This window comes from Rattus norvegicus, chromosome 14, assembly GCF_021556685.1.
Source record: "Rattus norvegicus strain SHRSP/BbbUtx chromosome 14, alternate assembly SHRSP_T2T, whole genome shotgun sequence".
NCBI classification, from domain to species: domain Eukaryota; kingdom Metazoa; phylum Chordata; class Mammalia; order Rodentia; family Muridae; genus Rattus; species Rattus norvegicus.
Genome location: NC_141547.1, coordinates 82386160 through 82500924, shown reverse-complemented (window position 1 = coordinate 82500924; position 114765 = coordinate 82386160). Strand labels below are relative to the sequence as shown.

The following is a 114765-nucleotide window of genomic DNA, read 5'->3' as shown; positions in this document are numbered from 1 at the left end:
CATGAGGGGCGGAGCCAGCAGCGCGCTGTCCTCGACCCGCGCCACGCCGGCGCGAGTGGGGTGGTCTGGGTGGGTCTGTGCTGTACAGTTGCTGGCGGACACCGGGCTGGGCCACTCCTGGGGCGTTAGCAGCAGGGGTCAGTTAGGAGATCACAGCCTTGATCTGTTTGTTTACTATTAGTGTGATCTAGGGTAAAGTTCTGAACGCCCTGGCTTTTCCCTCTTTATTTGTCTACTAAAATTGTCCCTGAAATTACTATGAAGAGCATTCGCCACAAGGGCTGGCGCATTAATAAACAAGTTTGTCATAATTATTTTTGATCCCACGTGAAGGAAATTGACTAATAAAGTAACTTTCAGTGATAATCTGAATTTTGCCTTACATTGCACGAGAAAGGAAGAGTTAAGTATCTGAGGGAAATGAGATGGCCTGGCCAGTCATCTTAGCCTTTGCCCGAGTGCCGAAACTCAAGTTGATGGAGAATACAGATACGCATATAAGTGAATAAGTTTCCCAAGAACTGCCGCTCTGGGAAAGTTACTTGTGAACAGGTCTGTAGGAGTATGCCGAGCACGGTGGGACTGCCTGGAATTGATATTTGTCATGGAGGGAGGGAGACAGTTTTGTTTTGTTTTGTTTCCTTTAAAGAACAGAGAGGCTGAACGTGTTGGCCTAAGCCCGTAATCTTAATTTTTCGGAGTTTGAGACCCGGAGTTGAAAGCCATGGTGAACAGTATGGCATTTGAACATCATTTATTTTACTTGGGATACTACTTTCCTTTATTTTTGTGAGCTTTGGCAACAAAAGTAATATTTTTCTGTTTGTAATGATTAATAAAGTCTTTTTTTTTTTTTTTTTTTTTTTCCTTTTTTTTTTTTTTTTTTTTTCTCGGAGCTGGGGACCGAACCCAGGGCCTTGCGCTTCCTAGGTAAGCGCTCTACCACTGAGCTAAATCCCCAGCCCCAAGTCTTTTTTTTTTTAAACAAACTATCTTTTGTGAAAGGTTTTCACTATGTAACCCTGGCTGGCTTTCCCAAGTGCTGAGATTACAGCCTTGTGCTTCCGGAATGCAGACAACAGAGAAACATTTGCGCTTCGGCCTGATTCTCCATTTTCACGTAGGCTGTGTAGAGTTAGGAAATGTATTTATCTTTAGCTTAGTTTGGGAGACGGAAATAGCAGTAGTGAAGATTAAATTTGGCAATGAGGGGGGAAAACCCTATATGACATGGATAATGTTTCTTTAAAAAAAATAATATTTCCTGTGCAAAGACAAATTGTAGGGAATCAACACTGGTTGCTTTTCTTAAAAGCCATGTTTTCTAGGCTGAAGGTGTACTCAAGGATAAGAGTGCTTTCTTGATCCTTAGCACCACAGACAGAACAAAAAACAACCTTGGATCTTGATTCTTAACGCTGAGAGAAATAGGGCTAATCCTCTTATTATGGAGTACAGAAGGTAACCACGCCCAGGTGCTGAGTTAGCGACTCAAGCTCAGGCTTGCTCGGTGCCAGGACTCTACCTCAGTCATACAGTATTAGGAGTCAGGCCCGGCTAATAAGTGCTGACCAAGTACTCTTAAAAACTGAGTGAGCGACATTTCTAGCCCAGGAAATTCTTCTTTTGAAGTTATTCAAGAGTTACTTAGTGAAGTCTGAGTATATTTAACCAACCTAGACGTCTGTCTCCTCTGTCTGAAAGGGATCAAAGTTCCACTGTTCTGACTTGTAGAAAATAAGAGGTAACATTAAAATGGACTGGGCCTGGACGGAGCAACACAAGCCTGGAATGGAAGCATTCAGGACACAGGCATATCTGAGCTCCAGGATAGCATGGTCTACATCACGAGTTCTAGGCCAGCCAGGGCTACATAGTAAGATCCTGTCTCAAAAAGAAAGGTGGGGCTGGTAGAAATGGCCCAACAGTTAAGAGCGCAGGCCACTCTGGCAGAGGATCCAGGCTTGATTTCAAGCACCGATGTGATTCCACGTGTAACAACTCCAGTTCCCGGAGAAACTCCTGACCCTGGAAGACACTAGGTATGCAAGTAGTGCACTAGCTCGATTTAGGTAATCACTAATGCACATAAAATCTTAAAAATTAAAAATAAAAAGTAAACAAAAGACGGGCTGAAGATATAGCTCAGTGGTAGACTGCAAGCTTAGTATGTACAAGGTCCTCAGATCCCTGGCAGTCACTATAAAACAAAGACAAAACAAGCCATACCCAGAACCTGAGGATTAAGACAGTGTTTTGCTCTCAGATTTATAAATTGGGCAGGTAGCAACAACTGTTCTCTGATTCGTTCATCACCTTAAGGACCAGGAACTAAGACCCCTTAAAGGATCCCTTATGCACATACATGGGAAGGGGAGGTTCTGTCAGCTGTAGGTATGGAGCTTGGGAACAAACATATCCTTTTTTTATAAAAAAAAAAAATGTGTGTGTGTGTGTGTGTGTGTGTGTGTGTTTGCATACATTGTGTGTATGTATGTACATGCCTGGTGCCCTCAGCTGTCAGAAGATGACTCATCTGGAACTGGAGTTACAGATAGAATCAACATGTGGGTGCTGGGAACTACACGAGTCCTCTGCAAGAACAGTGTAACAGGGGGAGCCATCTCTCCCATCCCATCTTCATCATGCATGTGCACCACATGTGTGCCTGGTGCCTTCAGAGGTTAAGGAGGGTAGCAGGTCCCCTGGAACTGGAGTTACAGATAGATTTTGAGCCACCATGTGGGTGCTGGGAATTGAACTTGGGTTCTCTGGAAGAACAAGTGTTCTTAACTGCAGGATATTTGATCGCACTGTGATTGGGTTATTTACTGGGGAAAAAATGTTTTCAGTTGTGTGGCTCAGCCTTAGTACACACCTTTATCCAAGAACGTTCTGCTTGAATATTGTAAATAGGATTAAATAAAATCAATCATAGGTCAAGAAGTGGAGCAGGCAACCGGTTGACAAGAAGTGAACACAGAATTATTAAGAAAAAAAAATTAAGGGCTGGGGATTTAGCTCAGTGGTAGGGCACTTACCTAGGAAGCGCAAGACCCTGGGTTCGGTCCCCAGCTCCGAAAAAAAGAAAAAAGAAAAAAAAAATTAAGAGGTAGTCCAGAAGCCAGAGGGGGGGGGGGGGAGGGAGAGAGAGAGAGAGAGAGAGAGAGAGAGAGAGAGAGAGAGAGAGAGAGATGCACAGGAAGTAGAAGGGAGGAACATTGAGTTTGGAGTGTTTTTCTTTGAGATGGTGAGAGAGGAGATTCCTGGTGGGAAGTATGCTGAAGAGGAAGGTCATCTGGGTAGCTGGGTGCTTTCTCTGCCTCTCTAGCAGGCCTTCACCCCAGCATCTAGATCCCGAGTCTTAAGACCACTGGTAAAATCAAATGATGGAGATTTTGTTAAAAATAACCAGCACTCCACCTCTTAATATGGCCTGAGAATATACATGACTAAGAACTGAACCCAACGCCTTGCATACACTAGGAAGGTGCTCTGTCATGCATGCTAGCCCTGCATTGCCTTTTTCTAACCTGCCCTGAAGTCAGTTTTACTTTCGCTATATCCCACATTCTGTGTTTTATAAAGGACTCAGAAAGTGTATTCTGTAAAAGAGGACAAGCCTTTTTAATATGGGAGAAATATCAACTTGTGTGTTAAAAGTCCCGCATATGTAATGACAGTGCCTAAGAAACTGTTGCTACCATGGTTGATTGATAACTAGAGCTAATTTCCTAAGCCCTCTTGTCCATTCTAGTTTGGCCCTACTCTCTATTGGGGACTTCTCTAATGGATTGTAGAACTGTGGCCTCTCCTCTTTTCATTCTTTTTTTTTTTTTAAAGAATTATTTTATGTATATGAGTACATTGTAGTTGTGTTCATACACACCAGAGGAGGCATCAGATCCTTACAGATGGTTGTGAGCCACCATGTGGTTGCTGGGAATTGAACTCAGGACCTCTGGAAGAGCAGTCAGTGTTCTAAACCACTGAGCCATCCCAACTGCCCCCATTCTTAAAGGCGTTTTCTTACTTTGTGAAAAAGAGGGGGCAGGCTCGCTGCTGGAGGAGGATGCCACCCTAGGCCAGTGTGGTGTGGAGCCCCTGACTAGTCTGGAAGTAGCTGGCCGCATGGTTCCCTGGCTTGTGCTGAGAGAGTGAGAGATCAAATTCCCAAGATGGTCAAACAGGAGGAGCCAGACCAGACTAGGCGGCGAAGTGGTACAAACGTCGCTCTATCAATGCTGTGCCCATCTTTGGCAAGAAGGGCTCCGATGCTAATTCCTAAGTCCCGTTGTGAGCCTGGCACTCTAATAAGCCACTTTGCCCAGAAAAAAATATTCAGTACTAGGTCTAGTTACAACTTCGGTTTTATACAAAGGAAATACTTCATGAAGTGCTAGATACCAAGAAGGCTGCACTATTATTACCATATGTGGTGGTTTGAATGAAAGTGGCCCCCACGGGCTTAGCCCCCCCCGTTGTTGGAACTAGTTTGGAAGGACTAGGAGCTGTGCCCTTGTTGGAGGAGGTCTGTCACTGGGGCTAGGTTTTGAGGTTTCAAAAGGCTGGCATCTTCTACAGTATGCCCTCTCTGCCTGCTGCTTTGCAGATCAAGATGTGAGATCTTAGCTTCAGTTCCAGTGCCATGCCTGCCTGCTGCCTTGCTCCTCACGTGGTGACTTCCTATCCCTCTAGAACTAAAAACCCCAAATAAACCCTTCCTTTTATAAGTTGCCTTGGTCGTGGTGGGTTTTTTTGTTTTTTTTTTTTAAGATTTATTCATTTATTATATATAAGTACACTGTAGCTGTCTTCAGATACACCAGAAAAGGGCATCAGATCTCTTTACAGATGGTTGTGAGCCACCATGTGGTTGCTGGGAATTGAACTCAGGACCTCTGGAAGAGCAGTCGGGTGCTCTTAACCGCTGAGCCATCTCTCCAACCCGGTTGTGGTGTTTTTAATCTAAACTGGTAGGAATAAGAGTCCCAAGCAGCAACCTGTTGAGTGGAGGACCTGGGAAGGAAGAGAGATAAAGACAAAAGCAACAGCTGTGACCAGGAGGTCTTATGCTAAGCAAGTTTGTTACCAAGTGCAGTGTCATATATAGTATAGGTGGGGGTTGGGGTGGGGAACAGCCAAGGTTAGCAGAGAGCTCAGTCACACATGTTGGCGGAGAACACAGGATAAGTCAGGCATAACTGCCTAAAGACTGATAACCACAGCACTGAGGGGCGGGGTTAGGTGGTGGTGGTGGTGGTGGGAGTTGAGTCCCCTGAAACCACAATCTTGACTCCTCTGAGGCAACAGACAATCTTGCAAGTCTGTTCCTGGATAGAAACAGAAAACTAAAGTTTCCTTTGTCCTTTCATCAGGGCCTCTAAGGACGTCTTGGGTAGGTCTGTCTCTCCAGAGTCATCATAGCAATAGGAAAGTAGCCCACCCTATTATTTTTCTTCCTAGTAGGACGGATTTTCCTGTATCTCACACGGAAATACTGCTGATCTCTTATCTCAGTTTGTCAGAGCTGAGGCTGATGAATGCATACAGTGCGAAGACAGCATCTGCAAATCAGTTGAAATCCAGAGAGTGTGCTTAGGGTGGAGAGAGTGCTCAGCACTGACTGCCCTTGTGGTGACTCAGGCTTGATTCTCAGCAACTACAGGTCAGAATCACTTCTAACTCCAGCCCCAGGGGAGTCAATGCCTTGGGTTTCCAGGGCACCTGCACTCATAGTTACATTCCCCCACCAGACACGTGTACACATACACATAATTTCTTATCCCGGATATAGCAAACATATAATTTTGTGAAGCTACTTGTAAGACTAGTTTATAGTAAATTAAAAATAGTTCTAGGGGCTGGGGATTTAGCTCAGTGGTAGAGCGCTTACCTAGGAAGCGCAAGGCCCTGGGTTCGGTCCCCAGCTCCGAAAAAAAAGAACCAAAAAAAAAAAAAAATAGTTCTAGTATTTTGACTATGAAATTAATCTAAAAAAAAAAGAAATTAATCTAATTACCTTAGCAATACTTGGAAGTTGTAGCTTCAGGTAAGAGTTATACCCCAAAGGTTGGTTTTCTCTATATACTTTATTTTGTATACTCTATAACTTTATTTTATTTATTTATTTATTTATTTATTTATTTATTTATTTATTTATTTTGGTTCTTCTGAGACAAGGTCTTGTTTTGTAGCATTGGCTAGCCTGGAATTCCCTATGCAGAGGACTAGCCTGAAACTTCATATTCACCTGCTTCTGCCTCTCCAGTATTGAGATTAAAGGTATGTGCCACCACACCTGACTCCAATAATTTTGTTGTTTTTTTGGTTTTGGAGACAGGGTTTCTCTGTAGCCCTGGCTATCCTGGAACTCACTCTGAGGAGCAGGAGAGCAGGCTAATCTTAAAGTCAACAGAGATTCACATGCCTCTGCAACGCCCCCACCCCCATCCCCCGCCATGCCTTTCTTTTGTTTTTGAGACAGTCTTTCCAAATTCTGACAGTGATCTTAAAATTAGTGATTTCCCCCCATGACTCAGCCTCCGGAGTAGCTAGTACAGGCATACACCAGCAGGCCAGATTTTTTTTTATTACCTTTATTTTTTGTGTGCATATCCATGGCTTGTTGCCAGAGGTCAAAGAATGACTTATGAGAGTGAGTCCTCTTTTGCCATAGGGATCCGAGAGACTGAGCTCAGGTCCTGTGCCTCAGAGACAGGTACCTTTACCTGCTGGGCCATCTTGTCATTTCAGCAGACTGGATTTAAACACTATTTCCTTGCCCATTCTGAGTCTCATTCCAGCCTAGGCAATACTAAAATTCATTCAATAGGCCAGTTGTCTTTAACCTGCAGGGATCCCCCTGCCTTAGCCTCCCACAGATGATTGCCATAAATGACTGCTTTTAAATCTTTGAATTACAAAATCACCCTTTGTAAAAGGACAAAACCCGTATTTCTTGGGCTTACTCTTTTTAAAATTTTGAGTATGAGTGTTTTGCCTGTACATAGGTCCAAAGAGAGCGCAACTTGGAGTCACAGCCGTTTAAGAGCCACCATGTGGGTATTGGGAGTCTGGATGAGTCAAAAGTGCTTTTAACTTCTGAGTCATATCTCTTGCCCCTTGGTTTTCGTCTTCAGACACCCACCCACTAGTTTTCACTGTTCTTAGAATGAAACTTCATATTTTTTTCTGGAAGCTGTGTTTTTAAAGATTCGGCTAATTGGCCTGTTTGATGCGGAGATTACCGACGTGCGCCACCACGCAATGAGGAGAGACACTTTTCGGTCTCACACCGGTCGGGTGCAGGAGTTGTAACTGGAGACACGCTTCCAAGAAGCGCCGATACTTCCGGCCAAGAAAACCGTAGGAAGCGGAGCCTCTGTTTCCCGGAAGGCAGCGCGCTCTAAACGCGACAGATCAGCTTCCGGCGCGGGCCGCGTTGCTGTGGAGATGGGGGCGGGGCCGCAGACGCAGGGCGCGAAACCCCAGACTGCGGGCCTTTGCTACAACCTCTCTGGGGTCTGCTGAGGAGTCACCTCTCTCAGGTACGAGGCTGGGCCCAGCGCCCGCAGCCTTTGACTGGCTCGTCCCCCTGCTCTGAAGCTGGCAGAGGGCGGGTGCCTTAGAGCTTTGTCCTGTGACGGCTCAGCCGGAGCTTCCGCTTTCTTCTGTAGACGTGCAGGAGATGCTGATTACCCAGAAGGCTCTGGTCCCTGTGTGGAAGTGCGAGCAGAGCGTGCGTAGGGTCGCTCACAGTCTTGGCTGTTTCTTCAGGGTCTATACGTCCTCCTCCCCCTGGTGGATAGCTCCCCTGGGTGATTCTCCCGCCTGTGCTATGCTTACTATCCTGCGCAGATGCACGTCCGATTAAGGGGTGTGGCGGGGCATAAGGCTCTTTGAGTACACTGATCTGTGACCAAGCAGAGAGCTGAACCCACGTTGCATTTGCACCATGAAACCTCTTCTTGTGTAGTTCCTGAAGGTGTATAGAGGTTTGAACGCTAGTGGAAGCTTTGCCACCTGTTAGCTGATGGCCTTGAGCATCAGCCTGGAAAATGACAAAAAGCACCAGCTGAGGTGGCTGTTGTCAAAGTGAGTCGTTCATGAAAAGTGTTTCGGAAAAACGCGTGGAACCTGTGCTATGTCCTCTTAATTGTAGTCCGCGAGCCTTAGATTTTGTAATTATCAAGTAATTTCAAATTATCGTGGTTTAAAAAGTTAATATTAAATATTTTTAAAGGAAAGATTGTGTATTAAAGGAGCCAGGGAGATGGCTCAATGCTTAAGAAACCCTTACTCCGGTTGGGGATTTAGTTCAGTGGTAGAGTGCTTGCCTAGCAAGCACAGGCCCTGGGTTCGGTCCCCAGGTCCGAAAAAAAAGAAAAAACAAACAAACAAACAAAAAAAACCCTCACTCCTTTTTGAGGGAATACCAGATGGAATCCCAGCATCCACATCTGTTGACTAACAACACACTTGTAATTACAGCTCATAAGTAGACTGCCTGTCTGGTGTCCTGGAGGCTTTGGACTCCATTTCTAGCATCTCTGTAGCACAAGGTAGCTCACACTAGCCTCATAACACAGACTAACTTCCAATTCATGATTATTTAAAGACATTTAAAAAAAAAGATTTATGTGTATGACTGTGTAACTTGTGCATGCCTGTTCCCCTCAGAGACCAAAATGGAGAGGTCAGAAGAGGGCATCGGATCCCCAGAACTGGAGTTACAGGTGATTGTGAGCCACTACTGGGTCCTGGGACTTGAATCTGGGTACTTTGGGAAAGCAGTCAACTGTTGCATTGTTCTCAACAGCTGAACCATCACTTCATCCCCCCATGCCCCAAACCCACAAAGATTTACTTTTATTATTTGCAGTTAGGTGTCCGTAGGGGTACACGTGCATTTGCGTACAGGGGCCCTTGGAGCCATGGGTGTTAGATCCCTTATTGGATCCCTTGGAACTGTAGTTACAGGTGGTTGTAAGCCATCCAATTGGGGTAGTAGGATATCATGTACTGTTAACTGCTGAGTTATTTCTCCAGTCCCGATCTCAGCTTTTCAAACTGTAGGTCATGACTCCATATGGAATGAGTCTTGAAAAATTTGACAAGAGTAAAGGCTTCCAAATATGTGGCCAAAACGAATTAAAAAATCAAATGTCATGAATCTGAGGTGTTTGGGCCATCACTCGTCCGTGCTGTGCCATGTGACCTTGTTTATGGTGTTCTTGCTTCTGGCACAAACGTGAAGTCTCAGTATGCAAGCAGTCACATCAGCACAGGGCAACAAACGAGGCTGTTCGTGATCAAGTTATGTACTGCAGTATTTTTCCCTTTTTTTTTAAAAGTTGGAAACTGTCTCTTTATGTAGCTTGCTTTATGTATTTATTTAGTCAAAGTTTCTCTGTGCTTCTTTAAAAATTCAAGCATTTAGAGGCTGAGGAAGGCAGATCTCTGTGTGTTTGAGGCCAGCCTGGTAAACAGAGTGAGTTCCAGGACAGTCAGAGCTACTTAGGGAGATCCTATCTCAACCATCAAAAACAAAACAAAGCACCAAGCATGCATACAGGACTGAAATCATAATATATGGACCCTTGTGACTGGCTTATTTTATTCTCTGTGATATTCTTGTGGCTAACCCATATTTAAGAATTTAGTATATACTATTGTATTTACTATTTTTTTCCTCAGGGTATCACTATGTAGCCCTGGCTGTCCTGGAATCACAGGGTGGTCTTGAGTTCACAGAGACTTGCCTGCCTCTGCCTCACACAAGCTAATGATGACGGTATGAGTCATCACGCTCTGCCCTGAACATTCTTGTATAAGCCTGTGTGTAGATGTAGTTTTCTTCAGTACGTATGTGACTAGTAGTGGAATTTCTGGGTCAGTTTGTTCTTTATTAAACCTCTTAGGAGGTCCATCCATGTATGCAACTGAAAGCCAGTGTCTAGCAAGCTTGGGGGTGTTTTGGGCTATCATTGTAATTAACATTCTATATATTTTCCTGGATGGTGGTAGTGCATGCCTTCAATCCCACCACATGGGAGGCAGAGGTAGGCAGATCCTTGAATTCAGTGCCAGCCTAGTCTACACAGTGAGTACCAAGACAGCCAAGGCTACACAAAGAAACCCTGTCTTGAAAAACCAAAATCAGAAAAAGAAAAGGAATAATAAAACCAAAACAGCCACAACAAAAACTTATGTCTATTTCAACCTAGAAGCTAATTTGTGCCCTTGTTGAGAGCAAACCCATCTCCTAACCTTTTAGTACATTTTAGTTTCCTCTGTGAGGTTCCGAAATTTGTTTGTTTTGAGGCAGGGCTTTGATATATAAGACCATGTTGGCTTCAAATTTGCAGTGATTTGTGGGTAGAGACATGGCTCAGCAGTTTACAACCCTTGTCGGGGACCCAGGTTTACCAACTAGCATGCACATGGTGCCCATAACTCCAGCTCCAAGGGATCTGAAACCCCCTTTTGACCTCGTGCATATGGCAAAGCACTCCTATACATACACAGAACATATAAATCTTTTCTTTTCTTTTCTTTTTTTAAGATTTATTTATTTATACAGACACATCAGAGAGGGCATCAGATCCATTACAGATGGTTGTGAGCCACCATGTGGTTGCTGGGAATTGAACTCAGGACCTCTGGAAGAGCAGTCAGTGCTCCTAACCACTGAGCCATCTCTCCAGCCCCAGAATGTATAAATCTTAAAGAAAGAGAAGAGCTTGCACAGATCCTCCTGTCTCTGGGATTACAGGTGTGTGGCACCATGCCTAGTTTTTAAAAGTTTTTTTTTTTTTTTTTTTAGCTGGGGACTGAACCCAGGGCCTTGAGCTTGCTAGGCAAGCGCTCTACCACTGAGCTAAATCCCCAACCCCACCATGCCTAGTTTTATTCAGGGCTGATGACTGAATCTAGAGTTCCTCTTGTGGTAGGAAAGCACAGTTAAACCATCTCCAGCCTAAATTCAGGTTTAATATCAGTAAAAACTTCACCTTGCAAGGATGAGATCTTTTTTTTTTTTTTTTCTTGGTTCTTTTTTTTTTCCAGAGCTGGGGACCGAACCCAGGGCCTTGCGCTTCCTAGGTAAGCGCTCTACCACTGAGCTAAATCCCCAGCCCCCAAGGATGAGATCTTTTTTTTTTAAATAATTTTTTAAAGATTATTTATTATAAATAAGTACACCGTAGCTGTCTTCAGACACACCAGAAGAGGGCATCGGATCTCTTTACAGATGGTTGTGAGCCACCATGTGGTTGCTGGGAATTGAACTCAGGGCCTCTGGAAGAGCAGTTGGGTGCTCTTAACTGCTGAGCCATCTCTCCAGCCCCAAGGATAAGATCTTTAACGGTTCATTTGATACTTGTTTTCCTTGAATTATGTGGCCTTAATTATGATGATGACATGCGTTTTATAGAGTAAGTGTATCTTACTTGGGAGTCTTTCTGCCTCCCAAGTGCTGGGATTAAAGGCATGTGCCACTACACCTGGCTAGAAGTAACTTTTTAATAATACAAATTAGAAAGAATAAAGTAAGTGTCTTGGCTACTTTTAAGTGAGTTGGATACAAGGTAAAGAGTTATGTGAAGGGTGGGACTCTTACCTGAAAATATGCCTATATAAGGTCCAGCTGTAGGGCATTTTCTTAATTAGGGATTGATCAGGGAGGGCCCAGCCCATTGTGGGTGGTGTCAACCTTGGCTGGTGGTCCTGGGTTTATAAGAAAGAAGGCTGAGGGTTGGGGATTTAGCTCAGTGGTAGAGCGCTTGCCTAGCAAGTACAAGCCCCTGGGTTCGGTCCCCAGCTCTGGAAAAAAAAAAGAAAAAAAAAAAAAAGAAAAAAAAAAAAAAGAAAAAGGCTGAGTAAGCCACAGAGGCTAAGTCCGCACCTCTCCATGGCCTCTACATCAGCTCCTGCCTCCAGGTTCTTGCCCTGTTTGAGTTCCTTCCTTTACTTCCTTCGATGATAAACTGTGATATTGTTGGGGTTCAGGAATCTCCCCACAAACCATACGAACACCAATCTCAGTCAGACAGGGATAGTTTATTGAGCACGGGCCCCAGGACTGGTCAACCAGGGCCGTGGTCCAGATTTGGGAACTGAATCGTGACATTGAGTTAGGATCCTATAGGATCTTATAGAGTTAACCCCTATAGGGTTTTAAATTCCAAAATCCACAAACATTTGTGTCAAGTTATTTCACCAATCAGGATTTAGGGATAGGGGATTTCCTTAGCAACATGTCTTTGTTGTACACTTACCCTGCTCCCAACGGTTGAGGTATTCAACTGTGGCCAGGGACATGCTTTATCTAATATTCATGTCCTAACTTGTCTACCAGAACGGAACTTGTTGAATATTCACGTCTTAACTTACCAACCAGGATGTCAGTTACCCATGTGCATGTCTCTTTCTGCCAAGTAGGATGTCAGTTCCCAGGGAGGTCTTGGAAATTTAAACTTATTAGACCACTACTCAAAATGGAAGTCTTGGGCTGGAGAGATGGCTCAGCGGTTTAGAGCACTGACTGCTCTTCCTGAGGTCCTGCGTTCAATTCCCAGTAACCACATGGTGGCTCACAACCATCTGTAATGAAATCCGATGCCCTCTTCTGGTGTATCTGAAGACAGCTACAGTGTACTTATATACAATAAATGAATAAATCTTTAAAAAAAAATGGAAGTCTTATTTCAAATAGTTTGTTCTTATATTGGTGCAGGTGTCTCTCTTATGTTGGGGTCCATCCCAGGAGCAGCGTATACCATAAAAGCTTATACATAGGTTCAGGAAGCACTGTTGGGCTGTTGGTTCGGGTCCAAGCTTGTGGATAACTATACAAAACAGTTCTACTGACTTCTATCATGACATTATGGAGGTCCTAACATTATGGAGGTATAAACCAAATAGACCCTCTCCTTCCCAAGTTGCTTTCGTCATGGTGTTTCATCACAGCAATGGAAACCTTACCAAGGACAGAAAGAGGGACCTCCATGTTTGGTTAGTATTGAATTAAGCAGTAGAGGAGCAGGGACCTCAGCTCCAGAGCAGGCAGCCAGCTGTTCAGAAGTGTGGACCTCTGGAACGTGCAAGCAACTTACTCTATTTTATCTCCTTCTTGCAGTTATAAGAGGAGGATAAAAGGCTCTGGTTCATCAATAATCTAGTCACAGAAATAACATATCAACCATTGGGTGAGTGTCCACCAACAGGAATTACAGAGAATGGAGAAGAAGATTGGCTTCAGGTACGTGATGGAAATGACAGCTGAGGTTAATGGTTCAATTTCTGGAATTGCAGACATGTGGCACCTTACCTGGGAAAGTGTGAAACTCAATGCTCTGTTAAAAGTATGGGTTTTCAGCCCAGGAGGTGGTGCTGCACATGTTTAATGCCAGCACTCAGAAGACAGCAACAAGCAGATCTATGAGTTCATAGCTAGTGTGGTCTACAGAGTGAGTTCCAGGACAACCAGGGCTGCACAGAGAAGCCTGTCTCAGAAAAATCAATCAATCATGAAGTTTTATATTGATATTAAAGTTATGTTATCTGAAGATATTTTCTAATTGCTTTTTCCAAAGGCTTTCTGAGCCTGGTGTAGAGGTCATTCCAGTGTTTAGGTAAAGCCAGGAGCATTAGGAAGTCAAGGCCAGTCTTGGCTATATGAGATCTGGTCTGAAAAAATGATAAGGATTTTCTGATTATTTTCTTGTTTAAGTAGCTAACATTTAAACTTTTATTTTGAATATTTTACTCTTTGTGTGTGTGCACTCCTCCCATCGCCCTATAACCTCCGCACACAGCCTACAGAGGTCACAGGGCATTGGATCTCAGGGGCTAGAGTTAACAGGGGTTTGTGAGCCACTGGATATGTGTTCTGGGACCTGAATTCTGGTCCTCATGACCAGATGATGATAAGTGCAAGCTTATCCAAGCACTGAGCTGTCACTCCAGTTCCCTAAGACTTTTTAAAAATTATTTATTTGGGGCTCGAGAGATGGTTCAGGGGTTAAGAGCACGAGTGAAGGGGTTGGGGATTTAGCTCAGTGGTAGAGCGCTTGCCTAGCCCGCAAGGCCCTGGGTTCAGTCCCCAGCTCCGAAAAAACAAAAAACCAAAAAAAACCCAAAAAACACAAGTGAGTGTTCTTCCAGAGGTCCTGAGTTCAATTCCCAGCAATCATATGGTGGCTCATAACCATCTATAAAGGGCTCCTGTATTTATATAAATAAAATAAATGTATCTTTAAAAAAATTATTTATTTTATGTAGCTGTCTTCAGACACAGCAGAAGAGGGCATCAGATCTCATTACAGATGGTTGTGAGCCACCATGTGGTTGCTGGGAATTGAACTCAGGACCTCTGGAAGAGCAGTCAATGCTCTTAATCACTGAGCCATCTCTCCAGCCCCTCCCTCAGACTTTTATATAAAAACATTATTACTATTATTATTTATTTTGGTTTCAAGACAGAGTTTCTCTTTATAGCCCTGGCTGTCCTGGAACTCACTGTGTAGGCTAGGCTGGCCTTGAACTTAGAGATCTGCCTCAGCCTCCTGAGTTCGGAGGTTAAAGGTGTGCCACCACCACTCAGCTAAAATTTTTATTTTTATGTGTCCAGGTGTTTCACCTGCATATGTGTGTGTGTACCAGTGCATGTCTGGGACTTTTAGAGGGCAGCGATCTCAGATCCTCTAACCTGAGTTACAAAAGGTTTTGAGCTGCCATGTATGTGGCTGCTGGGAATGTAACCCACGTCTTCTGGGTTTATACTTAGGAACTTATTTGTACTGTGTAAATGATCCCCTTTACAATAGAATAAAAGCTAACTAAAGAACATACTAGACCTGCTTGGTAGTGGTGGTGCACACCTTTAACCTTAGTACTCAGGAGGCAGAGGCAGGTGGATCTCTGTGTGTTCCAGGCCAGCCTGGTCTGCAGAGTGAGTTCCAGGACAGACAACCAGGGTTGCACAGAGAACCCTGTCTCTAAAACCAAAAAGAACATACTAGGCCTGAAGACCATACTAGGCCTGAAGACCATACTAGGCCTGAAGACCATACTAGGCCTGAAGACCCACTTGGCAGTTCTCTGCCTCCCACCGTAGAGCTGACTCTGGAGTGCTGGCTGCTGCTGCTCATGCTGCTTTCTGTCTGGGGCATATTCAGTGTTTCTCCATGGGTGTAACAGTGTAGCTTTGTTCAATGTTACAATGTAGTTATATTGTATGGAAAAACTTTCTCCTTTCCTCTCTGCTTGCTCAAATAAGGTCTTTTAGGGATGGCGTGGTTAAGAAACCTTGTTCTCCAAAGGCACTGCCCCTCAAAAAGTCTTCTGCCTTCTCTGGGATCCAGAGGGAGTTAACTAGAAGCTGCCACTCCTCGTACTATCAATCCTCACAAAGTTGGACTCCACAGAGATTACGAGAACTGCGTGTCAGGTGAGACTTTTCATTTGTTTTCCCTTCAAGCCAAAATGGGATTAAAAAGATAATGTGTGGGCTGGAGAGATGGCTTAGTGATTAAGAGCACTGACTGCTCTTCCAGAGGTCCTGAGTTCAATTCCCAGCAACCACATGGTGGCTCACAACCATCTGTAATGAGATCCGATGCCCTCTTCTGGTGTATCTGAAGACAGCTTCAGTGTACTTACATATAATAAATGAATAAATCTTTAAAAAAAAAAAAAACAAAACAAACCAAAGCAAACATGACCCAGAGTCAGGTGAGATGGCACAGGTCTTTAATCCCAGCACTCAGGAGGCAGAGATTGTTTTCTGTGGAGTGCAGCAGAGAGATGCATGTGAAGCAAAACCTTGAACTCAAAAAGAAAGTGCTTTAAAAAATCTGCATGATTTTATTTTAATTTTGTTTTGTTTTGCTTTTCTTTTTTTTTTTCTTTCATTTTTCTCAGAGCTGCGGACCGAACCCAGGGCCTTGCACTTGCTAGGCAAGCGCTCTACCACTGAGCTAAATCCCCAACCCCTGTTTTGCTTTTCAAGATAGGGTTTCTCTGTGTAGCCCTGGCTGTCCTGGAACCTCTGTAGACCATGCTGACCTTGAATTCATAGATCAGCCTTCCTCTGCCTCCTGAGTGCTGGGACTAAAAGGGTCCATCACCACTGCCCAGCTTGATTTTAGTTTTATAAACCTGTCCTCTCCATTTTCTGTTTAATGCAAGATTAACTATGGCATCATCTTTTCATTCAGACGATGGTTCCTTCGCTCGACACCTTAAAGGTTCCCTTTCTTTTCCAGAAAGCTTATGTTGACAAGGTAGAGTTTAGAATTGTGTGTCCTTTCTTTTCAGGTGTGTGGCCAGAAAGTTCCTATATTTGTGGATGCGAGTGACCTTTGGAAGAGTGACTCCTTCCAGAGCCAGGTACTGCTAGCTTAGATGCTGTGCTGCTGCCGAGCGTCCTCTGCTTTTGTTCTTTTTTTGTTTTGTTTTATTTAAACAGTTTTGGGCTGGAGAGATGAGTCAGTGGTTAAGAGTATTGACTGGGGGCTGGGGATTTAGCTCAGTGGTAGAGCGCTTACCTAGGAAGCGCAAGGCCCTGGGTTCAGTCCCCAGCTCCGAAAAAAAGAACCAAAAAAAAAAAAAAAAAAGAGTATTGACTGCTATTCCAGAGGACATAAGTTCAAATGCCAGCAACCACATGGTGGCTCACAACCATCTGTAATGGGATCTGATGCCTTCTTTTAGTTAAAATATCAGCCCTCATATACCCTTATGCTGGAATGAGAATTTCATGCATATTCCTTATCTTAATGGGGATCTGAAGGAAACCAAAGCCCCACGACCTCTGGAAAAGAAGGAACCCACCCAGGAGAAGCATGGGTGCTCACACGGGACTGCTGAGCCTGACACGTAGCCTTTGTAGAGGTCGGAACCTTGTGGAATCATTGATATTGGAAGGAGTTTCAGTGCAGAGCAAATCCCTGTGCTGCAGGCTATTCCTCATCATACCGTACACATCAACATACGTGTTAGGATACACATCAACATACGTGTTAGGATGTGTAAAGACAGCCACTACCCTCTGCTGTATCTTTTGGTTGCATTAGTTTTAGCTACAGCAGAGAGGAGGGTGCAAGAGGGAGTCACAGGTGTGACTCCATGTATGTCCTGCCACCTCTAAAAGTCAGACCATCCTCAGTGACCAGTGTTTGTGGGGCATTTATCAAAACTGTAGTGCCATCGTTTGTGCCTCCAGGCACCCTTTCTTTCCCAGCTTCTGGGTCACTCTTGTCTGGTGGTTTCTCTCCTGTCTCTTTGCTCCTTCTAATGCCTCCTCCTTGGTTTTTCTTCATTGAACTACCCGACAGCTTTGCACTGCTGACTGTGTACCTCCTAACTGTGGTCCTTTGGTGACTCCCAGTGCATATCCTTAGCCCAAACCTATAGCCCCAACACTTGCTTCACAAATATGACACTTCCATTGGGTACCACACTTAGTAAGTCCAAAATGAAGTTTTTGTTTTTTTATTTGTTCATGACTGGGTTTCACTGTGTGGCCTTGGTTGGCCTGGAACTTACTCTGTAGACCATGCTGGACTGGAACTCAGAGACCCAGCTTCCTCTGCCTTCCAAATGCTGGGATTGAAGTACACCCCTAGGCTTGGCTTCCAAAGCTGGGATTGAAGTACACCCCTAGGCTTGGCTTCAGAATGAAACCTTAGTACCTCCAATAAGCCTCCCTGATGAGTGTTCCCCATCCCATCGTCCAATTAGCATGAGTAGGTTTCACCCTTCTGGGTGCTTAAGTTAAAAACCAGTCTGGGGGGCTGGAGAGATGGCTCAGCGGTTAAGAGCACCCGACTGCTCTTTCAGAGGTCATGAGTTCAATTCCCAGCAACCACATGGTGGCTCACAACCATCTGTAAAGAGATCTGATGCCCTCTTCTGGTGTATCTGAAGACAGCTACAGTGTACTTATATATAATAAATAAATAAATCTTTAAAAAAAAAAAAAACAGACTGGGGACAATGTCTTGCTTTTGGAATTGTAGTTGGACGGTAAGAAGAGGACCATGTTTTGCTCTAGAGGGGTTTGGAGTCCCATGTTCAGGGATGCATTTGAAGGCTGCCAAGGGAAAAGGTATATCAGATTGTGTGATTTGGAGGAGAATGAGGGAAATGGCCAAGCATATGGGAGGAGCAAAAGAAATAGAGGCTCTCACTTTGGCTAGTAGGTCCCTTCCCAGCAAGAAGATGGGACAGGGTGTACTACCAGGAAGGAGTGGGTGAATGCCCTAGAGATACAGCTAAGGGATTGGTGAGGCAGGTAAGGCCGTCCTTCCCCCTACCCTAACAATAGGGGAACAAAGAGAAGCGAGTCCTTAAAACTCCATCAGAAATGAATAGGTGGTTTTGATGTCTGAAAGGAAAGAGATAAATCACCCTGATACTGTGATATCTACCTGAGGCTTCTTGTTGGAGGTGGCAGTGGTGAGGCTAAAGGAGCCTGGGCCCCCTCAGTCATTTATGGCCATACCTAGAAGGTCAGCTTAAGGGTGATCCGGGCTTGATGTCCTCATGCCTCAAGAGACATGGAGTCAGTCTGCATGGCATCTTGGATAAAGTCCCAGTGGCTTATAAGGGTTCGGACATGTCCCATGTCCCATGTCCAGTGATCTGCTGGCCACCTGGGAAGCTAGGAGCCTGTTGCTATGGCCACTTGAAAAGCCTTGACTAGTTTTTGTCTTGGGGCTTTTTTTATCTCTCCCATGGTACACCTTAAAAGTCAGTGCTAGATTCTGTCTGTGGAATTAGGGATCCTGTCTCTAGATATTTAAAATTGGCCCTAATATAGTTCAGGAAAAACTAGAAGAAAAGTAGGCTATAAGGTGTTTTCCATCTGGGGTTTCTGGATACAGATTGGTGTATTGTAAGATGGCCTTTATAAGGTGGTCTAGGAATTGGGATGGGCTTTTGTCTTCATAATTTACTGCTTTAAGGGTAGCTGTACAGAGACCAGCAAGTTATACACTGACTCCTAGCAAGGATGTCCTTGGGTATTGTAATTACATTCAGTGTCCTGGTCAGGAACTGCCCCAGCCCTCCCCCCATGCATGGGAGGCATTAGTTTGGTGATTTCGTTTGCATATGCCCTACCCTGGTCCCAGACTCCCCTGCTGCCTCAGGGAGAAGGTTGCTGGTGAGAGTCAGATAAACCTCATAGAAGGTGAGGTCGTAAGATTGGGTAATACACTGGAATTCTTCAATAAAGGTGAAGGTGAGGTCATAAGATTGGGTGATGCACTGGAATTCTTCAATAAAGGTGAAGGTGAGGTCATAAGATTGGGTGATGCACTGGAATTCTTCAATAAAGGTGAAGGTGAGGACTGGGCATGGTAGCACATACCTGTAATCCCAGCTTTTGGCAGGCTAAGCCAGGAGAATTAGGAATCTCAGGCTAAGATGATCTGTGTTTAAGAAAAACAAAACACTGGGGTTGGGGATTTAGCTTAGTGGTATAGCGCTTGCCTAGGAAGCGCAAGGCCCTGGGTTCAGTCCCCAGCTCCGAAAAAAAGAACCAAAAAAAAAAAAAAAAAGAAAAGAAAAGAAAAGAAAAAACACTGGGCCTGCTTGCTGTTGCCAGGTGGCAAACTCTGTTCATCCTACTACCCTGGAGGCAGAGGCAGGAGGATCTCTATGAATTCAGGGCAAAGCTGGTCTACATAGTGAGACTCATGATTTCCAGGTTACACAGAGGAACCCTGTGTCAGAAAACTAAAAAGAAAAAGTGGGGCTTGCCCTCAAGCCCAGGACTTGGCTCAGTCTCGGGAGCCTGCACTGCATGTGTCTTCACACACAGTTAAGAGGAAACGAAAAGTTTCATATTTCATCTAAAAATTCAAAAACTGTTGGTGGTTACAGTCGTTTTAAGTTTCTGTTATTAAGTTTGTGTCTGATGTGTGTGATTGTGTACATGCCATGATACATGTGAGGAGGCCAGGGGACCACTTTGTACAGTCAATTCTGTTTGCAGTTGTCCCGCTTCTGGCTTTATCTATTGAGTCATTGTAGTTTTGGTTCCCTCGTGGCGTGTGAAGATTTAGCTTTCCCTGAGTATCTGTAATAGCCAACATCCTTGGTGTGGCTGGTGGCCTTGGTCCTGGTGTATGTCACTCTGAGCTTGTATGTCAGCCACCATGCTTTGGTGTTTTCCTTGAGAAGGGAAGGGCAGAGGGAAGGGAAACTGACTGGACAGATGTCAGCCCAGCTGCCTCACATGAGCCTTCTGATGTCCTCCATCTCCTTAGGTTTTTCCATGAGCAGAAAATACTACGGAAGGTCTTTGGAGAGTGGAGGGAAGAATGGTGGGTCTCCCAGAGGGAGTGGAAACTCTGCGTTCGAGCTGACTGTCACTACAGGTGGGCTTCTATGTCTCGTTACTTTATGCCTGTTGAAATACAGATTTTACACTGTGTCAAACAATTACTCAGTGTCTGTTCCAAAGGAGTACAGTTTTGGATTTCTCTCTAGCTTTTTAAAAATCCTTTTGAGGGTAGGTATATCCTTACTTAATTTCAGTTATGCTGTGCACACACATATGCGTGCTCTTCTGGTTCAGAAAAAAGTGTTGGCCATGCTGAGGACTTGGGAGTTTTACTCACAGATTCCATATATTTCTAAATCTGAGAGTTTTGTTTTGTATAGTGATTGGTTCTAGCATATTGATTATGATGAACAAAGGGGGTGTCCCACATAGACATTTGGAAAATAGGCTGGGTCAGGTAGGTGAACGAGAGCAAGTAGTTAATCCCTAGCACTAAAAACACAGTTTAAAAGCAAAAAGGATGAAAGAAGGATCTTTTATGCCACTCACATTTGCAAGGAATAATTGGAGAGAAAAGTAAAATTACATCAAATACCCATTTTAGGGCAAGTGAGATAACCTAGCAGGTAAAGATATGATGCCACCTGATGTCCCAGAACCACATAGGAGAGAGCCAGCTCCATTCTGCACATTGTCCTCAGACCTCTACACTTCACTGTGCTCCAAACACCCAGCACACGATAACTGTGACAACACAATAAAGTTTGTTTTGTTTTGAGAAAGGGTCTCTACATAGTCTTAACTGTGCTGTAACTCATGCTATAGACCAGGCTGGTCTAGAACCCACAGAGATCTACCTGCCTCTGCCCCCCAAGTGCTAGTATCAAAGGACTATACCACCACACCTTTGGGTACAAAATGCTTTAAAGATACATTTTTACAGATTAAAAAGCAAAACAAAACATTATACACACGTTTGTAAGATGAGATCTACCTGTAATTTGCAATTAGTTCAGATTAAAAAACAGAGCTCTGTGGATTTTGGAAAGCAAAGTTGCTTGGCCTCTCTCCTTTAGTCACATTCTGCTGTGTGGAGAGTGATCCCTTCAAGGAGAGAAGTTTCACTGTGGTTGGAGGAAATGAATTTAGTGGCTTACAGGGCTTGATTGGCTTAGGATCTTGGATGTCAGTGGAGAAAGTGTGTCTGATGTCAAGCTGAGAGGGGTGGGTAAGAGTGCCTAACACTGGAGCACAGCGGGATGGGAAAGAACTCCCAGTGCTGTGGAGAGAGGGAAGCTGGTGGTGTGTTAAGCTGTTGTATATATACAGGGGCTTTGCTGCATGTATGTCTATGCACCGTGCACACAGAATACATCAGAAGCCAGAAGAGGCTGTTGAATTCCCTGGAATTGGAGTTACAGATGGTTGTGAGCTGCCATGTGGGTACTGGGGACCTCACGCAGGTCCTGGAAAAACAACCAGTGCGCTTAAACATGGAGCTGTCTTTTTTTTTTTTTTTTTTAATTCATTTATTATATATAAGTACACTGTAACTGTCTTCAGATACACCAGAAGAGGGCATCAGATCTCTTTACAGATGGTTGTGAGCCACCATGTGGTTGCTGGGAATTGAACTCAGGACCTCTGGAAGAGCAGTCGGGGCTCTTAACCGCTGAGCCATCTCTCCAGCCCAGCATGGAGCAGTCTTAAACATGGAGCTGTCTCCCAGCCCCAGTTATGTTCTTAGGTGGTTCTAACATCAAGGGTCAGAACAGCCCATTACTTCCAGAGAAATCCTGGTGCTAACCCTAGGTACCACCCACATGCCAAACAACCGAAATGTCTACTGATGAGCTCTAGCTCTCCTAGAACGTTCCTAAGTGTAGAAGCGACTGGGTGGGAGTTGCCTTGTTGTCTTACCATAAACCCCGTTTGCATTTCTGCTCCTCAGATACTACTTGTACAACCTGATTTTCCAGAACTGGAAGTCCTTTGTGTACCAGCAACGGGAGATGAGGAAGAGGTTCCAAAGAGCCGAGCATCATGGTGAGAGAGGGGAGAGTGCTTTAATGATGAGTGCAAGATGCTTTAATGCTATCCTAGGACTTCTGGGAAGGGGTATCGCCTGGGTGAGGAGGAGACATGCTTGATTTCCTTTCTTCTTGGTGATCAGATGCTGCGTCTACATTTTGTGTAGTTTGGCATCTGAGGCTCTTTAGGCAGAATGTGTGAGCTGACTGGACCTGGCCTGCTGGTTTGCCTTGAACTCAGCCAAGTACAAATGCTCTCCCCTAGTGTAGACGTCCTCCCTTCCCTGTCTGTGTGTGTGTTAACATCTGCCTCTGTGAATGTATGCTGAAGTTCTGAGCCTTTTGTTGAAGTCATGATTTGCAGGTGCTTTCTGCTAGTCTGTGGTTTGTCTTTGTATCTTTTTTGTGTCTGTTGAAGTTCTTTCTTTTAGAAGTTTATATCTATTTCTTTTGTGTGTATTGAATGTTTTGCTGCATGTACGTCCATGTGCCACCTGGGTGCCTGGTACTTATAGAGGTCAGAAGTGGGCATCTGTTTTGGAACAGGAGTTAGTTATTCATAGGGTTGTGAGCCGCCATGGACGAGCTGGGCATGAAATGCGGGCCTTCCACAAGAGCAGTCCGTGCTCTTCCCTACTGAGCCATTGCACCAGCCCGATTCAAGATCTTTTAAATGGGGTTGTTTGTGTTCTTACCGTTTTGAGACTTTTGTTTGATCTCGTTCTGGTGCTGACGGTATATATTCTAAGGCAAGCACAGTGTTTGGAAGACTCAGCTATTTGGAAGGCTGAGGCAGAGGTCATTTGAACTCAGGAATTCAATGGAAGACTCCCTTCTTAAACAGCGGTGTGTGTGCATGTCTCCCTCTGTGAATGGACGCTGGACTTCCGAGACTTTGTTAGTCATGATTTGCAGGTGCCTTGTCTTTGTATTATTTTTAACTTTGATATTTAATTGATCTATTTTTATTTTTGCATTATATTATTTATATCACATCTTACCTGTCATGTCTGAGAACTCTGTAACCTAAGACCACAAAGATTTTCTCCTGGAAACTCTGAAGATTTGTAGTTTTTTTTTTTTTTTTTTTTTTTTTTTGGTCTTTTTTTCGGAGCTGGGGACCGAACCCAGGGCCTTGTGCTTCCTAGGCAAGCGCTCTACCACTGAGCTAAATCCCCAGCCCCGATTTGTAGTTTTATATATAAGCTTTGTGTATCTTGCAACCTTGCTAAATTCATGTTTGCTCTAGGAATTTTTCTGTAGATTCTATCTTTCAAAAGTTTTTATTTTTATTTTATATATGTGGCTGTTTTGCCTGTGTTTATGCATGTGCAGTACATGTATGCAGCGCCTGTAGAGTCGATGAGAGAACTTCAGGTTCCCTGGATGGTGGTTGGGAGCCACCATGTAGGCGTTGGGAATTCCTGGGTCCTCTGCCAGGATAGTTAACTAATGGCTGAGCAGTCTTTCCAGCCTCTCTATCGTTCTGTAGATACTCAGACTTACTGTGAGTCAAGACAGTTGTCTTTTCCTTTCTTGACCTCCCCAGCACTGGGATTAGAGTTGCCTACTGCCACAGCCAGCTTCTCAGGGGCTTCTGAGGGGTCAAACTCAAGCCTTCATGCTTGTGCCACAAGCAGCTTGCTGACCAAGCATCTCCCCAACCACCTTCCCTCCTTTTTATGGTGACACAGGGTCTTGGTAAGTTGCTCAGGATGGCTTCAATCTTGTGATCTCCTACCTGAGTCTCTTGAGTGAGCTGAAATTATTTCCTTGTTAAATGTTTAGTGAAATCTGATAAGATCCTCTATACCTGGATTCTCTTTGTTTTAGCTTGACTTCAAGCTTTAGTTACCTGTAAGGTGATTTATTCCCACTTTATTGAGCTTCTGAGGAATTGACTGATTTTAATATGATATCAGATTTATGAGTCAGTAGTTTTCTGTTATTACATTATACAGAATCTATAGTCATAAAGTCACAGTCCTTTTGATTTTACTTTCAGAGATCAGGCCTTGCTGTGCCGTTACAGCTGATGTGAGTGCTGAGGTCATAGGCACATAACCCTTAGAACCCTTTTCCTTCTGAGAATGATCATTCGTGTCAGTTTTCCTAGAGCTTCACCTGTTTTGTTGACTTTTCAAAGGTCCTAGCTTCCTTCTGTGCTGTGATACAATGCTGACCAAAGCCGGCTTGGGGAGGGTTTTGTCAAGGACACCAATGCAGGAGCACAAGGCAGGAACAGAGTAGAGACCACAGAGGAAGCCTGTTTTCTGGCCTGCTCCCCTTGACACCCTGCATTGTGTCCTGTGTGGTGAAGTAAACCCTTCCATCTCAGGTTGGTTCGGGTCATTGTATTGTAGCCATCGGAGGTAAGCAAGGATGTCGAATAGCCAGCGTCTGTGTCCATGGTATTCTCTATGGCTTTCCTGTCTCCAGTGCCTTCCTTGAGCTGTAGTCCTGGCATTACTTCGAGCTTACTTCTGCAAGCTTTGGTTTGGATTTGGCCTTCTCTATTTTCTTTTTTTTTTGAGACAAGATCTCAGTATATTCAGCTCTGGTTGTCCTGGGACACACATAACACTGTTAACCACTTAGCCATCTCTCCGTCTTGTTCTAGATTTTTAAAAACTATGTATTTACTTTTATTATTATTTTTAATAACAGGCAACATCTAGAACTCACAGGGATCTGTCTCTGTCTCCTGAGTGCTGTATTTAAAGACCTGCATCTTATTTTTATGTATATGTATGTGCATACGTGTATGTGAGTACCCATGGAGGCCAGAAAATGTCGTTCATTCACCTGGAATGGGCTTATCGTTGTAAGCTTTTTTTTTTTTTTTTTTTTTTTTTCCCCAGAGCTGGGGACCGAACCCAGGGCCTTGCGCATGCTAGGCAAGCGCTCTACCACTGAGCTAAATCCCCAACCCCGAATCCCAGCACTTGGGAGGGAGACAAGTGGATGTCTTAAGTTTGAGGCCAGCCTGGTCTACTACACAAGTTCTAGGACAGCCAGGATGCAGAGTAACCCTGTCTCAGAAAGCAAATGAACAGGGGCTGGGGAGATGGCTCAGTGGTTAAGAACACTGACTGTTCTAGAGGTCCTGAGTTCAAATCCCAGCAACCACATGGTGGTTCTGTAAGGGGATCTGATGCCCTCCTCTGGCGTGTCTGAAGACAAGAGACTCACATACATAAAAACTAAATAAATATTAAAACAAACAAAGAAACAAAAAAGAAAAGGTCTCCTATGATTCCTAGGCTGGCCTTGAGCTTGTTTAAAAATTTTCTTTTAGACAGTTGAGAACCTGGCTTAAAAAGAGGGGGTTTTCTGAGTTATGTCCTAAGACACACTTCTCTTGGAATTAGAAAATTATTTTATGTCTGAATGTTTAGCCTTCAGATAGTATGTGCAACATGTGTGTGTTTGGCATACACAGAGGTCAGAAGAAAACACTGGATCCCCTGGAACTGGAATTACAGGCTCTTGTGAGCTACAGTGTGGGTGCTGGGAACTGAGCAAGGATCCTCTGCAAAAGCAACCAATGTTGTTAACTGCTGGGCTGCCTTGCTCCTCAGACATTGGCCTTGAACTCTTTCAGCTAAGATTTCCAGTGTATTCCATTATGGTGACCGGATGCTATTTACTATGACTTCAGTTCTTTTATTATTTTAAGGTATAGATTGTCTTTGGTTGGTTGGTTGGTTGGTTGGTTTGGGTTTTGGTTTTTGTCTATTTATTTATTTATTTATTTATTTATTTATTTCATGTATGTGAGTACACTGTAGTTGTCTTCAGACACACCAGAAGAGGGCATCATGTCTCATTACAGATGGTTGTGAGCTACCATGTGGTTGCTGGGATTTGAACTCAGGGCTTCTGGAAGAGCAGTCAGTGCTTTTAACCACTGAGACATCTCTCCAGCCTGGTTTTTGTCTTTTTTGAGACAGGGTTTATCTGTGTAGCCCTGACTGTTCTAGAACTCGTTCTGTAGACCAGGCTACCCTGAACTCACAGAGATCCACCTGCCTCTGCCTCTAGAATGCTAGGATTAAAGTTGTGAGCCACCAACATCCTGGTTGCATAGATGGTTTTACATTGTAAGTGATGTGCATTTTCATGGTGCTGTGTCTCCTGCTGCCTTCCTTGTTATTTATAGTTATGATGGATGAGGCTGAAGGTAAAAGATTGTCTCCATGGTTGGGAAAATGGGTGTCACTGAACTGCTTTGCAAGGCAAGCGTGAGGACCTGAGTCTGATTCCTTACCACCCATGTAAAACACCAGGCATGCTTCCACTCCTAGCATCAGGAAGTGGAAGCAGCAGGATTCCTGTGGCTCTCTGGGTTAGCTAGTCTAGTTTGATTGGTGAGCTTAAAGTTTACTGAGAGGCCCTGTCTTGAAATATAAGGCCAGATGTAGTAGTGCATACCTTTAATCCCAGCACATTGGGAGACAGAAGTAAGCGAATTCTGAGTTTGAGGGTAGCCTGATCTACCTTCCTAGAGGGAGTTCCAAACCAGTCAGGCTACATAGAGACCTGGTCTCAGAAGAACAGAAGGAGGAGGGACCAGGGGTGCAGCATAGTGGGCGGAGTGCAGTTTACCTTTAAAAGCTTAAACATCACCACTTGTCACTTGAGCTGTCCTGAATCTTTGCTCATTTTGTAACACTACACAGTATTTCCAGCAGAGGGCACTTGCAGGCTGGAGAACAGATACTGGCTTTGAAGATGGGCTAAGTACGAAGGTCTTTGAGCTGGTATCATAACCAAAAATAATATATTCCTCACACCCTTTAAATGTTTTCTTACATTGTGTATTTGTTTAAATGTGTGGGGCTGCTGTATCCCATGCATGCCCCGTGCGAAGTCAGAAGACAGCCTGCAGGAGTTACTGCTCTCCTTCTGTGTGGGCTCCAGAGATTGAACTCAGACCACCAGGTTTGGCAGCAAACCCCTTACTCACTGAGCCATCTCACTGTCCCTCTCTACCCATTTTATTTTTTTCAGACTTTATTTTCAGTTATGTTTATGTGCCTGTGTCTGTGTAGAAAGGCAGATCCATCCTGGAGCTGGAGTCACACGTGGTTATGACCTGCTGCCCAGTGTGGCTGCTGGGAACTGATCTGGCCCTGTGCAGGAATAGTAGATGCTCTAACCGCTGAGCCATCCCTCCAGTCTGGTTTCCACCTTCTTAATAACGATATCTCTTTGACATCTCCAGATATGAAACAGAAGATGCGCCACGCCTGGAAGTCCTGGTTAATATACATGGTTGCTCGTAGGACCAAATTTCGCATGAAGAGCACTGCTCTAGAGTTTCGGAGGCGGAGTGTCTTATGGTGCGTGTGGGGTGCCATGGGTCAGCACACAGCATTTTACCTTGGCGTTGGTGATGCTTTAGTTCACTCATCTCAGCACAGTGCCTAGAACACAGGTGATACCTGTAAATACCCATTGGTTGATAGCATTCAACTATAATGTTGAATTTTTATATAATCATGATTAATTCTAATTAAGTGCTTATAGTGTTCTAAGCCTTGTTAACTTTGTGTATATAATTCTGGGGTAGGGATGTGAGCCAGCTAGTCTTATGTCAATTTGACACAAGCTAGGGTTGGTTATCCAAAAGAAGGGAACATCATTTGAGTAGACACTACCATAAGATTGGGCTGTAGGCAAGCTTGTAGGGCATTTTCTTAATTAATGATTGATGGGGAGGGCCCAGCTCATTGTAGTTGGTGCCATCCCTGGACTGGTGGTCCTGGCTTCAATAAGAAAGCAGGCTGAGCAAGCCATGAGGAGCGAGCTGTAAACAGTATCCCTCAGTGGTCTCTGCATCAGCTCCTCCCTCCATGTTCCTTTTCTGTTTGAGTTCCTGTCCTGACTTCCTTCATTGATGAACCATGATATGGATGATTAAGCCAAATAAACCCTTAACTTGCCAGTTGCTTTGGTCATAGTGTTTCACCACAGCAATAGAAATACCAATTAGGATGGTAGTATAGGGGAGTGAATGTAGGGTCTATCATGTGGTTGATAAATACTCCACCATTGAGCTTTGTCCTTAACTGTCTTTCTTTCCTTTGTAGACAAGGCTGGCCTTGAACTCACAGATATCTGCCTATCTCTGCTTGCTTCTTGAGTGCTGGGATTAAACCAAACTCTACCATGCTCAGATCCTCAGTTGTATTTTTACTTCTTATTTTGTGTAATCTGGCCCTGAATTCTCTCTGTAGCCCAAACTTGTTAGTATTTGGCTTTCAGCCCTCTTGACTCAGCCAAATAGTTGGGGTTATAGGTCTGCACCCACAGGTAGGGCCATGTATGTGTTAAAATGCAACACATTTTATTCAATTCTTGGCATAAAATGTAAGTACATTACTACATACATCATCATGTACAGTAAGGCTCGGAAAAGTTGAAGGACTTTTCTAAACTCTTGTCAGTTTATCATTGAAAAAAAAATGAGGGCTCACTGTCTGATGCAGCCATTGTACTGCCTCTCACCAGGACTCACTGTCCACTGCAGTCACTGCACTGCCTCTCACCAGGATCACTTTCCACTGCAGTTACTGCACTTTCTCTCCCCAGGATCACTGTCCACTGCAGTCACTGCACTGCCTCTCACCAGGATCACTGTCCACTGCAGTCACTGCATTGCCTCTCACCAGGATCACTGTCCACTGCAGTCACTGCACTGCCTCTCACCAGGACTCACTGTCCACTGCAGTCACTGCACTGCCTCTCACCAGGATCACTGTCCACTGCAGTCACTGCACTGCCTCTCACCAGGATCACTGTCCACTGCAGTCACTGCACTGCCTCTCACCAGGACTCACTGTCCACTGCAGTCACTGCACTGCCTCTCACCAGGATCACTGTCCACTGCAGTCACTGCACTGCCTCTCACCAGGATCACTGTCCACTGCAGTCACTGCACTGCCTCTCACCAGGATCACTGTCCACTGCAGTCACTGCATTGCCTCTCACCAGGATCACTGTCCACTGCAGTCACTGCACTGCCTCTCACCAGGATCACTGTCCACTGCAGTCACTGCACTGCCTCTCACCAGGATCACTGTCCACTGCAGTCACTGCCTCTCACCAGGATCACTTTCCACTGCAGTCACTGCACTGCCTCTCACCAGGACTCACTGTCCACTGCAGTCACTGCACTGCCTCTCACCAGGATCACTGTCCACTGCAGTCACTGCACTGCCTCTCACCAGGATCACTGTCCACTGCAGTCACTGCACTGCATTTCACCAGGACTCACTGTTCTCTGTAGCCACTGCTCTGCACAGCATCTCACCAGCATCACACACACAGAACAAAGTTATCAAAGACCAGCTTTGACATCCAGGGTAAACTGAGGTGGGGTGTGGAGTTGGCAATTGACTGGGTCCAGTGAGAATGCTCCTTGGGAGGCCAATGAAGAATTCCTTTGGGGACTGTAAGAGGCAAGTGAAAAAAGAAAGAAAAAGAAAAGGGGAGGAAAAGAATCTCTCTCTCTCTCTCTCTCTCTCTCTCTCTCTCTCACACACACACACACACACACACAGTCACACACACAGAGTCACACACAGTCACACATTGAGTGGATAGAGCAAAGCTCCAACAAACAGGCTTCAACTTTTATTTTTTCTCCCATAGTTTATATATCCCAGCAGAACCTTTTAAGCAATATAAAATTACAATAAAATTACAATGTGATTACATTCTATTTTTTCTCTAATGAATGATTATAAAAAACAGTATGTTCCTTAATACAGTACCTAGTGCATGTTAAAAAAAAAAAGGAAAAACAAATGATTCCTAAGAACTCACATACATTCGTAACTAAGTAACTTATAGATTAACAAAGTACGAGCAAGCAAGATAAATTTCTCAGCAAGTTTTTCTTACTGGCGGGCAACAATTTGTGGTTACAAAGAAAGGATCAACTATCTCATTTATGGTAAAAAAAAGAATCTTATAAAAATCTTAAAAGAATTACAAATCTACCTTTATATAAAAAAATAAGTCACTTCTACTTTAAATCCTCAGGGTGCATTAACAATTTATTACGTGATATCAGGAATCTGAGGGCAGAAGTGGGTACAAAAAGTTAATCATCAACTTGATCTTGCTTTAGCTAGAAGGCAGCTAGTGCTGGTCAGCAGCCATTGTTCTTATTCCCTGACCTTAGAGAATCCCTAGCTCAACTTCAAATTGTTCTCTAAGGTTTTCTACATCAGAGCCACTAACAAAAACATCTTTTTTTTTTTTTTTTTTTTGGTTCTTTTTTTCGGAGCTGGGGACCGAACCCAGGGCCTTGTGCTTCCTAGGCAAGCGCTCTACCACTGAGCTAAATCCCCAACCCCCTAACAAAAACATCTTAACTAGCATCTCTAACAATCTGTTTTTCCAAATGCTTTCTGAGGGTGGTGGTCATTGCTAACAGGCTGCATTTCTAAGTTCTGCCCAAGAGTGGTGACTGAGTCACTGATCTATCCCAGCAGCAGTGCTTGAGAAAGATCAAGTTCTGTTATGGTGAGTGCCAGAGAGTCTGCCCAGTGAGGGGCTGGATGCCCAGTAGCGTTTCCGTACAATTCTTAGATTAAGATAACAACAGAGCGGGCTGGAGAGATGGCTCAGTGGTTAAGAGCACTGACTGCTCTTCCAGAGGTCCTGAGTTCAATTCCCAGCAACCACATGGTGGCTCACAACCATCTGTAATGGGATCCGATGCCCTCTTCTGGTGTGTCTGAAGACAGCTACAGTGTACTTATATATAATAAATGAATAAATAAATCTTTTAAAAAAAGATAACAACAGGGCTGGGGATTTAGCTCAGTGGTAGAGCGCTTACCTAGGAAGCGCAAGGCCCTGGGTTCGGTCCCCAGCTCTGAAAAAAAAAAAAAAAAAAAAGAACCAAAAAAAAAAAAAAAAAAGATAACAACACAGCAAAACTCCACAGTTCTCAGGACATGAGTCCTCGGGGTTCTGCCTCTCCAAGGCACCCATCATGGCTATGGTACCTGGTAGGCTGAATTCCATGAATTCTAAAGCCATTTGTTGTTCCCTCTGCGTGGCCCTTGACACAAAGTCTACTTTGACTCTTTTTTTTTTTTTCTTTTTTCTTTTTTTCGGAGCTGGGGACGTCTACTTTGACTCTTGATTCATGTAACAAAGCCTCTTTGTAACTGGTTCTGTGCTTTGCCTCTGGTGGTTCTCTGGGTCCTGAATGTCAGTATTTAAAAGCTCAGGAGATGGGTTCTGAGTACAGCCTGCTAGCTTTACAGCTCCGCTTACTTAGCTCGGAACCCACATGCATCATTGAGTTATTTTACCTCTCCATATTTCTTTTTTCTCTTCTGTGAAATGGGTTTACCATTAGTTATCAGATAATACCTGTGACTTAGCAGTGTCCAGGATATCTGCGGACAGGAAGAATTTTTATTTGTTTATTTAGTGTATGTGCATGTATTAAAGTGTGATTGCACATATATATGAAGATGGTTTCTTCCTCACCTTCTACTTTTATTTTTTGGATACAGGATCTTACTATGTAGGCCTCGATGGCCTCAAACTCATAGAAATCGTTCTGCCTCTGCCTCCCAAGATCACCACCATACCAGGCTCTACCTTACTTTTTAAGACAGGTTCTCACTGAACCTGGAACTCACCAATCAGCTGGGTTGGCTGGACAACTGCTGAGCTTCCAGGGAAGCCTCCTGACTCTAGTCCCCAGCATGGAGGTTACAGAGCTTATGTGGACGGGTCTCAAGCTTGCATAGCAAACACTTCACCATTTGAGCCATCTCCCCAACCTTAAGAAATTTATTTTTATTTTTATTTTTTTTAAAGATTTATTCATTTATTATATATAAGTACACTGTAGCTGTCTTCAGATACACCAGAAGAGGGCATCGGATCTCTTTACAGATGGTTGTGAGCCACCATGTGGTTGCTGGGAATTGAACTCAGGACCTCTGGAAGAGTAGTCGGGTGCTCTTAACCACTGAGCCATCTCTCCAGCCCCAAGAAATTATTTAAGTAAAAATAAGGTATTTAAAATGTACTATTGTAGCTATTGTTTTAAAATGTTAAATTAGTGTGCAGCTCTACCTTCATCATCCATTTTTGTATTATGAGTTTGTTAACTGTATTTTTATTGAGGAATTGATGTCCTGGCACTGCTTGGGTGCTGAGCACTGCGTTCCTGATTTTGTAAGTGCTAAGAGAGGAAGAGTGCAAATAGCTGTAGATGAACGTGAGCAGTGGTCTAGGAGGGAGAGGCCTTGTGAGCAGTTGTTCCACTGTGTTTGCCTTGTTCTGGTCCTTTTAGTGGGCAGAGATAACTTAGTGTCTGTCCCATAGCTTTTTCTAAAAGGTCTGCTTTTATTTTATGTGTATGGGTGTTTTGCCTACCATGCATACTATGTATGTTTGCATACCACTGTGTGTGCCTGGTGCCTGTAGAGGCTAGAAGAGGGCACTGGATCCCCGGGGCTGGAGTTCCACATGTGTGTGAGCCAACAAGGTGGTGCTGGGATTCAAACTCAGGTCCTCTGGTGGAGGAGCCATGGCTGTGACCCTTCTGAAACCCATGTAGGTTGTTTGTTACAGCAGAGACAGCTGTTTCTCCCTGCTGTTTTCAACAGCAAATGAGAGGAGGTGGCTGCAGTAGGAGGGAAGGCGGGAGAGATCCTGCAAGCTTGGACCCAAACGCCATTGTTCTTTGTCGTCTGATGTTCCCATGACGTCTGAGTTTTAACTGTTGGCAGCTCCTGTTTTTGAGAACTGAATTGTGTAGGCAGAGAAGCAGGGCATGTCTATGGTGCTGTGGGGCTGGGACTGTTACTCAGTAGAGAGCCTGCCTGACATGCACACTAGTTCCTGGCTTATAGACCTTCTTTTTTTTTAAATTACAATTTATTTGGGGTGTGAGAAAGAGGTAATGCATGAGGAGGTCAGAGACAACTTGTGGAAGTCACTTTTCTCCATCTACCACGTGAGTCCCAGGGATTGAATTCAGGTTGTCAGACTGGGTGACTTGAGCTCGGATACCCACTGTCCTGAGGATGGCAGATTGACTTGTTTTCCTTTGCGGCAGTAGGCCAGCAGGTGTTAGTTTAGAGATGGCATTGTGGGGGAGGGAGCCTCGGGCTAAAGTTCAGAAGCACTGGTTTAATGTAATGGTCCTTCTCTCTTCTGGGGGTTCCTCCAACCCCAGACTGATTCCATCTTTGAATCGCTCTTCCAGTTTCTGGTGGAACAAGTGGAGGTGGCGACTAGGACGAGTCCACGCAGAGCAAGCTCTCCACGCAGCGGCCGTGAAGCACAGGGCCCTGAGCCTCCAGCTGCAGGTTTGTCTGGTATAGTCAGGCTGTGGTGTTCTAGGACTATAGTTAGCAGGAAGTCTTCTCTCTGCTGTGCCCATCCTTTACACTGCTCCACACCTTCTACACTGCTCTCCCACTCCATCCCAGACCCAACAAGCAGCAGCAGAGAGAAGACTTCCTTCCAGGGGATCTGATGCCGTCTTGCCTTCACACACACACACACAGGCAGGCACACACACACACACACACACACACACACACAGGCACACGCACACACACGCATACACACACCCTCACACACCACACACACACACACACACACACACACACTCACTCACACACACTCCACCCCTGCTACCCCAAACACAGAATAAATAGGGCCAGGGAGATGGCTCAGCGGTTAAGAGCACTGGCTGCTTTTCCAGAGGTTGAGTTCAATTCCCAGCAACCACATGGTGGCTCACAACCATCTGTAATGGGATCTGATGCCCTCTCCTGGCATGAAAGTGTACATGCAGACAGAATACTCATTAAATAAATTGTAAAAAAAAAAATAGTTAATTTAAATAAAAATAAATAAAAATAGAATAAATTAAAAAAAGAAAGAAAGTGGAGGGAAGGAGGAAAGAAAGAAAGAAAGAACAAATGAAAGAACTCCAAGTGAAATTTTGGCACGATGTTGGGGGCGGGGGCAAGGATTTATTTTACTTTACATATGTAAATTTATTCCTTCATGTATGTTTGTGTGTGTACCATGTACATTCCTGGTGTCCATGGAGGACAAAAAAGTCTTGGTTCCCCTACTGGGGTTGCAGATGGTTGTAAGGAGCCATGTGGGTGCTGGGAATCAGATCTAAGTCAGGATTCTTAACCTCTGAGTCCTCTCTCAAGGCTCAGATTCTGCTTGTTTTGAATGTGACTGACAGACAGGATTTGCTCATGGAGAGATTAAATCTGACTCCTGGCTTTGGCTGAGCAAGTGCAGCAATGCAGTTGCCATTTACTGACATGGGACCACCGAAGCAAAGCGACCTCGTGGGAAGAATTGGGAGGAGCTGAGCTCTTCACTCTGAATGCTCAGCCTGGTCCTTCCTTTGAGTTGCCACAGAGAGGTACAGACAGATGCTAAGGAAGCATTTGGAATGCTGAGAACGGGTCCAGGCAGGAGCATACCATGGTGAGGCCTTGTAGGAGGACGGCACTCAAAGCCAGGAAACTAAGTGAACGAGTAACGTAAGCAAGGGGAGTGACTGGAGAGGTCATGGGACAGGGCTTGTGAAGTCATCGGCAGGAACAAGTATGCACCAGAGAAGGTGCCGTGTGCTGGGTCAGGCAGTGTGAGGACAGACTTGACCTTTGGGCTGAGTCACGTGGCAATGGTGACAGACTTGATAAGTACAGTTTCGGGGAGCTCATGGGAGTGCTTTCAAGAAAGCCTGGTAGGGAGTTGTGGGGTCTGGTAAGGAAAGAGCAAGTGCCAGCTGCATGGCTCAGGGTGAGCCTTTGCACTGGGTGCTGGGTCTTCAGATCCCGAGTCGCAGGAAAATGGATGACACATACTGCTCAGCCTGTCTAACCCGTTCCTCGTGGGCGTTTGTTTTGAGGTAGGGTCTCACTATGTAGCCCTGGCTGTCCTGAAATTCACTACATAGACCAGGCCATCCTTGACCTCATAGAGATCCCCTTGCCTCTGCCTCCCAAGTTCTGGGATTAAAGGCTTGCCACACCATGCCCAGCCATTCTTCTTCTTTATCCTGGTCACTTTGTAGGCCAGGGTCACAGAGATCCAACTGCCTTTCCCCCACCCCAGTACTAGGATTAAAGGTTTGTACCACCAACACCTACCTCATTCTTCATGTTTTGACAAACATTCAAATATATTTTTTATTCCTTTTTAAATATTCAGGAAAAGTGGGGAGGGACCAGGAGAGATGGCTCAGCGGTTAAGGGCATGCACTGCTTTTCCAGAGGACCAGAGTTCAGTTTTTGTTTTTGTTTTTTTAAGATTTATTTATTTTATGTATGTGAGTACACTGTAGCTGTCTTCAGACACACCAGAAGAGGGCATCAGATTTCATTACAGATGGTTGTGAGCCACCATGTGGTTGCTGGGAATTGAACGCAGGACTTTTGGAGGAGCAGTTGGTGCTCTTAACTACTGAGCCATCTCCCCATCTCCAGAGTTCAGTTCTTAGCACCCATCTTGGTAGCTCACAACTCCCTGTAATTCCACCTCCAGGGCATCTGACTCCTCTGGCTTGCACAGGCACCTGCACACATGCACACATATATAATTAAAAATAATAAAATTATGCTGAGGACCGTGGTGGCCTCAAGTTCGAGATCCTCCTGCCTCAGCCTCCCAAATACTGAGGTTACAAGCGGGAGCTGTCACACCAGTTTGAGAGTAAACAGAGTTCTTTCTCTGACAGGGCCTCATGTAAGCCATCCGAGCCTCCGATGCCCTCCTCTTGCTCTCGCCTAAGTACTGAGGGCACAGGGGTGTGGCACTCTGCCTAGTTTGTGCTTAATTTTTTTTGAGCCACTTCAAATCGTGCACGTAGCATATACCCTAAATCTACTTTGGTTGTAGCTTTAAAATGAAAAAGCTTTCTTTTACATAGCAACAATGTCATTATTTCCAATGCATTTCATATTGATGTGACAATGTGTAACATATAGTTCATATTAAAACTGTATGTTAGTTCACCCAGTCAGAGATACATAGTGAGATCCTGCTCAAAAAGAAAGAAAAAGGAGGCCTGGAGAAATGGGCCTGCTGCTCTTGTAGAGAACCCACATCCAATTCCTAACACCCATGTCAGGTAATTCAAAACCACCTAACTTCAGCTGCAGGGATCCAATGCCTCTGGACTCTGAAGGCGCCTGTGCATGCACACACACAAACTTTAAAAAGAAGCAAACATGGTGGTGCACACCTCTAATCCCAGCACTGAGGAGGAAGAGACAGGCAGATCTCTGAGTTTGAGGCCAGCGTGGTTTACAAAGTTCCAGGGCACTCAAGGTTATACAGAGAAGCCCTATCTTGAAAAAAAAAAAAATCAAGGCAAACAAAAGCAACAATAAAAAACTTAAAAAGAAAAGGAAAAGAAATAAAAGCATACATTGCTATCTTGGTGTCTGATCTAGAGTGCATTGTCACGTCCTAAAGGGCATTTTCTTTTTATTTTATTTGCAATAGGAGAAAAATAGTACATTTATCCACTGGTTTCTCAAAGCTAGTAGGAAGTGAGTGCTGAGTGTACAGGAGTAAGAGAAGTGGCCATAGTAGGGCGGCCTTTGACTGGGATTTTTGTGGTTTGGCTGGCACAGGGCAGGCAGAGTCGGTAGGGGAGTATCTGGTACAGGGAATTCTCTTGACTGCCTTTTGAAAAAAAGATTTCTTTCTTTGTGTGTGTGTGTGTGTGTGTGTGTGTGTGTGTGTGTGTGTGTGTGTGTGTGTACAGAATCCAGGAATGTACACCAGATCTCCTGGAGCTATAATTACAAATGGTTGTGAAACTCCCAACGTGGGTGCTGGCAGCTGAGCTTGGGTCCTCTCCAAACACAGCACTCACTCTCAACCACCAAGCCATCCATCTTTCTAGCCTGCTGCCTTATTTGGGGATGGGGTGGGGGTGGGTAACTAGGGAGAATAGTATTTACCTAGGAGAGGGAAGGAAGAGGCATTGCAGTATTAGAAAAAGGAGATATGAAATCTTTGTTTATCTTCAAACTAGGCCAGGTGTTTTCTCTGCAGATATGTGACACCTTCCGGGTGCACATTTGTGAATAATTGTAAGGGATCCCATTGTCAACCCTCACCATTAACAGGCACGCCTCCTGAAATGTAAGAGAAAGGGCCTCTTGATAATAGGCATCCTCCTCACTTTCAAAGAAAAGGCAGACTACATTCATCCTGAATATGAATTTACTGTGTCATACCCCAAAGCGTCCCTGGTTTTTGTCATTTGATTTCATTATTGTGTTTGTGTGTATGATACAATGGGACTTTTTTGGACCCACCAGATATATTAACAACGACACATAGACTTATTGGTATTTTAAAGCTAGGCCTTAGCTGGGCAGTCTCCTGACTACTCCATCCTGGTTAGTCCTGGCCTGTGTCCTGACCGGTGGCCAGGTCGGCCTCTGCTCCACTCTGGTTCATCTGTCTACCTCTGTATCTGCTGGCTGACTCCTGCATCTCAGTTCTTTTCCCAGAGTTCCTATGTCTGCCTAGAATTCCATCTTCCGCTTCCTGCTCAGCTATTGGCCAATCAACTCTATTACATCCAGTAGTAGTCAAGTAAAGAAAGATGAAGGTTTACAAAATATGAGGCAGTAATGGGCCATAGGAACAACAGTACCAAGATCAGGCTAGTACTTAGCTCTCTGCTGGGACAATTAACAATTGGATATTCAGAGACATACCTTCATATAAAGTATGCCAACAGTTCGAAGTGTGTGTGTGTGTGTGTGTGTGTGTGTGTGTGTGTGTGTGTGTGTTAGTGTGTGTTAGTTAGTGTGTGTTATGCCTATGCACCATGTATGTGCCTGGTACCCATAAAGGCCAGAGGAGGGCATCAGAACGTCTAGAACTGGAGTTACAGATGTCTTTGAATTACGTTGTGGCTGCTAGGAACTTAACCTGGGTCCACTCCAAGAGTAGTAACCATTGAGTATCTCTCCAGTCTTCTCATTATTCCTTTTTTCAGGACAACATTTTTATGACCCATGTTTGCAATGAAGTGTCATTGAAATTTAAAACAGAACAGCCGTCAACATCAGTGCTCACTCCATTTGATTCATCTCATGGTTCTCTAAGTTTCCATAGCATGCATCTTTCCTTCCTCCCATGTGTATTTAGGAACAATTTCCTGTCTTTCCTCAGTTACTCACCAGCCCAGCTGGCACTATGTAGTTCAGAAGCTTTCTTGGACTCCACTGTGTACTTGAAAATTACTTTGTACAACTTCTCTTTTTTTGTACTCGTAATGTCTTCCTCCCTTCCCCACCCCTCCCCACACCCCCAGTCCTGTTTGAGGCAGAGTCTCATATAGCCCAGGCTAGGCTCAGGTTCACCGTGTGGCTTTGAATGACGTTGACTTCCTGATCTGGTCTTTGCAGGCTTGGCTGCGATGGCAAGAACAGCTTCTCATTAGCCAGCGAGAGAGAAGGAAGGTGGCCACTGCTGTGAGACACCATCAGCGCTGGCAGAAGCAGAGAACTTTGAAGGCTTGGCTTAAATACCTCCGTATCTGCAGGGTGAAGAGATGGCAGAATGGTGAGTTGGAAGCCTAGGCTCCCAAGTCAGGCCTGAGCAGATGGCTCTCCCATTGTTGTGGCCCTTCAGGAAGAGAAAACAGAATATATATATATATCTTTTTCTTTTTTTCGGAGCTGGGGACCGAACTCAGGGCCTTGCGCTTGCTAGGCAAGCACTCTACCACTGAGCTAAATCCCCAACCCCGAAAACAGAATATATTACACCTCAATTGTGATGACAAGAAATTTAGAAGAAAAGTTCATCATCCTTGGTTCTCATTTAGTTCCTTTTGGCTTTTTTTTAGTTTTTAAGACGTATTCATTTATAGTCTTTATATAAGTGTCCTGACTTCATGCACACCAGAAAAGGAATCAAACCCCACTTCAGATGGTTGTGGGCCACGATGTGTTTGCTGGGAATTGAACCCTGGTCCTCTGGAAGATCCGCCAGTGTTCTTAACCACTGAGCCAACTCTTCAGTCTCCCATTTTGGCTTTTATTAACATGCCTGATTTTAATTCAAATTGTGTTAATGTATTATGATTACTACATATATTTTATTTCAAATGGGGCTATTTCGATAGATATAATGTTATTTACCAGTTTTTTTTGTGCTTGTTTTTACACTGTATTACACCTTTATCAGGAATGTTAGTTTTAGTTGATTATTTGTATTTTTAGAATGACTTGCCTTTTTTTGTCTTTTAATACAATATTTATTAATCTCCTTTCTGTCAAACTCTGAGCCAGCCACTTCCCCAGATGCCCTGAGAGAGTACAGGGAAAAGAACATACAGGTTAGAGGAGACCCTGGAGGAAGGTTGTGGCAGGCAGAGGTGGGCACAGCTGCTTCACAGGTTGAAGCTGATGAGAAAAGTTGCTGTTAGGCAAGAGTCCCACGGCTTCTGAGAGGGCCAAGCACAGAACCACAGAGGAGAGGAGCTGTTGCTTTGGAGAAGAGTTCCTGGCATAACTGGTGATGAGACCCCCAAACAGCCCCAATCCAGCCACCCCAACTCGGGCAGCCCCGCTGTAACATAGCTTGACTGTGTCCCTTGAAGTGGTCCTGGCTTAGAAGCTGTAGCTAGACAGTGAGCATAGCATGCGAGACCACCAAGCCAAGGCTCTTGTTCATCACTGTCCAGTTCAACAGCACTTGAGCAGAGATTAACCTCATAGCTGAGTTCAGGAGTGGGTCGGGCCAACCTGGTCTACATTTTCAGGGGTGAGGAACAGGAAGGAGAGCTGCTGCAAGCAAAGATAAGGTAGACGACTTTCGTATTTGTTTTTTGTTTCGAGGCAGGATATTACCATGTAGTGCTGACAGGTCTCACTGTGTGGTCCTTACTGGCCTTGAGCTCACAGAGATCTGCCTGCCTTTGCTTTCTGAGAGGTGTGGGCCACCATGCCCGATGCTGTCACATGCTTACTTTTACTTAGTGAGCCATTTTCTGATACTTGACCTGGACCAGCAGGCTTTTCTTTAGTGACAAGGTCCTAAGTGAGAGGTGGCCAGGAGATGGGAAAATAAAGAGATAGAACAGGTGGGATCTTGCACAAGCTAGTCTCAGGCCAGGTGAGCTTGTTGGGAAGTAAAGCATCTTGTATACAGTTCCATGGGAGAAATGGGACAGAAGTAGCAGAAACTGTCATGTAATGGAGCCAATTGGGACGCTAATAAGCACCGTTGTACAAGGCATCGTAGGGTGTCTTAAGAACACAGAGACAAAGGTGGAAGACTTGGGTTCTTGGGATCTAAAGCCACAATCCCCAAAGGCCCTGACCCAGGCCACTTCTGCCAAGCATGTTCTGACTTTAGATCGGAAGTCATCTTCCTTTTCGGTACATCCTAGACTCAGGGAAAGTCTGGGCTCAGCCCAGCCTTCACTAGACTCTTGGATTATTTGAGTTTGTCTTCCCTTATGCAAAAGCATATAATTTATGATGTTAAAATGTTTTGGATATTTTTTTTAAGTGAAAAGGAAAGAAAAATTTAACATATCACAGATTCTGTGAAAAGTTGGTACTATGGAATTCTCACAGACCCCATTATTGTGGTTTTAGAATCAGTTGGCCCAGGGCTTTTTTTTCCCTTCTCTATAACTAGGAGTATACTTGGAATAAGGCTATTAAAGTCTTCCTGACCCTAGCTTTTCTATCTTCTTTATCCTGTCATCTCCTGGCCTCCTCCCCGCTTAGACTCTGTCACTAAGAGCAGCCTGCTGGTCCAGGTCACCTCAGGAGCATGCTCACTGATGATTTTGTAAACAAGCTTTATTGAGTTCACACAGAAATTAATCAAACACTGGACTGGACTCTAGGTTAGGCTCTCAGGCTCTTGTCCAAGTGAATCCCGTTTACCTCCTAGCCAACACCGCCTTGGCAAGTTTCTGGTATCTGTTGGGCATCGTGGTGGTAGACCAACTCTTTAGTTGCCCAGGGCTAGGGAACAAAGGCTTTTGGGCTATTTAGCATGATGAACTCTAATCGCAAGCCTCCAGCTACGGCCTATCTAGAGGTCTCCGTTTAGCAGCTGTCAGCTGCTCGGTGTTGGAAGGATGTGTACTCTGTGGCTCGGGGCAGCAGGCAGAATGCTCAGGAGGCCTTTGCCAGTGTGACGCTGCAGGGGAACCCTCCACGTCGAGGGAGAAACCAAACAGTATCTTTCAAAACGTCAGTTACCATTTCTTGACTATCAGCAGTGAGCTAGAAGCCTCATCCCTTGGGGAGAAAATTTTATCATTTGCTTTTTCTTTGTGTAGCCCTGCCTATCTTAGAACTCACTTTGCACACCAGGCTGGCCTCAAACTCACAGAGATCCACCTGCCTCTGCCTTCTGAGTGCTGGGATTGAAAGTTGCGCCACCACTGCCTGGCCAGGGAGGAGATTTTTTATTGCACATTCCTTTCTTTCTTTTTTTTTTTTTTTTGGTTCTTTCTTTCGGAACTGGGGACCGAACCCAGGGCCTTGCGCTTCCTAGGCAAGCGCTCTGCCACTGAGCTAAATCCCCAGCCCCTGCACATTCCTCTCTTGGTTTGGTTTCTGTTGCTGTGATGACGCTATGACCAAACCAACTTGGAGAAAGAAAGCGTTTATTTGGCTTATAGGTTGCAGTCTATTATTACTGAGGGAAGTCAGCAGGGACCTGGAGGCTGTAACTGAAGCAGAGACCATGGAGAAGTGCTGCTTCCTGGCCTGCCTCCTTCCCTCTGGCTCACTCACTCACCGTCTTATAAGGGCCAGACCCACCTCCCAGGGATAGTACTGAGATACCACCCATGATGCATTGGGCCTCCCATATCAATCCGTTACTAATTTAAAAAATGCCTCACAGACATGCCACAGTTCAATTTGATGGAGATAATCAACCAATTCCCTCTTCCCAGATGTGTAAACTTGATAATCAGGATGAGCTATCACCCTTCCCTAAAATTATACACCTCTTTTCTTGGAGACGGAATCACGCAAGAAGTTCCAATATCCTTCTAGTATCTAGACAACTCTTTTGTGTTGTGTTTGGGGTTGACCCAAAGGAGCCTCATATGCTCTAAGCACACACTATCAATGAACTACGCTGTCGACTTAAAACCTTTAGTAAGAATTCTTTGTAGGAGCGATCTTGAATCCTGCTCACTGTCAGTAAGTAGGGTGCAACATTTGTGACCTCTCCCTGCTTGGGGAGCAGCACCCAAGAGTTATTTCTCTGTTGCAGAGATGGCTGTACAGTTCCACCGCATTACTGTGCTCCAGATACATTTCTGTGACTGGCAGTGGGCCTGGGAGTGGAGGCAGAGCTTGTCTGCCCACCAGGCCCTGGTGGCGAAGCTGGCCAGGAAGATGGTCCTGCGAAGGGCCTTTGCCCACTGGAAGCACTGTATCCTTTGGCACTGGCCTGTCCATCCCCTCAGGGTGTCCTCAGTGTGAGGATCTGGATGCCTTAGATTCTCACGCATCCTTGCATTGTCCATTCAGGTCGACTCATTTCAACTTCAGCTTAGTTTCTTGTGTTTGGTGAGCTAGCTAGGTTTCCATTTCTGTGATAAACACCAGGACCAGCAGCAACTTGGAGAGGAGAGGGATCCTTGCTGGTTTGCTTTCCAAGCCTTGTTCAGTCTGCTCTTTAAACAACCCAGGACCACCTGCCCAGGGGTGGGACCACTTACAGGAGTCTGGGCCCTCCCACCTGAGCCCTTAATCAAGGAAATGTCCCACAGACTTGCCTGCAGGCCAGTTGGATGGAGGCAATTTCTCAGTTGAGAGTCCCTCTTTCTAAATCATGCTGGCCGTGTTGAACTTAGAAAAAAACTAATCAGCACACGAGGGAAACTTGAAGTCTCACAGCAGTCATTGGCCAGTGGGAAAACAGGTATGAAAGTGGGTCTTGACAATATGGGGAGATGGTGCTACTAGAGGTTGGTATGGGAACCATCCTGTGTGCCCAGCACTCAGGAGCAAGGCTGGCACGACCACACCCCCCAGACCCTGGCTCCAGACCCTGGCTCAGATTATTTTTTAAAGATCTGTTTATTTTTTAAGTATATGAATACCCTGTCACTGTCCTCAGACACACCAGAAGAGGGCATCGGATCACACTACAGATGGTTGTGAGCCACCGGAATTGAACTCAGGACCTCTGGAAGAGCAGTCAGTGCTCTTAACCATTGAGCCATCTCTCCAGCCCAGCCTTTTTTTCTCTTAATAAATTTTTTCAGCATCATAGGAGGTTCAGGCAAGAAAGGAGCATCTGAATGTAAGTTCCAGGTGACCTCAGGTTCTTCTGGCAGAGACTGGGATCTCACACAGGCTTATTGATGAAAATACTAATGTTCAAGAATATGTTAATAGCGGGCTAGAGAGACGATTCAGCAATTAAGAGCACTGACTGCTCTTCCAGAAGACCCAGGTTCAATTCCCAGCAATCACATGGGAGCTCACATCTGTCTGTAGCTCCAGATCCAGGGCTCTGATACCTTCACAGAGACATACATATAGGCAAAATACCAGTGATCATTAAAAAAAAGTTATATATGTAAAAAAATGTGGTGGCCAGGTGGCATATGCCTTGAGTCTCAGCACTCAGGACAGACACGGGCAAATCTCTTTGGGTTTGAGGTCAGCCTTGTCTACCTAATGAGTTCCTGGACAGCCAAGGTTATGATACCTTGTCTCAAATAAAAAAACAAAGTGGTGGCTGTGGCTCAGGAGAGGGTCAGTGTGGGCTGGGGTCTGTCATAGAGCTCTCTGTGCCCCACGCTATCCTGATGCACTCACGGCTTCCGAAGAGTTGAGTATTCACTGGCATCAGTGCACTGACACTTATGCTTCAGGAAAGATGTTCTAGGGCCAGTGAGATAGCCTGCTGACAAATCTCATCGCCTGAGTTTGAAGGAAGACCGCAGTCCTGCAAGTTGACCATGCACATACATGCAAACGCAGAGATACATGCCATTTGAATTATTGTAAAGAGAAGATGGTCCTGGATAGAGGAGAGAGACTTGCCCAGAGAGGCCAGCTCTGTGCAGTCGTGAGGGACAACTCAAGAGGAGTGGGCTGTGAGAGAGCGTTGAGGGCAGAGCAGAGAGATGGGTCAGTAGCTGAGTACTCGAGTGTGGGATGAGAAAAGATCTGAAAACCGAAGCTTCTAGCTCAGCCATCTGACTGGATCGTGATGCCAAACAATGCAAGCTCTGCTTGTGAGATGATGATTCCAAATGCTCACAGAAGTGATAGCGAGTAACCTCAGGTACTTTGCCTTGCATCAAATAGGCATCAGGAGAAGACTGGCATGACCTGGCTCCTTGGTAGAACTTCCCTGGGTCACCAGGAGGAGACAGAGGTGACTGTCAGCCCTCTCAGCAGGCCTGTTATGCTTAGAGCCAGGCCCCGTATTGTGTTGGGTAGAAAGCTTGTTAAACTGGAGGCCTTAACTTCTGGCAGACATGCTGCTACAGGAAGAAGAGGCTGCCCAGCGTGAGGCAGCGGCAGAGCACCACCAACACTGCCTGCTGGTAAGAGTTCCAGAGTCTGGGGCAGCCATGGAGGCGTGTGCCCAGGGCTCCTGCTCCGTACTAGCCCCTGGCCGCAGCTGGTTCTGAGTTAGCTGTAGTCTGTGTTCACATTTTGAAACTGAGAAAGTAATGAGTGGAGTCAGAGATTTGGAGTTGAAGGGAACCTTAGAGGGGATCTGATCCTGGGGTTTTTACAGTAGACCTCTCGAGTGGTAGATTCCTAATGTGTAACCCAGATCAAAGTCTTCATCCTAAACCTGTGTCAAGGTCTGGAGTGTTGGTTCCTGTTTTGTGGGCTGCCCCTCCCTCAGGAGCTGGTCTTCAGAGGTTTTTAGGAGCCCCTGGTGTTCCACAGACATGCTAAATACCTGTAACTCTGTCTAGCCATAGAACATAGTGTAAAAACCCCTTAGCTCTGTCTAACCTCTTCTCCCTGGCACTTGCTTACTTAGTATGTATGCAATGGTGACAGAGTTGCGAACGTGGTTCTTTCTTTTTTTTTCCGGAGCTGGGGACCAAACCCAGGGCCTTGCGCTTCCTAAGCAAGCGCTCTACCACTGAGCTAAATCCCCAACCCGGTCCCGAGGATTCTATCCTGGTGTCTTTTGCTTTTGCTTTGATAAAATGTCCCAGTACAAGTGACTCTGAAGTGAAAAGAATTCATTTAAACAGGTTGACGTCTGTCAGGGCCGCAAGAGCTTGAAACAACTGGTCAGCCCCCTTCTTTACTTACACAGGTCTGGGTCCCAGCCAGGAGTGAGTCTGGTCCTCCCATGTAAGTTAATACGAGGAAGACAGTCCTCCATAGGCAGGGACAGATGCCCATCCCCCAGATAATTATAGATTCTGACAAGGTGACAATGAATCCCAACCATCTCAGATTCACCTGAGTTCATTCTTGAACTTTTATAATTATGTAAATGTATATATACATTAACTCTTAGGTGGTTCCCAACTCTGGGATTAGAGGCATGTATCACCCTGCCTAGCCAATATTTAACCTTTTAGAATTCTTATATGGGTCTAGTTAGAGGCGACATTGTGTTTTCCTGTGAAGCCAGTGTTACTGAGAGACTTAAACTAGCTTCTATTAGGAACATGGTAGAGAAACTGCAGAGACCTGGAGCGGCCCTGAATAACACTGGCTTCCAGTGATGCTTTCCTTGTTCATACTTCTACAGATCCTAATGCACCTTTCTAACCAACCCCTCCTGTCCTTTCTCTGTGTAGCATTCTTGTTTTAGAGCCTTCAAAGACAACGTGACCCGGGCCCGACTAAAGCGAATGAGAAAGAGCCTTGCTCACCAGCTGCGCGATACTACAGTAAGAGTCCCCGCCCTCCCAAACAGGGCTTTGATGTATGGCTAGCTCAGGCTGGCCTCAAGCTCACTGTACTGTCTGGGCTGGTATTGAATTCACGGTCCTCAAGTCCTGGAATTACAGGTGTGCACTACTATGCACAGTACTTCATTTAGATTTTAGACTCCAAGATAACAAACACTGTTTTCTTTGTTAGTCTGTACCTACTGATAGAGAAGTTTGTTTCAGCCTTTTTTAGTTTTCCCTACTCACCCCACCTTACTCCAGTTTGCTAAAAAAAAACCCCAATACTTGACTTAGATGTTAGGGACTGGCTTGAACCAGTGTATTGCTAGATAGTACAAACCCTGTGTAGTCCTGTGCGGGGGAGGTTGTTTTAGGTTTCTGCTGTAGTCAGTTTCTCAGTGGTGTGTTGATCAGTGGCAACTGCTCTCTTCACTGGTTTTATTTCTGAGTGTGGATTGTCTTTCCTCAATGGTTAAGTGCACAGTAACCAGAGCATGGTATAGTGATCTACTCACAGTGAGCTGGTGTCAGCGCTTACACCGAGAGGCCTCTCTCTTAGCGTGATAAACTCAGTTTTCTTCTTGTCTTTCTGAAGCTGCTCCACAGGTTCTGGAACCTCTGGCAGTCTCGAGTTGAACAGAGGGAGGAGAGGGTACAGCCCCCCTCACTGCTTGCAGCCCAGAGCCACTACAGGTAGGAGCTGGCTTCAGCCTTGGCCTTTGTAGGGACACCTGGTTATTTCGATGCAGGGTTGTCCAAGAACAATTACTCTGGCACGAGTTAGCGCCAGACTTAGAAAGGTCTTTTAGCCAGGTGTGGACAGGGCCCTTAATCCCAGTACTCTGGTCTGCACAGCAAGCTCCAGAACAGCCAGGGAGGCACAGTGAGACCTGTGTATACAAGCATCTTCTCTTGTGCACATATCATATTATACCCTGGCACACAGGACTATCACCTGGAATAAAACACAGAAAACAAGCAAGCAAACAAAAAACTGTAAGGGCCTTATCTTGATGAAAGCCACACTATTCATAATGGCTCCTAAGTTTGCTTTTGGCAGGGTGAGGGGAGGTGGGTGAAATGATGCCATTTGTACCGAGTCTTGACTACCACTGGATGAGTCTATGTGGTCACTGCCACTGCTTCCCTTCTGCAAGCCTTTGGTGTGTGTGACTGGTGGCAGAGCTCAGCAGCAAGTGCTTAGCATAGGCAAAAGATAAAGAGAAAAAGGACCCTGTGAAATGTAAATGTTAAATGGACAGGTTAGGAAGACATTTGGGGCTCAGTCTATCAGGAAATAGGGAATGTCCTTGATTGTTTAGAGCTAGTCGTCCTGTTAAATACATGAAATATCGAAAATTAACAATATATAAAAAGAAAGTATAAAATGAAAATTTTATAGGTCCTCTACTTCCAAGCCAGAGCCCAGTTTGTATATTAAATAATGTCTTGACTCCTTCCCTTCCTCAGCTCAGGGTGTCACCAGTGTAATCTGCAGTTAGTGCCCAGTTTTAGAGTGTTTTACATTTTATGATTGATTGATTGATTGTTCTAGGGATCCAGCCCAGTGCTTTACACAGGCATTCCCCCACCAAACCACCTCCCCAGCTTCAGAGCACATTTTTAATGACCCAATAAGAATCCTAATATTTTGGGCTGGAGAGATGGCTCAGCACTGAAGAACACAGATTTCTCTTTCAGAGCCTGTCCCAAGTTCAATTCCCAGAACCCACAGAGTGACTAGCAACCATCTGTAACTCCAGTTCCAGAGGACCCAATGCCCTCTGTGGACACTAGATATACTGGCACACACATACATGCAGACGAACACTTAGACACATAAAACTGAAAAAGAAAGAAAAATTCAATTGAGAGTTGTCAAGGTCTGCCTCTATTCTAAGACCTTGTTTACAAAATCAAGCATTTTATTCTCACATCTGGTATCATTACATGGAAGGGAGATCAGCCCTGGGGTTTGGCCATAACTCCAAGAAGTTCGGAGATTGCCTATCTTAAGTCCCGGACGTACTGTGGTTGGTGCTCTACTCACTTTCCAAGTGAGTTGTCAAGCGTCGGAGTGTAGCTCAGTGGTAGGCCGGCCACTTGCTTAGCACCTGTGCCCTGCAAACATAACTAACCAACCAATCAGACCCCAAGGAAATGTTGAAAGTTAAGTCCATGGGGTGCGCTGAACCCTCAACTGTACCCAGATACAGGTGCTTAAAAACACGATAAAATCTTACAGCAGTATCAGTACGCAGTCCTTTGGTTTTCTGTGTTTTGTTCCAGGATGACAGTCCTACGCAAGTGTGTCAGGGTGTGGCTACAGTATGTGCACAAGAGAAGATGCCTGCAGGTACGGGGCATATTGGAGCAGACCGCTCACCGTCTCTTAGTGGCATTCACTGGCTTTGGGAAGATGCACGGGGAAGGCCTGTGCAGCAAGTCTGGTTCTGGGCCGGAGGGGACTAGGAAATCACAGGGGTCTCCTTCAGCCCTCACTGGTGTTGGAGTCTGTACAACCCCAGTCCTTCATTGATGGGAGAACTGAGGTGCTGATGGGAAAGATGGGCTCTTCCCAGCCTGTTGGGTCCATACTCAGGCCCATTGTTTTCTGAGATGCCCCTCCCTTCCTGTCTTAAGCCCCAAAGTGCTGGGATTATGCGAGTGTCCCACCACAGCTGCCCCTGAAGAGATACTTACCACACACTGGCTTTGCCTTACACCCTGTGCCTGTGTTGATGGTACAGCTGTGACACAAAAAACAACTCCTGTGCCCCCAGCCTCATGCCAGGGTGGCAGGGAAGTGTGACTTACAGGTCACTTCTGACAATTGGGCACAGGTATCTGGAATGCTAAGTGATGAAGGCTTTTTAAAAAATTCATCTATGTGTGCATGTGAGAGAGATGTGTGCAGGGGTGTGTGTGTGTGTGTGTGTGTGTGTGTGTGTGTGTGTGTGTGTGTGTGATATACAAGTGTCCACAGAGGCCACTTAGTGGTTTAGAGTTGCTTGTTCACAACCCCGGAAGAGCAGGAACCGCTCTTAACAGCTGAGTCGTCTCTTTAGGCCCTTAAGTAGAAGACATTGCTACCAGATTGAGATTTAATAGGGAGGTTGGTTCATTTGGTGATACCTTCATGGAAAGTGCCCATGTTTGGCCGTCCTTGGCACTATGAGGAAGACACAGACTAAACTTCCCTCAGTTGTTTTGGCTGCCCTCTTTGCTACATGGACGTCATCTGCTGCCACAGTCTGACTGTGGGATAGAGTGGGAGTTTGGAGCTAGGCACAGACTCTGCCTAAGCCGTCTCTGTCTCTCAGGCTGCTAGTCACTCCTAAGTGTTCTGAGTGTGTCTGCCCCATGTAACTCTGTAGCTCATGGCCTTGTCAGGGTAGGGGCTCCCTCCACCCTAGCCTGTCACTGCCTGTGCGATTAAATAACATTAGCATACAGTTGTGTGCTGACTTTTCAGGTAGCCTGTAGCTGCTGCTTCGTTCATTCGTTCGTTTGTTTGCTTCTCTGTATAGCCCTGGCTGTCCTCCAACTCGGTCTGTAGATCAGGCTGGACTGAAAGGCAGCAGTCTACCTGCTTCTGCCTCCCGAGTGCTGGGATTAAAGGCATGCACTAACAGCCCAGCTTCTGCAATGACTTTTTTTTTTTAAGATTTATTTATTTATTTATTTATTTATTTATTTTTTTTTCAGAGCTGGGGACCGAACCCAGGGCCTTGTGCTTGCTAGGCAAGCGCTCTACCACTGAGCTAAATCCCCAACCCCTATTTATTTATTTTATGTACAGCATTCTGCCTGCATATGTGACTGCAGGCCAGAAGAGGGCACCAGATCCCATTACAGATGGTTTTGAGCCACCATGTGGTTGCTGGGAATTGAACTCAGGACCTCTGGAAGAGCAGTCAGTGCTCTTAACCGCTGAGCCATCTCTCCAGCCCCCCGCAATAACTTTTAAAGTTCCCATTTTTAGTGATTTGAATATAGTGGAGAACATTTCCTGAGGACTGGGTTTAAAGGAGAGCATAATCACACCTGACCAGCCTGTTGCTTCTTAAGGGCCTGGCATGCCTGTCTCAGCCCAGCACAGTGCCCAGCAGAAGGTGCTACTGACTCATGGCTGAATTGTTCTTGACCACATGGGAATGTTTCTGGTTGGTTATCTGGAAGCTGGGTGTAATGGTACACACCTCTAATACCAGCACCCCAGAAACACAGGTAGGATTGCTGCAAGTTCAAGGCCAGTCTTAATAGTGAGGTTCAGACTAATTTGGGCTGCATTGTGAGACTACCTCAAAAACAGTAACCAGGTGTGCTGGTTCACACCCACCATCCTAGCACTGAGGAGGTAGAGACAGAGGATAAGAAGTTCAAGGTTATCCTCAGATACACAGCAGGTTCCAGGCCAGCCTGGGCTACATAACATCTTGTCTCATGAAAACAAAAACAAAAATGTAGTTTGAAAAAGAGAGCCTGCTTGCTTGTCATCCTAGTGCCTGTGAGGTGGAGACGTGAGGATTAGTGAGTAGTTCAAGGTCATTCTTGGCTGTTTAGTGAGTATGAGGCCATCCTAGGCCACATGGATCCCTGTTTCACGAAAACAAACCAGAAAGAGGAAAAGAGTTCTCAGGATGGCACAGGTGGGAACGGCTAGCTCAGGTCTCTCTTACCCTGCTTGCCTCTAGCTCAGCCTGCTCCTGGAGGAGAAACAAGTCAGAGAGCAGCAGGAGCTTCCCTGGCCACTACTTTGCAAAAGTCTTTTGCTAAAAACACCTTAAATGTCACCTGTCCATGTAGCTATCTCAGGAGCACAGTTCTCTCTGTTTTAGGGAAACAAAAGGTTATTCATTGTGAGTTTCTTTTAAAAAGTAATGAGGCCAGGCATTGTGGTGCACACCATTAGTCCCAACACTTGCAGGGGCAGAGGCAGGCAGATCTCTGAGTTTGAGGCAACCTGGTCTACAGAGTGAGTTCTAGGACAGTCAGGACTATATACAGAAAACAAAGAAGCAAAAGTAACATGTGGAATGGTAAAATATCTACTTGTTACTAAATTGGAAAGTTAAGCTTGTGAGTTCATTAGACTTTTTTTTTTTTTTTAAGATTTATTTGTAAGTATCTTGTAGCTGTCTTCAGACACATCAGAAGAGGGCATCAGATCCCATGGCAGATGGTTGTGAGTCACCATGTGGTTGCTGGGAATTGAACTCAGGACCTCTGGAAGAGCAGTCAGTGCTCTTAACCACTGAGCCATCTGTCCAGCCCCTCATGGTACATCTTTAACATAGCAAATGGGCAAAGATCAAACATAAGATTTCATTCTGTTCCTACTTGTTTCTTTCTTTCTTTCTTTCTCTTTTCCTGTTCCAACTTGTATGAGAAGCAATCTTCTGTCAGAAGAGAAGTTAAGTGTGCCTCTGACACTCCCGGAGGTCATTTGTTGTTTTGCTTCAGTCACTGCAGGCCAGAGCACTCGGTCATTTTCAGCAGCGAGCACTGCCTGCTGCCTTCTACACGTGGTACAGAGTCTGGCGATGGCACCAGCAGAGACGGACCCTCCACACCAGAGCAGTGCGTTTTCACAGGTCTGCTGTGCAGCTCCGTGTGTGGAACATACAGCTCTGATGTAGCTCTGGTGACTTTGGAATGCCCTGGCTTTGTGACGCTGTTTCCCAGTCCCTAGTCCCTGGTCCTCTGGGTTTTCAGTAATGAGGGCCTTTTGATCTCACGGAGCAGAAAAATTAGCCACACCTTCCCCTGGGACACTTCGGCCATCCTTTTGGCAAGTGTTTTCAGAACAGATTGTGTTTTATGCTCTGTTCTTCTTTCCTGAGTACAATTTCCTGTTAGTGTTGTAATGAGAGCTTTGATGGAGCCTCACATTGTGTGATTTCCCTAAAATGCTGTGCTCTTGTTCTGTAAGACATGGTCTTCTCAAGTCTTAGCACAGCAGTCCTCAACCTGTGGGGTGTGTGACCTTTTCACAGGAGTCACCTTAGGCCATTTGAAAACAAAAATATTTACATTATGTTTCATAGAAGTAGCAAGATTACAATTATGAAATAGCAATAAAAGTAATTTTATAGTTGGGGTGATCACCGTAACATGGGAACTATATTAGAGGGTTGCAGCATTAGGAAGGCTGAGAACCAATGTCTTAGAACAATGGTCACCCACAGAGTTAGAAAGGCCAAGGAGAGGGGCTGGGGATTTAGCTCAGTGGTAGAGCGCTTACCTAGGAAGCGCAAGGCCCTGGGTTCGGTCCCCAGCTCCGAAAAAAAGAACCAAAAAAAAAAAAAAAAAAAAAAAAGAAAGACCAAGGAGCCACAGGGTGGTAAAGGCGCCCATCTTTAATCCTAGCTCTTAGAATGCAGAGGCAGTTGGATCTCCTTGAGTTTGAGGCCAGTGCAGTCTACAAAGTAAGTTCCAGGTCAGCCAAATGCTACACAGAAAAACTAAAAAATAAAGTAAAAAATGTCTTCCATTGGAAATGCTTAGCTTCTAGTCAGTTTTTCTCATTTGTGTGTATTTAGAGAGGCATTAGAGAAGCAAGTATTTGCTCTCTGGAGGCAGAAGGTGTCTCAGCATCGAGAAATCCGCTTGGCTGAGAGAATGGTGAGTAGCTTTCTTTGTGTGTAGGGGGGGGGGGATCCACTGTATGCACTTGCCCTGGGGTGCTCCTCAGAAAGTTACACAAATCCGGTCCACCCTGCAGGCCAGGAGCCTGGGAGAGGCTAGACATTGTAGCTAACGTCAGCTGGGTTTGTGGGCAGCTACTGGAGAAGCATCTCTCGGCTGGACACAGCCTCCTCCAGCCTCTGATCTGTTTCCTCCCACCCTGCCTCAGGCTATGCTGCAGGCAGAGCAGCAGCTCTTGCGTAGGTTCTGGTTCGTGTGGCACCAGCGGGCAGCGGCGTGTCACCAGGAGCGACAGCGGCAAGCCATGGCCATTGCCCACCACCACAGCGGGCTGCTCAGGAGGGCTTTCTGCATCTGGAGGGAAAGCACCCAAGGATTTAGGATGGAGTGAGTGGCATTTCTACTCCAGAGCTCCAAGTGCCCACTATGGCGTTGTGTCAGGTTGGGCCGGATGTGTCCTGGAGAGTCAGCTTAAACGGGGGACAGGACCTTGAATCTATCTTTGGACTCTGATGCTCTGAAACTCAGCTGCACCGTGCTTCCTCCCTGGGACCCATGTGGTTAGTGGCAAGGCCTAGACTAATGAGCCCATTATCAGGTGGCTAGACACTTATTAGTGGGCAGGTTATGACAATTTTAACCAGAACAAGAAGGCTTCAATGGCGGAGTGCATGCAGCCCATGTGTCTAGTGCAGAGATGTCCAGCCTTGAAGCCATGGGGAAAAATTTTGAATCTCTGTGTTTCTTGGGAGAGACCCAGATCATCAGACAGTTCTTCAGCGAACCCGTCACTCCCAGAGCTCAGTGAGGATGAGGGTCCGGGGCTGCAAAGGGGAGTTCTGAGGCACTCAGAACTTTGAGTCTAGCGCCTGCTGAGCTTCTCCTGTTTCTCCACAGGAGGATGGGCAGGGCACAGGCTTCACACTTCCACTCAGTACGGCTCCTGTGTTGGGCCTGGAGCAAGTGGAGGGAGGTAAGGCTTTGGCATGGGCACAGCCTGAGTGTGGCTTTTGGACAGGTGGAGCTGTTTGTCTGCGTGACTCAGACAGACAGATGGTTACCTCCATATATATGCCTCTGGACAAGGGCTACTGTAGCGGCTCAAGGTCCTTTGTGTGCGAGGCTGTTAATTACCTGAACTTACTGACTGGAACGTTCCTGGTCTGGCCACTCACAGAAACTCTACTCAGGGTGTAACATTGAAGCCAACTCCTGTCCAGCATTTCCTGTCAGCTCCTTGCTCACCCACCAAGCCCTAGGAGGGGTGTGTGTGTGTGTGTGTGTGTGTGTGTGTGTGTGTGTGTGTATTTGTAGATGAGATTGAGACTCAGTGTATTCCCCGTATGTGAGCTCACTCACAGAGTGAGAACTCAGAGGCACTGCCGCCGTGAGCTCCCACTGGCCTGGGCCCACAGTCCCTCCCCACTCTTTCCTGTGCACAGGGCCTAGCTCTGAGGATGGAGGAGCAGCAAAAGCTGAAGCGTGCAGCCCTGCACAGCCAGCGCACCCTGCTCCACAGGGCTCTGCAGAAGTGGCTGGTAGGAGCCAGTTCTTTCTTCTGGGTCTCCTCAGTTCGGGGTAGGGGAGGCTTCTGGACGCATTTCCATTCCTTCCCAGAGTGATCCGACAAGGCTCTAAACATCAGGTACCCTGGAAAGTGCTACCTGGGGTGCCAGCCTTCCTTGAAATCTGGTTTCTAAGAGTCCAGGAGCTGGGCCTTATGGGACATTATATTGGTGATGGGTGCCGGCCTTGGAATGGAGACCTTCAACCTCTTCCCACTGTGATAGCTCTGGGCATGGCAGCCACTGTGGTAAACACACCTCTGAGGCCTACTTGTACAGAGAGAAGTGTGGGCCCGGGGCAGCCTCCAGTCCTTCTCATCTCCCACAGGTTTACCAGGACAGGATGAGGAGTGTTCTTCAGGAGGTTGCAGCCAGGGAAAGACAGCACAACAGGCAGCTGCTGTGGTGAGTCCTGAGTGCCTTGGATCTCTCAGGCTTAGGAAAGACCTCCAGAATCAGGTATGGGTGGGTGGGGCAGTCCTGCCTCAGGCCTTGCAGATAGTGGCCTCTGTGCCTCCTACTGCTTAAGTGTTTGACTCTGGCTTTCCCTCAGCAAAGCAAGCCTCTCATCTTCTGGCTCACCTCAGTATGTCTTGATCTGCCCTGAGCAGGTAACCTGGAAGGCACTCCCATACGGACCCCTCACCAGAGACCCACACAGGAGCCCGTTTGTCGAGCTCTGAGCCTTTTTTCCTCCACGCTTCACCCCTAACCTTCTGTACCTCCTGGTACACTATTTCATCCCATTCCTGTCTGCAGTCTGCAGTCTCTCTGTCTGCTCCCAACTGTCTGTCCCAGACCGTCTGCCCCTCTAGGACCGTCTGTAACTCTCACCCCACCCCACTCCTTATAATCCGAGTTCTGAACTCATCTTTCCCAGTTGGACTCTCCTGTCCCCTCCCCCTTTGTACTTGTTCAGCACAGGCTGTTCTGACTGTGTAGGCCGTGGCCCTTGTGGACTTTACACCATCACTCCTCTGAAGTTCCCACAAGGCACCATCCAGTCCCTCAGACAGTCTAGAACGAGAGAGCAAGTAGGCGCTGGGGTTCATGCCCCTCTTATCTCACTGTGAATCACCTGAAGTGTCATCGTCTGGTTACAGCTGTGCTCTCTTTATCGTGTACCTACTGAGGACTCGGTGGTGGCCACCAAGTCCCAGCTAGTGCCTGGTGCAGACCAGACACTCAGCATCTGTTGTTAGGCGTAGGCAAACTTGAGCGTCATGAGGCACAGAGTCCTTACTCAGGCATGGGGAAGTGTGTTTCACAGAGGCCTCCCAGGCCCATTCACACTTCGGTCACTCTCCTCACCTGACTCATGTCTTTGCAGGTGGGTGTTACATCGCTGGAGAGAAAACACCATGGCCCGTTTGGATGGGGCCAAAAAAACCTCTCAAGCTAGAGTCCACTACAACAGGACTCTGTGCTCCAAGGTGAGGTACAAACTGGTTTCCAGGGAGCTTGGGGCTCACATTCCAGTCCTTATTAATTGGCACTTAGTAGGAACCTTCCACAGTGGGTGGGTGACTGTCTTTCACACACGCATGTCTGTAGGCATTTCTGTTTGTGCTGAGATAGGAATCAGTGTTCATTCAAATGTGTCAGACAGGAACAAACTAGTTCTTACCAGATCCAGTATTTCCACACATGTGCAGCACTGAACTCAAATAAAGCAAGGGGGCTGCTGAGATTCAGAATCCTTGTTGGAAGACTGTGCAGATCTTACCCACTGGCTCTCAGATTGCATGGCTCCGAGGCTTGCTAGAAAGATGGGGCCTCCCAAGAAGTCCTTGGTTATCTATTTTGAAATGACCCAGACCACCTCGTTTCCTTGTCTGGATATATGAATCTCATTTCTTTCCTTTTGTTTCTTCTTTGAGCACAACTACTAACAAACTACAGCCAACCTCCCTGAATGACCAGCAATCACCAACTGCCTATTAGGGCTCTAGCATTTATATACCCTTCCAAAAGTTCCCAGAATTCCAAACGTCACAGGATCTGCAGCTGCAAACCACACCCCTGCTAGAGCATGAGGCTGGAGCATGCTAGAGCATGTCAGCTGCTGCAGACAGCCCGAAGCAGCCGCACATTCCCAAACCTGAGGTAGAAACAGCTGCATGGGTCTGTAACTCCTGTCCTGGAGTTAGAGTCAGAGTAAGAGAGGATCGTGGGAACTCACTGGCTAGCTAGTCAGCCAGAACAGGAAGCCTCAGCCTCAGAGACCTTGTCTTAGGGAATGAATGGAGAGCGACTGAGGAAGACATTGGATTTTTGGGTCCTCTACAGCCATACACATGTGCACACATACACACACATACATGCACACACCCCACACAAAGAGTTTTGTTTTATCTTTTGAGATATGGTCTTACTATGTAGCTCAGACTAGACTGGAACTCTCTATGTAGATCAGGCTGGCCTCAAACTCACAGAAATCTATTTGTCTTTGCTACCCAAGGTCTGGGGTTAAAGTGTGCACCACCTCACACTACCCAGAAAGGGTTTTGTTACTAGGTTTCCTGTGTAAGAAAAGATATTCCAGGTGGTGGTGGTGCCTTTAATTCCAGCACTCAGGAGGCAGAGGCAAGTGGATCTCTGTGAATCTGAAGCCAACCTGGTCTACAGAATGAGTTCCAGGACAGAGAACCAGGGCTGCACAGAGAAACCCTGCCTTGGAAACCAAAACACTGGAGTATAATCTATGTAACAACTTCATTTCTTAGGGCACAGTGTGAAGTTTAAATCCTCCTGATAGGGAAGTCCCAGTGTCTTGAGTTGTCAGACTTCCCTTTAAGGGACCATATGGCTGGCTACTTCCTAGATGTGCTTGAGAGCCAACTGTTAACTCCTCAGGTCTTTCCCCTAGAGGACCCAGCATTGGTCACAGTGTGACCTTGATATCAAAGTATGAAATGACCACTGTCTTTTCCTGCCCGTCCACAGGTCCTGGTCCAGTGGCGGGAGGTTACATCAGTGAAGATATATTACCGACAAAAGGAGGCAGCTGCCCTCAGGGAGGCCCGGAAAGCACTGGACAGGGGTAAGAGAGGCCTGTGGGAACAGTGACTCGAGGAGTGTGCTGTGACGCAGGACTTCCTGAGGTTCTGTGTGCTCTATGGGATCTGTCCATGAGTGCTCATTCCCTGATGCTCCCATGGCCAGCAGGCTTCAAACAAGAACTCATTTCTCTCAGCGTCAGAGGCCAGAGGCTCTGGAGAACCCTTCCCGGGCTCTTCTAGCTTCTGGTTGTCGCCCTCCCTGGTCTTCCTTGGTGATGTATGTATGTGTGTGTGTGTTTGTGTACACATATACATATACACATATACATATATAATTATATGATATATATTTATATAATATATATTATATAATTTATTAAGTAAACTTTTAAATAATATTATCCACATCATACCTGAGTTGCTCAGAATCCAGTACTTGTCTTTGAGGCTGGACCTCAACAACCATCAGTACAGAATAGCTGAGGTCTTACTGGCGCAGGAAGCAGGGACGACAAGGTGGTTATGCAGTCTACTAGGTGGGGTGCGTGCCTCAGGAGCCCAGAAAGTTTCTGAAGAACTGTTCATTCTTAGTCTGTGAAGCTTGAAATGCTGGTTTTGCTATGAGCAAAGGAATGAGCAGTAGAAGCATCGACAGGGCCATCTCTGAAGGACTTTTCTTAAAGGGGGTAGTGGCACAGGGTAGGTCCTTGGGACGTGGAATTTAGGGGGCTAAGCCCAAAACACCGTCCATGGGAGGGTGGAAGTAGCATTGTGGTTTGGTACCTTCTAGTTTGTTTGTTTTTGAGATGGGGGTCTCTATAGTCCTGACTGTCCTGAACTCACTATGTAGACCAGGCTGGCCACCAACTCACAGACATGCATCTGCCTCTGCCTCCTGAGTGCTGGGTTTAGAGCTTGTGCTCATCGTCCTGTCTGATATTAGGCCTCAGGATTTCTGCTGCACCTTTCTAGAGCTGTGGGGCAGACACCGTTAGACTCAGGAATGGACTTTACAAAGGGTAGGCTTGGAGGCCCAGCACTTGGAAGGCAGGAAGGAGGCATGCTGGGGCAAGGAGCCTGAGGGCAGCCTAGCAACACTAAGCACCCTTCCTCTGTCTCTCCCATTCTTTCTTCGTAAGATTACATCATTGCTCCCTTCCCTCTCCTGCCCACAAACTGCTTCTGCTCTTTCAAACGCTGACCTCTGTTCTCGTCGTTGTTATATGTATCCTGCTCGTCAGTGTGGTGCCACTCACATGTTCTCGGGCTGAGCTCTCGGTAGTGGAGAACCAATTGCTCAGCGCCTTCCTGGGAGACTTTCTCCCACTCTCCGCATGTCTTAGTTTCCTAAGGAGTTCTTTGTGTAGAGCTGCGGCCCGGGCCTTCCCCCGTCTGTGGCATGTCCATTGGTGTCGTCCTTATTTGGGCAGTTTTGTTGATGGCGTCTGACATTACTAGGAGACACATCCACGGCAAACTCCCTGATCTTCGGGTTCTTAGGATTTTCCTTTCCCTCTTCCAACGTGCTCCAGAGCATCAGGCATCAGGTGTGGGCGTTCTGTGCATGCCTCAGGCGGGCGCGGGTTCCGTAACTGCATTTTGTTCTCCTCTACTTCAGTACCTTCCTGTTAAGTTGTTACTTAGCGATGACGCTGCTGTCATGGTAGCTAGGGAGATAGGTACACTTAAAGCTGCACCTAAGATGTGAAATGGCTGGTGGAGACCATCCAAGATAAGGCTCGTGACTGCTGCCTTGTCTGGAGCCTGCGTTAGGCATTCCCAGGCCCCAGCCTTCCACAGTGGCCATGGACCCTGGGGTGTTTTTTTCTCATAAAAGGCTGACTGTCTCATCACATAACCTCTCCACTGTCTAAGCCTTCCTTGCCACAAAAGCCACTTAATGAGTGAAAATCCTGCGTAGTCAGCGGGTTCCATCTGCCTCAGGTCGTCTCCGGACCTGGCTTCAGCGGTGGCAGGTCTGCAGGCAGAGGGAGGCTCAGCAGACATTCCGGCTGCAACAGGCGGCTCAGCATCACCGCCGGCAGCTGCTAGCGGGAGCAATGGCCAGGTGGAAGGCGTACCATCTGTGTTGTGTCAGGAAAAAGGTGAGACCCGTGGTGGCAGCTCTCCAGGCTCTGCATGAGTCTGGGGTATTGAGCAGGCACCTGTGGCTTGGGGAGGGGTCTTTAGACAGAACTCCGGGCAGAAGGTATTAATGCTGGGATTCTGCAGGAACAAGACTGCGGGAGCTGCTGCAGGCCTTCCGTAGATGTAGGAATAGCCAACCTCAGAATCAAGTCTACCCCACAGAAGGCTGCTCAGAACTGAAATCTGCTTTCTCCTGACCCCTGACTTTCTGGATTTGGGGAAACTATGGGGCTATCAGACCTCTAACTTGTGCAGGAGCCCTTGGCATCTGGGACAGCTCTTGGCACAAAGGTGTTCACTTGGGTGGCGTCTTACCCTGCGCAGCTGCCCCAGTGGCTAGGGATAGACCCTGAGTTAGGCTGTAATATGTGGTGTCTGACCCCTTGTGCATTCGCTCTCCAGTTTCTGCAGAGGCAAGCTGCCCAGCTCCTGGCACAGAGACTCGGTCGGGCCTGTTTCTGCCAGTGGAGGAAGCAGGTGAGAACCCATGTAGCACTTCTCGCCTATTGGCCATCTCAGCCCCACATCTAGCTCAGTCTTTAATACTGTCTTTGTCCCAGGGCTCCATGCCTGGGCCCCACCCCAGCCCTGCACCATCAGCTTCCTTCATATGCCATTTGTAGAAGGCTAGTCTCTTCAAATCAGGTTTCTCTTACAGTGTCATCTTAAACGCTGGAATAATACCCCAAAATTAATGTGAAATGAATTTTAAGTCTCTGTTGGGGTCTTGATAAAAACCCAGAAGGCCACACATAGTGTGCCCAGCAAAGCCAAGTTTATAGACTGCTCTTGCTCTAGGCAGAGAGCCTGCGGCTCTGCTCCCTCCCACAGCATTGCTCTGTGAACCCTGTGGGCTGTCCGCTCCCCGCCTCTTGAGTGCTCTGAGCATTCTTTTTGTCCTGTTTGTCTCCATTCATAGTCCCTGAACAGACCGACGATCTCAGGCCAGGGCCTGAACTTCCCAGTAGGAGGAGGGTAGATGCGTTAGCTGGTGAGCTGAGAGTGGCCATTGCCATGTTGCCTGTGCACTCCTCTGAATAACCCAATCATTCCGGCCCACAGCTGGCAGTCAGGAAGCAAGAACAGTGGGGCACAGCCAGGGCCCTGTGGTTCTGGGCCTTCTCCCTACAGGCAAAGGTAATGGTTTTACAACTCCCTGGCTACTCCTGCCTTCAGGGGCTGCTCTGTGGGCTGGGTCATGGGCTCCCTCATGGAAGGCCGAATCTCATTTCTTGCCCTCTTTCTTCTGCAAGGTGTGGGCTGCATGGCTGGGCTTCGTACTTGAGAAGAGGAGGAAGAAGGCACGGCTGGAGCAGGCTATGCAAGCCTACCACCAGCAGCTCCTGCAGGAGGGGGCCACGCGGCTTCTGCGCTTCACGGCTGGCATGAAGGCGCTCCGGCAACAGCTCCAGGCCCAGCAGCAGGTCCAGGTAAGCCAGAGCTGCTGGTGAGGAGCTGGCAGGGCAGAGCAGGGCGGCGCAGGGCAGGGCAGGGCGGGGCGGGGCGGAGCAGGGCAGGGCGGGGCGGAGCAGAGCAGGGCGGAGCAGGGCAGGGCGGGGCAGGGCAGGGAGGAGCAGGGCAGGGCGGAGCAGGGCAGGGCAGGGCGGAGCAGGGCGGGGCAGGGCAGAGCAGGGCAGGGCAGGGCGGGGCGGAGCAGGGCAGGGCGGGGCAGGGCAGAGCAGGGCGGAGCTCATGGGAAGCTGTGTTGTAGGCAGCCCACAGCCTCCACTGTGCAGTCCGCCACTGTGCTGAGCTCTGGAAGAAGAAGGTACTCGGTCCAGACAAGACTTCTCAACCTCCAGCACCCATCGCATTCAGCAGAAGAGTGACGTTTAAGGATTTCTCTCTCTCTGGACTTGCTGCTGAGGCTGGAGATGCTCCCCTGTCTCAGGGCGTCCTGGGAAGTTTGGCAGTAGCTGCTGGAGAGCCCTTCATCCCAGAACTGTGAGTGGCCTGTGGCTCACCTCTGCCTCTAGTCCTAGAGCAGACCAGAGGAACAGTGGGAAGGGCAAGATGAGAGCTGCTCAGGGCCCTCTGTCAGGCCACTCTTCCCTAGACACTGGGGAGTCAGAGGAATTTCACGATTTGTCCTTTCCCAAGCTCCACTTTTTGTGGGTACCTGATCTTCTCTCCACCTCCTTGGATGGCTTCTCTCAGCCCTGTGCACACCACCCTTGAGGGGTAGTTGTCATTCCCAGAGTAACCAGCACTGAGTCTCAGAACTCATGGTGGGTAGAGTGCTCTGTCCCCTCACCCCTAACCTTGGCAGTACCCTGACCATCTCGAGGGTCTCGATAGGAAAGAACACGTCGTCCGCTTGCTGTGAAGGAAGAAGAAACAGGTACAGCTCTAGCGTCCAGGAATCCAGCGGACTGCAAGGGTTATGGTGAGGTGTCCTGGCTCAGACCTACCCTGTGCACACGCTGGCTTTCAGTCTCCCTGTAAAGTGCCAAGGACTGAACCTTAGAAAGATCTCAGGTCCTCCTGCAGACCTTGTCAGTCCAAGGAACAGACGATTTCTCTCCAGCAATGAGGCCCGCCCATCACGGAAACAGCCTCGACGTCCGTCCTTCCTGCTGGAGCGTGTGCAGAGCCAGAGGTCCCCAGAGCGGTGCACCCTCGGGGAGCAGCAGTAAGTTGAATGGTTGGGAGTCCAAAAGCACTGAAATCTACGTGGCCCTATATTTTATTGGATGTGTGGTCCTTTTAATCCAGAGAAAGGTTCCATGTTGTGACCAGCTCCTGCTTCTGCTCAGGTTACAGAAGACCCCAGAAAAGGGTCAGAGTATGGCTCCACCAGGAGGCTCTTCCCTGACGCGACCCTTCCTACCAGTGGTGCGGCCAAATGTTTCTGGTCCGAAGCTGCCTCCTACAGCAAGCCCAGGCCTGGAGCTGTTGCCTCCTTCCTCATTCATGCCCCATGGGGTGAGGGACGCTGCCAGGGTGAGCTCTCCACCGGGCTGTCCCTCACTCTCCTTGGTGTTCATCCTCCAACCCTTACTACTCTTCTTTCTAGAATCCCTTGGCCACTTGACAAGCGTGGGTACCCTGCACACCAGGCCTAAAACCAGCAGTGACTGTTCTGCTAACACCCAGCCCTTGAGCAATGTCTGGTGGTGGGACAGCCAGAAGAACCTTATAGGCTCCCAGCAGGGCCTCTGGTCTTGGGGGACAGGTGGAAGCTTGCAGTGGGAAGAGGAAGAAATTGAGGGTCTGTTACAGAGCACCACATCTGGCCTGGACCCAGAGCACTAAGTGCTGGGGCAGCCATGAGCTGCGGTGTGGTCAGACATGCAATTGCTCTGGCCGCAGCTTCTCACTGTGGGGGTGACATTCTGTTGGGGACCGTAGGACAGGACTTGTGGTAGGTATGGTGAGGGAGGAAAAGGAGTCCAGGGACACTTAGAATTCTTGTACTAAAAGGAATCTGGGATGGAGTCTAGTGTCTGGTGAGACAGTTGGTCCCTTTTACCTCATCAGATCTGGGAGAGCAGCGCTCAATCGGCCTTCAAGGCTATGAGTAGCTACGGTGCAGGGCAAAGCGTCACATAGAAGAGCATGGGGGACACAGGGTCCTGGGTGAGGTAGCCAGGGGGTGCTCCTGAAAACAGTTGGCAGCTCCTAAAAGTTGGGGCTGACTGAGGATGGGTGGAGACAGGAAGGAGGCAGTTTCTGGTGATGCGTGGCTGGTGACAGAAGTGATATACCCCCAGGCCCACCACTTAGGTGGTAGAGGCAGGAGGATGGAGAGATGAAAATGAGCCTGGCCTTTACAGCAAGATTCTCAGTCAATATTTAAAAATTAGCGGCATATAGAAGAGAAGACTTGGGGGGGGGGAGTACAGGAGTGGTGGGATGGGAGTGCCTCCCTGGACCAGTCCTGCCTTGTGGCTAGAGGCAGGGCAAGGCTATGTGTGCTGGCTAGTCACGCTTGTCACTGCAAGGCCCAGTGGGCAATGAATCAGTGACAGGACTCACTTCCCAGGGTCCCTACTAGCTTCCTTGTTCAGCATTCACCATTTTTTCTCTACAGGTGTCAACAAAGCCCAGCATCTCTGGACCTCAACCTTGGGGTTGCCCATCCTTAACCAGGGACCCTGATCCCCATCTTCTGCTCCCTGGAGATTCCACAAGCACCAGGACTGGGCCTGGTTATGGCTCTGAGACTACAGGTAAGTCAAGGTGCTGGGGCCACCCTCCACCAAAGCCCTACCCGTCTCCTTGGTTCTAGAGGGGACGGTGGGCAAGGTCAAGCTTATCCTCCTGTTGCTGCAGGCCACACCGAGCTTGAGGCCGAGTTGGAGGGCATCCAGCAGCAGTTACAACACTACCAAACCACCAAGCAGAACCTTTGGTGAGGCCCACCAGGTGCCCTAGGACCTGTCTGTGGGAATAGCTGTGGCTTGAAGAGGAGGCAGGTGGTTCCATTTCCTGCAGCAGGGCTGGGGTCAGTGTTCTCTGCCACCTTTACCCACTCTAAGAAGGCCAAGCCCTGCCTGCCTACCATTCGGAGGCTTGGTACCCACCCAACAACCATAACTAATGCTGACAAGGTACAGAGTGTGGCCTGGGTTCTAGTTACACCCGGTAATCTGGGGACTGTTGACATACAGCAGCAGCTTTCAGAGACCTCGGGAGAAAGGGGACAGGAAGGGCAGTTTCACACAGGCTCATTCTCTCAGCACTTTATTAGCCAGTGTGCCTCTTCAAAGGGCTCCCTTGAGGCTGTGTCAGAACCCAGCCCAATAGGTGTCCCCTTCTCCAGGTCATGCCAGCGACAAGCCAACAGCCTGCGTAGGTGGCTGGAGCTAAGCCAGGAGGAGCCAAGCTGTGAGGACCTCCATCTAGAAGAGCAGGTGAAAACAGAACTGGAGGAGGTAAGTAAGGTAAGGCCCAGGTCGGCCCAGCTTCCTTGTCCCTCCCACTTCTCCCTCCCTCCCTCCCCAGGTGGAACTACAGATCCAGCAGCTGGCTAAGGAGCTCGAGGCCCAGCGGCAGCCTGTCGGTACATGCATTGCTCGTGTTCGGGCCCTGAGACGGGCTCTGTGCTAGTGGGCTTGCCCCTAGGGTAAGGATACCCAACCCTCAACAACAAAACACAAAGCTACAATAGTTTTTTGTTTAATCTCAAAATGTCTTGCAATTAAATGAATTACTGTTCAGAAGTCTCCTTATTTTTCATACAAAATACTGTATTACTGATACAGTTGAAAAGTTAAATGATTTCTCCCTGTGTGGAGAAATTCATGGCATTCCCAAGATCATCATGAGCTCTGGTCTTGTCCGTACTACTGGGTTCCCCATGGCCCATATAACTGTTTTCCAGGCACTGACCACCATACCCTCTGCCTTCAACACAGTCCCTAGACCAATAGCAGCATGCCCTACTTCTGCAGGGCTGGGCCTCCACCTGTCCAGACTTTACCAGGCAAGCCAGTAATTGGTCTTGCCTACCAGGTAGCAAAAGGATTCAGCCAGCTTCTTGAGGTCTACAAAGGTCTACATCATTAGTCACCGTCCTCAGAAGACACTGGCAGAGTCCAGGATATACACATTTAGCAATACATAAATGCTTTTACTTTTCCAGCAGGCAGACAGGAGGAATTTGGGAACAGAAAGCAGTTATGAAGGCCATGTGGCTTGCTCTAGGAAGACACTGGATCCACAGTCTGTGTCCAGGAGGCACCTCACCCTGTGCATAGTGAGGGGAGGCAGAGAAGCCAGAGTGAGCAGAAGGCCCTGAGACAGGTGGGGTAGCTAGAGGGTGTGGCAGTACATAACCGTTCTCACAATACACTGCCAGGAGTTCAGGAGGGGGAAGCCTCTGGCTTCCACACAATTTTAAAACACACCTCAGAGTGATTCTGGGGTCAATCACACCTACCCACACTCTGTAAAGGGCCTAGGTCCTGACAGACCCAGAACCTCTCCTCTGCACTTCTAGACAGGCAGGGACACATCATTCAGGTCCGAGAAGGTCAGTCCCGCAGTGCCTGGGGCTCCACTGAAGACCCTCATGCTCTTGTGTGGAAAGATCCCTTGGCAGCCACAACCAAGAGGACTAGAGGGAGCCCAGTGCTTCCCCAAAGAGGATCTTCTGCCCTGCCTTCAGCCTGAAGTTGAAGTCCTTAGGTGCCTCAAAGATGAGTACAATGGTGGAGCCCAAGTTGAACTCGCCAAGGGGCTCACCCTTGCGCATGGGAATGCCCTCCTTGTTGGCATGTGTTACAAAGCTCAAGTCATTGTAGGAACCCTTGCTGTAACTGGGGCTGTTTGTGTGCAGGTCCTAGGGGTAAGAAGGAAAAAGTTAATTAGCCTTGTTGTCTGTCTGTCCTCAACCCTGCCCAGACAAGGGGCAGAGACAGCCTTTCAGGGCAAAGGCCTATCACTAACCAATACTCCCAGTACCCGCTGTGACCCTGACAAGGAGGGGCAGGGGTCAGACATACATGCTGCAAGGCTAGTGCCGGCAGCAGTCCCTGACACCTGAAAAGGCGAAGTGGGTACCAGGTTTTCTCACACAAGCCAACTAACTCTACCCTCCTGCATGCTCCACCTTTGCTCTGATCAGGGCTCCTGGCAGAAGCGTGTGTTAGGAGTGGGGCTGCTTCCTCACCCCACCAGCCATCTCCAGGCAGGTGAATGGCCACAGATTGGGCAACGGGGAGAGGGAGGATGAGCTGGCATGGGTGTCTACAGAGCAGCTGAACACCCCTCCCCCACTACAAAATTTATAAGCTCAAAGATCTGGCTGTACAGCAAATGAAGTGGTTGGACCCAAGGGGTTTGCTCACTTGGTCAAAGTGGATGCGGATAGAGCCCACATTGGTGGCTCCCACTGCTGTCAATGAGAAGAACCCATGTTTCCAGTCTCCAGTTAGGACTACACGCTCATTGTGACAGAAGAGCTCTTTGATCCACCGGGCCATGCCAGGGTTCACTGACATCAGGGAACCTGAAGAGACAAGAGAACATGCTACTTCCTCCTCAGAGCCTGATGTGTTCACAGCAGAATGGCTGCAGAGCCATAGGGACTCACAGGCCAAGCATTCCAAATTCTAAGCAGGACCCCTATAGCCAGCCATCCTCAAGCAGTCACCTCCTGGCCTTGAGAATACCAGTCTAATGCCCAGTCCTCTCAAGTCAAAAGGCCAAGGACCTCTAATGCCCACAAACACATATCTCTCCCATCCCTGGGCAGACCTGGGAAGTGGCGCCGATGTGAGACAGTCCAGTCAGTGGGGGAGTGAAAGCAGTGGTAGTCTCCTGGGGCCAGGTAGATGACACAGTGGTAGAGCTCATTCCCTTCCCGGGTGACCAGCTGGTTTCTGAAGGAGTCACAGGAGGAGGCTATGGGGTGGGACAGAAAGAAGGCCTGGCTTTTTGACACTGTACATGGCCTTCGTGTAGCCTGCTGCCCCAAAGCCTTCCCAGCCTTTATCCCCTCAGCCCCTACCTATGCCCATTGTTAGGAGCCTTCAACGTCAACCCAGCTCCGACCCTGACTGAGCAATGACCCACCTGGAGGGAAGGGCAGGTCCTCTGTACAGGCTCGGGGGCCCAGGAATGACTCCAAGGAGTAGGTCACACCCTTTACTTGCTCCACCTCAGAGTTCTTCACCTGCCCAAAGGTGAGGATCTTGCCATCTGATGGGCTGATCTGGAGGAGACAGAGTTCTGATGGTAAGGAGGGGGTAGGCCTCGCCTTCAGTGGCTACCACCTGCCAGGCACTCGGGAGCTCTGGCCCAGGTAGTGAGGGAGCATCCCAGAGTCCCAGCCAATGTGGTGCTGCTGCTAAGCCCTGCTTAAAGGTGGACAAGGATCTATTTCCTAATGAAGAAAGGACAAGGGCCAGCCAGGCCTTACCACACTGTGCAAGCCACAGACAGGCCGAGCCTGAGGCTTCAGCTTACGCCGGAAGAACTCGCTGAGGTTTCGGTAGTGCTGCAGGTCCTCCACAGCAGCCTCCGTCATGTTCACCCCGAAGGTCCAGATATACAGGCTGTAGACTGGCCTCCGGAGCCAGGAAGGAAGTTCTACCTGGTTGAGGCGACCACAGGCACGTGACAGCAAACGTGTTGGCACAGACTTATACAGGGACACCTGTAGGCCACAGTGTAGGAGAGCGTGTTGGTCACAAACTTAAATGCTTTCATACACTCCAACCCCCTACCGCCACATGAGTGAGTGAGAGAGAAACTCCAGAGAAGCCCCCAGGCAGGCCCAAGTGTTCAGGATGGTTTGTGAGATGGCTGTTTCTCAGAAGGAACCAGACTGTGCTCATCAAATACTCCAACAAGGGCTGGATGTACATGTAGCCTGCGTCATTTTTGCTATTTCACACAAAGGTCAAAGAGCAGCTGCCTTAGTGCCAAGGTGGAGACTGGGGGGATAGTCTCGGTTGTTGCAAATGGAAGGCGGAGACAGAAATAGACCTGGTGCAAGCCTGAAAGACTAAGAGGCATGCTACCCTTGTCCCAGATCGTGCTCACATTCCAGACAACTCAAGGAGGCACCGGACTCCCGAGACGCAGGGGCAGCCTTACAGTCCAGAACACCCTCTTTACAGGGAGAAGGATGGTGTTTTCACTGCCAGACCTATAGTGTCACCCTGCCACATCTGCACCTGAGCAAGCCCGTGGGCTCTCTCCACAGAGGCAGGAAGAGACAGGCACCAGTCCCACTTTGAGGCCAGAGGGTCCTGCAGGACTCTTGGGCGTCTGCTTACCACTGCTGTAGTGGCAGCAGCAACTCCCTTAGGTGAAGCAATTTTACCAAGTTCTAACAGTCCTCACCCACAAGAAATCAGTGTCTCCTGGTGATGCCTAGTGACTTGGCCAGAGCGCTATACAGTGGCCTCAGGCTATGCTCTAGTGTCTGGTATACTCCCTTGAGCTTTTGTGGTGCCTACCTAGGCTACTAGTGGCCTAGGAGCAGGGCTTTCTTCTTGGAGTTAGCCTGTCAAGAAACTGAGAACAAGAGAGCCTTCCCGGAACATGCTGGCCAGGACCTTCCTGGAGCAGCCGCCTGTTCAGTCCTGAGCTTCTCAAGCATGGATTCCAACTAATAGGCCCAGCCTGGCTGCAGCCTTCCTAAAATGCCTTCTGCTTACTTGGACTTTTCTTACAATCACCTCTGTTTTCTTCTGCATGTAGAAGTCAGTGACATTTTCTGATTGACAAGTGTAAGTTCTTTCTAAAACCAGCACAGTTCTGGACTGTCTCAGGGCCGCCAACCAAGCAAACGTCTCACATCTGTCTACTAAGAGTACGGCCTCTGAGAAGCTGCTTCCTTCTCTGTGCCTCACCTTCAGGCCTGTCTAGGGAGGGTCATAGCCAAGAGGCCCATTCACACTTACCCTGCTCATAGGCCTCCATCCCACCTGGCTGAGGGGCCTGAGGGCACCGAAGGGCAGGAGGTAGTAGAGGATGGTCAGGGGCCAGGAGCGCAGTTTCAGAGCAGGTCTGGACATGCAGCTCAGCTGGCCTAGCCTCCGCCGTAGGGCCAGCTGGGGAAAGTACAACCTGCAGGACACATGTCCACACATGGCCTGGGTCAGTGCCTAAGTCTGAAGGAAACCGAGGAACAACCCCCTCAGCCAGTGCCATTCCTGTGTGCACCCCCCCCCCCCCGCAAGCTGCCTCTCCCTCCAATGGAACTGGAGAGTTCCAGTGGGCACTGCAGTACCCATTCCATCCCACTAACTCTGGCTGTGAGTCAGGGGCTTGGCTGGGCTGCTTTCCCAGTGTCTCCCACCTGCCAGCTGACTGAGTGGGCGGCAGCAGAGGGCAGCTCAGGAGCGACTCCCAGGAACCTCTAAGGCACAGCACCAAGTGCAGCAGCAGCCCCAGCACAGCCTGGAGCCTCGATGGGAAGGTGAGAGAATCTGCTCTGCCCTCCTCCCATGCTCAGGAGGTTGGGACCCAAAGACAGTTCTGCCCTCACAGTGCCATGAGCCTAGACAGCTGGGCGACCCCTGCCAAGTCTTGTTACTCTGCTGTGGCACCTGGAAAAAGTCTTCAGTCTCTTGCTCCATCCACCTGGGTCTCTCCAAAACCTCACCTCAAGGTCAGGGGGCTCCACCTAGGCTGCAAATCACCCTGCTCGCTAGAACCACACTTGACCCACGGGACCCACTAGTTTACAGTTCATTGTCTTCTGTTCAGCCAGCTTTCCAAAGGCACAGAGAGGCTCCTCACTGTAAGCTCAGCTTTCTGAATGCAACTACGTCCCCTGTCATACAGTGGTCATCGTAAGACTACACTGCCACCCCTCTGAGAATGCTTGAAAACCACATCTGTTTAAACAAGCGAAGGCTGCCGTCTGAGCCATGCTCTAGAGAAGCTGAGTCCTCTGTCCCCTAGAAACTGAGCAAACCAAAGGGACAAAAGGGGGTTGCAGCAAGAACTGGTGAGTGGCTCAGGCGCTGAGACCACAGCACACCAACTGTCCTGCATTCCTCCTTTCTCTTCCATAGGACCCCACTATGTCTTTCAAAAACCAAGAGGAGGTGGCAGGGACCAAGCAACGACAAATCAGTGTTCTCCCGTGGGCCGCCCTGCCCGTCACTGCAGAAGAGCAGGCACCGATGTGGAAGAGCTTGGGGGATCCTTTCGCAGGTATAAGCAGCAGGGGTCTGGGGTAGGAGAAGGGGCCTTGGTGCCTTTGTTAAGGACCAAGACACGAGGTAGAAGCCCACTGACTCCCCACCCCCCAGCCAGAGCCATGGCTACCTGAAGTGGGTCTCCTATTCAGGGCACAGAGGACCCCCCTCTCCAGGACCCTTTAGCCAACCCCTTACTGCCACCTCCATACTGGGGCCACTGGACTTGATGTCTGACCCTCCTGAGATGATGCCAGGGTACATTTATGGTTAGGTCTCGGTGGGCAGCATCTCACCATTTTGCTGCTGCTTGGAGCTCTGGTCCTGGCTGCTTCTCTGACTGACACATCTTGGGTAGGCACAGGGAGAGTATGCTGGCTGGCCGGCTCACTCAATGGCCTTTGTTTTCTCCTTACTCCCCTTTCCCCTCACCAGAGGAACTTCAGTGTGGTCACTGCTCCAGCTGCTGGTGGCAATGCTTCTAGTTTCCGTTCACTCTTGGTGGCTCAGGCACAGCTTAGAGGACCACAGCTATTGCAAACAGACAGGCACTAGTCACACACCTGCTTAGACCTCCTGTTCAGGGCACCTGCTCTGGGTTTGCTGTCAGGGCAGAAGCCCTCGTACTGGGCCAGTCCTAACACTCAGGTTTGGTCACCTGTCTGGTCCCTGCTCTGCTGGAGGGCAGCAGGTGAGTAAAGCCCTGGGGCTGTTTGCTCCAGCCAGCCTGGTAGAGAGGTGACCAGACTGCCACGACTTCTAGGCGCCACTGGGTTCCGAAGGCACAAGGTGGGAATCTGAGCCTTCTGCTCCAGGCTGACGGCCCCTCCCTCAGAGGACCTGACCCATTTTCCACTCAGGTAGCATCTGAGGAATGACAGAGGGGGCAGATAGCCAGGACATCCAGGTAAGGCATCATGTACTGGGCACTGTAACATACTGTAATCCCTCCTGGCCTTAAAGCCTCCAGTACCTGGCTGTGTGTAGTCCAGGCATCTTCACAGGCTGCACACCCAGGCATTTCAGAGAGAGTAGCTGGGGTTGGGCAGCAGCCAGCACTGAAGCCCAATCTTCCTAGTGGCTCTTTCAGTCTCCCTCCAAAAAAGTACCTTGGCCAGGCCATTCCATGGCAATCAGGGCCCGCCGCATGGTCACAGCCTCCCCCCCGTACAGATATCAGGGAGAGAAGAGCGACTTCTCTTCACAACTGCTGCTGTCTCAGCCCAGAGCCCTCAAAGACCTCAGGAGGATGAGAGTTCATAGGGCTACTGGAAGCCCACATGCCTGCTCTCCAGCCTCAATCGCAGCCCTGGAAGGAGTCAGGCCTCTGTCACTACCTTCGGCTTCAATAGACAGAGAGCAGACTCCGACAAGGACCAGCTAGGCAACACACAGCGACAACTCATACTGCTCTTACTAAACAAAGGGATTGTGTGTGACACTGATATGACCATGTCAGCCAAAGAGGCAAAAATTCCAACCCTGGCACTGCCTGCAAAAGCCACTGAATCCCAGGTATGCTAGTGGCCTCTGGGAGAAGGGACAAGGCCACCAAAGCCTAGGTATGTTCGGATTTCTCCCTGTAACCGAGGAAATGGAGGACTGGCCTACTCTGGCACACAAATGTTCTCAAATTCCTCTCAAAAGATGTCAGCACCAGATTAGCACACATGGAAGCCCCACCCCATCCAAGGGTCAGGGCCACTCTTCAGGGATACCCATGCTTCTGCTTTAGGCTCAGGAGAGCCTCTTGCTAACTTTCCCCTCCACCGTAATAGCGAGTGTGCTCACCCACTCATGCTACACTGCGTGCATGCACACCACTTTGGCCAGGCAGCTGGGCTCAGGGGTGATGTGCCATCGTGTGAGTTGGTGTCAGGCCCTCAGAGGCTTTTTCCTTGCTCTACAAAGTCCAGGCTTTGAAGTAGGAGCAGAACTCACACCCAAGACTAATAAGGAAACACCTATGACCTTGTAGAATGTGGGGGGACCACATTCCCCCAAGAATGTCGTTTCCCATCAAGATTTCCTTACTGTCCTACCAAATAGGATGCTAACTATGGCAGCTCTCAACACGAGTCTGCAAAAACAGCTCAGCTAAAACACAGGTTCTCAACCAAGACTCATTTTGTTCTTCCGTAGCACTATGAGGGCCAGTCAAGTCCTTCTAGGCTGGGGTCTTGGACAAGCTGGGTGGCCCACCAGGGCAGGGTAGCCTGGGTTCCTCCTGCCATCAGCAAGGCAGGTCAAAGGACCAGGGGCAGGGAGCTGCTTCCTTGAAGAGGCGCTAAGACCTGTCCAAGGGATGGAAGGACACGGCTGCACTTGCCCACAGTGAGGGCACGGATGAGCAGTGTACTCTTGCCTTTAACCACAGTCTTCCCTCCTACACTGGGACACCTGTGTGTCCACATTTCCTAAAAACATCAAAAGCAGACCCCACACAGCACCCTGGGAACAGGCTGAGTGAGTCCAGTCTGTCCAGCCTAGAGCTGCGAGGACAGGGAGGGGCCTGAGCAGTCTACCGTTTCACCTCCAAAGTGGAGCTACTTCAACAGCAACGCCTCCAGTCTTCCCTGTCTCCATACCCTTCCCTGAAGAAGCCCAGGCAGGCGAGTGCAGATACCACAGTCCCTTCTGAGAGCCAAGTGCAACTTGGATGATGGCCTGAGCGTCCGTCCGTTACCTAACCTGTGAGAACTCAGAGGGACCTATGGTGAGCATATATCTGACACTGCAGTCCTGAGTGCTGGCCAAGGCCTGGGCAAATCACTGCTGCTCTCTCCGCCTGTTTCTTCATCTGGAAACAGGGAACCCTCTTTGCCGACTTCCCTTGAGACTCAGACATGGCTATAACCAAGGCCAGACTAACCTTAAAAACTTTACTACCTCAACCGCGTGGCTCCCCAAGTCTTACCTCCCTTTCTAGCAAGGGAGACAGACATACTATGAGAAGGAAAGATGGGCAGCTCTGAAAGGGGAGCCCCAAAGATGAGCCAGTCCTGCCAGTAAGTAGGAGTAAGGGCTGATGCACGCACATGGGAGGGTTCTGTGAGGACACGCTGTTCTGGGGCTCATACCCATGCCCTTCCCTATCCACCACAGACGCCAAGATACCTGGTCGGTCCCAAATGGAATGAAACATCCAACTGAAGTCAACAAACGGAGCAGCCCAGTTAGCAGCTGCCATAAGTATGTTCGGATGTGAGAGGTGGGGTAGCGTGGGCATGTGTGTTTGTGGGTGGGGGTACAGGCGTGCTCTGGAGTCTGTGCACACCTCCTGACTAGGTAGGTTCTGGTTTAGGCAGGAGATAGAAGGCAGGCAACAAGCCCTTCCTGAGCACGAGACCTCCAATGCCCAGATCATGCAGCCCCTGCTCCCTTTCACTCAGGTTCCCACCCTAGGGTCTTCAGCCATTTCTTCCCACGCTCCCTGAGGCTGGGACACCTGGCAGGTGTGTCCAGGGAAGCAGCTAACTCCTTCTGCCTCTGTATTCCTGGGCTGGAGGTACACAGACTTCAGAAGTAACAGACAAGAAAATGGATCCTCTCTGGGCAAATCCAGCAATTCTTCTGAGAAGTCATGAGTTTGGAAGAGAGGACAAAGAGAAGGCTGGATGGCCTATCACCAAGTCAGTGGCTGAGGGGTGGAGTGAGACAAGGACAGACAAGTGTTCTTCAACTTCTCAAAAAAAAAAAAAAAAAAAAAAGAAAAGAAAGAAAGAAAGAAAAAAAGAAAAAAAGAAAAAAAAAAAAGCAAAACAAAACAAAAACCTTTTCTTGCCCCAAGGCAGAGTCATCTATTCCTTGCCCTCTGAAGTTAAGTCTACAAGGAAGGATGCCTCCCTCTCCCAGGCTGAGGCAGCACAGGAAAAATGCATGCTGGGAGCCCAGAGCCACCCCCAAATCCTGCCTGTACTTCCCACACCCCCCAGCATCTTGTTCACTTCCTGCCCAGCCTTTTGGGGACGAAGTAGAGGAAATGAGCTCAGGCAGACCGACTGAGGAGGGCCTGGGGGGCAGGAGAGCAGGGCCATCAGAAGGGACTCCTCAGGTCCGGCAGTGAAAGAGCCAACTATTGTGCTGGAAGGCACTCCCACCCAGGCCTCCCGGCCTCAGACAGGGAGGGGAGAGCCCCCTCAAAAGCTTGCCTGCTGCCTCAGGTCCTACTTGTGGCTTCTATCAGCTCAGTCACTCCCGAAAACAGCCTCACTCCAGTCTCTGGGCTCTGGTCTTCAGGTCCTCCGGGTTTGGCTAGGTTCTGAAGCTTTAACCTCAGAGTAGGCAGGGGCTCTGTTTCCTGCTGAGGGCGGGGGCAGGAGGAGCAATACCAGACACTGTTAAAGCTAACACACCCTGTGAGCTCCAGCTAAGTACCAGAAGCCCGGAGGGCCCTTTAAGAGGAGGGGCTACAGCCTGGAGAAAAGAGGAAGAGGCCAGCAGGGACCCTAGCCCCACCCTGTCATATCCTCCCGAGACTGACCAAAGACTTTGACCGCTCCCCAATCAACACCTAGCAGAGCAGCAGGGGCCCAGCGTTCCCCAGAGGATGCCTCCTGGAACTTCAGGGATCCTGAATCCTTAGTCTCTGGCTGGCTTCTGGTTACAGCACTTGTCACCTACCCTGCAAGTCAGCTAAAGACTGTCTTCCTCATTACAAAGCTACTTCCGGCATCCCCTTCAGAAGTTTTACAAATACGTTAATCCTTGCAATTTCTTCCTACACCTGATCATGAAGTAACAAGGCTAACCCTGCCAACCTCATCTGTTCCACAGGGCAACAAAACTCCGACACATAAAGCCCAGACCCTAGACCAAGTGGATAGGGGAACAAGAGTAGCTGTGAACAGCCACTACTCACCCACAGCCTAGAAAACGCAGTGCTTTCTGGGCTGGAAATACCCTGAGGGATGTGTCTTCTCCTCACACTGAATGGGAAAATCCCCGGCTGCAGTCAGCAGACCACCCTATACCCATAACCTGCCCAGCTCACACTCAATTAACGTAAGAGGAAATGAATGGGCCTAACATTTTCTAGGGAAACCGAAGATCTACAGGGGAAGTGGGGCAGGTCAACATTCTAGAATTTCATTCATGTTTGTGTAGTCAACTCAGCAGTGGCTGAGTGGCCTTGGGTGACTTAGTTTTTTCATGCTAGACTACTATAAAGGGTACACTTACAGCCCCTCGACAGAATCTCACCCCCAAAATAACTTGATTGGAAGAAGATGACATCCCGTTAAAGGGCTTACAGACAGTGGGCCACAAACCTGAAAAGACACTGACATTGTTTTGACACAGCTCCCCACACCTGTCCTCTTCACCTGGATCCAGCTCAAGCAAGTACCAGTGACAAGCTCAAGGACTATGCTATGGAAAGGCAAGCAGACTGGAGGGCTATCAGGGAGACTTCCATGGTATTATTCCACACCCACACCACACCGCGAGCCTGGGGACACAGAACGCACAGAAGCTGCCTTTATTCACTCAACCTGTGCACCAGTAGATAGTACTAATTAGTCCCTGGCCTCTGAAGATTATCTGGAGTCTGGGGGAGTAGCTCAGTTTGTAAAACATTCCCTTTGCAAGGAGGAGACCTGAGCTTGATCCCTGGGGGCCTGGGCACCACATGTCTTTTTTGTAAACAAACACTTTTAGGATTTCAAGTGATAGTTTACACATGAATTTCTTTCTGGTGAACCCCACCCCACTTATAAGATTAATTCACTACACTGAGGTCCCTTTGGGATACCCATGCCCCTCTATTCTGGGTCCTTCTTGGCTGAAACTGCTACCTAGTGCCAATGGGAGAGTCAGCAGGCTTGAAGATCATTTAGCTGCCAGCAAAGGAAGGCAAGGGATCTGGAGCCCCTTAGTAGAACACAAGCTGGACCCAAGGTGGGTGACTTTCATGGGTGACTTCTGGCATTCCCTGTCTGAACACTGTCTAATGCCCTGTGTCAGGGATGATGCGTAGTTGATGGACAAGGACAGCAGGTGCTCCGTCACCTCTTATTACCCAAGTGTCCAGAGGTAAATATGGCTACTTTCTCTGAGAAGCACAACAAGTCACAGGCAGGCTCATTTCCCACACGTATAGTTAAAAAGCCTGGGCAAGCATGGAACGTTCACCACACAAGGTTCTCTGAGCCCTCCCCAATTCCTCTTCTTTGTTCAGAAATGTCTCTTAGGAACATCTCCAAAGACAATGTCTAGAAAGCCCACGGCCCAGCACACTCACCTCCAGTTGAGAGCACTACATGGATACCGAGAGATGGCTTGCTTTAGGGCAGGATAAGCCCAGCAGAAAGCACAGCACCCCAAGCTTCCAAGTCATCACCTACCTGCCTAGGAGACAGGCCTTACTTGTTTCCTATTTTATTTTATGCTATCCTGTCCTATTCTATTTCTGTCAAGATATCTAGAGTCTCACTCAGTAGCCAGATTAGCCTGGAAATCACTAAACAGTTCCCGAATAGTGTTGACATTATGGCAATCCCCCTGCCTCAACATCCTAAGATGTTGAACTATAGGCTGGCCTTGTTTTTAAACTGCACATGCTTAGACACAGGCCTTAGCTTTCCCACACAATGGAAAGGCTGGCAATCTCCCAGTGGTACAGTTATGCCTCAGCTGAGGGAGGCAGGAGGAGACGTTAGACTGGAGTACGAGTTGGAGTTGGCCACATGGCAGCACAGCCTGAGCCACCTAACAGAGTGGCCAAATGTCTCAGAGCCATGGGTCCCTCACAGCACAGAAGCAGCAACGGTAGGGCCTGGAGACCCCTGAGAGTCCTCCTCTAGAACCCAGAGTTCTCTGAGGGCAGGTCCAGCAGTGTCAGAGTACTGCTCCAGACACTGCGCTGCCACAGAGGCTAGGCAGGAGGTAGGCTTTCCCCAGCGAGTTCACTACTTGCCCATTTAAACAGGCACAACTCTCTCAGCACCTACTGCACACGCCCTGCCTGCACCTACACGGCCTCATCTAACAACTGCGGAAAGTCAACGGCAGCCCTGCGTAAGCCCTCCTCAAGCTACACTCTTGTACCCACACCGAAACACAACTCTAGGACGAGCTAAAAGTAAGGAGGCTAAGTGGGTGTCCTTGGGCAGCCTGGCACCCCAGCCCAAGCCTGGCCTCCGCACAGCCGCCTCCACTGCTCCTCAGGCCATGTTTATACAAGAGGCCCAAGGCTAAGCCCAAAATAAGCATCCTCGCTTATGTTTCTCGGGTGTATAAAACAGTATTTTAAGGCAAGAATTCACAGTGCGATGTACTTTTAAAAACTGCAAAGAAAAAATACAGCAGGTGGAGATAAACCAAATTCAGTATTAAAAGCTACTGGGCAGAGGCACTCCCTGTAGTAACTCATCTTCTTAACTTTTGTACTCCATACTAAAGTGTTTACAAGGCTGGAGAGATGGCTCCGTTGGTAAAGTGCTTGCCTGAGTTTAGATTCCCCAGGATCCTCCTAAACAAAATCTGGTGTGGGAAAAAAAAGCCCAAAACCATGAAAGTGTGCTGCTGTGCCCCTGTACCCCAGGCATGACAAACTGAGGTGCATCTCTGTAAGCTCACTATATGGGCACATCCAAGTCAGTGAGAGACCTGTCTCCAAGGAGCCCAAAGACTGACAGCTGAGGCCGTCTTGTGATCTTGATCACACTGCATTTTCTGTGCCTACACAGCACCCGCTCCTACCCCAAGCACACACATGAGCACAAGCACGCACATTAGAAAGAAAAGACTGCACAGGAGGTCCCCATGGAATCAGACACTGGGGAGCTGAGGCAGGCGGACCATCAATCTGAAGCTGTGGTGGTTTGGGTGAGAAGGCCCTTCGCAGGCTCATATATTCGTTCGCATGCTTTGTCCCCAGCTGATGAAGTGTGTGGAAGGCTTAGGAGGTGTGGCTACACTGGAGGAGTTGCTGGAGGCCAGGCCTACTAACTGTCTCTGCCAGCGGCCTAGTGTCAGGATGCAGAGCTCTAAACTGCTGCCCCACACCATGCCTGTCTGCCTCCCACCAGGAAAATGGACTAACCTCTGAAACTGTAAGCAAGCCTCCAGCTAAATGCTTCCTTTTACAGGAATTGTCATGGTCACGGTGTCTCTTCACAGCTCTGGCAGGCTCGACATGGCAAAGACGGCTCCAGCAAGTTTTGCCTTTCACCTTCTTCTCCTTGCTAAACAGATTACACTTCTAGCCCCCAAGGTCTAGTCCCTTATTTATGGCCACTGACTCATTCCTGAGACAAAACACCAAGGTCCAACAATCAAATTCATTATTTAGCACAGTCTTTCCCTTTTTTTCCTTTAAAACCCTCTCCTGAAATCAACAGCAAAACCTACCTGTTGCTTGCTGTCCCCACACACTCCAGTCCAGTAATAAGTCTGGTGTGTGGGTGTGTCCTGTATGACTCCGAGGGGCCTCCACCAATCCCTTACAAACAGCACAGTAATTAGGACACTCGCTTCCCTCCCTCTATTTTGTATGAGTGCTGTTTCCCAGAAGCAATGCATCTTCTTAAAAATTCTTTAGCTGGTGGAGGTGGCGGCAAACACTTTTAATCCCAGCACTTGGGAGACAGAGGCAGAGGCGGAGGCAGAGGCAGAGAGATCTCTGTGTTCCAGGCCAGCCATGTCTACAGGGCAAGTTCTAGGGCAGCTAGAACTACAGAGAAAAACCCAGTCTTGGGGGGGGACAGGGACTCAAAAAAAGTATTTTTTGAGTAAAGATTTTTTTATGTGTTTGGCATGCATGTATATACATGTGTCATATGCATGTTGGAATTCAGAAGAAGGTGTCTCTCAGGCTGGGGCAGCCATGGAACTGTGCAGAGCAGGAGTGGAGCAAGAGTGGGACCGAACGGGGCTGGAGAGATGGCTCAGCGGTTAAGAGCGTCCGACCGCTCTTCCAGAGGTCATGAGTTCAATTCCCAGCAACCACATGGTGGCTCACAACCATCTGTAAAGAGATCTGATGCCCTCTTCTGGTGTATCTGAAGACAGCTACAGTGTACTTATATATAATAAATAAATAAATCTTTAAAAAAAAAAAAAAAAAAAAAGAGTGGGACCGAACGTGTCCAAACCCTGGGAATCTATTCCTGAAACTGGCAGGAGTAGGATGCCTACCCCATCCAGGGTCTGAGTGTTCAGGAACCTGTAGACCTGTGCCCCCAGCCTTTGCCTCACCAGAGGAGGTCATGAAACCCTATAGCCAGGTTAAACTTCCTCTCCCCTTATAAGGTTCATCAGTACCTAGAAGTCATCCTTATGCAAATAAGGTATCCCCTGGCCCCAGCTAATGATGTACTCACTCCCCAAAGGTTTAATTAAACAGCCTTTGTTTTCCGCTTTAAATGAGCTATCTCACTGAAGCCTGTCTCCAGACAGCCAAGAGTCTGCTGTTGTGCTCACTTGCTGCTTGAGGTCTCTATTCCACCCCTGCCCCCATCCCACTTCCTGCCTTACTTGCCCAGGTAGCATTCACCAGTTGTGACTGCAGGCTGTCATGCAGGGCAGGGAAGGATGGGTGTCAATCCTTTGTGTTAGCAATTAGGCATTTCCACCGGCCTGCTCTCAGGGACCTAGTGACAGCCACTTACATCACCATCATCTGCTGCTGCACCAGGTGCACCAGGTGCAGGTAAGGGCCCTCACCACCCCACATCTCCCTCCCTCCCTCCTTTCCCTTCCCCCTCTCCCTCTGTCTTGCCTGACCTCTCCATCTGTCTGTATCTCTCTCATGCCCCCACTCCAAGCTGGCCTTTCACTCTCTCCCATCTCCCTATAAGCCTCTTGCCCTACATCTGAAGTGTGGCTTGACTTCTTAGACGCACACCTCGGCAAGTGCCTGCCAAAGGTACTCAGGCCACTTTACCCTGACGCTCTGGACCTGGGGTTATGGTTGTGAGCCTCTAAGTTATCTCTCTAGTGGCCTAATCTTGTATTGTAAGGTTGGGTCTCTCCCTGGCTTACAGTTCATGGATAGACTGCTTTTTATACATGGGCTCATTTGAGGGCCAGAGTTATGTTTTAAGTTTTAATTACTGTGTCTAAGAGATCCATAAAACAAAATGCCTCTGACTTGTAACCTCCATGTCCAAGGACACATCCTGGAGCCTACTGTTGGTAAGACATAGCAAGGCACATGCTCTCACTCCCCTAAACAAGTTTGTGTGACCCAACTGCACTGCATGTGCTTGATCACATGTGGGTGGAAGTACATGAGCAGGACATACAGCAGGATGTACGATGCCCAACTGGATGCAGGTATGCAGGCAGGAAGTGTGTTGGATATATGCTTGCCCCTGATTGGACTTGATAGGACGTACACGCCCTTGTGGGTTTGCCTTTTTAAGCCTCTGCAGAATGTAACTCGTTGCCATTTTCAGGGAATTCGGGAATGGACTGGTGAGAGTCCATCATCGTGGCCAGTATTTAATTAAAGCTTGCTTCAGATTTGGTTTGAAACTGTGGTAGTGATCGTATGCTCACCCAGCGGGATTAACACTGCTGAAGCAGGTCCTCGGGCTTGTATGGCAAGCAGTTTACAAGCTGACACCTTCCAAACCCCTCTATTCTGTTTCCAAAGGATTACATATTTACAAAGAAAAGTGTCCCCGGAACTAAATTTGTTTTGCCTTTGTTTTAGAGACAGATTCTGCTGTCCAGGCTGACCCTGAACTTCTGGGTCCAAGCGATGCTCCTGCCTCAGACTTCGGACTGGTACGCTAGGCATGTGTCACCAATATCCCCAAGGGTTAATAGTCATCCCCTACTATTATCCTGGCTCAGGCCACTCATGTGTGTTTGCTTTGTTCTGAGACAGGGTCTCACTATGTAACCCTGGCTGTCCTGGAGCTCCCTAAGTAGACCAGGCTGCCCTGGGATTAAAAGTGTATGCCCACACGCCCAGGCCCCCATCTGTCTTTTATTTTCATGATCTTGTAATACCAACAGAGAGGACTGACACTTCTCATGTTGAAACTAATTTAGATTCTCGGGTCCAAAGGAGACGTCAGTTCTCTCAAACTCCAAAAGGCAGTCAGTCCTGAACTACAAGGAGGATTTCTGGCAGTTAGATATAAGCCAGCATCCCTCAGGAACATGTGAAGCTAGTTCCCCTCTATCAAAAGGAGCCATTTCGCTTATCACTGGCGATATATCTGAGGAGCCTTGAAAATACCAAAGCACACGCTGGCCTCTAGGCTCCCTCAGAACCACAAGCACCAGTCACACAGTTCAAAGTTCACATTAGCCCTTATCCTTTCATCCCTGGCTCCAACTCACAGGCTTCCCTCCCACAGCCACTTCCTCTTATAACCCTGCTATTTCCAATATGCACCCCCATTTCCTTGAGCTTTCCCTCTCTCTGTGTTCCTCTTTCTCTCTCTCATATCTAAAGAACGACCTTCTCTTAACCGTACCATGGAAGGCTCATGTCAGCAGTTTACAAAACAATGAAGTCTTCATGCTCTACAAGTTACAATAGCTGATTTACATTTTTGACTCAGAGGACTTATAAATTTAGCATGAATATTAGAGAAGAAAGTATTCATATTCTCCTACAAAAATGTTCCCCACCCTGAGGATATCCTGCCCTTAGAGCAGGAGACTTACAGTAAGGGCTGTCCCTGGGGCCAGGCCCTTTTGTCTTACACCTGGGTGTGTTGTGTTCTTGCCTCTGGGCCTATAAGCCTGGTATGTCATAGCCCCTAAAGACTAAGGGAGTCTCCCCTGAGACCTAGGGGTACCAGGCAAAGGCAGTACAAAGGGTGAAGTATAGCCAGTATACCAATGGCTCGAGCTGGAGGCTCTGTATACCATCGATGCTGCCAAGGCTACCCTGAGGAAAACCCATATCCATTTGATCCGTCTAACTAACTGCAGGGCATGGAAGATGCATCCACCAAGTGCCAAGGAAGAGGAGAGGAATACAAAGGGCGGAAAGAGAGCTGTTGGTTATGAGTCTTGGATGGGAAATGGCAAAGCTGCTCAAGGAATGCAAGATGGACCACTGAAGGAAATGCCTTCCTTCCCGGAGATCTGCTGTGTCCTTCTCCAATCTCCCTACAGAAAAAGCAGTGTGTGTGAATTGTGGGAGGGGGTTCAGGCTGGGGGTGGTGTGTGGGTGGTGTCCAAAGACCAGAATGAAAGAACCAATCTCTAAGTAAGCTGGAAAGCAACATATCTTCTTTTAAGATTTATTTACTTGATGTGCATGGATATTTGGCCTGCACGTATGCCTAGATTCTCTAGAACTAGGGTTACAATTACGAGCTGCTGGGTGGATGCTGGGAAACAAATCCAGGTCCCCTGGAAGAACAGCCGTATTCTTAACCACTGAGCCACCTCTGTAGCTCCAGACAGCAACATATTTTCAACTAGGTATTTTGTATTCCAAAATAGGAAGTGTGATCTACAAAAACATTTGCCAATACAGTGTGTCTGTGTGTGTGTGTGTGTGGGGGGGGATGAGCGATATGCCATAAGAGGACAATTAATTCTTTATGACTTGTGGGGACAATGGGGTAGCATGTTTGAATCACAATCGCCATGCAATGCAGAACACAGGCGACAGCAGGTACATCTGGTGGTCCTCTATCCCTGATACTCATAAGCAAAGGACTCTAAGCGCTTCCTCAGGCAGATGGCCAGAAGGCAGGCCTGCACAGCCCAAAGGGCAGTCCTTTGACCATGATTGCAGGCAGTTACAAATTCCTGCAGGGGAACTCCCGAAGATCTCCTCAATGTCACTCCACAGTCCCTGGCTTCCTCCTCAACTCTGCACTCCCTTTGGAAAGCCACCAGTGCTTACTGACAGATAACACCCACTTGAGCCAAGACTGAAGCCAGAAAGTGCCACTCAAGCTGTGCATGAGCCACACCACAGGACTAAAGAAAACAGCATGATACTCGTTGAATATTTTAAAAATTAATTTCTGGGGCTGGAGAGATGGTTCAGCAGTTAAGAACACTGGCTGCTCTCCCAGAGGTCCTGAGTTCAATTCCCAGCAACCACATGGTGGCTCACAACCATCTGTAACGGGATCTGATGCCTTCTTCTGGTGTGTCTGACAACATCTACAGTATACTCTTCTACATAAAATAAAATCTTAAAGACAAATTAATTTCTGAGTATGAGTCTTTGCATGTATATATGTGCACCATGTGTGTGCCTGGTACAAGTAGAGGTCAGAAAAGATGTTGGATCCTCTGGGAATGGAGTTACAGAGTTTGAGAGTCGCTAAATGGGAGCTGGGAACTGATCCTGGGTCCTCTGAAGAGCATCCAGTGCTCTTCACTGCTGAGGGTCTCTCCAGCCCCTGCGGGCTGGCTCTCAATGCTGCCTGCAGGACCACGGACTAACACTTTGATCTTAGAGTACTGATGCTGAGGGATCTCTCCAGTCCAAGCCCGGCATGGTGTCCCTCACTTTTAATCCCAGCCCTCCAGAAGCAGAGGCAGGTGGATCCTGGTCTACAGAGTGAGTTCCAGGACACCCAGGACTACACAGAGAGACCCTGCCTCAAAAGGCAAAACAAAACAACAAAAAGGGCACTGAACCTGCCCACCTGCCCACACTACACGGCACCATCCTCCTCCATTTCTTTCTCTCTCCACATCACACCATCCGTGTGAGCTCTCACTTCTCTCCTCAGGACTACCTCGAGTCAGGTGCCTGCCAGTTCTAGCTGGGATACTGTGAGAGCCCCGACAGGTCCCTGACTCCTCTGCACAGCGTGTACAGCAGAGCGAGATCCCAGGTAGCTGGGCAGCTCGGTGAGGAAAGCCCTGAGAGATCAACTTCATGCCTCTGGCAAGTGACTTCCTCAGTTCCTCAAAAGCCGGGTCCAGCCCATACTCAGGTGCCAACGAGTCACCCTTGCTCCTATTCAGTCTCTGCTCACGCAGTACCCTTAGGTAACACAACAGCACAATCTCACCGTGGCCAAGGACACCTGGTGTCCTTTACCTGTTTTAAGTTTTCCTAGAAGTATGTCAACCACTCAAGTCTGTGGTTAAGGGCACACACTGCTCTTCTAGATGGATGACCTGGGTCATCCCAATCACCCTTAACGTTAGTTCCAGGGATTCTGACACCCTCTTCTGACTTCTTCAGCATCAGGTATACACATGGGGCACATATATACACATATATACAAGGCAAAACACACCCATTAAGTTAAATACGTATTTTAAAAAATCAAAGATCATAGAAATTGCAATATACTGCTAATGAGAATGTAAGATGATATATCTATCTTTAAAAGTTTGATAATTTCTTATAAAAATATATACTTAGTAAATGGCCAAGTAATTCTATTTTTAGGTAATATAAAAGAAATGTAGGAGCTGGAATAACGGCTCCAAGTCCCAGCACCAATTCTGTAATTCACAGACATCTTAATTCCAGGCCTGGGCCCCGGCACCCTCTTCTGGTTTTCAAGGGCACAAGGAATACATGCAACGTACATGTACACACACACACACACACACACACACACACACACACACACACACACACACACACGCAGAGAGAGAGAGAGAGAGAGAGAGAGAGAGAGAGAGAGAATCTCAAGCACCACCCTGATGCATATACAATAAGTAAATCTAAAAAAATTAAAAGGACGGTTGGAGAGATGGCTCAGCGGTTACGAGCACTGATTGCTCTCCCAGAGGTCCTAAGTTCAATTCCCAGCAGCCACATGGTGGCTCACAGCCATATACTGAGATCTGGTGGCCTCTTCTGGTATGCAGGCATATGTGCACACAGAATACTGTTTACATAATAAGTAAATAAATCTTAAAAAAAAATTTAAAGACTAAGAACCAGGAAGAAAATGTCCAGCATTTATATGTAGTGTTAACATTGACTGTACTATATACAGAGTGGGAAGGCTACAAACAGCCTGTGGTCCACCAAAAAAGGATCAAGAACAACCTGTAGTATCTTCCCACACACACTCTCCCACCAAGAAAGCCCTTGTGGTATCTGCACACTCTCTCTCCAACTAAGAACTCCCTGTGGTACCCACACACACTCTCTTCCCCACTCTGGTCTAACTTCCCCATTCTCAGGAGAGCAGCACTCAGTACAAGTCAGACTTGGCGGTGTGATCTTTACAACACTAGAGATTTTGTTCGGTGGCACAGAACTACACGACTCAGTCAACCGGGAAATCACAAAGGCACCACCAATATTCCAAAATCTACTGAGCTGCTGAGCTGTGATACTCAGTAGGCTTGATATGTGGAGTACTTTTTACTTAATCCACTTCAATCCACGATGGTTTGTTAGGAAACAGCTCCACCCCAAGTGAGGGAATGTCTGTCCTACCTGGCAGAAAAAAAAAGAACTACCAACATATGTGACGTTAACACAATTTCTCTCCCTCTCCTCCCTTCTCTCCTCTTTCTCTCCCCATGTAGACTGGGTTTCAACACTATAGCCCTGGTTAGCCTGGAGTTTACAGTGTAGACTTGTACTATCTGAGAGCTGCCTACCTCTGCCTCCCATGCTGGGATTAAGGGTGCATGTCACCATGGCCCCATACAACTCTCTAAAATGTTATCCTCAATACAACCACATATAACACAGAATACTGCATGGCTCCATTTCTATAAAGATGTCGAACAGTAGATCTAGTGCTTGATGATCAGTGATTGCCTCAAGTGTGGAGGACACTGACTGCAAGGACGCCGATGTGCGTGTGTGATCATGGCTACATGAGAATATACATTCATCAAGACCACGAAGCTTTCAAAAGCTGTATCTGACTGCCTATTAACACCACCTTACAATTCCAGCACTCAGGTAAAGGCAGGAAGATCGCCACTTTTGAGGCCATCCTGAGTTATATATTGCAAGATCCTGTCTCAAGAGTAAATAAATAAACCCTTAGTAAGAATTTTTTAATTATTTATTTAATGGATACGAGTACACTGTAGCTGTCTTCAGACACACCAGAAGAGGGCATCAGATCCCATTACAGATGGTTGTGAGCCACCATGTGGTTGCTGGGAACTGAACTCAGGACCTCTGGATGAGCAGTCCAGTGCTCTTAACCCCTGAGCCATCTCTCCTGCACCCGCTTAGTAAGATTTTTGTGTTTCCTTTTTCATCAATTTTTACATCTGTATAAAATTAAACTAGCTTTTAGATCTGAGAGTATAGCTCAGTTGGTAGAATGCCTGTCTAGCATGAATGTGGTATCCCTGAGTTAAAGCCCCAGTACTGCATAAACCAGACGTGGTGTTGCAGTCCTGTAATCCCAGCACTTATAGAGTAAAGTCAGGAGGATTAGGAGTTCAAGGCCAGACTCAGCTAAACAGCAAGTTCAAGACCAGTCTGGGTCACAAGAAATAATCTCTTCCTCCTCCTCTTCTTTATTTAAATAAAAATAATTTCTCTTAAAGATTTGATGATATACAAGAATATATGGTGTGGCATCTCTAATATTCCCCCTCTCTCTACATCAACATGAAACTATTTAACAGCTCATCTCTGCTTGTCACCTCTCTGAGATACACTACCGACTAGAAATAAGCCTTACACTGCTCCCATCCAAACAAACGCTAAAATTAGTACCTAGGAAGTGAGAGGAAAGAAAAAAGCACAAAGCAAGTTAGATGGTAAGTCCTTCTTGTTGCTAAGGAATGTTAAACAAGTCAGATGGTAAGTCCTTCTTGTTGCTAAGGACTGTTAAACAAGAGTCTTCTCTATCAAACACTGTAAAACCTGTGCTTAGGACAAAGAATTAAAATTCCCTTCTCTCCCACCTTGTAAGAGTTTAGTGCAAATGTTTCAAGCCTCTCCATCAAGTAAAACTGTTGTTTACTTAAAGGCCCATTGCTCTCTTCTAGGGACCCGCTGGCCTGAGCAGTGGTCCCTTCCCTTTCCCCTTCACTTCCTGCGAGCCGATGCTTTTCAGACTAGCCAAGTGAACAGGACTGTGAGGGCGAACTCCAGTCAACAGGGGAAAGGACAGTAACCAGCTGAGCCAGAATAAAACCAGTGCACTCCTGTCCCTGTGGGCCCACTCTTCACCAAGAATAAAGTTTGAGCCAGGCACAGCTGGCCTTTGCATCGGCTCCTACCTCCAGGCCCTGCCCTGAGTTTTTGCTTTTTGTTTGCATAGGGATGGGGAAGTGTAAGCAAAAGAAAGCTTTCCTCAATTTGCTTTTGGTTAAGCTGGTTCATCACAACAAGAGAAATCCTAAGATAAAATGGGCACCAGTTTGTGGGGCACTAATGTGGCAATCCTGACCACGGGTTTTGGGGACAACTGTTGGAGGGATGTTGGAACCCTAAGCTAGAAAAGCCACTGAATATTTGTTCAAAATTTTGGTGAGCTGCTGTGAGAACCTGGACAATTAGAGGATAATGCTGAAAACTATGCAGACGTTTTAGTGTGAAGGCTAAGGAAACTCCATTTTGTACCCACTATCTACCTCCTAAATTCCTGAAACCCCTTACCTCTGCTCCAGAATTGTGTTACTACTGTGAAGTGATTTACCACTTGTTCTGGCTTCTGTACACGCATGTGTCACTGTGGGCATGGGGACTGAGACAGATGCTCACGGAGCTGCAAATTCTGCATCAGTGAAGTAATTGTGGTGTTGGCCTTAAAAAGCCTTCCTTGCACCCGCTTCAGTGCAGCTCATCTCTGATTGGCGTTAGAGACTGGGGTCTTGCTAACAGTTACGTGGCTAGTTAAATCTACATTGAGTCTGTAGTCTTTCCCCAGCGGTCTCAAACCCCATTAACATTAGAATGAACCAAAGGCTCTCTCAGGAACATTTAATATTTTGATTTTAGATTCTGTGGTTCTGGTGAGCTGATGTTGAAGAAATGGCTGTAACAGCAGAGCCCAGGATCACTGGAATCTTCAGGTGCCAGTTTATGGGAGCCATGCCTTTCAAACCACCACATTCCACTCTTTAGCTCCCATAGGCTTGTAGCCATAACATAATACAAAATGCATTCAGCTCAACTTCCAAAGTCCCCATAGTCTATCACATTCTCAACACTGTTTAAAAGTCCAGAGTTCAAAGTCTCTTCTGAGACTCATGTAATCTCTTAACTGTAACTCCCTATAAAATCAAAATCAAAAAGCAGATCACAGGCTTCCACCATTCCATGTGCATCAGGAAGGGAGCGCAGTGAGGGAATCCTGGACCAACGCAAGAGAAAAAACCAGCTGGGCAAACTCCAAAGTCTGCACCTCCATGTGTCATGTCAAAATGCTCTTCAGAGCCCAACTCCTTTCAGCCTTGTTGACGGCAACACACTTCTTTCTCCTGGGCTGGTTCCACTCCCGGTTATACCTTTCCTTGGCAGAAATCCCACAGCTCTGGCATCCTGAACCTCCTGGGGTCTCCGAGGCAATCCAGGCTTCACTTACACAGCTTCACACAATGGCCTCCCTGAGCCTCCATGCAGGGACACCCTTGCCACCTCCTGTCACTCTCCTTAGTCAAGAAGGGAGATTCCATACCCCTTTTTTCTATTCTTGACTCTGAAGCTAGAACCACATGGCTGAAGTTACCAAGTTCTATTGCTGCTGGGGCTGGAACACGTCTCCCCTGTTCAATGATATCTTCACCAGCTTTTTGTTTTTGATGGTTTTCTTCACCGCCTAAAGTTGGCTGTTGAACTGAATGCCTGTCTCCTGAGTGCTGGGATTAAAGCTGTGAACCATCACATCTGGACCTAAGCATCTCTTTAATTTCTCTTCTCTGGATGGGAGCTTAAGTAGGTGAAATCTTGTCCCCGGGTCATCGCTCCATTAATTCCATTTAATATCCTTGAACATAGGATTTAGCTCCATCCCACTTCCCGGTTTACCTTTAATATTTGAACCATACATTATATATTTTTCCTTCCTAAGCTTGCTCCACTTCATCAAAAACTGCTCTTCATAACGGTGAGACCCACAGGACAAAGTCTCTGCTGGGCTCTTTTGAGATTCAATTTGTCAGTGCAGTTAATCTAAATCTCTCCCCTTAGCTCAGGCAGCCTCTGGACAAGGGCAAAAACAGCCACATTCTTCACCAAAATCTTAAGACGATCTTTACACAACATTCTAAAATCTTTTTTTCTGAAACTTCTTGAGCCAGGCACCCACATTCAAATCCTCCTTGTGTTCTTGGGACATACCCATCCCTGTCACCAAATGCTGAGGTGACAGGGACATGCTGCCACACATGGCTTTTCACATGGGTCTTCATCCTTGTACAGTGAACACTGTTACCCACCTCCCCAGCTCCCTGAATTCATCATCTTCAAAGTTCCACAAGAATGAATGGTCACAACTGGAAACATCTCTTTCATTTGCAATGAGTTTAGACAGTAACTGGAGATGAGGGGTGCTGCCAATTCAAGTCTCTTGTCACCCTGCTGCCACCACAAAATAGTCTAGTGCACCCAGTGCACACGACTTTCTATGAAATGAAATGCTGGTACCTTACCTGAAAACCCAGGAGTTCTGTAGCCATGTTACCCACATAAAGGATGGTTACCTAGGACTCCCACAGTCCTTTACCTACAGATGTCTGAGAACTCACATTGCTCAGGCCATTCCATTAGAGTCTTGCAGGCTAGGTTTGGGACCCTGCAAGGTCCCCAACCCTATCTTTTTACAACCATCATGTAAAAATCATGGTGCACGCCCTTTAATATCATGTGGAAAGACCAACCTAAGCAACTTAGTGAGACTCTGACTCAAAGTAAAATGAAAAGGGAGTATACTATAGCTCGGTGATAAAACATGCACGCAGCGTGCATGACACCCCGGGTCCAATCCTCAGTGCCACAGAGAAGTGGAGCAGAGAGAGGAGAGGAAGGAAAGGGAAGAGGAAAGGAGACAAGGAAGAAGGGATAAGAAAGCAGGAACAGGAGGAGAGAGGAAACATTGGATTCTACTGGAGGAACTTGGTCAAAACCCACAATACTACAGAAACTATCCTGGAAGGAGGCTCATCACACAGCAGTGGCAACGAAATCAGCCACAGGAGACATGGGAACATGGAGGGGCATCGGCTGTTTTCCCACCCAACTTGTCACTTCACAATTAAAGATTCGAGGTCCAGGGAGAGTGACACTTCCAAGTTCATACAGTTGGTCTGTGTGACATCAGCCAGCTGAGGTCCTGCCACTGTCTCACACTGGACTCAGCTGAGATAGACAAACACCAGAAAGCTTCAGGCCTCACCTTCTTCTGCCCAGTACTGGGACCAATCACAGGTCATTTGATGAATCTTTCGGTTAAATTATGGACCAAGAAAAGACAATCTTGTGGGGCCTTTTGTAAATATGTATGAGTGCAATGTGTGCCATGTATGTGCTGGTATTGAAACAGAGGCTAGTGTCAGGCATCTGCCTCTACCACTCTCTACCCTGTTTCCTTGAAACTGTATCTCACTGAACCTGGACCTAGGTCAAAGGCAGCAAGCCCCAGCACTCCGTAGGAAGCAGAGGTGGAAGAGGTGCTCCATTATGCAAGTGCTCAGCAACACTGTGGCTGCCCCTTCCCTCCCATGTGACTATGGAGCTAATCAAGCAATTGGATTATAACAGTCTGGTTCCTGGTGAGAAAGAATCCTTATCACAAAAGCCAGCATGTCACCCCTCTTAGCTCCAGAACAAGAGCCAAGATGACTGATGGCACTTTCTGATCAGAGTGCATGGGGGCACCAGGGGCAGGTCTTTGAACAGAAGACAAGCTTCATAGCATATCAAAGCTGTGATTCCTGTATCTGTCCAAAATCCACCAGAGACACGAGACCCAAGAAAGCAAATGTGATTTGTTCAAACAGATTTGTTCATTAGAAAGTCACATCGGTCAGGCCTACCTCCCAGTGACTAGCAAGCTTGGGCGGGATCTCCAACCCCAGCTTCTCGAGCTGCCGCTCCCTGTACTTCTCGTACTGCCGGTACCCAGCATACCCGCCCCCTGCTGCCAACAGGATGGGCACGGGGCGGAGCAGGAACAGGGTTCGCAGAGGAGCGGTATGGACTTTTCGGACCCCTGTAACAGAAGAAAACAAGGAGATTCTGAGTGTGGGAGACGGAAGTAAACGTGAGTCATGCAATCGCAGGACCGCCAGAGTCAGAAAGAAGTCCTCAGTGAAGGTGACTGGACTGGAGAGCACTGAAGGGCAGCTCCTAAGACCCTTCTCCCAGTCATGCCACTCAGTAGAGGACAGGCATCTTGGCTGGGGAACCAGTCATGGACTGAAAATGAAAACAACTACATGGGGCTTCATATGCAGGCCTAGGATCCCAACTACTCCTGAGGCTAGCCCGGGTGACTCAGGGAGACCCTGTCTCAAAATAACAGGTCAAAACCGGCCTACTGATCTAGCTTGGTAATGGAGAACTCACCTAGGATATACAAGCCCTATGATCCTTCCCTGGCACCATAAAAAAAAATAATAATAAAGGAAGGTCAGTTGTGGTAGCCCCCACTCTTAATCTCACTTTCCTCCACTTGGGAGGAAGAGGTAGATAAATCTCTGAATTCAAGGTCCGTCTAATCTACAGAGTGAGGGCTACGCCAAGCAGAGGTACATAGTTAGACCCTGTCTCACAACATCGAAAACAAAAACAAACCAGAATCAAAATAAATGAAGGAGAGAAGGTGAGAGAGATAAGAAAGTCTCAAAGAGGTTTGGAAACTAATCAAGGTAGGCTCAGCTGTGTACCGACATGCTACATAGACGCCAGTTCTCACCCTGGCTCTTCTCTCGGAAGTTCCATGAGGGGTTCACAATTCTGGCCTTTACAAGTCAGGCTAGGCACTGACATTCTAAAACGCACAAGCGTAGAAGCTCCTGACAAGGAGCAATACCAGTCAGATAGACAGAGGCCTCTCGGATGGAATCTAGAATCTATAATAGCCCAGTGACAGAGCATGTGCTTAGCATGTGCAAGGGTTTGATCTCGAGCACTGCAAAATAACTGTTTTTAAAGGTGGTTAGAGTAAGAGTTGGGCAAAAAGCTTAAAGGACACACAGTTGTAGTTCTGAAGGACAGTAATTCAGAAGGCCTAATGAACACTATGAGGATTATTGTTAACAATATTATATATTAATAACTTACCAAACAGAGATGGGAGTACTCTTATCAATAACAATGAGAAAAGGAGTTACATGAGATGATAACTTCAGTAATTTGATGGATCACTTCACTGTATCTCTAGATAAATACATCAGCACTCTATCCTATTGGCTGACCTGGTGGTACACTCCTAGAATCCCAGCACTCAGGAGAATGGAGGGAGGGGGACAGTGTTCAAGGCCAGCCCGGGCTCCACAGCAAGACTCTATCTCAAAAGACAAGGCAAACCCACTGTGCAGTGCCTTACACTGTACCCACCGTGCAGTGCGCCTTACACTGTACCCACCATGCAGTGCGCCTTACACTGTACCCACCGTGCAGTGCGCCTTACACTGTACCCACCGTGCAGTGCGCCTTACACTGTACCCACCGTGCAGTGCCTTACACTGTACCCACCATGCAGTGCGCCTTACACTGTACCCACCGTGCAGTGCGCCTTACACTGTACACTGAAGGAAGCAAAGCGCACCAGGAACCCTCAAGAACAGAGTCAAGAACTCGACAGTAGATCTGTGCCACGACCTCATTGGGGGAGGCCCAGAGTCCCTCATTTCAGTGGTTGGTTTTAGTTATTTGGTTTTGTTTTGAGACAGGGTCTCATGGATCCCAGGCCGGGCTCAAACTGATTGTGTTTGTGTGATTGTGATTGTGTAAGACTGGCCAGATGCCTGCCTCTGGCTTTCAAGGGCTGGACCACCACAATCAGTGCATTCTTTTGTCATTGTTTATCCCCCTGAGGTACTGGGACTGAACCTAGGGTCTTGTTCATGCTTGACAAGAGCTGCACCATGGAGCTACAATCACCCACAGCTATGGTCACATTCACCCCACTTAAAACTTTATTATTTGATCTGTGCATGTGTGCACAGGCACAACTGTGCTGTACGGCACCGAGGGGATCCTGAGGATCAAACAGTTTATCTGATTCGGTGGCAAGAGCCTTTATCCACCAAGCCAGCTCATAGACATGCTGGCTCTGTTTTTAAAATAAGTAAATGTGGATGTCATAAATCTTGCCCATTGCCTAATCACTCCTAATGATCCTACTACTTGACAGGTTATCTGTTGGAGCAGCCTGTCTTGCCTTGGATTGCAATGATTTCCATCCCTATAAAGGGTCACAACCATCTTTTTCTCTGGCAGTCTCCTCAACTACCCACACAGGAGTGATGCTACCCTCCACTGTGTTTTTCAAGAAACAGTCCTGAAAGGTCAGACTCTGTCTCTTTCTGCCTCTTCTCCCCCACCCCCTCGGTTTATTTATGTTTAGTCTATGTGCACTGGTATTTTGCGGGCATGGATGTCAGATATTGGAGTTACAGACAGTTGTGAGCTGTTGTGGGTGTAGGGAATTGTCCTCCAGGAGAGCGTTGGCCCTTAACCACTGAGCCATCTCTCCAGCCCCTGCTTCCTATCTATTTAAGCTGTCCCAGAAGCCTAACAATACTAACTTAAAAGCCAAAAAGACAGAGCTCTGATCAAGAAAGACTTGTCAGAGTGTGACAATGCAAGACACTGCATCCATCTTGGATTCTTGCTGAGGCCATTTTGGGTTTAACTGCCTTGACAGAGAATCCCACGGAAAGCGCCTGACTCTATTCTAGGAGCCTGAGGCCGAGATGTCCCCAGCTGCTTACCTTAGCTTCTGTTAGACGGCAGCCTGCTCGTGCAGCACCCACTGTTAGACGGCCTGCTCGTGCAGCACCCACTCTGGCTGACCACTTACTTTACCATCTGATAAACTGCTTTCTTGCCCCAATCCCCCTGCAGCTGCTGCATGAGATACTAGGACTTTTGTTTTGTTTTTGTTTTGCCTTTAATTCCCCTCACCCTAAACACTTGGAGCTACACTTGGGTCCCAAATACCTGAGTGTAGTCCCAGCCAGCTGGAATAGAGACCGTCAACTGGCTATAAACTGCCTGAGTGGTCATCCTTGGTGGGCTCCGTAAGAGGAGAAAGATCTACCCTTCACTCTGCTCTTTCTGAACTGACCGGTGATGACGACCAGCCTGCAGCCAACACCCACGGGCACAGCGCTCAATGATTCCTGCTACCTTTTTTTTTTTTCAAGGCAGGTCTTACTCTTTATCCCAGGCTGGGCTCAAGCTCAAAGCAGTGTTCCTACTTCAGTATCCCAAGTGCTGGACTAGCAACCACCACACCCAGCTTCATTTATAGGTTTTTCTCTTGACTTTTCTTTCTCTTCTTTTTTTATTTTGTAATTATACGTATGTTTGTGGTCTTGTTAGTGCAGGTGACAGTCAAGTGCAGATGAAGTCAGATCCCCTGGTGCAGGAGTTAGATTCCTGGGTAGACAGACAGGGAGAGGGGTCAGGGCTTGGTAATAATGGTGGCATCCTTCCAAGATGGCCAGCCTCCGACTTGAGACAAAAGCCTGACTGCTGAAATCAAAGGCCTTATAGGCATTTTGTCTCCCTACAACAGGTCCTCTGCTGATGGACTGGTTCAACAAGTCAAGGTCAGATCTAGACACAGAATAGTTCTGGGCCAACCATCTTTCTTCAAATGGACCAACCTTAAATGAGGGGAGGCAAACTCTTTAGAGACTTGTAATAACTGATCCCTTGAAGAGAGACTAGATTTTTTGGCTTTCCAAGTTCAATCTGTGCTTTGCAGAACGTTGTTCTCTGTGTGTCTGCTGCATGCGTGCGTCTCACCTGCCCACCCCACAATGAACTCCATCCAACTGCTGATTCTGTCTGCAGTGTTCGAGATTTCTCCAGACTTTGGGGGGTCATCCAGGACTTCTTCTGAGGAAGACTGACTGATCGGAAATCAGGCTAAACCCTTCGAGGATAAGAAGGTGTGTCCACTAAGCAGCTAGCAACCCTTCCCCTGTCCTGGAACAGGACTGGTAATTTTATTTTCTTTCTTATAAGGAAGAGAGTATGTCCTCTAGGAAGCCAATTAAACTAGTAACCTAGTCTGGCTCCAGAGCAATGTTGCCTGGCCCTGATCACTGCCTCTGGGGCCTGAAGGAAGGATATTTTTAGGGAAACAGTTACTATGTGGAGACAGACAAACCTTTGGATTTTTCAAAGCAGCTGAATCTCCTATCTTGTCTCCTCTGCCACCTTTGAGACTGAGATAGGCCAACACTGATTTAACAAACTGGATGATATCTAAACTTCTTCTTTCCCTTTCTTTAGGAAAAAACAAAAGCTGTAAGAGACCCCACACTGACCAGAGCTCCTCTGCTCCCTGAACGTAGACGACAGAACTCCTTCCCTCTTTCTTTATTTTGCTGAGGTTCTGCTTCTTTCTACAGCCATGCTAACCAACCAAAGTCTCTGTTTATAGAAAAGGGCATAAAGGTCCACATTTCGTCTGTGAGAAGTGTGGATCCCCAGGGTCTGGTGCCTGAAGGGAGAGGGGCTCACCCTGAAGGGAGAGGGAGCTGGGCTAACGTTCCACGTGGTGGGCAGCCACCATTGCTAATGTTATAAAGAAGGCTATGTATGCCATGAGACATCACTGCCGTCTTGGCTAATGTAAGCACGTGGTATAGAGTTTCCTGTTCCTACTCAGCCCTCTGGTTATTACCCAGCATCCCATCTCTGTCTGTCTGTCTGTCTGTCTCTGTCTCTGTCTCTCTGTCTCACGAATCAGGCTCCTAAAGCATGGGCACAGCTGCAGATACCCTACAATGGCTACTCGAGCTTATTGGGGTAGATGGCCATGAGGAAACAGAAACCTAGCCCTAACATTTCTCAGAAACTGAGTGATGTGGGAACTCCGTTCATCAGATAACCGCAGTTTCTTCATTCCTCCCTAAGCAGCCATCCACCTCCAAAGGATTATCTTCTACCCATAAACTGGTCTGATTGCATCAGGAACAGACCCCCGCCTGGTAGGCTCACCTCAGGCAACCTATTCTATTCAAGACAAGGAAATAAATCTCCCAAGAGGGAGAGATGTGCCCTTAGGCCTTTGAGAACCTTGTGAAGGCTCTTGCTCTCCCAGGCTGGGCTGCTGGTAGGACAGCCTGGGAGACAGTATGTTCCCCAACAAACTTTTTTCCTACCCACGGTGTGGTCTTGTGTGGTATTGTACTGTGCTTATGTTTAGTCAGTATTCTTTAAAAAAAAAAAATCACGTGTTTATCATGCTTGCTTCCTATTTGGAACACTAATAATAATAGCAGTAATAAATTTTTATAGCTCAAAAGAAGAAAATGGACACAAAATCAGGTAGACCCTAAGACACATTGATTCCCCTTTTAAATTGTTTCAGTTAATATTCCAGATTCACTAGGATCCTACTCCTGCAGGTACTAGAGGTCACTTAATCTTACAGCACAAAAAATGGCCATTATTTAGATCCCCAGAAAGGAAACAAAAAACAAAAAGGTCTGTCTCTCAGAATGCATGTCATCTTAACCGTGATGTGCCCAGATAAGGGTGTGTGTGGGAACTATCATGCACCTCCATCTATCCTTCAGGTGAGGTCTGTAGGGATCTAGTGTCTGTCCTGTGGACGGGGTTGGAAGGAAACTAAAAACATCCAACAATCCCAGCCAGGGTGCACCTGAACAGTGGCAGACCTAGAACTACAGGCCTGGGTAGATACAACCAGCCATGCTGAGAACAAGCCTGGGGTGTTTAGGCCACACTGACCATCCTGGGATTGGCTATGCATTGCCCTTTCTGGATGCTGGGCTGAGAGACTCAAGAGGATTAGGTGGACCTCCATCCATCCACCTCTCTCACTCTTATTTTCACTTTAAAGATGGGAATGGCATCTTCTGAGATTACTTCCAATTCCCCACTGGCTTGCCTCCTGGGTGACTGTAGCAAGTTTAAGACCCTTGGGTACGTAGGAGAAAGCTTTAGTCTCTTTCTCGACCAGTGCCTGGTCTGAGTACCTTCTATGGACAATCAGAAGAGGCTCTCTGAGGCAGCTCTTAGTTATGATGTCATCCTTCAACTAGAGCTGCTCTGCAAACAAGAGAAAAATTCCCCTACAGTTTTCTATGTCCCAATTTTCTTTTACTTTCAAGATCATCTAGACCTTGCTACTATTACAGGATGAACCCACAGATGCTAGCTAGAGTAGACTTATATGTGTCTAATCAAGGTTTATTTTACAGTGCTTAATTTCCACTCAGGCTTTACCTAAACACTAAAACATACATAACTGATGCATCTGAGGTCAACTAAGTCCCAGGGAACTGTGGGGCATCTCTCCAAATGCCGTGTACTATATAACTGTGGAAGGTAACTTGTCCACTGCTCAGGGAAGAGTGGACTGTACACTCCCAAATGAAGCAATGGTCATGCCAGGCCTGACTTAGCCTCACAGAAGTACTGACTGTCAAAAGAGAGACCAGAGGAGCCAGAGGATCCTCCCAAGACCAAGTAACATTGAGGACCAGATCTCAACTGGCCGTGACAAAAAGAAAAAAAGAAAGAAAGAAAAACATAAAAATTAATTTTGCCATCCACACAGTCTTCAACACATAGCAGGAAAGTATAGCCAGGTTTAAAATGATCATGTTTCTTTAACAGTCCTCAAATGCTATGCTCAACCAGGAGATGTTATTTGCACATTAATGTCTCATTAGTGATTTGCTTCCTGATGGCCTTATCTGTTTCTAGAAGGGTACTTTTCACAGCTGTGATATGATCCTGTATCATAACCAATCACGTTCCCTGCCAGACACCCCGTTGCCAAACTCACAGGTGTGGAAAATTAATCAAGATATCAATGGGCAGGGCATGGTGGCGCACACCTTTAATGCCAGCGCTCAGGACGGAGAGACAGGTGGATCCTTCAGGTTTGAGACCAGCCTGGTCTACAGATCGAGTTCCAGTTATGGCTACACAGAGAGACCATGACTCAAAAAACAAAAACCAAAGGGGAAAAAAAAATCAAAACCATGTCCCTGGAACATTACTGGAGAACCCTTCAAAAAGGTATTTCTCTTTTAAAATGTCAATTAGATGCTGAAGTCTGGTTGTGACTTCAACAAATGGAACCTAGACTTCACTTGGGTTTGGCCCATGTTACCCATCTCCACAGGACATTACAGCTAGCATATGGGCAGAGGCAGTGCTGGTAAGGCACTGCCATAAATAAGCCTTCTGTAGGTTTCTGGAAAAAAGATTCTGATTCAAAGTCCTCAGCTACACAATTATACCTCACCTTATTAAACAAACTTACGTTAACTATGATGTTGAGGAATTTTCCATGGACCTTATCTGGTAATGTTCCCTATAAGGTTGTAGTAGAAGAAACCAATGGCTAAAGAAAGGTTCCTTAGGCTCTTAAACCAGACAAATGGCATCCCCCACAGTGTACATCTTACAGTACACTGGCAACAGGATGATGGTGTCAGGAAAAATCATCAATGACGTTGACACCTATGACAAAGCCTGCTGCTAAGTCTCTGGATGGTGTTCTTGCTTGCTCTGCTCCAAAGGGCAAAATTGCCCCAGCTATTTTTCTACCTATGCTCAGTAGGAATTGTGGTACTTCTAAAGTGTCACTTTTTACGTTATGAATGCTACCTCACTCATACAACTGCGAGCATACATGCCACCACCTAAGGGCTGTCTGGTGCTCTCTAGCTTTGCCGCTGTTGTTTTACCAGGGTCCCCTTAGATGAGCCTCCCCTGAGGCACTGTTACTGCTGCTCCTCCGCTGTCAACCCTTTGTCCTTTGAAGCAGTTAAGAGCAGCGATTCTGTCAGAGCCTTAAAAGCCCAGCCCTTGAGTAGTTGGCGTCTTTTCCTCCACGGCTCTGCTGCACACAGGAGGCTGCACCCATGTGTCTCCTTACCCCAGAGAATCCCTTTCTCCAACTGTTGATTCTGCCTGTGGCACCTGAGCATTCTCTGCTGCTACCTGTTTTTTTCAAAATTCTTCCTTCATTCTTTAAGTGGCAGAGAAAGCCAACATCAGCAACACCGCAGACTGTGTCAACTATAAGCTGCCCAATGTGGACACTGAGAACAGAACCCAGGTCCTCTTCAAGACCAGCACATGCTCTTTACCACTGGGGACCTCTTCAATGTCCCTCTTAACTTTCCAAAGTATGTTGGTAGGCAGAGCTGGTCACTGCCCTCGTGGATTGTGGCTTTATGAGTACAGAGGCTGTGTCTCTGCAGAACAAAATGAAGACTTCAGCACTGCTCAGGCTCTCCCTGCCGGTTTCAGCACCAAGTTACTAATTAGTAATGGCCACGAGTGTTCCCGTTAGTGGCCATGCTTGTAGTAGACTTTCTATTGTTCCCATCAACCACCTCATTTTATTCTCAGGGACAGTAATGGGGCATCAGAAATAGCATTCAGTATGACATACAAATCATGCATGTGGGTAATAAAGACAACACACCCTCCCTGACCACTGGTTCTCCCTCCACAGTGTGAGGAGGGAGGTGCCACTCCAAAGCACTTCCTACTCACACTCTCTACTGAACAGTCTCTCTGGAGGGCGATTTGTCCTAAATACTAAAACATACCAAGTGTTTGCAGAGCCTCACTCTATAGCTCACGCTGCCTTCAAACCTATCATCTCCCTGTCTCCAGCCTACGGAGGGCCAGCATTATAACAGGCATGCACCACCAGGCCCAGCTCACACAGGGTTTCTGACCCAGGAATTCTAAAACTACACAGTTGCCTGGAAATGGTCAAGGTCTGGCTAAGACTGTGGCAGAAAGAGCTAGAAACAAATATTCAACAGTGAATGGCAGTCACTCACAGAGTATCACGCAGACAATGGCATGGCTGCCGAGGCTCCAGTGACAGCTACACACCAGGCTATATGACCACACACATGTGCTTTTTAATTCTAGTAACTATGTTTTTCCAACTTCCTGTTGAGGGAACCAACAGAGGACCAGCAAGACCGTCGACTGTTCCTTACCTGTGTTACAGGCTTGAAGAGGCAGCTTCTGTAAGGCCCCCAGAAAATGGCGTGTGGCAGTATAGTCACAGTGACAGGGGCTACAACCAAGAAGAATGGATTATTAGAATTTCAAACTTTGATTCTATTCAGAAACAAAATTGGCCTATTTGACCAACTCATTTTCCCTTGAAGAAAATGTTGGCTTTCTGATATTTGTCCTGAGCGTGCGTGACTCTGAGAACGGCAAACTGTCCGTCTGCTGTAGAAATAATGCACTGGGCCTGATCCAATAAAAAGTCTGTACTTCCCGGTGAAGACTCACAAATGAAAAGTCTCTAAGACACATTACAAAAGTAGGTAAGTTAGTTTAAATGGAATTTAGTTGGCAACTTTTAAAAAAAGATGTTTTTAAGTGCAATAAAATGCTAAAGTGCAGCTCTTCACGGTTGAGGCTTTGGTGTGGGTTGGGGAGGTCTTGGTGTTCTTTCTGGGGCTGGCCACTAGGAATGTGACCACGCTCCACTGAGTATATGGCAATGCAAACTAGTCTTGGCTGTTGTGTGGGGGGTGAGTGGGGAGCTTGGAAAGTTCACAGGTGAGAGGATGGGCCCAGGGGGAATGGGAAACAAGTATGATCGGTATAATATTCCCAAAGTAATTAAAAATGTTATGTTGGAAAATGTTTTTAAATTATTTTTAACTCTGTGTACATGTCTCGACATGGGTGTGTGCATGTGCCTGTAGAGGCCAGAGGAACCTGTCAGATCCCCTGGAGTGGTGGTGACAGTTAGTTGTCAGTGGCCCAACAAAGAGGGGTGCTGAGAACTGAACTTGGGTTGTCTCCTAGAACAGCATGGATACACTCTTAACTACTGAGCCATCCCTCCAGTCCTACTGGCAACTCATCCTGCAGCCAAGGTTTTGACCTTGAGTTTACTATATAACTCAAGCCACTCTCAACTTCTTGTCCTGCCTCCATTTCCTGCCCTCGGGGATCACAGGGTGGGTCACCAAGCCCAGCATGGAACACTGATCCAGTTTGGAGATTCTAGGGTATTGCTGTCAGTGCGAGCTTCACGGCTGTAACCACTGCACCACAGTTAGTGAAAGCAACGTCCGCATAAGAGAAGCTGAGATAGTTAACATTAGGCTTCCAGGCTCTATCCTGCAGACAAAGGGCTCTACATAGGAAAAGAGAATACACACATGGAACTTGCAGAATCTGAGTTTCTGATAAGGTTTCCTAGTTTTGGTTTTATTCAAGACAGGGTTTCTCTGTGTATCCCTCCCTGGCTGTCTTGGCACTTGCACTGTCGATCAGGCTGGCCTTAAACTCAGCAGATCTGCCTGCCTCTGCCTCCTGAGTGCTGGCATTAAAAGTGTCATCACCCAGCATCATCATTTTTTAATAACTTTTCTAAGTTTGAAACTACTATACAATAAAAGTTTCTTCGTCATTAATTGTGAGATCATAATTAACAGGAAAACAAAGTCTCCAAGCCTCGTGTGTTTCTGTACCATGAAGGAAGTTGCACAGAGATTTGCACGCACTGAGCTCTGCTCCATGAACCTTCTGACCTGTTGGACATTGAAAATTCCAACTTTCATATTCATACGGCGGACTGCTTTAAATATTCATACTGCAGACGGCTCTTCCAGTTTAGATTGTTTCCTTTCTCTCTCCCTCCTTCCTTTTTCTGCCTTCCGCCCCCTCCCTCCCACGTCCCCCAACTGTTTTGAGACAAGATCTCCCCACGCAGTTCAGCCTGACCTTGAGTGTTCCCTCTTCCTGCCTCAGAGGAAAGTTTGTGCACTACCCTGTAGGCTCTGGTATACAATGTTTTCAACTGTCTTATGTGGCTACTTTGACCTACAAACTGCAGTGCAACAGATACAAAGAAACATTTACCAACTCTCTGAGTGGCATGGTCTAAGAAGTGCCACACCCTGGTGGAAATCAATGTATCCCAACTGTGATAACTGCTACACTGCCAAGCAAAGCAGTAATTTCTGCTTAGCAACTGGAGTTCCCCTCATCAAAAATCAAACTTTTGGGCTGGAGAGATGGCTTAGCGATTAAGAGCACTGACTGCTCTTCCAGAGGTTCTGAGTTCAAGTCCCACATAATGGTTCACAACCATCTGCAATGGGATCCGATGCCCTCTTCTGGTGTGTCAGAAGACAGCTACAGTGTATTCATATACATTAAATAAATCTTAAAAAAAAAAAATCAGGGTTGGGGATTTAGCTCAGTGGTAGAGCGCATGCCTAGGAAGCGCAAAGCCCTGGGTTCGGTCCCCAGCTCCAAAAAAAAAAAAAAAAAAAAAGAACCAAAAAAAAAAAAAAATCAAACTTTCAATTCTCTGAATTTCAATTTGGTTAAACCTTAGTTTCTGACATGTGTGTTTTTTTTCTGGTCTCCCTATGTGATGCACATGTAAGCAGTCACGCATAGATTTAATTTTTTCCCCTGGAGACAGGGAGGGTCTCAGTATGTACCTCTGCTTGGCCTAGAACTCATTATTTAGGCTAGACTGATCTTGAACGTGCAGAAGTCCTCTGGTCTCTGCCTCCAGGGCCATGGGACTAAAAGCATGTGCCATCATATCCAGCTTCATTTCTAAAATATTGATAGGAAATCTAGATAAAGAAACTACAGGAGCTGGAGAGATGGCTCAGTGGTTAAGAGCACTGGCTGCTCTTCCAGAGGTCCTGAGTTCAATTCCCAGCAACCACATGGTTGCTTACAACCATTTGTAAGAGGTCTGATGCCCTCTTCTGGCCTGCAGGCGTACATGCAGGCAGAAAGCTGTATGATGTATACATAATAAATAAATATTTAAAAAAGAAAAAAAGAAACTACATAAATGTTTCTTTTTTATTTAGAGCACTTTATGATATAAAAATGTAGCTTTCATTATTATAAACATCTAAATTGATTTTTTGTGTGAAAACAGAAATCCATTTATGACTTTTGAATGTAGTGTTTAACTATGGGTATTTAGCTATTAAGTCCTACAAACGTCAGATTTCAGTGCTTTGTTTTTTTTTTTCTCATGACACTTAAAAACACCCTGATTACATGGTATTGATGGAGCTAATGTGAAGGGCCTAGTTCCTCCTGTGAGAAGCAGGGTTTCTTGGCCTGTGGGGAGCTGTTAACAAACGTAGCACTGGTCCCTTAGAACTGCTGTTCTCACTAAAAAATGGTAAGCCTAAAGCCCTGTGAGCCTAAAGCCCTGTTTTTCAAGTAGAATCAGAACAATGACTGTTACAACTGACTAAAGGACAAAATATGTTGGGAAATTGATACAAGAGAATTAATTGTTCAGGACTAACCTGGGCTACACAGCAAGAGGCTATCTCAAAACACAAAAACAAAACAACAACAGAGGATTCTACATATTTTCTACTGTGTTTCTTCTAAGTCAATGCTTTGGGGCAAGTGTGGATGGCACAACTCACCATTTCTGACATACAGAAGTGGTCTGTTTGTGTACCACCTTCCCCATAAGATTGCCTTATTATTACAAGCTTCTCTCTCATGACATAAACCCTGTAATTCCTGAAGTTTATACAGACACCATGCTCCACGCCTCTCTCCAGCCTCTGCCCACTTTCTTTCATCAGCTTTTAAAGGGCTGCCTCTAATGTCAATCATGTCCTCATGGTTTTGTTCCAATCACATCCCCTCCAGTCCAAGTTATCAGCACCCTCCATGTCCCAGAAGTCACTGTGGACACTCCAGGTTTCTCTCTTGGCCTGGCAACCACAAAAAAGGTTGACTCCATCTCCCTGAATCTCACTCCTGACTTCTACCCATTTTCTCCCTGGAACTGCTCCCTTCAAACAGTAACAAACTACCTACTGTTAAACTGGTTCCCCAGAGTTCAGGTCTCAATTTTCAACCAGCTCCCCCACCACCCCTACTCTCAAATAAAACTGAATTTGTCCTAAACAGATGTCCTCCCAGCTCCCAGCCTTTATGTGTGTGTGTGTGTGTGTGTGTGTGTGTGTGTGTGTGTGTGGTGTGTGTGTGTGTGTGTGTGTGTGTGAGAGAGAGAGAGAGAGAGAGAGAGAGAGAGGGTTTCAAGACAGGGTTTCTTTGAGAGAGGGTTTCAAGACAGGGTTTGTCTAGCCCTGGCTATCCTGGAGCTCTCTGTAGACCAGGCTGGCCTCAAACTCACTGAGATCCATCTGCCTCTGCCTCTGCCTCCTGAGTGATAGGATTAAAGGTGTGTGTGTGTGTGTGTGTGTCACCATCACCTGGATTCACAGCCTCTTCTGCAGCAAGGTGAGGTGTACCAAATATACATACTCCACCGCCTGAGTAGCTTAAACTATTACCACACAAAATGCTCCTGAGATTACCATGAAAGAAAAGGGACTCTCCTTCACCTAATGTGTACAAACTTAACTCCACCCTGGGAAGTGGGGGGTCTCCCATGTTGGTGCCCTGCTCTGTCACTCTGCCTTATTCCTCAGATAGGGACTCTCACTAAACCTGATGCTAGGCTAGCAGCCAACAAGCCCCAGCAATCCTGTCTCTGTTCTCCCCTCTGTACTGGGCTTGGGCATAGCCATGCACAAGGAACCTAGTTCTTCATGCTTGAGCAATATGGTGGTTTGAGTGAGAATGGCCCCACTGGTTCGTATATTTGCACTTAATGAACTGTTTAGAAAGATTAGGCGTGTACTTACTGAAGAAAGTGTGTCACTAGGGACAGACTTTGAGGTTTCAAAAGCCCACATAAAGCTCTCAGTTACTGCTAAGCCTATCTGCTTCCTGAAGCTAACTCTGAAACTGTAAGGAAGCCCCCAGGTAAATGACTCTTGTAAGACTTGCATTCCTCATGGTCTCTTTACAGCAACAGAACAGTGACTAAGACAAGCAGTAAACAGAGCCATCACCTTAACTCCAATACATGAAAAAGCACAAACAACACCAGCATCTCTAATGTAGCTCTGGCTGTGCTGGAAACTTACCCTGTTGACTAGGCTGGCCTCCAACTCAATGATCTGCCCGCCCCTGCCTCTGAAGTGCTGTTATTAAAGGTGTGTGGTACCCTGCCTGGCTCTTTCTTTTAAGACCTATTTTGTTATATATGTGGATATTCTGCCTGCATGTTTGTCTGTCAAGGAGAGAGCACTAGATCCCCTGGAACTAGAGTTACAGATGGTTTTGAGGTATAGTATGGGTGCTGGGAATTGACCCTGGGTCCTCTGGAAGAGCAGTCACTGCTCTTCACTGTCTCTAGTACCCATGGCATTTTCTTAGTGATTGATGTGAGAGGGCCCAGCTATTGTGAGTTGGGTCACACCCTGGGCTGGTGGTCTTGGGTTCTATAAGAAAGCAGGCTGAACTAGCCAGTAAGCAGAATCCTCTAGGGCCTCTGCAAGACGGTTCCTGCCCTGTGTGCTTTTGGTGATGAAGGGTCCGTTATACAGACATGTAAGTGGAATAAACCCTTTCCACTACAGGTTTCAGCACAGCAATAGATATCCCAAATAAGACAAGTGGTATCAGCATAGTGGGGTACTGCTGTGGCAACATAACCATGCTTTTAGGATTCTGGAAGGACTTTTGGAACTTTAGGCTTAAAAGAAGCCATCGAGTAAGTGTTGAAAGCTCAGTGGGCCGTCCTGTTGAAGCCTGGAAGTGTTGACAGCAATGTAGATGGAGGTCTGGCTGTGACGTTTCAAAGGGAAACTGAAGCCTCTCTCAGGGCCGTTTACTATCGTGAATTAAGACTCTATCGTTAGCTGGGGAGGAAGAGTCAGCCGTGACTAACGTGAGTCTGACACCCGTGAAGTGAAACCATTACCTTACTGGCACCCTTGATGCTGGTGAGCTACAGCCAAGAGGTCAGAGGTGATTGAGAAGAGACCAGCATCAGTTATTAAGATGAAATCCTCTGCGGGGTTCCCTTGGGGTGAGCACACAGAAGCTATCTATGTTCCAGTGCAGCCTGTACAGTCACCCAGATGGTACTGGTTTTGAAACGTGAAGGGAACATGGAGGCCTAGTACTGTGGCAGAGCTGGAGTCCCAGAAAAGCCCAGGAGAGGCCACTGGTGAGATGCCAGCACAACGGAATGTCAACCAACAATAGAAGCAGCATTAGAGTGGAGCCAGCTGGGGTCTAGAAGACAGAGCTGGACAAGTGACCTAGGGCCCTGGAGTCATCCAGAAGATCATGAGTGGATACCAGACATTGGACAGTGAGGTAGTTACACTGTTGGGAGAGTGGGTTTGCTTTGTTCCAACTGTGACTATGTCCTGAGTCTTTCTTCTTGAACTAAGGAAGTATTTAACATACTTTCTTTTTTATTTTACAGAAACCTACAGTTGAGAGACTGAATTATTTGTTTGATTTGATTCTTTAAGACAAGGTTTCTCTATGTAGCACTGCCTGTCCTAGAACTCACTCTGTAGACCAAGCCAACCTTAACTGAGAGATTACCTGCCTCTGCCACCGAGAGCTACAATTAAAGGTGTGTGCCACCATGGCCCAACAAGAGATTGAATTTTAAAGTCTTTAAGTTTGTAGACTATGGGACTTTTCAAGTTTGTAAAAATGTTTTATATGAACACCAATATTAATGTGTAATCATGGGAATAGACAAGAGTTGTGGCTTAGCAGTGAGGTACTCGTATGTCAGGGTGACAAGGGGTCAATTGTGCTGGCTACTTTTATGTTGACACAAGACTAGAATCATCTGGGAGAAGGTAGCTTCAATTAAGAAAAGGCCTTCACCCAGGCAGTGGCAGTGCGTGCCTTTAATCCCAGCACTTGGAAGGCAGAGACAGGTGGATCTCTGTGAGTTTGAGGCCAGCCTGGTCTCCAAAGTCAGTTCCAGGACAGCCAGGTCTATATAGAGAAACCCTGGGAGAGGGAGAGAGGGAGAGAGGGAGAGAGGGAGGGAGGGAGAGGGAGAGGGAGAATATGTCTTCATAAGATCAGGGTGCAGCCAGGTTTGAAGGTCATTTACATAGTGTTTGATATGGGAGGGCCCAGTTCATTGTGGGTGGAGTCATCACTGGGCTATGGTCCTAGGTTTGATGAGTAAGCAAAATGAACACTTTTCTCACCAAGTTGCTTTGGCCATGGTGTTTCAGAGTTGCAAACAGAAACCATATGGAGACAGGCTGTAACCCACATGGTAGGGAGGACAGACAGCAAGTACTAAAGATCAGAGAGAAATGCTACATACAGAGTAGCAAGAAGACCGGAAACAGGCATGATGTGTGGGCAAGGCAGAGGGGCTGGTCTTCTGTTTTGAAAAGACTGTCTTGTGTGTCTGTGGCAAGTTGACAACAGAGTGCCAAGAGTCAAACAAGAAAATTGGTACTGTGGGCATTCATGGTATGGGGTTGTTTGGAAAGTGCCAGACAAGAAAAGGACAGACTAGGCAGTGTTTTGTTTTTCAAGACAGGGTTTCTCTGTGTAGCCCTGGCTGTCATGGAACTCACTCCATAGACCATGCTGGCCTCAAACTCACAGATCCAGTCCTGCTTCTGCCTCTCCAGTGCTGAGATTAAAAGAGTATGCAAACACCACCCATCTAGGACATGTTTTGAAGGTAGAGTGTGCCTTCTAAAGGGCTGAATACAGATAATGAGAAAGGACAGACCTGGGTTTGATTCCCAGTATCCACATGGCAGTTCAAACCCCTGTGTCACCACAGCTTCGAGGGATTCGATGTCCTCTTCTGGCCTCCATGGAACCCAGGTATGCAGCTAAGTATGGCTCTTTTGCTTTTCATTTTTTAATGGTGAATGAGGCACATCCTTTTTACCATCATTTAAAATTCTTCAGGAGCTGGAGAGATGGCTCAGTGGTTAAGAGTACTAGCTGCTCTTCCAGAGGACCTGGGTTCAATTCCTAGCAAGCACAGGGTGGCTCACAACCATCTGTAATTACAGTTCTAGGGACTAAATGTTCACTTCTGGCCTCCATGGGTACAGGCACACACACAGGTACACAGATATACAGGCTGGCAAAACACACACACACACACACACACAGACACACACACACACACACACACACACACACACACAGACACACACACAGACACACACACCAGGCATGGGGTGCACAGACATACATGCAGGCAAAACACCATAAACATTAAATAAATGTTTTGAAGAAAAAAAAAAAGGCCCAGAGAGAACAGAAAAGCTGGATCAGGTGTCTCTTCTGCAGAGAACCAAGGGTGTGCATCCTCATGCGCACTACTAAAGCCAGGTGTGGTGACACAACTCGTAATCAGCTCTTGAAAGGCTGAGGCAGAAGGCCCAGCTTGGGAACACAATGAGATCCTTTCACAAAAGTAAAAATAAAATGAGATTAAGCACTTGGCTTTGGCGCAAATCCTGTGCAACCTCAGGAAATTTTGAAATTCTAAGCCTTGTTCTTTCAGTTGTAAAATCAGAACCAAACTCATTAGCAGTTAAGGTCACCATATAAAGCCCCTGGTCCAGGGCCTGCTGCCTGTCTACACGTGGCTATTACAAAAGGTAATGGCATTAAGAACATATTTAGGACGGGGTTGGGGATTTAGCTCAGTGGTAGAGCGCTTGCCTAGGAAGTGCAAGGCCCTGGATTCGGTCCCCAGCTCCGGAAAAAAAAAAAAAAAAGAACATATTTAGGGATGGAGAGAGGGATGGCTCAGCGGTTGAGTGCACTGACTGCTCTTGCAGAGGACCGGGTACAATTCCCAGCACCCACATCCAGGTCACAACTGTCTGTAACTCCAGTTCTAGGGGCTCTAATGCCACACATGCAGGTGAAATACCAATGAACATAAAAAGACCTTTTAAGACTACTTATTGATGTATGTGAGTGTTCGCCTGCATGGATGTGCATGCACCATTTGCATGGATGGTTGCTGAGAAGCTCAAAAATGGGCACTGGGGGGTGGGGGGGAGCTGGAGAGATGGCTCAGCAGTTAAGAGCACTGACTGCTCTTCCAGAGGTCCTGAGTTCAACTCCCAGGAACCACATGGTAGCTCACAACCATCTGTAATGGGATCCGATGCCCTCTTCTGGTGTATGTGAAGACAGCTACAGTATAACTCATATACACAGCATAAAATAAATTAAAAAAAAAAATAGGCACTAGATTCTTTGGAACTAGAATGACAGATGGTAAGTGAGCTGTCATGTGAGTCTGAGAACGGGAGCTGTGTCCTCTGCAAGAGCAGCCAACATTCATATTCTTTGTCTGTTCAAGGTAGGATTTCTCTGTGTAGCTCTGCCTGTCCTGGAACTTGCTCTGCATTCCAGACTAGCCTGGAACTCAGAGATCCACCCACCTCTGCTTCCTGAATGCTGGGTTTAAAGGTTTGCACCGCCAGTGTTCTCAACCAGTGAGGCAACTCTGTAACCCAAGACTTTAAAAGAGATATTCAATCAGCACACACTGGGATTCGTAGTAGATTATCTTCAATTACCAATGTCCACCCTATTTCCAGTTGTAAAATGTTTTTCTATTGTGTTTTCTCGACATGTATGTCTGTTTACCACATGTGTACAGTGCCCACAGAGGACCAAAGAGGGTGAGATCCCTTGAACTGGAGTTACAGATGGTCACAAGTCACCATACATGTGCTAGGAACCAAACCCAGGTTCTCTGTGAGAATAAGTGCTCTTAAAGGCAGAGCAAACTCTTCAGTACCACGTAAGTTTTTTTTTTTTTAAGTTTTATTTCCACAAAAGTTCACAGACAGCCCAGAGACAAAAATTTGTACATCTTTAATTTTTAGAGAAGACTGTCATGATCCTGTGTGTGTGTGTGTATGTGTGTGTTGTCACGAAGGTGCTGTGAATGTAGCCCTGATCCCCTGGAGGAGCAGCAAGTGCTCTTAATCACTGAGCAGCCTCTGTAATCCTCTAACATGTTTTTAAAATCACCATGGGTACTAACATTTTAACTATAGTCCTCACTTCTCCCTCCTACTTTCAAAAGCTAGGAGACTTCTAAAGTTGAACTGGTAGGTCTCTTGAAAAGCTTTATCCATCATTGTACTTGATGTTGAAATATTTAGCAAAGTATTACCCTTCTTCGTTAAACTGTAAGTTCCTTAAGTATAAGGCCAACTGCAAATTAGTTAATCAGTAAATTAAATAATGTATGTGGATAGTTTTTATGCATGAGAATGGGGAGATCAGAGGTCAACTTTGGGGTTCATTCCCCATGATCCATCCAAAAACTTGTTGGGTTTGTTTTGTTTCTTGTTGTTATTGTGTTGTCTTGATATGGGGTCTGAGTAGATATATTTCTGGCTGGCTGGCATTCACTATGTAAACCAAGCTGGTCTTGAATTCATAGTGACCCACCAGCTTTTGCCTCCTGAGTGCTGAGGTTACAGACACACATCTTGTTTTTTGAGACAGGGTAAATCACTGGCCTGAAGGTCACTGAGTAAGCTAGACTGGCTAGCCAGCAAGCTCCAGGAATCTACCTGTCTCTACCCCCATCACTGGGATCATGAGCTCAAACCATGAAACCTCTTTTGTACAGAGGTTCTGGGAATACAGCGCAGGTCCTCATGCAGCTGAGCGCTGTCTGCTGCCCTCAGCCAGATCACTGCAGTCTTCATGTCTCCACCCTTCCCTTTCTGTTGCTGTGCCAAAGTGGTAGGGCTACCATAAGTATTCCTAATTACAAGTCCTGCATAAGGCACCACTACCAAGATACTACTGTCCAGACAGTACCTGGGGTGCTTGTTTAAAAACTACAGCTCTCACAGCCCCAACCCCCTCCTCCTTCTGATTATGAAACAAGCATAACAGTGGGGCTTAATGGCTAATCTCTATCTCTACTAAACATTCCAGCCATCCCTATACTTTTTGGCAGTTTGGTGGTGGTAATACGAGACACAGTCTTATATAAAACCCAGGTTAGTCTGTGACGCCTGATGTCGCCAAGGATGGTCTTGAAGAGAGAGGGGGTAGACAACTTTTGGGAGTTGGTTCTTGCTTACACCTTGATTAGGCAGCCTTATTGCTCTAGCCCTGAGCTCCCAGAGTATGCCTGTCCTCACTTCCTATCTTGATCTATGTGTACTGGGATTAGAGATGAGGACCACTTAACTCAGCTTTCCACATGAATTCTAAGGATAGAGTATCCCCAAAGGAGTCATCACCCTATCCACTCTCATCAGACACATTTAGAAAATGTGCCTGGGGCTGGAGAGATGGCTCAGTGGTTAAGAGCTCCGACTGCTCTTCCAGAAGTCCTGAGTTCAATTCCCAGCAACCACATGGTGGCTCACAACCATCTGTAATGGGATCCGAAACCTTCTTCTGGTGTGTCTGAAGACAGTGACAGTGTACTCACTCTACAGTGTACTCACATATTGAAAATAAATAAAAATCTTTAAAAAAAAAAAAAGAAAAAGAAAATGTGCCTGACACTAGGTTACAACCCAAGATGTTATTCTCCTACTACTGTACATCATTCGTCTAAAAAGCTTCAGGGCTGGAGAGATGGCTCAGCGATTAAGAACACTGGCTGTTCTTCCAGAGGACCAAGGTTTGACTAGAAGCAACCACATGATGGCTCATCCCGGGTAATCCAATGGTGTCTGTGGGCCACTGTCTGTCTGCAGGCAAAACACCTCAACACAAAAAAATAAGTTTTTAAAAAAGAAAAACTTCCATGAAACATGAAGCTTTCTTCTACATCTTACAATTAGTACTTAAGACTCCCAACCATAAAATTATTTTTGTTGCTACTCCATAACTATAATTTTGCTACTCTTATGAATTGTAATGTAATTATTTTTGGAGACAGAGGTTTGCCAAAGAAGTTACAACCCACAAGTTGAGAACTGCTGCTCTAGACAGATCCTTATTTCCTTCCACCCTTGCGCCAAATCCCAGTCTTGCCTATTTACACTGGCAGCTAAATATGGCTCTTTTCCTTTTCATTTTTTAATGGTGAATGAGGCACATCCTTTTTACCATCATTTAAAATTCTTCAGAGTTGGAGAGATGGCTCAGCGGTTAAGAGCACTGGCTGCTCTTCCAGAGGTCCTGGGTTCAATTCCTAGCAACCACATGGTGGCTCACAACCATCTGTAATTACAGTTCTAGGGACTAAATGTTCACTTCTGGCCTTCATGGGTACAGGCACACACATGGGTACACAGATATACAGGCTGGCAGCACACACACACACACACACACACACACACACACACACACCTCTTAATTAAGCAACATTGGTGTAGTGATGGCTCAGTGGTTAAGAGTACCAGAGTTTGGTTCCCAGCACCCATGCCAGGTGCCTCACAACCACCTGTAATTCCTCCAGTTCCAGGAAGTTCTTTTTTTTTTTTTTTTTAAGATTTATTTATTTATTATATATAAGTACACTGTAGCTGTCTTCAGACACACCAGAAGAGGGCATCAGATCTTATTACAGATGGTTGTGAGCCACCATGTGGTTGCTGGGAATTGAACTCAGGACCTCAGGAAGAGCAGTTGGTGCTCTTAACCACTGAGCCACCTCTCCAGCCCCTGAGCCACCTCTCCAGCCCCTCCAGGAAGTTCTTGATGGTCTTACAGACACCTGGAAGCACACACATGCAGGCGTGCACACACACACACACAGTATAAAAAGGTAGAAGTCCTCTTTGCCAAAAAGAAGTAAGTATGTAGGCTGGCTAGTAAGTAACTCAGCCAAGTTGAGAACTGTTTCTTCTCTCTCATTCGCGTTAAGAACTCCTCAACTCCCACTTCAAAAAAGAATAAACAGCTGGCTCATGCCTGTCATCACGGCCTTTGGGAAGCACCTGGGAGGCTGAGACAGGAGGATTGCTGTGACTTCGAGGCCAGCCTAGGTTACCTTAATGAAATTGTCTCGAACAGGCAAAAAACAAAATACAAAACAAACAAACAAACACATATCAACAGTCACTTACAAGATCCCTCATGTCTCTCCCACTTGTAGCAGCCTAGGAACTTATGGAACCTAGACCTTTAGGTTTATCAGGATAAGAACCACAATTCCACCACTTACTTTTCAGATAAAGAAATCTAATCCTTTCGCCTCAAAGCTTTAGAAGCCCCAGGTAAAAGTCGCTTTGCACAGCTGTGCTCTCCCAGGCTACACCATCCCTGGTAGGAAAGCAAACACCTGAGAAAAGGAGATCGACTCTGCTTCCACTCTAGAGACCACCAGGCAGCATAATATGGGTTTGGCTAACCCTGTGCACTTCCACCGAATTGGAGAGAACCGGCGAGACCCTTTAGGCCACACCCGGACTCATTTCACAGTCCACGCGGTGGCTGGTAGCACCTGCTCTTGAGCCGAGGGAAAGGTAGCGCCGTGTCCTTCCAGTCAGACCTACACGCGGCAAGCGGACGACGAGAAATGGCTTCTCTCCCCAGAACCTGGCTTGACCTGTGCTGACCCCTGCCCCAGCAGCCTCCCGCCTGGCCATACCTGCTCCGCCACAGCACACCTTCACGTAGCGAGCGAACACACCCGCGGCCCCCAGCCACCGCCATCTCGCCTCCTCCTGGTGGACACGCCCCCTTCCGCCCTCACGCACGCCCTTGTCACCGGACCAATCAGGAACCTGGAAGGCTGGGCCGGAAGCTTCTGCGTACTGCTTTCCGGCTGCGCGCCGGGTCGATGGGATACACCGCTCCTTCGCCCAAAAAAATCTGAGGCACAACTATGCTCAGTCACGCTGTGTGTGCGAGGCACCAGGATGCCGGCACCCTCGGAGGCCAGACGTAGGCGTTGGATTCCCTGGAGCGGAGCGCCTATTCTATTCATCTCATTGATGGGGCTCTAGAGGCGAGGGGTTTATGTAAGAAATACGGAAAGCTGTCAAACTAGGATCCTGGTGTGATGGTGCTTTCTCCTGTTCTTTGCAGTTACGAGGGAAAAACGGATTTTCAGTGGTACCTAACATTTTTATTTTTTGTAAGCGCTCACTTGGAGACCCGTAGCCACCCCTTGGCTATTACCAGCGAGGTTAAGCAACTTTCTCAAGGGGCATATTAACCCCGCAAAGGGCTTACAAATTGTATGATAGAAAATTCAGTATTTCTGCATCACTGACGTCAAAACCCATGACCTGAACTCCCCCCCCCCTTTTAAGGCCCTAGACAAATGACTGAACCTGGATCCAAAAACTGAAGGAAGGCAGCCCTTATTTTTCTTCTGCTAAACACAGTTGTCTTCACCAGATTGATAAGCTAATTAGTGCTTTAGATTATCTCTGGAACACCAAAGCCACTAAAGAGAACCTAAGAAGTCACAAGTTTGGTAATTCAATCAGACATCTCCCTTTGTCATACTTTTCAAGAGCCCGAAAAGGAAACACACTCAACATAATATGGTATGGAATTGAGTGTTGTAATTCAAAAGATTGAGGTATGTTATTTCAAAATAACGCTGGAGTCCCAGCATTTTGGGAGTGTCCTGAATTCTAGGCCAGCCTGGGCTACCCAGACCCTGTTTTAAGAAAAACAAAAACAAACAAAAAACTGGTTGTAATTC

The 114765-nt window shown here is 47.2% G+C and overlaps 2 protein-coding genes across 24 annotated transcripts; one reads left to right on the top strand and one right to left on the bottom strand.

Annotated features, from left to right (window-relative positions):
* Positions 1 to 7471: 7471 nt before the first annotated feature.
* On the top strand, positions 7472 to 64792 carry Sfi1 (SFI1 centrin binding protein). 18 transcript variants are annotated; one of them, XR_015636653.1, is made up of 34 exons: positions 7472 to 7550; positions 8683 to 8738; positions 13142 to 13264; positions 15284 to 15454; positions 16324 to 16395; positions 20283 to 20393; positions 22251 to 22345; positions 27557 to 27674; positions 33584 to 33686; positions 38793 to 38949; positions 42643 to 42804; positions 44868 to 44938; positions 46169 to 46261; positions 46860 to 46957; positions 48554 to 48620; positions 51731 to 51861; positions 52810 to 52891; positions 53124 to 53302; positions 53813 to 53888; positions 54358 to 54453; positions 54809 to 54885; positions 55811 to 55913; positions 57427 to 57523; positions 59427 to 59587; positions 60033 to 60107; positions 60550 to 60767; positions 60884 to 61060; positions 61342 to 61574; positions 62158 to 62262; positions 62387 to 62573; positions 63664 to 63802; positions 63906 to 63984; positions 64396 to 64507; positions 64578 to 64792. XR_015636653.1 is itself a non-coding variant. In XM_087583310.1 (34 exons), exons 5-34 carry the CDS (start codon positions 16355 to 16357, stop codon positions 64680 to 64682), a joined length of 3405 nt encoding a protein of 1134 aa, XP_087439436.1. In that variant the 5' UTR covers positions 7472 to 7550; positions 8683 to 8738; positions 13142 to 13264; positions 15327 to 15454; positions 16324 to 16354; the 3' UTR covers positions 64683 to 64792. The 18 variants fall into 18 exon arrangements, 15 of the variants coding, with proteins under 15 accessions (XP_087439436.1, XP_087439434.1, XP_087439432.1 ...); XM_087583310.1 differs by having other exon boundaries at positions 15327 to 15454; positions 60693 to 60767; XM_087583308.1 differs by having other exon boundaries at positions 60693 to 60767; positions 62387 to 62555.
* Pisd (phosphatidylserine decarboxylase) lies at positions 64736 to 113775 on the bottom strand. 6 transcript variants are annotated; one of them, XM_087584331.1, is made up of 9 exons: positions 113698 to 113775; positions 100256 to 100335; positions 91100 to 91275; positions 68990 to 69155; positions 67498 to 67734; positions 67152 to 67290; positions 66834 to 66980; positions 66425 to 66585; positions 64736 to 65916 (listed from the first exon to the last, which is right to left on the bottom strand). In XM_087584331.1, the coding sequence occupies exons 3-9, from the start codon at positions 91189 to 91191 to the stop codon at positions 65692 to 65694; spliced, it is 1167 nt and encodes a 388-aa protein (XP_087440457.1). In that variant the 5' UTR covers positions 91192 to 91275; positions 100256 to 100335; positions 113698 to 113775; the 3' UTR covers positions 64736 to 65691. The 6 variants fall into 6 exon arrangements, with proteins under 6 accessions (XP_087440457.1, NP_001364036.1, NP_001386579.1 ...); NM_001377107.2 differs by lacking the exon at positions 68990 to 69155; NM_001399650.1 differs by lacking the exons at positions 91100 to 91275; positions 100256 to 100335; positions 113698 to 113775 and adding exons at positions 70531 to 70765; positions 74386 to 74534.
* Positions 113776 to 114765: the final 990 nt, after the last annotated feature.

Excerpts from the sequence above, each read along its gene's own strand:
- Sfi1 (XM_087583306.1), top strand. The coding sequence starts at position 13,242 with ATGGAGAAGAAGATTGGCTTCAG. Across the intron at positions 38,950-42,642 it reads GGTGAAGAGATGGCAGAATG|AGATGGCTGTACAGTTCCAC; the intron begins GTGAGTTGGAAG and ends TCTCTGTTGCAG. Across the intron at positions 62,263-62,386 it reads TGCACCCTCGGGGAGCAGCA|GTTACAGAAGACCCCAGAAA; the intron begins GTAAGTTGAATG and ends GCTTCTGCTCAG.
- Pisd (NM_001377107.2), bottom strand. The coding sequence starts at position 113,762 with ATGGCGGTGGCTGGGGGCCGCGGGTGTGTTCGCTCGCTACGTGAAGGT. Across the intron at positions 66,981-67,151 it reads GGACCTGCCCTTCCCTCCAG|CCTCCTCCTGTGACTCCTTC; the intron begins GTGGGTCATTGC and ends CCCACCCCATAG. Across the intron at positions 65,917-66,424 it reads TCCGCATCCACTTTGACCAA|GACCTGCACACAAACAGCCC; the intron begins GTGAGCAAACCC and ends TCTTACCCCTAG.